Genomic DNA, 143,540 nt, shown 5'->3' with positions numbered 1-143,540 from the left:
TCCTTCTTAATAAAGAAACCCTCTTCACTCACAAATCTCCACCAAAGATGTAAGTGAGAGGTTTGCCTCTATTAAATGAATGGCCATGCTAGGTGTGGTGACTCCTGCCTGAAACTCCATCACTCAGAGGACAAAGACAGGAGAATTGCAGCTATGAGTTCATTCCATGATAATTCCAAGCCAGCCTGAGGATCCCTTAATTTACTCTCTGTTGCTGTGATAAATACTGAGATCAGAGGCAATCCGGGGAGGAAAGGGTTTAACCAACCAATAGCTTGTAATTCAGTAGGAAGGGGGTCAGGGCAGGAACTCAAATCAGGAACCTGGGGCAGGAACTGAAGCAGAGCCATGGAGGCATGCTACTTACTAGCTTTCTCCCCAGGGCTTTGCTTAGCAACCGTTCTTACAGCATCAGGACCACCTTCCCAGCAGGCATTGCCTGTGATGAACTCAGCTCTCCCACATAATCTTTAATTATGAAAATGCCCCCACAGACGTGTCTACAGGCCAGTCTAGTGGAGGCATTTTCTCAATTGAGATCCTCCCTTCCCCAGATTTGGGGCAGGGGGAGGGGGCAGGGAGGATGGCCTAGTGGTCCCAGAAGAGATGGGGTGAAAAGAATCAGCTGCAGAATGCACTTAAATCTGGCTCACTGCCAGCATGTCCCACAGCCCCCAAGGAGGGACTGTGCCCCGGCTTTGACAGTGGGGTGTGATCCACACCTGGATGTGGTCTCCAAATAATGGCACCAAATCTCAGGAGTCCCTGTGTGCCTGCCACTTGAGCCTCCAAGGGCACAGAGGTCAGGCATGAGACTGTAAAAGAACGTGTCTATAGGGCCTCACATTGAGGGCTCAGCTAGCCCCCTTCTGACCTGACGGGACCCTGAAAGAGCCACATCTCTCTGACTTTATTCTCTCTGTATATCTGATGCTCAGCCCATTGCTGCCTGAAACAGCCATGCTGATGGAAGGAGCAAGGGGAATGTCCACAGTGCATCAGACACCGACAACATCACGCTGCGTGAACGTGAGGCTATGTCCTTCTCCATTCCACAGCCAACTCACAGAGGCCAAGCAGACATCTGGAGGTAGCCAGGAATGTGCTTGGGGGGCATTTCCAGCCACCCCGTCTTTCCCTTGCACCATACCCTCCCCGCTCTCACCACCTCTCAGAGCCCCCATCTACACACCTGCTGCCCCCTCCCCGCCTCATCTTTCAAGGAAGTCAGAGCCCCAAAGAAAAGCAAAGCCCTTGGGCAGCCGCTGGAAGCAACAGTAGGACTACTGTCCCTGTTACGAGAATCCCTCTGCAAAGAAAGGCTCACAAAGAGAAGGGCAAAGAGAAAGGGGGGGTTATGACAACAGAAAGGCAGAGGGAAGCATTTCAAGTCCTGACACAGGCAAACTGGTTCTGAAAGTCACCTGCTCCTGAGCAGGAACGCAAAGCTCTGTCCCGTCATGCCGCACAGCTGGGCCACCGTGCATTGCCAACCGACTTATGTAAGCTTGTGAAAAACCCCCATTCGTTTGAGTTCCCTGTTTGTGCAAATAGTGTCAGGGGCACATCCGAGCACCCTGGCCATCCATCATCACTGGTACACTTCCCAGGCTGGTGGTGACTCACCTTGGGCCGAACCCACACTGTGCATTCAACAGGCAGCTTCTGTCACGGGAGGCCTTGCAACCTGTGAATAGCTCTTATCCATTTATCAAGCCCACAATGGCTGCTCGAACAATGATGAAACCCGGAGCAGGCAAGAGGCGATGAAAGGGCCCTAGCGACTAAGATGTGAGTCTATTTTCCTCTCTCAGCTCATGTACAGCACCTCCTCAAGACAGTGCACCTGCCCTGGAGAGGGGAACAGCAGAGTTGGGGTCTTCCCACAGGAAGCCATCACGCCAGCCCAGAGCAAGGACCAAAGAGAGGAGGGAGGCTTGAAGACCTTAATCTCTACCCCTGAAGCTTGCAAATGAGAGGGTACAGAAGGGGCTGGCTCAAAGTCTGTAGAGACTCTAAAGGTCAACCAATCACGAAGACCCAGTCTACTTGGACCAATGTTATGTCATTTATTTAACCTCAAATGGAAATTCCTCTCCAGAAGTCCACTGGCAGTTTCATTCACTAGTAGAGAACTTGGATAGCATACACTATGCCCCAGGTTCAAGTCCACACACTGCCACCTCCTCTCCAGGAAAAGAAAACGCAAACATATCCAGCCACAGTGTCAGTCTCCATGGACCAAGAGGCACACACCACATCCAGCTCCATTCTGTGCCCTGGGTGTGGTTTACACCACTTCACATTCAATGCCTTGACTTAGCACACCAATAGAAACAGACAAGTTCCCTTGGCAACCCCGAAAATGACCTACATGTTCTTAGTTACAGAAATTATCTCAGGGGAGCCAAGTGTATAGCATACCCCACTGCGGGACAGTTAAAATGTATGCTTTCAATGATCAGCACGTACTTCTCTTTGCTATTTATGTCCATAAACAAATATAGACACGTTTAGATATTCTTAACCAAGGAAAGACACTCCAGCCGGCATTAACATGAGCCCACTGATGCTAACATCACCCAAAGACACCCGGAGGTGTTTTCTAACTATCCTCTGCAAGATGGAGACTATCTCAACTGGTCAAAAATGCAGAGAACACGTGACTTCAGGCTGCAAGCCCAGGGATAAGTGTGGAAGAGGACACGTAAAGACACAGAGGACCAGGATGCCTGCTGCTGGATACAACAGCGGTGTGTCTTCTAGACATGACAGGCAAGCTGCACCCATGAAATTGCAACAATACAGTTGCCTAAGCAAGGCCTGCATGACAGCACCAGCTGACATGCCTTCATAAGGGAATTTCCCAATGCCCCACCCCTAGATGGAGACCTATTGGCAGGCACTCAGCGGCTGCTGAGAGAGCTTTCTCCAGGGACAAGTTTCTTGATAGGTTATCCAATTCCAGGTGGTCAGTCCTGAATACATGTACATACCAGCAACACTGAGTGGACTCAGTAAGTTACGTATGCTATTATAGTGATAATCAAATTATTGATGTGAGGTCATGAAAGGGGTTGAGGGCAGGGAGGAGTTAGAGGAGAAGTAGAGGCAGAAGCGTTATAAATAAATTATTCATGTACAAAATTCTACAAAAGAAGTGAAAAATTTAAAATTATCAGCATGAGGGGCTTTAATCCCAGCAGAGTCCAAGGCTTCTATGAGTTTCAAGCCTGCCTGGGTTACATAGTGAGACCCTGTCTCAAAATACATTTTTAATTTTCAACATGGTGTTTGCTGAAGTAGCACCTAAAAAAGCAGCAAGATCGTTTCTTCAGGTCCCCAGGGCACAGTACTGGGCTCTACTTAGTGAGAATGGGTCTTTCCTCTCCTCCCTGAGAGGCAGGATTTACAGGAGTTTCCCGTACTGACAGAGCAGACTTGAACAACTTCCGGGTCTTCCTGAGGAAACCTTGTCCTCTTTGGTGAGCGAGTCTCTGAGCCAGATACTGTTCCAGGGGCTGGAAAGCAGCGAAGAGCAGAAGAAGGAAGAGTGGGCAGAGCTGGCGCAGAGAGCTGGGAGCCTGCCGAGGGAGCTCATGCGCATGGAGAGCATCACCATCCATGCAGCAGAGGTCTCCTGCTACGCCTTGGTTCTGAATTGCGTACTTGAGCCTCGGTCGCTACTATTGGCCACTGAAAGAGCCATGTGATCTGGAGTTTGGGTCCACACTAGGAAAAGAGAACCATGGATTATATATTTTCTTTTGCTAAGCTGATCAGTCTACGATCAACACATCCAAGTGCCTCCTCTTCGGCTTCTGGAACCCCTGAGCATCAGATAGGATCACCTCCCCAGAATCCAGGGCAAACTGGAAACGCCCATTAGGTCATGAGATGTTTCTAAAAATGCCTCAAGAAAGTGGTTCCCAGAGTTAAAACTGCTTTTACCAAAACATCATTACCAGGAGCTATGGAGATGGCTCAGTAATTAAAGAGCCTTCCACACAATCATGAGGACCTGTGCTCAGACTCTGAGATTTATGTAAAAAGTTAAGTATGGCTGCTCATCTTCTGTGCCTGCACAGAACCCAGGGACTTGGGGAGATGGTTCAGTGGGTAAAGTGCTTGTATGCAAGTATGAGAACCAGGGTTTGACTCCTCAGCATCCACATAAAAGCCAGGTGTGAGCATGGCTCAGTCTATAACTCCAACACTGGGTAGGGAACAGAGACAAGAGGATACCTGGGGCTGACTGACCAGCTAGCCTGGCCAAAGCACTCCAGGTTCAGTGAGAGACCCTGTCTCAAAAACTACAGTGGAGAGCAACTGAAGAAGACACCTATACTGACCACTAGCTTCCTATTGTACGCACATATACATACACACACACACACACACACACACCACATACACACATACACACACCACACACACACAAACACATACACACACATACACACACCACACACGCACATACACTTACACACACCACACATACACACACTACACACACATACGCACACATCACACACACATACACCACACACACATACACACCACACCACACACACACACACCACACACGCACACTTACACCACATACACACACACCACACACACATACACACCACACATGCACATACACTTACACACACCACATACACACACACACCACACACCACACACCACACACACACACACACACCACATATCAAGGAAAGAGCCCAGGCAGCTCAGCAGGATGGGAACACTGGGGAACATGACATACCATTCTCCTATTAGATGCAAAGAACAAAAGGTGGGGCTAGGGAGACCCAGTCAGCAGAGCGCTGGCCTTGCAAGCATGGGGACCTGGGTTCAATCTCCAAAAGACACATTTTATAAGACCAAGTGTAGGGCATAAAGTTAAAATGCCACCACTAGAGAAGAGGAGACAGGTGGCCAACCAACCTAGGCTACTTGGAGATCCCCCAGGCTGGTCTTGGTCAATGAAAGATCTTGTCTCAAAAAAAAAAAAAAAAAATGGCTAGTTCTTGAAGAATGATACCTAAGGTTGTCTTCTGTCCCCATATGCATGCATACATATCTATATCCACATGAACATGTCCACACACATATACACGTGCACACCAAAGACACAGGAGGAGGAAGGGAGCAGGGAGAAGAGGATGAGGAAGAAAGGGGAGGAAGAGGAGGAGGAGACCAGCAACTCCTCTTTAGCTGCCTGGCTTTCAGGGCCGGGTGGATGTCCCTGCTCACCAGAGGGCAGGTCAGTCTCTGTGCACTCTCAGCAAATCAGGAGGGGCTGGAGCTTCCCCAATGCCTTTGCTCATTGCCCTTTTCAGCTCTGAACCCTGAGTCAGGAGGTCTCACAGAGCATGCTCAGAGCGAGGCTCTCATCTCTAGTCACCATCTCATTCATCTGTCCGGAGTTTATAATTATAGTATTTATTTCATAATTGCTGACTGTTTGCAAATACAAAATCCCTGAATCTTAAAATAAATTATAGTTCCCTTTCTACTGAGAAGCTCTTGTGCTGCTGGGACACCAGGAAGAGAGGCCCCCAGTTGTGATTTTAATAACAGGGAAGCAAGGTTTGGGTTTTCATGTGATGGGGCCTATTGTCATGGAAGAGAAGTGTAAGAAATCATTTAATGGATAACTTAATTACGGAGTTCTCCATTCTGGGTTTAAGGACTAATGACAACAATCTTTGATCTGCCCTTTCTCTGGCTTGCTGTTGACCTTGACATATGAGCACATGTCAGCCCTGTGTGGTCAGCGTCCCCTGCAGATCTTTTGGGACCACTTGCTGTCCTTGGCTACCTCAATAGTCAACCCCTATCAAGAGCACTCTGGACCTCTCTGGAGATAAGCATGCAACCCCGGGGTAGCATGCTATGTCTGAGAGGGTCTGGACACCTGTGATACCTGGCCTGGGAGGCTGGCACCAGCCAGGGGGAGGGCAGAGACCACGCTAGGCAGGAAGGCAGCAGGCAAATGGTCTCAACCTTACCTTTGATAAGCCTTTTGCCTCTGAATGAGCCCAGCCACTGACAGTCAGAGAATGCTCATAACAGCTCAGAGTTGCTCTGCTGAGAGGAGTGACTGACGAGTCATCCCCAGCCCTGAGATGTCTGAGCCAGGCGTGTCCAGCAAAAGGCCATAGCACCACATTACCACCTACAGAGCCCGTGTCTGCTCAGCACAGGCAGACAGAAGGCTGGAGGCCATGTGAGCACCATGCTCAGTGCTTATGGTGAGCTGCAGGGAAAACCTAGCCTTCCTTTTGGAAACAGTGGCTGCTTGGAAGTCTCTAGCTCCACATCGTTGCGACATCCCAGTTAGCACCACTCTCTGAATCCTGAATCCTGACAGTCTGAATCCTGTCAAAGACCAAGTTACCACCTCACCTGAAAAGGCAGTCAAAAACACTTGTGAATTACTGGGTGCTGATCAAGTGTTTCCAAAGGCCACCATGAGAGGTAGCCTGACTAATGGTTAACTGTGGCATTCTGTCTGTGTTTGGGTCCTCACTCCTTCCCTCACTAGCTCTAATAAATAGCCAGAGAGAAGCCGGGCCTGGGCAGAGCTTGGGGGTGAGTTTAACGGCAAAATGTTCTTGTGGCATGTGTGAGGCTCTGGGGTCCAGACCCAAGTGCCACAGAGAAAAAAGAGTAGCTATTTCACAGGCTGCTGTGCAAAGAGAATAAGCAAGCAGTTCTCGAATGCTGGGAACAGCTTCTGGCACAAGCCGGTGTTGATTAGATGCTTGCCTACAATCATTATTATCCTACGGTCACTCTTTATTATTACCGTATGACAAGACAGTCCTGTGACTTAGAGACAGAGCTGACATTTAATTAATTTGCACAAGATGGCCATTGGTTCCTTGAGAGCCCCAGGAGGAGCCCTTTCTCAGTCTTAGTGAGTTTTAGAATGAGCCACTGGGGAAGAGCGAGTTTGTGGAAAGCTGAAGGCCAGGTGGGTGGCCTATATAGAAAATCCCATGCCCTCCGAAGCTACAGAGTAAGACCCTGTCTCAACCGCCCTAGCCCAGAAAAATCCTCTACAATCTCCAAGGTACCTCAGGCTGGGTACCTCAGAGCAGATGAACAGATAGTTCCTGTCATAGCCCAGAGCCACAGAGCCTGCCCGCTTCAGTCACGGCATTCACGACTCCAGGACCCACAGGTGCCCTCTGGGGTGCTTCTCTGAGATGGGCACAACATCCCATAATGTAGATGGAAGACTCTCAGGGCACCCCACATGCTGGCCTCAGTGTCACCCCGTGTGTCCTTTGTAAGCAGAAACATCTTGCTCCATGTCCAAAGGGGCTGGCTGCGGTGGGCCTAGGGGTGGGTGGGCTATAAAGTAGAGGTGGAGATAGGGGTCTGTTGAGCTTCATCTTGGGGGTCGCCAACACCCATGCTGGTGAACATGGCCCAAATCTGACCCTTAGTCACTCACTGTATGGCTGTGGCAACCAAGATAAATCTAGTGAAGATGCCAGTCAGCCCTTTCCTGCAGAGACGGGAGAAGACCTCCTAGCTGAGGGCAGCTCACTCACTTTCAGTCATGAGCTGTACTCATCGCTTGCCATCTAAGCTATGCCTGCTCCTCCACTGTCTTTACCCACATAAAAGGGTCTTAACAGCCTTTGCCTCAAAAGGTTGTCTGAAGACTAGACTAATGTAAATCAAGACCTCGGGAGAGAGGCTGGCACAGTCTGGCTTACAGTGCTACCAGACCCTGAATTTCCTGTAAACAACTTGCTTGCAGCTGCTCTGAGCAAAACACCTTGTTTTCCTGTGTTTGCAGCTGCTCTGAGCACAAGACAGGGGAGTGGGTTCTGGTGGCTGCAGCTGAAAGAGCCCAAGAGCTGGGGTGTGGCCAGAGCACTACATAAGCTATCCCTGGACACAATCAACTGGGCATTCTTGGCATTCTTGTATCAAGGATGACCCGTATCCCTGTGTCTCTGTCTGTGTGTGTATGTTTTAAATCTCCAGCCTAGTTCCCAGCTCTCATACTGTCCTATAGCACAGGTGCTACAGGTAGAGGCCCCAGCAAGATCAGGAATCAGGGAATGCGGGAATGGTGAGGCTGGATTAAAGATGGGTATGTGTCTATATGTGTTTTTCATCCCCAGGCTCTTGCCCAGTAGTGGTTCTGGGTGGTGCAGGTGCCACAGCAGGAGGCACTGCTGAGATCAGGAATTAGAGGTTCTCGGAGGGATGCCCTCCAGAAGGCTGGCCAGCAGAAAGGTAATAAAGAGGAGGTGGGAGGGTGAATTGAAGGCCTCAAAAAGAATGGAAGAAAAAGAATAAATTTTTAAAGAGACAGTGTATAGACAGTCAGATAAAATATGAGTAAGAAATAATAAGCCCCGTAAAGATGAAATGTGCACAGAAAATTTGGATTATGTATATTAATGTTGCCTTTTGGTTTTTTTGACTGGAGAGAGACATTCGATTCTGGGAACTGCTAAGAAAGGTATCTTGACTTTAAAATATGGGTCTGAGGATGTGTTGCTTTGGAAAAGAGGTTCTGCTTTTGTTTCCACAGAAGATGAGAACCTGTGAATTCATTCCAGATTGATGTGGTTTGATGCATCAAGACCCCCTGAAATGTCACTGTGAAAAAAAAACCCCAAAGATACTTCACCCAATAACCAGCAGGAAGTAGTTAGAGAATGATGTCCAAATTCCCTAAATGATTGTTTGCTGAGGTTGTGGGGCCTAGGGGAATGCTGTAGGCAGCAGCAGGGAGTGAGGCGCGTTGGCAACTAAGGCAACAAGTGTTGGAGCTGAGGCAAGCCAGAGCTGCTCAGACCTCGCTGGGCTGCCCCTCTGTGTGTGGTGGACAGAGAAGCGGTGGCTGAAGCTGAGCTTTGTGAGGGCAGCAGCTGACAACTGCTGTGAGTACTCGCAGAGAGGCCCAGAAGGCAGCCGCAGGAGTGGTTCCCACCTCTGCACACCCAAGAGCCTGTGGAGCAAGTATTTGGCTTTCCTGAAGGACCCAAGGAACCTGCACAGTAGCTGGAGAAGGTCCCCAAGCCTGCCTGCTGCCCCAGCCAGTTGTGGTGATGCACACCAGTAGGATTTGCTGAAGGAGGCAGGGGCAGAAGGATCTGGAGTTCGAGGACAAGTGCTGAGCCGTCCCAGCAGAGACTTTGGGATCACTGCAGATGGCCACTATTGTCACCTCTGCAGTCTCCTTCGTGGCAGCTGGACTTGCCATCAGCCAGACGGTTGCTGTGACTAGCTTGTAGCTAGCACCAGCATTTAATAACATTCATGTTGAACATAAGCTTCCCCTGAACACAATAAAGTGGGCATTTTTGACATTCTTTTTCAAGGATGACCCATGTCTTTGTCTGTCTCTGTCTGTGTGTATATGTGTTTCAATCCTCAGGCCCCTTTCCAGGCTCACAAATGCGAACCACCTCATAGTGCAGGCACTGCACTGCAGGCATAGTACCGTAATACACGTAGTAGCACGGATGCTATACTCAAATTCTTTTCTCGAGAGGAGACAGCCATAGAAAAGGTTCTGTTGGCATCCCCAGATATTCCCCAGCCTCCACTCTAGACAAACAGAAATGATTGTGAGTACTTCCTGTTCACTGGGGACAGCTCTGAGAAAAAATAAGAAAAAAATCATTCACACTTTTGTGGATACTTTTTTAAAGAGACTTGAACCAGGCGATCTAAAGCAGATAAGTGGTGGTAACGTACAGTGCAATGCTTACGACACTTATGACAACTAACTGCCTCTGGGGACCAAATCTGGACCCCAGCAAACACTCATGGCACAGGGGTTCCCCAAGGTAACGAACGTGGACGGCATCCATACCCAGTTATGAATCCAGGTGCCAAGCCACACTGCTATAGCAAGGCTTGGGTCCCTCCACCTATGATACAAGCGCAGTTCGTGTTCTGCCGTCTCTGTCTCCCTCTGCTAGAAGTGACGAAGTGGTCTCCAGGGGAGGGAACCTGGACCCCAAAGTCCCAAACAGAGAGGCTCACTGAGTGTGCCATAGCAGGGTCACAGCAGGACTGACAACCACACGGCAATCCATGGCAAGAGTCCACACCCCATCAAGCACGTGTCTTGCATGCACCAGAGCCAGGCAGGAGTCCGGTTCTCACTCCACCTTTCTTTTTCCAAGGTTGCTGCAGAGGCCAGCCCAACCTGATGGTATCTCTGAGAATTCAAACATTCTTCCAATGATAACCTCACACCCTGCCCTCGCTCCAAAGCAAACTCCAAGGGACCTCTAGTCCGCCCGCCAACAGCAGAGCTACAAGTGAGGCTGTTACACGCAGCAGGCAAAGTTATGTCCCCTCCCAAAATGGCCTGAACAGAACCCAGAAGCAGACACCATTCAGCAGGACTAGCTGGGCCCCCAAACTACCACAAAGCCCTACACCTTATAATTAGTCCACAGCCCAGCAAAGGACAATGGCCTGGAAAAGCCAGCAAATGGGATGCGTGCATGATAACCGGGTCTCTGTGCCAAGTATATAACTTAATTACATATCCCAGGTACTTGCTTCTCTCCTGAACTCTCACCCCAGCCAATGACAACACAATGGAGGGATTAGAGATTGCCTGCCAAGGGCCAGCGAGGCCAAACCTGCATCTTCAAAGAAGAACGTCTATGCCAAGCGACGCCGGGACTGAGAGGAGCAACCCTCCCATGGCCCCACAGAAACAGAGCAGGCGGGCAGGTATTCAGCAGCCGGGACTTTCAGCAAGGTTAGGTATACTTCTGTGACACCCCACAATGACAACAACCCCCCAGGACAGAAAAGAAGCCTTCTCTACATGGTGGCTGTGGCTCCAGAAGGCGGTCACCATCACTCACTACCATCCTCTCTGCAAGCAAGACCATGCCACCTAGAGAGAATTAACTGCCACCGCTTTGATCTGCAGTCTGACCTCTGCAAGGTCATGGCCTTGCCCCAGCATCCTCCAGGAGGAGCGTGAAAACCCTTGTCCTGGAAGTAGGCCATATGGAATTGAATTATTTGAGAAGAAAGTATGGTCACTACCTCTACTGGCGAAGGGAATCCAGCCACATGAATCTCCTCTCTCCAAAAAACTGAGGTCCTTTCTAACCTTCCAAGACCCAGGATCCTCTCTGGCCATTCAGCCCAAGATAAGGCAGAGCCATTGTCTTCTGATGGCTGCCTGTACCCATTACATGCCCCAGTTCACTCATGGGGCTCCTGCATGACATCTGGAAAAGCCAGTGACTCACTCCTAATTGGGCCTTGAGCCTCGGCCCTCTAATAAGCTGTGCTGGCCCCTGCATGGAGGCGATGGGCAAAGGTTATTGCTACTGTGGGCTGAGTCTTCCACTGAGGCGACACCAGCTATTTGTAACAATAGAAGCACAATTTCTCCATCCCAGGCAGCTGACTGATAAAAAGAGATAGCGAAACAGTAAGCGTCTGCCAGCTTCACCTCACCCCATATGAGAAAGAGTGGCCAAAAAAAGATGGGTGGGTCCATTATATACCACCTCACAGACCGCAAACGTGGTGTGATGTGCTCTGTCACCTCGGAAAGGGACAGCAGCCCGGCTGGACTACAAATCTGAGCAAAAGACCTCAACCCGAGGGTCCCTAGAGAAGTGAGGATCACAAATAAGGGAGATTATACCCCATGGACCCTACACCCAGGCCTTCACCAAAGCCACCTTTAGGGTGTCCGTCAACCCCACATCATGAGACCCTCTGCGTTCCCAGACCTGCTGAGTCCCAGCACCACACAGCACTGGCTGTTGTAGCGGCGGGGCCTGATGTGGACTGTAACCAGTTTCCCCAGACTGATTCTAGAATATTATGACCAGATTCCTCTTCAAATTAAATTCCAAGATTGCAGGCTCTTCGACCACTTCTGTAGAGTTAGGGATCTCGGGAAGCTTCTGCTCCCATCTGATGACCGGCTTCCCAGTTTGCTTTTCTTCGGGCCAGGAACAGAGTATACAAAAAAGGAGGAGGCATCCCCACCCCTGAGGAAGATAACATCTTGACCCAGGGCAGCCTCCACCTCACAGAAGCAGGCAGAGCATAGGGGGCCTACCTGGTCCATGCTTAGACAGTCTGCCTACTGATTTCTGTCCCAGGGCATCACAGTGGGGATGTCACTAGGACTCCCTGGTTTCAGGGTAATCGCCTCTAAAACAAGAGTCACAGATGCACCTGCCTCCTGTGGGAAAGGCCACAGCCCAGCATCTAGCCTACGCAGGCAGAAGGATGCCAGGCGTCCAGCATCTCCTCAACACCATCCTGCTCTCACATGGGGGCCTGTGTCCCAGCATCCACGCCTTTCCTAGAGGTGGACTCAGGAAAGTGGCACTCTGCAGGACCCACCGGATGACTCTAGGCCACAGCAGGGAACCAAGATGTCAGCTATGAGTCTGTCCATAGTCCTCACCCAGATCCAGTTGGATCCATTTTGGGTCAGAATGGACAGAATTGGGGAAGTCAGACGAAGCAGGGACGCAAATCCTAGAACTGCCCCACGCCAAGTTGGCAACACATTCAGGAGTCTGGAGAATTCTACCAGAAGGAGCCAAGGCAGGCTGGGCGTGGGCATCCTACGTGAATAGAGCATCCCAGCAGTCCTGTGAGAGGAGGTTTACAGAGAGGAATCTGAGCCCCAAAGTCACCCCATTCAGGGCTAGAAGTATCACTGATGCCCACGCAGTCTGACCCCAGAGCCCGTCCTCCGAATCACCATTTTGTTGCCAATATCTTTTTCTCCTTTCTTCCCTCCACCCCACTACCCCACACCACTACCACGCCTAAAAATTCCCAGCAAGCACAGGAGGTGCCAGGTCAGCTCTTGCCTGTCCTTCCCTCCCTCCCACAGTCCCGAGCCCTCCACACCCAACTGGGGATGCAGGCCCTACCATTCTTACCATAGTGTGGGAGAGCTGGCAGGCCCAGCCTGGGAGGAGCAACCCTACCCACAGACTGCAAAGGTTCTGATGAAACAAACGGTGGCTGTGCCCCCTGCCATGACTGGGGAGCAACTACCTCACTGTCCTGCTGCCAGCCAGCAGGCTCAAAGCAATGCCACACAGAACTCAGCAGCGGGCAGGGCAGGGCAAAATCCCTCTTTATAGAGTTATTTTTGCTGTGGAATTTTCACTGGCCTGTAAAATATTTTTATATTTATTACACGTTTAACGGGAGCTCCTAGAACCAACAGGGTGTAAATAATGAAAGCTAGGGCAGTAAAGGCCCCAATAAACCTCGCACCAGCCCTTTGATGCTCCCCATGAGCCCCAGCTTCTCCTTCCTCCCCAGACCCCATCCTTTGGCCCCAGAGGAAGCCCAGAGGCCAGGGACCCTCAGGAAGCCCAACACTGGTTCTCAAAAATAAGGGTCACCCAACTGCCAACTGTCTGCAGCATCCGCCGACCCCACTGAGCATGCTGACTAAGGAAAGACCTACTGTGTGTTTGGCCAACATGGAAGCTCAAATGAGCTGGGCCACAAGAAGACCTCCACAAGAGCTTCTATGTCCCCCGACACTCCAAGCTCAGCACTATTCCCCAGCTCTACAGACATATTACATAGTCACATTCCTGAGGTCGCAGAGTTCCACTGGGGACCAAGTCTTAGGAGTGTTCCTCCATGAACATGGAACCTCTAATAGAGCCCTGCTCAATGTGCCTACATCCTGTGCCCACAAAATGCTTAGAGCCCCCATCTGTGCGCCACAGCCCAGGGTTCCTTCATACCATCCATAAAAATCCAAGGAAAGCAGGACATTAGTCCTGTCCCAGAAAGAAACCCAGACTCACAAAAAAAAAGAGGGAGAGAGAGGAGACCCACCCACAGGTCCACAGGACATGGCCTGAAGGTCTGTGCCCTGCCAGAGCCCCACGTGACCAGGATACAGCCCCTAACACCTGTTCTCCTCATTCTGGGTCGTACAGTAGGAGCTGAGGACAAACTTTCTAGAGTGGAGTCCAGTCATTGGCTACTTGTTTTTCATACCTGCCTTAGACCCCAGAGCATCCCTGGCCCCCACAGACACCAGCTCCTCATAGCTCCAGGCCCAATCCCAGAACACCCTGGATTCACATATTTAGACTCTAAGCAAATCATGCATGTACCTGGTCTCTGTGAGTGTTTGCTAAGCAACACAGCATCTGGCTAGTGGACCCCAACTTTATAACTAAATCTTTGCTGCTGAGTCTGGCCTGTCACATATATGAGGAAGTTGACTTCCTGAACCTACATGCATGACTTCACACTTGTCCTGAGTAAAGGCCCTCACCAGCTGTGGCCACCACTGCAACACGCACTGGCTCCCCAGCACCCATGCGGTCGGGGCTACACAGCCAACTTGACAAGTCCTCAGGACCACACAAGGTGCCTGAGCTTCCTCTCAGGCCCCCCAAGTAATGGGGGCCACACCTCATACAAGTAACAGCAGAGGGCAGAAACCCACCACCCAGGGGGCTGCAGCCAGGCAAATGCAAGGATGAAGGGCCTGAAGCCCGAGGCTCCTCGGATACTAAGCCAGCCGGAGCAGCTCCTCTCTGGGGATAGATCAGCCGACAGCTCCTGCCTGCAGCTGCTACAGCTCCAGGAGAGTCTCGTCTCTCAACCCTGATAATTATAGTCCCTGGTGCTCTCTTAACACCCGTGTCATTGCAGGGTGTCGGAACAAGCAGAGTCTAAGCGAAGAAAATTAAACAATAGCATTTGACAAGTGGCCCATCCCCTGTGGCACCACACTGAGCCAGGCCATAGGGGACAGCGTCTAGGCTTCCTGGCCCACCCGGGAGATGCGGTCATCTTAAGGAAGCCAGGAAACCCATGGTAAAGTAATGACAAGAGTCCTCTTGGAGAATCCAGGAATGGGGAGAGGGAGAGATACCAGAAACACGTCTCCTCTTCCCAAGAATCATTGACCCTCAGAGCGAGAGCACATTAAGTCGCCCTGTCAAGAGAGCCTGGAATTCTAGCCCTACTTCACCAGCTGAGAAAGGGAACCCAGCCTCTCTGGGAAAAGGGGTTCCCGTTCTCTCAGCCTCCCACACCGGAGCTCAAGCTCCTCCCACCCTTCTGAGAGATGGAGAGCACAGCGAGCGAGGGTCTGTGCTGGGCTCTCCCCCAACCCCCCAGTCTCTCTGCCTCCTCAGGAACTGCAATCCAAACCAAGTGTGAGCCCTCAAGCTCAGGTGCCAAGGGGACAACACCCATGCCACTGAGTCCCCGGTGGGGGGGGGGGGCGCTCAGCACCAAGCAGTAAACCTCCAATCCTCACTCCCTGGGGGTTCCACAGTCCCGTGAGGATCAGCTCACTGCAGTGGATGTCCACAGCACTGCGCGGTCAGCGGCAGCCCCAGGTTCCGTAAACCCTGCTCTAGACCTAGGACACTGTTAGCTTCTTACTGTCTCACTCCTCGTGATCTTTATCCACAAGACCAGTTATGGGCATCCCCCTGTGGGCCGACAGTGACCAGAGCCTGAAGGACCAGGACCACTGGATCCACTCAACATTGGCTGCGTCCTCTCATTTTATAAGTGTGGAAAACTGAAATGTCTTGTGGCCTAGCAACTAGTCTGAAGTCAGGGCAGCCCGGATCCAGGCATGACAACCTCCCAAGTCTCGGGACATCTAAGGACAACCTGGTCTTGTTACAAAGGGCAGGTCAGAGACTCCCGTCAGTTCCCCTGAAACCCTGTTCCCAGCGCAGGCCCTGCACCTTGCTGATTTTCCTACTCAAAGCTGCAGATGTTGAGGGGCCTCTGGCTTCCCCCAAATCCATTTGAAGAGATGCTGAGCAGACATCAGCTTCCCAGTACCCGCTGTGAGATGAAACACATGTTTTCTGTGTTGCTTTTCCCCCTTGGGCTCCCCAAACATGCTGGAGATATTATTATTATTTATTATTTGCCGAGTGCTGACAGCATACCGAGCATCAGGCCCGGGAGTCTAGGCCCTGCCAACATGGCTTGCAGTCAGCCAGCACGACATAGCTCCCTGGTGACTCGGATACACGCCCAGCTGCTGGAGCTGGCTGCTGGGGACCCTGGCTTCTAAGACTTTTCTTCCTACCTCCGACCCCAGCAGCCCATGGTTCTTGGCCTCTTCCTGGCCTGAAAGGTTGTCCTCAGTCCAGGCAGCTTCAGTGGAGGGCCTGTGACCCTGGGAAGAGTGGAAAGACTCTCTCAGGGCCGGGCTGGCAGCTGTAGGAAGAATCCTCTCAAAAAAAAAAAAAAAAAGAATCCTCTCAGCTCAGACTTGCAGGTGGCCGGCCGTGCAGATCCTCGGGAATACCAGCATTCTGTTCCAGGGAAGCCAACTTTCTCGTGCCTTTTTCCCCAAGAGGAAGCTCCCAGACATGGAGAACCTTCTGGTTTTGTCCTGGAAAGTGGAGTGAGGCCTGAAAATGCAGGGCAGCCAGCCAAAGACCCCATCATCACAAAGACTATTTCCACGCAAGACTTTTAAAGTCTGAGTTACAGCAAAAAAAAAAAAAAAATCATGTTTAAAAAACAACGAAATGTTAAAGATGGAATCAGTATTGCTAGCTTGTTATATCTCAGGCTGCAAATGATTCAACATGGCACTTCAGAGAAGACCACTTGAGCCAGGTCTCCCTGCTCCAGTCCTCTGTGCTGGAAGAGTCCCTATGCCCCGTCAATACCACCAGTCCCTGAATGATGACCTCCAGAGGAGGCCCTTGCTACTCTGAAGCTGCTCCCAGGAAATAAGCCCACAGAGGCCAATGGTGCCTGTGGAATACAGAAGAGAAACAAGCATCTCAGCAAACTTAAGCTGCCCTTTCTGCGTGCAGAAATGGGTCTCTAACCTGGTGACGTAGAGCCACCATCCAACGCTGCAGACACTTGTCACCCTATTATCATCAGCTCCCTACCCCCCAACCACATGTTCCCTAGAGCCCTGGGGCCACAGGGGCTTGGGAGATAGCCTGAGAGACACATGCCAGGGGATCTGAAGCACCCCAACTGTCCACTGATACGTACAGGCCAACACAGGGGTCTCCCGCTAAGCAGAAAGCATGACTTCCCTGCCCAGGCCAGGCAGCTGCAAGACTGCATCTCCTCACACCAGCCACACCCAGTAGTGCCAAGTTTGTTGACATGATTGTCGGGGCCACCTCTGTGCCCACAGATGTGTGCTCCATGAAGGCAGGGCAAGGTTAGTTTTCTCCCCACCTTAGAGCCCCAGGGAAAGCATTGAACTTTGGAATGAACTGATAGATGAAAGAATCAAATGGTTGAATGGAATAGCATTGCTTTTATCTACCTGCGTGCATGCGCACACATACATGTATACACACATACACATACACGAATACACACACATATATGTACACACACATGCACACACACGTACACACACGCACACACATACGTACACACACGTATACACACATACACACGTGCACAATGCAGCCCTCAACTTCGTCCCAGGCCCTCAGCAGTTGGCCTATAAGATATTTCCCATTTGAGAGCAGCATCCATTCTCTGGATGGTTTGGATTCGATACTAGAAAGGAAGAGTGGAGCAAAGAGGGCTCCATTCTCCTCCATTCTCCTTCAGATCCCCAACTCAAAGCAGAACCTGTCTGAAAAGGGCTGGCAATGCCCTGAGCTGGCTATAGGGCCCACAGAGTCTAAGCCCTGGCTTTCTCTGCCTACTGTCATATGAAGTTTCTCACAGCCCACAAGTGCAGCCAAAGAGGACTTCTGAAAGTATTTGCAAAAGCCTGGGGATCTGCGAGAAGACTTTGCAGGTAAAGGCATTTGCTGCCAGGCCTGAGGACCAGAGTCCTGGGACTCATGCAGTAGGAGAGATTCTACTCGCATAAGTTGTCCTCAGATCCCCACACATGCACTGAACACACATGTATGTACATCCTCATACACACTAAATAAAAACATATAATTTTTAATCCAGGCAGAGTTGCACACACCTTTAATCCCAGCACTTGGGAGCCAGAAGCAGGTGGATCTCTGTGAGTTTGAGGCCAGCTTGGACTACACAGTGAGTTCCAGGACAGCCAGGGCTACATAGTGAGACCTTGTCTAGGAGGGATAAAAAAGGTGTGGTTTGAAAAAGGGCAAGTCTGCCCTGATAGCTCGTACCCTGGCAAAAGATCCCATGAGCTGGCAGCTGCAGAGTCCCTGGGTCCCCTCTTAACTGTTGAGGGCTGCCTCATAGGAGGCTGAGAACAACGTTGGGGGGAAGGGGCTCACATGGCCTGGTCCAAGTTCCAAGATGTCTGTCTTGAGCGTCTCATGCACCTACACAACTGTATGATCACAACTACTATGTCCTAGGCACCATCTGCCCAGCTGACGGTGTACGCAGTATGGGATTCCTGCCATTTTAGCCACAGTCTGTAGCTGTTGCTCCCACGGAGGATTCCCCTGGATTGGGGTGCTGCAGACAGCTGACAACTGGCTCCCTCAAGCCTTCACACACACACACACACACACGCACACGCACACGCACATGCGCGCGCGCATGCACACACACGCACACCACACATACACACGTGCAGCTCCATCCCTGGTGTGCCAGCCAAAGGCTCCAAGGGCCCAGGCACTGCTGTTTGGGAGACACTGCAGTCTCTGTAGCACACAGTGATTCACAGCCCAAGACATCCTTCCCCAGGCTACTGCAGGCTTTATCGGCTCCACCATCTTCAATTACGAGGCTTGTCACTCATCTCCAGCCATCAGAAGGAAGTGCGTGAAGAGATTAATGTCTTCTTAAAAACTGCTTTCATCCTTTGAAAGGATTCCTCCCCAGATGCCATTTGCATCTCTAAGAGGAAAAGCAGAAAGGAAGAAACCCAGGGACTGGCCTCCTGGAGCCCCGACCCTCTCTCTCTCTTTCTCTCTCTCTCTCTCTCTCTCTCTCTCTCTCTCTCTCTCTCTCTCTCTCTCTCTCTCTCTCTCCCTCTCCCCAGAGAAAGGGCAGTGGTAACACAGCCCAGCGATTCCACAAAGCCCCTCCCAGGCATTGTCAACAACAGCCAGGCTGTCCCATGATAAAGTGTGTCCCTTAAGTGGCATGCCCAAGTCCTAATGCCCGGGGATACAGCTCACTGAAAGGAAGTCATAGCAGAGTAGGACGGGCCCTTCAACCCAGACAGCTGGTGCTCTTACGAGCAAAGGGACATTTGGACACAGACAGACAGATGATTTCAGGTGAAAATGAAGATAAACTGGTATGGTGGGTCTACACGCCGAGGGATGTCATGAATGGAAGCTGGGGACCCTGGCCCTCTGAGCCTAAAGGAAGGAGATGACTGGCCGCTCACACTGGTTTTACACTTAGCTTGCAGATCTCTGAGTGGCCAGATCCCCACTGCCTTAAGAACCCATCTGAAGCGTTTTACTGCAGTGGTCCAGGCCGAGCATCATCCCACCAGGACCATTCCAGCCTTTTATCTAAGGCGGTGCTTCTCAACCTTCCTGATGCTGAGAGCCTCACATTGTGGTGACCCCCGACCATGGAATTATCTCCACTGTCACACTTCATAACTGCAACGTTGCTACTGGTATGAATCTAGGTCGTCTCTTCTCTGACCTGAGCAGCAGGATGCGACAGCAAAGCCCAGAAGATCCCCACTGTGTGTGCTCTTCCTTCATCTCACTCCTCCTGCTGACATGGTAAACATGTATATTACCAAGCCCAGCTGTGAGCTACACTAATACCCAGATCCGTCCTTCCTGGTCTCAAGTCACTAAGTCACAGGACGGGCTTCCTGATCCACCTGTCCAGACATCAGACAGTCAAGCTCTGGCAGAAGGAAGGTGGAGAAAGGCCCAGGAACGACCTCATGCCACCTCAGGGTCCAAAATAAATGTAAGCAGAGGGAGGTACCAAGTGGGACCTGGGACAGGCTTACCCAAACCATATCCCATTTGAGCAGGATCCTCTGTATCTACAGAGCCTAGCAAGGAGCCAGCAAGTGGCATTGCTTCGTACACATGTGTGAATGGTTGAATCACACTGGAGGAGAGGCAAGAAGGGGCTTTTGTTCAGGAAAGTCATCATCCTCTGCCAACAGTCATGGTGCCCAGGGCTTCCTAGGATCAGACCTGAACTCCCTTCCCTGAACAGATGCTACACACAGTAAGAAAGAATCTATAGAGTCTGGCTGCATGGGACTTAACATTCCCATGCCTCTGTTTCCCCATCTGTAAAAGAGGGGAGCTGCAACCTGCTTCTGGAATCGGGGTTGGGGGGGGAGGGGGGGAGTCAGTAAGTTAATACATGGAAGGCACTTGGCACAGTGCCTAGCACAGGAAATGTCCCTGGTCAGTGTAAGTTGGCATTGCTTGTCATCATTTTCCTATGTCCTTACAACATGAGGGGCTGGGTTCTCCCATTTGCTGGGCCGGCATTCACTAATGACCCTCTTCTGCATGTGACACCCAATGTCTATTTACAGAGAATTATGCCTTGAGCCAGGAACAGAGAAAGGTTACAAAGGCCCAGTGGGGAAAGGAGACACAATCCTCGGAAAACATGAGACATAAAGACAGTATCATCGTGGAGAATACTTTGGAGATTGTGCTGCCGAAGGCATGTCGAATAAGACATTCAGGTTTTGTGGGATGAATAGCAGTTTACCGGGAGAATCACGCCCAGTCTGTAGCAGATATTCCACAAATAACAAGAGGGCAGAGGTAGAAGAACAACATTCAAGCCTAAGGGAGCAAAATATATAGTTGAGTAGGGAGTACATGAGCAGAAAGGTAGACTGAAGCCAAACAAAGAGAGGTCCTGAATGCCACACTCAGATGGGTTTGAGGGTCGCAGTGAGAGCATGGTAAATAGGAGCTGGCTGCAGGAGACCTGCCTTTCTTCACCATGAACCCTGCTTGCCAGGTCTTTAATTCTCTTCCCAGTAGAGATGTCCTCGAGTTCACACCCCTGGAAACCCCAGGTGTGTACCTATTCTGGTTATGGCCATGGTGCCCACAGCTGCACGCTATCAGAAGAGGCACTGGACCAAGACGTTTGGGGAAATTTCCATGTCTCCACCAAGTCCCAGTTGATGGGTGGGTCTAGGCTAAGAAACAATCTCAAGCTATAAACTGGAAACCCCTGTTGGCATTCTGGCATTCCAGAGCCTCCAGCCTGCAACTCTTTCTCTCCCCTGCTCTAGTAGCGAGGCCTTCAGCAGAGCCCAGGGACCTAGGCTAGCCAGCTCCTTTCCAAATGGGTGTTGTGATGTTCTGTGTGGCGGACACTTGAGACTCCCCCCTGGGCCTCTGTGATTTAGCCAGCCAGGTCCCAAGCTGTGCTCTGACCTCACCTCCTGGCAGAGATGCTGTCAACATTGCCAGTATCACCCAACTGTCTACCCAGCAGCTGGGGCCACACTTTAGCAGCTGCCCCAAGCCGGCACTAAAATTAGGTGACCCATTAGACCCAGGACATGGAGATACTGGACAGGGTGCCAACATTGCCCCAAGGGTCATTCCTCCCAGCCTAGAACTCAGGACCAAGTGAAGCCTGTAGCCAAGCATCCCCATATCCCCAGGGAAACAAAGAGAAATCTTTGACTTTGAGTTGGTTTCATAAGCTACTCCTGGAGATGAATAGTGCACACTGCAATAGAACTTTCAAACATATTCTGCGAGTTCCCCCCCACTTTGTGGATATTTTGAATGGGAGGACACACACTATGGGAGGCAGGAGAGATGGCTGGGCCTGCACAAACACTGACCACCAGGGCCGACAACCTGAAGGGAAGAACCATCTCCCACAAGTTGTTCCCTGACATCCACAAATATGTTGTGGCACATGTATGTGCACACGCATACACAGAAATAAATACTTCTTCAGAAAGAAGAAAACACACTATACACAGGCGATGTATGATGTGTCCCTTCCCTTCTTTGACATCACTTTGGAAAATCATTAAAGACTCACCAAATACATCAACTGGAAACAATAAATATATAATATTCCATTTTATCACTGTGCCACAATTCATATGATAAAATCCCCCAATGTTGAGCCCGTAAGTTGCACCCTCTTTGGACTATTTAAGCAATCAGTGAACATCTATGGGCAAGAGACTTTGTCCACATCGCTGACGGTTCCCTCTGTGTGGGTTTCAGGCACCGCAGGCATGGGTCCTAGGGAAGCAGGTAGCAAGGCCCACCCTTTCCAAAGAGTCACGCCAGAGGCTAGACCTTGAAGCCACCCTGCCAGCTCTGGCCATGGGTCCTTACAGACAGTTTGCTTGTTCAATCCTGGGACAATCTCTCTCCAAGAGAATTTAGTGTCTATAGAACTTGCCTGCCAAGCACAGCAGGTCCATGTCTCTGCAATTCAAGATGGAGCCACGGTTCCTTCTCTCTAAACCATACACAGCACACAGAAAACACAGCCCTGCTCCAGCCTCAGGACCCAGGGACTCTGAGTGGCGCCCACTCCAGAGTATATGGACCTTAACTAAGTAAGAGTCAAAGTGAAATACATTGGCCAGCATTTACAAACCTCACCCCCTCCTTTCTCTCTGTTTTCTGCTCTTGCCTCCCCTCTCCTCCCCCTCCTCCAGCTCTCTCTATTGCACACACACCCAGGAAGCAATCCCCTTCCAAGGTACTAACCATCCCCAGCAAGGTTAACTGATGACCCAAATTATGACACCAGCCCTAAGCTAGCATCCCATAAAGCAGCTCGCCACGAAGGGAATTGCCTCTGCATTTCCCAGCAGAGAAGCTCAACACGCAGCTCAGTGTAAATAGGCTGTCTCTGGGCCCACTACGTCACCGCACTCGCTGGCAAGTTATGGATGGCACTATGGAATCACTGTCATAAATACAGCCCCTCTGTTAAACAAAGCCGACAGCTTTGTGCCAATAACCTTTGAACCACTCAAGCCCAGTGTCAATTGTATTTGTCTTTGAGCTGAGGTTTACTCTAGACTGTTTGCTAAATCAGGGCTCATCTGTGGAGATAATTCAAATATATTACAGGCACCAGGCAGACACGAGGCCCTCCCCCACATGACTTCAGCATGGGTCTCTGCCACAGCCGCCTGCACATCCCCTAACCGTTCAGCACGTTAGACTGGGAAAGGGCGAGAAAAGCAGGGGCAAGCAAGAAGGGATGCGGAGGCCTGGACAAGAACGGGCTCTGCTGTCACCCCACACAGAATCTGTTTCTCCTGAGGGAATCCAGTACTGTCTTCCCAGAACGTGGGGACCTTCTTTTCAGAGAGTTGTTCGTATAACACAATCAGACTCTAGAATGGAATCAGCTCTGCAAATGGGAACCTGGAGAGTATAGAAATATAGACCCAGTCACTACCCTGTGCTGAGGAACAAGAGCAAAATCCTCCAAGTCCTGGGGCTAGACAGAAGAGTGACCAACACTTTCACACGGGTCTGTGGCAAACAAACATGCCGAACAAAAGCCAGACAGCAAAGAGCACTGTGGTCAAGCCAGCTGTAGTTACCACTGCCCAGGAAGGCTGGCTAGGCTATGCCCTGTGTCTTCTGTGGAGCTGGCCCTGGACTGAGGCCAAGACAACAGAACTCAGGCAAGACTCCTCCCTCGGCCATTCTCTCAGCTTTGCCCACTTGCCTTCCGAAGCTGGGGCCCTCTCCGCTGCAACCTGGACTCCCTAGTTCCTCTCACCATTTGGGGGCTCTGTCCAAGGCAGTCACAAGCCTCCTGGCTGGCAGGAACCCAACCCCTCCCTCCCACCACCGGAAGTGAAACTGAGGCCAGAGAAGTACCTCACTCTGCTTTGTCTCATGATTATGAAGCTGCAGGCTTGACAGGTCAGGGGTGAGGGCGGGGGTCAGGGTGTTGAGGGTTGTGTTTAGATTATGTCCCATGAGCCTCTTTGAAACTCAATAAGGAACACCCTGTGGAGAATGGGAGAGGCCAAGAGTGAATACAGCTGTGTCATGGTCAACAGAGGCGGACCAGCTGTGTACCCTCGGGCAGTCATGGGCACCCATCCCTCATATCTGTAAAATAGGAATCATTTGCTTGGCCTAAAGATCCAGTAAGATCCTGAAGTGTGCTTGCCAGCAGAAAGGACTGCGGCCCTTGAGGTTAGGGGCTGGCTTTTATCCACCAAGGAAGAGAGAGCCCAGAGTGGTCCAGGTACCATGCCTGCTTCACTGCGGGGGACCCATACAAAAGGCAATGCCCCTGTAGTCCACTCCACTCTGATACCCTGGGATTTGAGGCCAGCCTCCGCCTCTACCTCCATCAGTACCGTGGGAGCTGAAGGACGACCAGGGTCAAAGAGATGGCTGCCACTCACCTCGAGGAGCCCCGCCCCTGCTCGGGATGTGGGAGACCCCCGGTGACTTCCACTTCTCATCTCTGCTAGCACCTGGGAGATGGGAGGCAAAGGTCGCGGGGTTTGGCACCTGGAGCATCTCTCTGCCGTTTCTGCACCTCGAGGAAGCAAGGGAGCAAAGCAGCAGCGCCTGGGCTGCTCAGGAGAGACGGCAGACGGCAGACGTTTATAAATGACCCTCTTAGCTGTTCACAAGACACCTTCTGAAAGAAAGCAGAGGAGGAGAAATAAACTTGAAGTAGGGAGCCCTGGCGGGAGCCTGCGATGCGCTTTGATAAGCCAGCTGCGCCAGCATTTCTTCCCGGTTTTTATGGCCGACTTTACAGCCCTGTGTTTGGGACTCTTTATCAGGGGCCGGAAGGGGAGAGTGAGCAAGATCCCAGGCAAGAAGCCTTCCCCCAAGTCCTCCGACAGATACTGCCCCATCTGGAGATCAAGATAACCTGTGTCCCTTCCAGTCCAGGCAGCTGTCCCCCAGACATCCAGATCTGGGGCAGACAAGACATTCCTCAGTGTGGCAGTAAACATGCAGATCCAGGCCCTCCTGGAAACCTTAACGGGACCGAAACCACGTGAAATCAAAAGCAGGGCTGGAGCTGGGACAGGTTCTCCAGAGACAGGACAACAGTCGGTCTCATCAGGGTATAGACACCTTGTCCCAGAGCCCAGTAAAGTCAGGCAGGGTGTCTCAGGGTCCCCTACCCCCACCCCAGTCCAGCTTAGTGCTCACAGCTGGGACCAAGAGAGAGCACAGCCTGGGCCTGAGGCTCTGTCATCATCCCCATTAGCTCACCAGGATTGTATCACAGTTAAAAACACGGGGAAAGAGCCCCCTCACATCAGGCAGCCCAAGTTTCAATTCCAGCTCCCCCTCTTGCTATTGGCCAGCAACCCTCTGGCCTTGTTTTCTCACCTGTCAAATGGCCCAAGCAATAAGTTCCTACCGCGAGGAATGGGACACACAGAGAACTCAGCCAACAGGCGCAGTCTTCATATCGGATGGTGCCAGAATTCACAGCTCATCTTCCCAGACTGGCTGTACCCCTGAAGCCTCAAGCTATGCCAGCCTCACTGAGGATGGTTGCTTTTTGTCCTTAGGGCATGGCTTCTCACATGGATTGCTGTGCTTGGGGACAAAGGGCTAAGAATTGGGAAAAGGTGTAGTCCTGATCCCCAAGAAGTCCAATCTGAGGCCACAACCAAGCTACAGACAAACCTGCTCAGCCAACAGGAAAGTAGACAGCCAGGGTCAGGGAAGGGAGGTTGGAGAAGGGCTCCCAGCACACTGTCTGTGCTGGGTGAGGAGTAAAACTCTTCTCTGCAGTATGGGATCAGGTCCTTGGTGAACAGGGGAGGGAGGCAGAGAGGACTGGACAGAGCAGCGGGGGGAGGGGGGGAGGAGGGGAAGGAAGGGAGCCGAAGATGAGGATTAACCTATTAGGAAAGCCCTGTGGACAGCCTGCCTCGCCAGTGGAGGCCAGGAAGGAAGGGAAGGAGGCAGGGACACCGCTTTAGTTTGCTTTAGGAGAACTCTGGTTGGATGTCAAGGGATAGCCCTAAAGACAAGGGAAGCTCGTGAGGAGCCCCCAGTCAGGGGCGTTTTCTCAGCTCCGGTGGTCAGAAGCTCTCCTTCTGAAGTAAACTGCTCCCAGGCCACCACAAGACTGGATCATTACAAACTATATGCTGCCCATATAAATAGCCCATGGAGATGCTTCAAGGGTAACCAAGAGGTCGGAGCCAAGCAAGCTGGCAATGCCACAGGCTGCCCTGCGTTTACCTCCGAACACTACCGTCATTGCCTCTTCAGGGGAGTGGAGCCTTCTCTGCCCTAGCCGCCCTCTCCTAGGTCAGACAAAGCTGTTGCAGGCAAACCCCCACACCCTCTCTCTCCTTCCTGGGCACAGATCTCCCAGAATTCCTATGCTCACTTGCATAACCTGAGCGTCGCTTGCATAGCCTGTATGTGCGTCCCGCATCAACCTGGTGGTTCTTCCAGAAGCAGGTTTGAATGAATTCAGTGACTCAAGACTGTGCCTCAACCCTCACCCCTGCCCTCCATGCTCTCTCTGGTCCCTGGCCTTCCTGTCTTTCCCAGGGTCCCTCCAGCCACTGTTGTATGCTGTACAGGCATGTCCTTGGCCCCTAAACAGAACTTCAACCTGGTCTTTTCTCATTTCAGTTTAAGGAAAAAAGTTTCAGACATTGCCAAAAGCGACGCACCTGCCATGTCCCTTTCCCTGGTTTCACAGTAGCCACATGCGCCCAGTGCAACACCAAGACCAGGACATACAAGATGTAGATACAAGATATAGAAGACATAAGGATGACAACTGCGTCGTTCTTCCTCTGCTTGTGGCCCAAGCAGGGTAACAAAGACAAATGAAAGAAAAAATTCCACCCAATGCCCGCTTGGCAAACCGGTGAGTTTATTGGAGATCCTTACGAAACCATGGTCTCTGGCAGCTGCATCACAGACAGTCCCGCCCCATAGAAATAGTCTCAAGAAAGCTGCACCCCTGCAGCTCCCTGCCCAACCTGCAGGCAGCTCTACCTGAGAGCCCCTCCTTCCCAGACTTCAGGGCAGGCTTGTCAGTCTCCTGAGCCGCCTCCATTTCCTTAAGCTTCTTGGGTCTTGGGGGGGCTCCACTCCTCCTTTCAGGAATTTAGAGGAAATGGCTACATAACACCTCACAAACAGACATTTATGAAATGCCCCCTGGAAACAACAAGGTGAATTAACCCCTTGATATGGACATCCCATTTTCCACACCCTTCTCTCCACACTCCCTGTCTCCCCCTAAACCGCTCCGTGAATTAGTAGTAACTATTCATCTAGTTCCGCGCTGGGAATTCTGCCATTTTTTTTTTTTTTGAAGACGTAGCTCTTAAGGCCATTGGTTCAATTCCCCAGCACTGAGGGAGAAAAAAAATTCTTTATCATTTTGAGGATGTTACATGAATAGGATCACACAGCTGGTGATCTTTTGAGATTGACTTTTGACGTTCTTCAGAATTTCATTGAGACTGAGGATAAAAGATTCAGTGACCATCCCTTTTGGTTGCAGGTATTCAAGCCTGAGGTATATGCTGCTAGGAATCAAACACAGGGCCTTGTTGCATGCAAGCAAGTATCTTACCCGCTGAGATACATCATCAGGCCCCTGGAAATACTACTTTTTAAAAAAGATGTATTAATTTACTCAGTTACTTATATATGTGTATTGTGAGCCTGCATAAGTTTATGTGCAGCATGTGCATGCAGTGCCTGAAGAGGCCAGAAGAGGGCATCAGATGTCCTGGTACTGGATGTACAGGTGGCCATGAGGGGCCATGTGGACATTATGAACCAAACTCAGGTCCTCTGCAAAATCTTAACTGATGAGCCACCTCTCCAGTCCCCCAAAATACCACTTGTAAAAGTTGTTTGTAAAATAATCAATTGTGTTTATGGTATAATCATGTGTATGTACTCACTTCCTCCCCAAATGTCTTTCTTTTAAGGTATATACAGGTCTGGAGAGATGGCTTGGCCTTTAAGAGCATTGACTGCTCTTCCAGAGGACACAAATTCAATCCCCAGCAACTATATCATGGCTCACGACCATCAGTTCCAGGAGATCTGATCCCCTTGCCTGGCCTCCATGGATACCAGTCATGCACATGGTACACAGACCTATATGCAGGACAAACATCATGTACATTAAATACAATAACAAAAATGAAAGTATAGACAATGGTTCTTTTTTAATCCCTATAGGGATAGACTGAACTCAGGACTGCAGACCTGAGCCATGGTGGCGAGGTGAGGAATACCACCATCCTCTTGCTGTTCTTCAGCCCCCAGACTCAGCACAAGGCCCCACCCCCAGAGAACGGAAGGCAATGAAGAAATGTGAAGGGGGGCATGGTGATGGCAGGGGAGAGAGCCAGTCACTAAGGCTTCCATTAAACAGCACCCACACACCATAACCCAGCTGTCCCACCAAAAGTTCCTTATTCCCTTCCTGTAGGCTAGAGTGTGAACAACACAGCAGACTTCTGCATTGCCACGCCACCGGATCAGATGGACCCCTGAGGCGGGGGGGGGGGGGGGGGAGAACACACATGTTTGCCGAACAGAAGTATATGACCCCGGGTCAGTCTTTGCCTTCATAGGCAATGGGGTTCCCCTCGACACACCTCTAAGTAAGGTGCACATGCAGGGCAGCTTGGACGTCTGGCTACCCGTCTTTCCTGAGGGCTGGCTGAAGAGGTTCCTTAAGCACACTGGACACAGGACTGCCGGGCTTCCTCACAGCCTGGCTAGAGCCCGTGATTGTCAGACCTTAGAGAACGGCTCTGTTGGCTTTAACCCAACTTCCTAGATCTTAGACAAGGTGGAATCTTGGGATGTACAGGTCATAGTTTATCCTATCTCAACCCTCTCTGGTCATGCAGCACCCAGGACCTCCTAAGGATGTGGCTCAGCTTTGGCCAGGAGGGTGGGGAAATTACCACCATATGGGCCAGGCTCTGGCCAGCTGGTCCAAAAACACATGGGAGAGGCAAACCCAGGGACACCCCCTGCCAGAGCCTTCAGGCCCAAGGCACACTCCTCCATCAACATTTACAGCCCCCGGGAGGCTGCCCTCCTACTCTGTTCTGCCAAACCTGCTCCTGACCCCCAATTCAACAGCCACTTGACAGACATGTGTCAAAGCTCCCTACCCTGGATTGTGTAGTCTGCAGGGCTCTCAGCTCTATTCATAGATGAGCTTAGTCCCCAAGTGGGGGTCCTTGACCCTCTGCAGCCCAGATGAGTGCCTCAAATCAATATTTTAGAAGTCCAGCTTTCCCCCCAACTTGCTTGAAATGTCACCACAGCCCCTGAGAATCAAGCATTCCCTCTGGGGCAAGAATCACATCTAGGCTGAGTCTGAGTATGATTTAGGATGGGGAGAACTGGAGCCTATGAGGACTCAAGGTTAGAGTGGGGGTCTGAGTGTAAGATGGACCCCAATGGGAGGCATTGAAAGCGGAGGAGCACTGACTCACCCCAGGTCTGACCTGGGTGAGAGAGATCCTGCCCTGACACTGTGACTGGGCTCCTCCCGCCCAGCCAGTCAGGTCAGTGCCACCTGACAGAGGCTGTTGGATGGGGAGTCGGCCCCCAGAAAGGTGGATCCTCTGGGGAGATGCCAGACTTTGATTTCACAGTCACTACCAGGGAGAAGACAGAGACTGTGAGGATGGAGGCCCCAGAAGACAGAGAAGGTGTGGGGACAAACCCCTGGCCTCAGTTTCCCCATGTAAGTAGTAAGAACACAGAGAGAAGTCCATTCACCATCAGACTGATAAGGGTCCCTGGAGGGGTGGACAGGCAGAGCCTGGAGACCCAGTCTGAACTCCATCACTTCCAATGTCTCAACATCTCAGTCCTGAGAGAGCCGAGCAGGTCCTGAGGTCCTTGTCTAAAGCTAAAGGAACTCCCGCCCAGAACGACACTAGCAGAGGGCTGGCCCACATCTGAGTGCTTAATCCAGGGCTGTGTGATTACTTAGTGGCAATCTCGGGCCAGTAGCTGAGCCTCTCCCAGCTTGGGTTCCTCATCTGAAAACCTGCTGACAATTGGCTATGGTGAGGAAATAGCCCGAGAGAAAAATGCAGCACAGACCCAGCACGGATGATGCTCAAGAACTGTTAGCCCCTCTGCACGTAGGTTCAGCCAGTAGGCCGTCAATAGGTACAGGCTTGCTTGGACCACAAATGGCTAAGAGGAAATTAAAACAAGGCAAGGAACAAGAGGCCCCTGCTGCCCTGAGCAGACTGTCATTTCAGGAGGCCTGGAGGGGTTTCCTGACAGTTCCTTGCCCCTGGCCAGGACCCACTTACATGCTAGGTCCTGGGCTAGGCATGTGAGTTCCTTACCAAATCCACAGGCCCCTCACCCATCAGAGCTGCCTAGGAGGCCAGCATGCACGGTTCCAACATGAGTATTTATTCAGGATTTAGAAAGAAGGGGAAACACAGAATGCTTCAAAGCACTCCACAGAGGAAAAGGGACCATGAGGCTCCAGGGAACTGGTAGGGTCTCCAGAACCGGTCCCTGGGGTGGCCCTGGGACCTATCAAGGCTCTGATCACAAGAAAGCCAGTGGCTCAGCACCAGTTTCTCACATGTGGACATCCCCATACCTCATAGTTCTGCAAGGCATGAACTCGCATCCCATGCTGAACGGCTAAGAAGGAAAGGTTCATGGCAGTAAAAAGGCAGAGCTAAGATTCACACCCAGGCTGCCTTGCTCTGTGCCTTCAGCTCCTGGCTGACTCTGGGCTCTTCATATCTACCCAAATGTCTCAGCCCTCACTGCCCCACTTGGGTCCAGCAGTGCTGGTGTGTGCAGCTTAGAAAGAAGAGACAGCAGGGAACACGTCCCCAAGTAACAGCAATCTCTGAGAAGCCACCAGACCTGCACACCCAGATTCCCACGATGGAGGAGAACAGCCCCCTGTGACACTGAGGAAACATAAATATTTCATGGGCAGCTCCCTCTGGTAGGTCTCCAACCACGCTTTCAATTGTCATGAAACAATTCAGAATTTCCAACTCAGGGAAACGGGGCAGCCCAACCAGCCAGCCCAAGCAGGAGTAATTACGTTAAAAGCTTCCGACAGGACTGTTCACCATGCTGGTGCCCAGACTGCCTGGCTGTGGTTGTGGTTGTACCGCTTCAGGTTGCTAGTACCCTGTCTCCTCACACAGCAAGCAGACACGTGGAAGGCAGCTGAGGCAGCAGACAGGATGACAGTCACAGGGAGGGGAAACAAGGCTCCCCGAAGAGGCAGGTCTAGCAAGGTGGGGGCCATGACTTCTCTGTATATTTGCCATGGCGCACTGTGGACTCTAGTGCTTAGTGGATGAATGGACAGACAAATGGACTGGCAGAGAAACAGGAAGACAGACCAGCATGTAGGTGAGGTTGTAATAGCCTGCTGCCATCTTAGCTCATGAAGTCCACTCACCACCCAAATAGAATGCTCTCTCCTCTCTCTCTCTCTTTTTCCCTCCCTCTCTCTCCCTCCCTCTCTCTCCCTCTCCCCTCCTCTGTTTTTTTTTTTTTTTTTTTTTTTTTTTTGGTTTTTCGAGACAGGGTTTCTCTGTGGCTTTGGAGCCTGTCCTGGAACTAGCTCTTGTAGACCAGGCTGGCCTCGAACTCACAGAGATCTGCCTGCCTCTGCCTCCCGAGTGCTGGGATTAAAGGCGTGCGCCGCCACCACCCCGCTTAGAACAGTCTCTTTCCTTCATTTTCCTTTCCTTGTCTGGGTGCCTGGGGTCAAACGGAGAACCTCACACACACTAAGCACATGCTCTACCACTGAGCTACATACATACTTATTTCTGGCAGAGCAATCGTTCTAGAATAGACATCCAACATGCGTCTTCCCACTCCAAGCCTCCCTCTGCTTCTCTTTGCTTTCTGGATCACACCCCACGTAGATCTGGAAGCTGTGTAGCATCTGGTTCCCATTCTTCGCTGATGTCCCATGCTTTCTTTCCCTTCTCACCTGTCCCCAGGCAACTACTGTAGAGAGCCATCCTCCCTTTTCTTCAGGAACCATGGTTCCTCTTGCTTGGGAACCTTTGCTTCCATGGAGGGAAGGCGCCCAGGGGTGGAAAACTGTCCCCGGTAACTTCTTAGGCTGTCACTCAAGGTCCCTTTCTCTCCAAATGAGCAGAAGCCCTCTGTCTTTATCTGGGAGCCTGAACAGAAAGTGGGTTCCCTCAAGCTTTTGCTTACCTGAACAGGTGGCCCAAAAAGGTTCCAGGTCAGAAATCCTCCCATCCCATGCAAACGCTCGGCAGACTGAGATGAAATGAAATATTTGAGATGGTAAAATAGTTTCTGGGTTTGTTTTTCCAGGCTTCCAAGAATCTCAGGGTACGGTTGACAGATGTTCAAAGTTAGTAATGCCTTACCAGATGCAAGAGAGACAGCACTACCTTTGCCGCCTCCAACCCCCTCCTCCTTGTAGAGGTAGGGGAGGTACTTACAGCTTCTGCTCCTCACAGAGCCCTAGAGCAGCGATCCTGACAGACTCCACTCTCCCTGCAGAGAGAGCCAGTGCCTCCTCCTCATTCACAGTGAGCAGATTAGCACCCCCAAGGACAGCAGTTTCTTTGGAAAGCACTTTTATTTCATTGCCATATCATCACCATCATTAATATTCCTAATTACTATGAATGGGCTTTTTGAGGAGTGTGGTCACTGCTCCTTCCCACGGTAGCCTGCCTTCTGGGGTAGTTCTGGGGTAGACTAACCACAAACCGGAGCCACTCTTCCTCACCAAGTGATTGATTCAGAAGAGGGCATGTAAGCTGTACCCCACCAATCAGCACCCAGATCCCCTTGCTGACCCCAGGGAGGAGCTAGTGGGAGAGACTGGGCTCTGTTGTTGGGGAGCTACCCCAGGTTTTACTCAACCATTATACAAATATTAATTTCAAAAATGTAACAGTGAGAGTTGTGAAGGAAAAATAAGTTCCCCCTATGTTCATCATGCTGCTGCTTGAAGAATCCCTAGGTCATTCTCAGGGTAGCTGTGGCCAAAGACTTTGTCTGTTGTGTTTGCTGTGAAGTCATGTGTCCGATTCTCCTCAGGATCTTGTACTAAAAGAAAAACCGTCTACTAAGAAGCAGGCCAGAGTCATCACTGTGTCAGACTGTCCTGCTGTCCTTTCCCATGATGCACCTGGAGGCCAGGAAATATATGCACCCCATGATGCCAAAACCCAAGGAGAAAGTGTAAAACATTCTTTTTGGGAAGTGAGAAAACAAGACCAGGGAAAAGATATGTTTTGGCCCCTCCAGGTTCACCAAAGACTTCTGGGCTTTCTGTCACCACTCAGCCCACCAGCCTGCCCTGCTGTCCTGGGTAGGAACTTCTTAGTAGCTAAGCAAGGCCTGGAAGCAGGTTTACTAAGCCAGAAAAAGGGGTCCATCCCTGCCTTAATTGAACACCGTGGCCACCTGAGAAAAGAAGGAACTAGAAGGGGCTCAGTGGGTGTCACCATCAGCTGTAGTTGTTTGCTCAAGGGTCTCAAGGACACACCCTTCATCACTATCCTACCTAACAATTTCTTAGGAATTAAGAGCTCTCATTTCCCGTTCCACAGATGGGGAAACTGAGGCTGAACATTCTATGCCTTCCTTAAAGCCATACAGCTAGTAAAGATTCAATGAAGATTCCAACTCTGGCCAACCTTTGCTTCAAGAGGAAGCTTTTGGGGGCAGGGGCACCCCAGGCAATGCCTGGGAACAATGCAGAGAATTTCACTGGCTACCCAGTCGAGTTGGTAACACAACCCAGGAAATCACCAGGGCAGGGAGGAATGCCACCCCAGTCAGGCGTCTATGTGCCCTTCAGTAAGGGTCCCGAGTTTTGTTTTTATGCCCAAAGATGCCAGTATACTGGGCAGCGGCTTTTATTAAGGTGGGAAGGCCATTTTTACCATAAACCAGCGAGGAGGATTCAGGAGACATTGGCGAATGGGGACCAGAGGCTCCGAGCTAGGGACTGGCTTTTCTGCCAGGCGGTCCTAGGTCTGCAAGTACTGGCGACCACGATTCTTAACCCTTTCCACCCAGTGAGCTTGGAGCTCTGCATAACCGCTCTTCGGGTAGAATAGAGATTGTGGAGTTTCTCTTCCTCAGCCTAGCTCAGAGTCTAACTACCCAGACCTCAGCTAGCCTGGACCTGCAGATTGGTGCCTCGGTCTTGGGTCTCCCGGTTCCCAGGCCAGGTGGCCCTAAGGGTACCGACGAGTACCGAGGCAGACTTAGAGTCGGGGCATCCACACAGCAGCTGTCGGCTAGAACTAGGCAGGGAGGCGCCGCCTTTGATGGCACCTCATGAAACATTAATGCTGGTCCGCTGCGCAGCCATCTCCCGGCAGCACCTTACACCAGATCAGCGGCCCTGAATCACAGGCTCCAGGAAGATGGAGACCAGCCTGGATTGCTCTCAATCCAGGAGTTCCGGGCCCAGCCTGGATCGCCTCTAACCTCTCAGCCCGGTCAGCCAAAGGCTCGGTAGGTCGGTCTGGGAGCTGGAGGAAGCAGAGGCAGGTTCAGCCGATTGGGATTTTTCCTCTTCCAGAATAGAAGAGTCTTCTTATTTGGCCCCAGAGCACCCAAGGGGCACCCAGTGGGCTGCAAGTGTGTGAAGGGCTGGCTACCAGTTCCCCTAAATTCTGGCCATCTCCCAAAGGCCGCTAGTTAGGACCAGGCCCACAGATTCACAGGGCTCTATGCCTCTCTGTTCGCCATCCCAGATCAGGATGACCGCTAGAGAGGGTTCAGGTGGAAGAGCAGGACAAAGGGCAACGGGCGGATCTGTTCGCTGTGATCGGTCAACCCTTGCCTCAGAAGCCCAGCGCTTTGAGGAGGAAGGACTCCCCCACGCACGGCAGGTATACAAGGGTGCCCCCCTAACACTTCCCGCCCCTGCACACAGAAATCCCCGAGTCTGTCCTCAGTCCTCTGAGGGTAACAAGGTCTGCAGCAAACACTCCTAACTAACGCGCAGAAACCAGATCCCAATCCGCAAGTCGGGCAGAAAAGTGGGAAATGATAGACCCGGCTTGACCTTCATCTGACAGGACCCAGCAAAACTCTGGCCAGACCTCGACTAAACCAAAATCAGACAAGCCCCTCGAGTGCCGGGTGGAAACTGAGACCCCGGAGAAAGTGTACTGGGCCAGGCTGGGACCCGCGGGCTCCGTCGGCCCAGGGCTGAGCCCCTCCCTGTACACGGAGTCCTGGGCAACCTCTCCGGACCCGGCCGCGGCCATGAGCTGCACCGACGTCGCCTGAGCGGACAGAAAGGCCCCTGCCCCACGCCCGTGGGACTCCGCGCCGCCCCCTCCCCTCGGGTCCGAGAGCCTAGCTTCTCCCCACCCCACCCCCCCATTCCCGCCTCCCCGGCCGGTGTCCCCGCCTTCCCCGCGGGCGTCGGGCGACGGGCGGCGGCGGGAGGAGCGGGTTGAACCGAGGCAGCCCCGACCTTGCGCGCTGGGATGTAACGAACCGGCGGGGACCCACACTGCGGGCAGAGCAGAGCCGGCGGCAACCTGATCCGGAGTCCGCGGAGGGCGAACCCGGAGCCAACCAGCCGCAGACACAGCGCTGCCCCGGTACGGTAAGAGACGTTGGGTTGCGGCGAGGGGTCGCAGAGGTGCAAGGGGAGGAGGCGACCGAGGCCAGCGCTGTTGGCTCCTTCGTGCCTGGGGTCCCGCCGGCAGCGCAGAACCGCGCGCCTTCGAAGCAAGGCGAGGAACTGGTTTCCGCGCACAGATGGATCGTGCCATCACCCAAAGCTAACTCACCTACCCTGTGGGCCCACTCGACCCCACACCCTCAGAGGGCAACCGCGTCCTAGACGCGGACTCCGGTACCGCAAAGGCGCAACCCTGGAAGCTTCTGGCAGTGCAGGACACAAGGGCCTGCTGGAGACAGTGGCAGGATAGCCGGCCCGCAGCCGCCTTGTCCAGGAATGGGGCCCCACCGCGAGTGAAAACGCTGGCCCCTGGGACTAGCTAGGGACTTGGGGCATAACTTCGCGTCAAAAGGGTATTTTCACCTAACGAAACTGCTTCATTCGTTAGTTGGTTCGTTGGGACAGTAATGCTGCCGAAAAGCTGTAGATACCAGCCTGACTTTTTTCATCCCGGACCACGATGTCCAGCCGCCACTCTCAGAGGTGCCCCAACCCATGGTAGCCCTCTCTCACTGGCACAAGTCGGACTTTTCCTTCCCCTAAAAGAAAACCCAAATGCTCTTTGTAAAGTCCGATGAAGTCGTTCTGGACACTATCTCCCGGTTGGCTGTTGACACAGAAGCCCTGGGCAAACACTATTTCTCTAGAACCGGGTCTCTAAATTCTGAAATCTCCTACACTGAGGCAGATTAAGACTGAGGCAAAGCCAGGGCTCCCCGAGGCTCACCTCTGACCGCAATAGAGGGCATCTCGGGTTGAAATCCTGGGCCCCGAGATTTTCCTATTTAGGAATTCACCAAAATCTAAGAAAATATTGAACCCAATTTGATGAGAAACAAAGGCTCAGATATTCTCTTAGAATCTTCCTGATCTCTGAAAATCAGCTAGAGAGCCCCCCCCCAGGTTGTTGTCCACTGATGAATGAGGAGGACTAGGGAAACTGCCCAGTGTAGGGTAAAAGCAAAAACTACCAGCAGCAGGGGCAGGCCGGAAGAAGACTCCTTGCCCGCCGGTTCCCCTGTGGCTTTGGGCCTTGGTGCTTCCACCAGAAAAGGGAGGGAAAGGAGTCTGGGCTTGCAGGTGAAGCTGCTTCCTTCCACGGGGGCAACTGATAACGAGTGAGACAGGCTTCCAGCACCCGTGGGAAAGTGGAAAACAAAGCCGGCCCTCCACTCCACAGCGAGTGACAACCGCCACCACTTTCTTAGCTGCCCTATGTTCCCTTAGTTCAACCATTCCCCAGAACCAGAAAGCATGGTAACAACCGGGAGTGAGCACAGGCCTGGAGAGCCAGGGGCCTTAGCAGCCATGGAGACCGCCAAGCCCTATCCTTCCATTGTACCTGGTGGCGGGTTGTCCTGCCCAGTCAGTGTTCCCACACATTTCTGCCCCTCAAAGAAACTTCAATTGGCAGGAACCTTCTGAGAAACTGACAGAATCCAACAGGTTGCTCCAATTTCCACCTGAGCACTATGGGTCTGTCTGTAATTGCTTGTATACCAAAACACCAAACAACAACAAAACAAAGAGCTTTTATTGGGGAGGGGGTATTAGATGGGGCAAAAAGAGGTAGGTGGTCCCTGATGCACTCCAAAAACTGGGTTTTCTAGTTTGAGCTTCTCCACAGTCTAAGAGGCTTAGGGCTGGAATGTCCCAGAGTCACGGATGGCCCTGGGGGCAAGCCATGGCACATTCCTTCCTTTTCCCTAAAATCTCTTGATTCTAGGAGCACAGAGTTTAGGGCGGTATACTCACACAGGGACATAAGGATGGTCCCCATGAGAATCCCTCACTCGGCCTTCATAAGAATTAAATCACTAAACCATCCTTTGGCCAGATTCTGTTTCAAATACGCCCAGCTTCAGCAAAGGTCCTATGTTGGCTACTTCAACCCTCCACCACCACAACCCTGGCTCCTCCGGATCACAGTCCCCAAGTTTCTAGAAAGGATCGCTGGCTCTGCAGGTAGTGGGGTGGCAAAAGGAATAGAACTCCTGGCCTGCCGGCTTCAGTAAGCCCCCTCCCCTCCACTCCTTCTGTCCCCTCTCTATGTGATCTGGAGGCTGAAACAGCAGTCAGACTGTGGAACGTGAGAACTAAGATTCCGGGACAGGTCAAGCAAGCCAAGTCCCTAAGCTACACATCAAATTGAAGGGGACTGCCGGGAGCCTGGGCTCCGGAAAGATTGTTGGTTCCTACCTATATGCGCGCGCGTGTGCGCGCGCGCGCACACACACACACACACACACACACACACACACACACACACACACACTCGGGAAGCCCCTGCTTAGCCTAGGACAGTGGATGAGGCAGGATCGCCTTCTTCAACACACTCAGGATCAGGGTATAGCCTTTTGCTGGTCCTTCCCCTACCCATGCTCATTCAGTATCACTTAAAAACAGACTGCCCCGCCAGTCCCCATCCTCTCAGTGCTTCTTTGGGGTTCAAGGTCTGTGAGGATAGTGGAAGGATTATCTAAAAGGGTCTGAAGACCTTTCCACCCATTTGGCAAACCTGGAGGTCTCCAAATAAAAAGAATGCTGTGTCTACCCAGAGCAGTGCTAGAGACGTGGGCCCAGAGTGGCACGCAGAGGGAGCGTAATAACTGCATTAATGTGTCCACAGTGGAAGATCAAGGAGTGAAGTCACTGAACAGTCCCTATCCTATAGGTCCTGAGCCATAATACCCATGGGAAGACCATTTCTGTTGTCCCCATGCAGAGGGGCACTGGGCTTTCCCACCTTGGCCTGACTTTGATGGGCTTAGAACATACCCTGTAACCCCTGCTATCCAATTTCACATCAAACAGCACATGCGTGTGTGTCCACGGGTACACAGCATCCATCAGGGGTGCAGGTGTCCATGTGCACACTGCCATCCTTGTGCGCTCAGGGCTGCCCTCTAAGGTAGTGTCGCCTCGTGGAGGGCATCGTGGGACAACTGTAGCACCTGAGTAGCTCCTTAAAAGGAGGCGTTTGCTGCTGTAAAACATTCAGCCAAGAAGTGGGGTAAAAAGTGGAGCCAAGGGACTGCTGGTCAACCATGCTCTGCCCATGGTCAAGTTAATTTCAACCTAGAGGTGATGAGCTCCACTTGCAAGAAGAAGTCAAGAGTCCCTGGGCCTAATTCAGCTCCCTGGGAAGCACATGCCTCCAGCTTTGCCTAGATTGTGCCTCCTGCAGTCAAACAGAGAAAATGGGCCAGGCCCTAAAGAGCTGGGCACCTTGGAGGAAGGCCAAAGGAGTAAGAGGCAATCTTGGTCCACCCTGCATATCTGCCCTTGCCCCCACAATTCTCACCAAGGAACCCAGCCCACCTCCATCTGGTGATGGAGAAGGCAGGAGGAGGGTCAAAGGCAGAGCCTTGCACGAAGTGCCACTACTACACTGACACCTGTAGGACCTGTCCAAGAAATGACTGCAGAGAGAAAGATGCCCTGGGCTCTGGGCGCTGAGCCTAAAGAATGGGGAAGTGCTTCTCCCCCAGGTCCCACCTACCAGGGCTCTCACCCCATCAGTGGCTGGTTCAGGGGGAGATCTGCAGCCTAAGGGTCTCCTTGTGGCCTGAGAAGCAGGTTAGGGCCACCTCAGTTGTGACCTGTTTACTCAAGACGCTGAGGTCCCTGGGCCAGTTAACAATTGTTGGATAAAATCCCTGGACAAACTTCACTGAAGCTTGAGGACTTAAGGAGGGGACCAATCTTGGGAGCCTAGGGGGTAAAGTCTTTGCTTGGCGAGAGGGGAGCTCTGCCGCTATGGTTTCCTAGCACGGTGTAGGAGACTCTAGGCTTCCCGGGCTCTCAGCCCAGGGTCTTGAAACAGCAGTCACCTGGTCTCCCAGGCCTATGCCTGAAGCCCTGGGAAGTCAGAAAGCAGGCCCCACGCTGCCCGCCGGGGGCAAAGTTACCCTAAAGGAGGGCAGAGACTGGCAAGGCCTACCCCATGGCTGCCAAAGAACCCTATCTTCGGAGGTGGAAAACAAAGGGGGAGGTGGAAAAGGTAATGGGCCTGGCTGCGCTCTTGGGGTCTCCAGCCCCGCTCACCACGGCCTAGAGCCAACAGAAACGTTTCGTCTGATTAGAAGCCATCATTTCTATCCCAATCCCGGAAAATTGACTGCGGTGCAGAGGAAGGCCTGAGAGGCAGCCTTAGGGGAGAGTGTCCAAGCTAATTAGAAGACAGCATCCGGGGGCCCATTAGAGCTCGCAGGCTGCTGTCACTCAACCGGCCCGAGTTCCTGGGAGAAGAGACTGGGGAAGGAGGGGCCGGCGGCCCCTCGAGGACACCGCTGGGAGCCGCGGGAACCGGGAACCGGCCCTTGGCTCGGCCCCCGCCCTAGCGCTGGCTCGCAGGCGCCGGCTCAGAGCGATCCTGCTCGGCGAACCTTCACTCATCCTAGGTTGTTCTCGCCAGCGGCTGGGGACTTCGAAGCGGCCCAAACAGGAGTTGACTCTCAGCGAAACAAGACATTTGGGGCCCCAAGGTGGGCACCAGCCCCGCGGGACTTGCAGGCCAGATGCGTTTCTTTTGTGCGGCCGAGGGAGAAGTCGGTGTGTCACCGGGGAAGGAGGGAGAGGCGCGGTGAGGCCGCGGGGGGGGGGGGGTGAGGCGGCGGGAAGGTGGCTGCGGAGGGGGAGGGCGCGGGCGAGGCTGGGAGGGAGGGAGAGAGAGAGAGAGGGAGGGAGGGCGGCGGAGAGGGCGCGGCGCGGGCGGCTCGGGGCTGGATTCCTCCCGCGCTCGCTCGCTCGCTCGCTCGCTCGCGCCCTCCCTCCTTCTCTCCCAGCCCCCTCCCACCGAGGCCCACCCCACCCACCACCCCTGGCGCAGGGACTGCTGGAACCTGGCGGCGCGCGCTGTCGTTTTCAGACAGACTCTGCAGGCTCCGTCCCGAGCCTTAGAAACCGGCCTCGAATACGGAGCGGGGCCCCGGCCGGGCGGGCGGCTGAGGCCGGAGCAGCGGGAGCGCGTGGCGAAGCACGGAGCCCCACGCACGGCCCCGCAGCCCCGGGCAGTCGATGGAGCGCGGGCGGCGTCGCTGTGGGCGCGGGCAGCCCTGGGGGGCAGCCGCTTAGACGCCGCGCTCTTGTCCCCAACAGGTCGCAGCCGGGGCGGCCGGGTGCGCCCAGCCCCGGCCCCAGGAGCGCCCGCTGCGGTCCCCACCTCCATGGACGCCTTCAAGGGAGGCATGAGCCTAGAGAGGCTGCCCGAGGGGCTGCGGCCACCTCCACCGCCGCCGCACGACATGGGGCCCAGCTTCCACCTGGCCCGCGCCGCCGACCCCCGGGAGCCGCTGGAGAACTCCGCCAGCGAGTCGTCCGACACGGATCTGCCAGGTAAGCGCGGCTCCCCGCGGCGTGCACCCAGCCTCGGCGCGCACCCAGCGACTTGGCGCTCAGCCGGGTCCCGTCTGCGCCTCGGCTTTCAGGAGCTTTCCTTTTCACCCCCGATCTCGACCTGACGGTGAACGCGGAAATTTACACACACGCTCGCACGCACACGCGAAGCCACTTCCAAGCAGTCCCCAAACGCCAAGCCCAGAGTGGGACTGACAGCCCGGGTGGAACAGGAGCAAATAGCACGCGCGAGGAAAAATTAAAAAAAAAAAAGTGGAGTTTTCCCTAACTGGTCGCTGAGAAGCCGCAGGGGCGCAGGGCATGCAACAGACGAAGAAGGGAACCGAGGAGAAGGCGAGACAAAGTACCCAGAGAGACGCAGGAGGGCGGACACCTTGACAGACCGGGAGGTGCAGCTGGAGGAGAGGGTCCTAGAGGAGGGTTGGACGCACAGACCAGACCAGAAGAGAGGGGTCAGTACAACGGAGCTCCCGGGGACAGCGAGAGCGAGCCGGCCAGGAGGCGCGGCCTGACTCCCGGCAGGGCCAGAGGAACCCTGCTGGAGGGATCCCGGCCCACGTGGACGCCACAGCTCCGAGACACCAGGGGTCCAGCCAGGGCGGGTTCTAGACTGACTTTACAAACTCCGCGTTGCCTTTTTCTTTTTCTTCATCATTTTTTTTTTTAACCCAAGAGCTTGAGCTGGGCCCTCGGTTGGGCGGCTGAGGCTGTGGCGGTTTCCAGGCCCATCTGGTCTCGGAGCGGCAGCGGTTCTCAGGGTCTCAACCCCGAGTGGCCGCGTAGTTCTCGGCTGCCCGCTGTCCCAGACCCTGGGCGTCTCTTCTACATTGATTTAATCTGTTTGTTTCTGTTTTGCATCTCTAAGTGACTTTCCCCAGCAGGTCTGTTTGCTTGGTTAGAAGACAAAGCTTTGACTGTACTTTTGTTTTCAAAAGTTTTAAATGTGGTGTTTGTTCAGGGGAAGAAAAAAAACTATAGTTATAGATTGGCTTTTAAATCAAATCAGCGAGGGGAAATTAACAATTTTAACCGAATGCGTCTTTGAAACAATTCACTAGCGCATTTCTCTGAAATTTAAAACATCTACATGCTGCACGATTCTTGGAGAAATTTTTAAAAGTCAATCCAAAATGGCGCATTTCTCTGAGATTTTTCTCAAAATCCATTTGTAGCAGTTTTATTTCGTGAATTTAAATTGTCTAGCAACAATGTATTTCTCTAGGGTTCTAAAATCTCTACCTAGGTGTTACTGTGAAGAGTCTAAAATTTATCTTCAATAATACATGGATTTTTTGTTTTAGAGAAATACCTATCTGACTGAAGTTTATACACATTTGGCTGTGTATTTAGTTTAGGGGTGTGTTTGCACGAACGGTTTTGACTCCTTGATTTACATTGCGCTGGTTCTGTCTGCCTAGCTTTGAGGATTTGTGGACCTTTCTGTTTTTAGGTAGAGCGCTCTGAACTTTTTTGGGCTTCTGTTTTGCTTTTAAATTCCTTTTCTTTATATTTGAATGTTATTGACTGTGTGCATCTCCTGTAGCTTTAAAGAGACAGACAGGCCCGGGTCATTTAGACCCAAATCTGTCTATCTAGGCTGCAATTGGTGGGTTTTCTAGACCTTGAGACCCGAGGTCGTTGTGGCTCTGACGTAGCCCTGACAAGAAAACGTTTCAGGCTACCACCGGGTTCTTACCCCACAAATCTGCTAGCTTCAGCTGGAAAGTTCTGGTATTAGTTCAGAAAAAACAGGGGTGCTCCGGTCAGATTTAGACCCGCCTGAGTTTCCATACACAGAGCTCCTTTGCTGGTGACCGGAGCTGCAGGGCCGCAGCGAGTACGGGATACAGGAGAAGGCCCGGCCAAGCCGGGAACCCAGGCCCGGTTAGGGCGTCTGGGCTCTTCTCGGTGGCAACGCCAGCCCTAGAGGTGCCTACTGAGGACCGGCACCCGGCCGGCTCTTTTCCAGTGGGGAACCGTTCCCAAGGCCCTTGACCGGGGAGGTGGGAAGCAGCCACCTCTCCGCAGGCGCTTCGGCGGAGCCGGGACCGGGTGCAGTAGTGTTAGCCCGAGGTGACTCGCGCCCTTCCTACCTGCTGCAGACAAGGAGCGCGGCGGGGAAGCCAAGGGGCCCGAGGACGGCGGCGCGGGCAGCGCAGGCTGCGGCGGAGCAGAGGACCCAGCCAAGAAGAAGAAACAGCGGCGGCAACGCACTCACTTCACAAGCCAGCAGCTGCAAGAGCTGGAGGCCACGTTCCAAAGGAACCGCTACCCCGACATGAGCATGAGAGAGGAGATCGCGGTGTGGACCAACCTCACTGAGCCGAGAGTGCGGGTGAGCGTGGGGCGCGTGCCGGGCTACCCTCCCTCTGGCCACCGCTGGCGCGGCCCTCAGTAGCTCAGATTTAACTCTGACCTCGCAGGCCTCCCTCCCCCTCTCTCATCGGAGACCCCACTTTAGGCCCCTGCCACCCATGTCAACTACTTTCCGAGCCCTTTTACCTGACCCACAGGAGCTACCGCAGCCCCCGTCAGAAGACCCGGTTCCCTACCCCAGGGAACTCTGTCAGGTCCAGGAGTTACTCAAGGTCTGAGATTGGGCAGAGGAGTCTCTGCCGCTGAGAACCTCGGGAGCTTTGAGCCTTCACCCCCAGGAAAACGAAAGGGAAAGGCAGGGCGCGCTTGACTGCCCCAGGAAGGCCTGAAAGATGTACGGGGGGTGCGGTGGGGGGGTCTGGAGCCTCTTGGAGCTGTGGTCTCATTCTGAGTATACCTTCTCCAGACTGTTTTTGGGATATTTTCCGAGCTTTTCTGGCCAATCAGCCAGGCACTAGCTGGACCTTTGCCTAAAGCTCTTCTCCACTGGGGGTCTGGGGTCGTGAGGAGCGGGGACTCCGGTAGCTAGTGGCCCTCCCGCTCCTTTTCGTTTGCAAGGTCCCTGACCCAAGAGCACACTGTATTCTGGCGCCTCTCCCACAGTTCCCAGCAAAAGCTATACTTTCTTAAAAGAGGGGTAAGAATATCGTTTTTTCTCGAGGTGGCAAATACTTAATCAGACCCTGAAAGCCCTTCTCGAGCCAGTCCAAAGTGCCACAGAACCCACAGAACCCCTGCCATAAGTCCTGCTTTCAGCCCGTCCCAGTGAGACTGGTCTGACCCAGTGGGACCCTGGATGCAGACCGGGCACCCTATAATTCGGAGCTCACTAATCCTGCCCAGGTTTATGGCAGTAGAGGTGGGGTGGGGCTGGGTACATGGAATCAGGGCCTGTGAAAAGCTGGGGTACAGGGGTTCTGGGCTGGAGAACAAGCTAGGTCAGGGGGCCAATGGTGGGTAGATAGGTGAGATTGGGAAGGACTTGGTTGGGGAGAATTTCTTAGGAGAAATTTCTTAAGAGAAAATGGAGGCGGAGATTAGAGAGAAACTAGTAAACTTACGGAAATTAAATATTTGCAGAGAAACGTATTTGGAATATATTTAGGCAGCAGGAAAGAAATTAAATGTTTAAGGGAGAGGCAAAGAGGTTGAGCATTTAGAAAAAGAAAGGATCAATTATTTAAGAGAAGCAGCAGAGGCCAGATATCTGGAAAAAGGGGGATAAACTAAATATTTAGAAAAAATAAAAATGAGGACAAAAAATAAAGAAAAACAGACTGAAGTTTAGATAATAAAGAAGTGAACAAAATTTTACATTTCGGGAAGGAAGAGAATTATTAAATATTGTGACTACAAATGAAAACAAACTATTTAAACAATGAAACTCGTCTGAAAAATCGGAGCCCATTATTTTCGGGGAAGGAAAATGTTTTTGTGTGTTTGAGGGAGAAGGAAAAGATTAAATTATCTCGAAGAGAGCCGGTGCCCACTTGGAGGAAATGGTAGAAGGAGGACAAGGAGAGAGAGAGAGAGAGAGAGAGAGAGAGAGAGAGAGAGAGAGAGAGAGAGAGAGAGAGAGAGAGAGAGAGAGAGAGAGAGAGAGAGAGAGAGGGAGGAAAAACGAATATTTGTTCGAACAAAAGAGAATCCGAGTTGGGAAAAGAAAATCAATTTAACTTGGGGGGAATGATTTTTTTAAAGCGGGAAAATGGGAGGAGGGCTCGTATTTTCTGGAGACAGGAAAGAAACCATTACAAAAACCTCAGCAGCGGCGGAAGAAAAGAAGGGATGTTGGGAGAGGGGGCAGCAAAGGCTCAGGTGGGGGTGAGGTCCCTTTCAGGTCACCGCGGCCCTGACGGTTTTTACCCCCCCGCTCGCTTCCCCAGGTCTGGTTCAAGAACCGACGAGCCAAGTGGCGCAAGCGGGAGCGGAACCAGCAGTTGGACCTGTGCAAGGGCGGCTACGTGCCGCAGTTCAGCGGCTTGGTGCAGCCCTACGAGGACGTGTACGCCGCCGGCTACTCCTACAACAACTGGGCCGCCAAGAGCTTGGCACCGGCACCGCTGTCAACCAAGAGCTTCACCTTCTTCAACTCCATGAGCCCGCTGTCCTCTCAGTCCATGTTCTCGGCCCCCAGCTCCATCTCTTCCATGACCATGCCGTCCAGCATGGGCCCGGGCGCTGTGCCCGGCATGCCCAACTCGGGCCTCAACAACATCAACAACCTCACCGGCTCCTCGCTCAACTCGGCCATGTCGCCGGGCGCCTGCCCCTACGGCACCCCCGCCTCGCCCTACAGCGTCTACCGGGACACGTGCAACTCAAGCCTCGCAAGCCTGCGGCTCAAGTCCAAGCAGCACTCGTCGTTTGGCTACGGTGGCCTGCAGGGCCCGGCGTCGGGTCTCAACGCTTGCCAGTACAACAGCTGACCGCCCCGCCGGGTCCCTGGGGCCGCCGGCCGGCAAGGCGCAGGGGAGCGCGCGGAGCACCGCGGGGCGCTCGCAGCACCGCGGACCTCGCCTCGGCGCAGCCCCTTCCTCCCCCACCCCGCCTCCAGGTTGGTTTTGTGTTTGCTTTTCCGGACCCCACTCTGCCCCCAAAGAATAAAAAGGAAAGAAAGAAAGCCAAGGGAGGGGGAAGAAAGCACAAAGACGTCGGAGAAAAATGCTGGGCGGGGGGGTGAGTTGCAATTTCCCTGGAGATGGCGCAGGTGGTGTGTTCGGCCCCACGGGTCCCAGCTGTCCACTCCACCGAGGGAACGAGGCGGGGGAAGCCAGCGTGGAGGCCGCAGGGAGAAGACACCCTGGTCGCCTGCGTCCGGGCGGGAGCGCCTGCGTCAGTGAACTGAATGTAGGGAGCCTGGAGGGTTTGGGATCGTCCACCAGGTCAAGAACCGAGAGGCCCCCTCCAAGTGTGGCCTGCCCGAGCTCACGCCGGGCGGATCGCTGTGGGAGCGTGCCCCTAGCTGGGGATGACCGCGTCTGCAGGGGATCCGGCCTTCCTGCTGGATTAGCCAAGGCCCCTGGATGCCTGGAAGAGCCCAGCAGCCTGCGCGCTCGGGGTGGCGCACATTTCAGGCCACAGAGCCGCAGTTGGCGGTGGCCAATCGGCAGCAGGAGGGAAAGGGCTCAGCTCCGAGTTTCCCAGCCCCAAGCTTAGCCGTCAGCCCGGCCCTCTGCTTCACTCTGGGTCCAGGAGGTGGCCCTCTGTCCCAGCGAACAGCCCCCTCCTCACTGCCCGCCCGCCCGTACAAGAGTCGAGCCAGATGAGCGCGGGGCCGCAGCCCCAGGGCCCCCGCCCACTTTGCACACCCGCTCTCTGGCCCGCGCCCGTTTACAGCGTCCCTGTGTATGTCGGACTGACTGTATAGAATTATAAATCTGTCTATATCGAATTGTCCATGTACGTCTATTAAAACCATAGTCCGAGCGTGCTAAGCACCATTGAGCCCCTGGCTGCTTCATTCACCTGAAGAGGGAGGCCAAGGCACGGGGAACTGCGCCACCAGGACACTGTGGGGACGAGGGAGGAACCGGAGGCTGTCCAGACAGGAGCTTCCCACCCCTATTCCTGTGCTCCCTGGCCTCTCAGCACAGTCAGGCGACCTAGCTGTGATTCCTCTCCTTCCATGGCAAGAATTCTACTAGCCCTCAACCTGTGCCTTATTGATGATCTCAGTTTCCCAGGGTGTTCTAAGACTCTTGCTGACCTAGTTCATAGGGGTGCACTCTCTGAGAACCTCTTTAGGGTTGGAACTGATTTGATCTCCCGCGACCCCATCCCCTCGTCGTCCCCCATGGAGCACAGATCTGGAGGACTAGGGTGGGAAGACCGGATGTTCTGGAGTCTAGCCAGATTCAACCTCTAACTGTCCTAATGCTCCAACTACTTGCTAGCTTCCGCCCAGGCCGTGCGACTCTGCAGAGAAAGTGTCCCTTACCCTGGGCTCACTTCTCACTTGTCTCCTATCTTAACTCATGGAGGCTGCTGGCCGCCTCTGTCCCCCACCCCCCAGCTTTTGAAAACTACTGAACAAGACCAGCCTGTAAACTGCCTGTAAAATTCTGCTTCCCTTAAGTAAGTCACTTCTAATGGCAAAACAAAATGCTTGCAGCTGCTGCGGGGGAGGAAGGAGGGGCTCCTGCCCTGCTTCAGTATCACCTTGTGGTGGAGATTGGCACTGCCCTGGAGCTGGACTCAGGCAAGCCCTGGCTGGGATGGGCACCGCCACAGGATTAGTCACCAAGGAAGAGCAGTCACAAACCAGGTCATCACCAACCTTATGGAACCCAAGCTCTAGGAGTCTGTAACTGGGCCAAGGTCACACTAAGCAAATAGGCCTTGCGAGTCCACAGCCAGGCATCTTTATGGAACCCAAGCTCTAGGAGTCCTTAACTGGGCCAAGGTCACACTAAGCAAATGGACCTTGTGATTCCACAGCCAGGTATCAGATGAACTGTGGGGAGGCCCACTTTGGAGGATAGGTAGGTCAGCTTCAGGCTGGGACTTGCAGTATGGGTTTCTGCTATATAGCCAGGGCCAGACACACAAGCTGGGGAAGAATGAGGGGAGGGGAGTTTGGGGCAGGGGGGCTGCAGCCTGACCACCCCTCCCCCAGCAGCAACCATCCCAGCTCCTTCTCTCACTCTGGAAACATAAACAAAATCCCATCTGGATTCACAGAGTGCCTCCCTCAGCCCCACACGTCTGCCATGCCCAGTGGGTCCTGGTCTAGGCAAGGAGGTAAGGGAGACCTCAGGGGTAGGGCAATAAGAAAGGGGGCAGAGCGAAACCACCCCACCCCCAGGCCTGAGATCCAGGCACAGCACAGGTGAGAGGGAACCACTGGGGAGTGGAGAATCTGTGCTATGGGGACCAAAGCCACCCGGCTGCAGACGATGGAAGGTAGAGGTTGTCCTATGGCGACCCCTTCATCCATCACGAGTGCAAGGCCCTGTATTAGCCCCATGGCTGTTCTAGCTGATACAAAGCATGCAGCCCTTCCCTACTGCAGTAAACTCCAGGGGGCGGGGGTGGGTGGAGAAGACTGGGGGCTCTGAAAGTCATATCCTCTAAGGAAAAAAATGGTTTATTTTGCTGGAGGGACAAGGGAGAGGACATTCAACATTGACTGTGCTCTTGTTGGTGGTGCTAGGGACTGGGCAGTGGAGAAGAGGTGGCCCCTACTCTCCCAGACAAGTAAACACATGTACAGTATAATTACAAAGGTGTTCAAGAAACACCAACGCTGTTAACGGGAAAAAATGGGAGTCCTGCCTTCAGCAGGCTGGTCAGGCAAGGCTGTTCTGGAAGGGGGGGTGACCGGGGGAGGGGATCTGCTGCTATCTTTAATAATAAGGACTATACATTCATTGAACCCGAGTGGGTCCAGTGGCCTACACTGTATACACGTCTCATTGTGGAACCCCTTTGCCTGTGCGGAGGAAGGGAGGAAGGAAAGGTCCTCATCTTCCCTTTTCTCCATGAGCCCCCAAAGCTCAGAAAGATTGCTTCACTTGGTGCCGGGGTCAATTCAAAGTCAGTGCCAACATTTTACCTCTACACTGGGCTGTCCTTTGCCATCCACCAAAAGGCAAAGCAAAGGGCAAAACAGAACTAGCCTCTTCCTCCGAGCAACCATTGAGCACTTTTGCTCTTCCTTAGCCCTCAGAGAGTGAGCACCAAAAGTCACCTACAGCTTTGAAAGATCAGAAAACAGGGAGAGACGAAGAGGCCAATAAAGGAGAGCTAGACCTGATGATCTAATCCTTCTGTATACAACCCTGGAGTGCCTGCTCACTGAGGGGAGGAGCTGATCACTAGGGGAGGAGCCAAGCTACCTCCCTGGCTTTATGCTGCCCCTTGGACTGCAGTGTCTTTTGGGGTCACAGGCTTTTAAGCCTGGGTACCAGAGTTATCTGACCGGATAGAGACACCACAGCTAAACAGATTCGCCAGATGGGGTGTTATGCAGGAGTCCAGGCCCTGAAGGAGGCCCTGTGCTGTCTTTGTGCCAGAACTAGTCCCCATACCCATACCTATTCCCATCCCAGGTGAGATAACCCGGGTCATCAAGTAGACAGGTGTGGAAAACAGGAGAGGGTTGGTGTCCCTAACCCTCTGCATTTAGGGACTGTTTACCGGCCCCAGCATCCACAGGAACTTGCCCATTTGTCTTTGAAAGAGTTTGGGTTCTGGCCCCATAACTGAGGTGTCTTGGGCAACACATTAACATCCCTGAGCCTCTCTTGCCTCTTCCATAAAAGGAAAAGTCATTCTGCCCTGTTGTTTACAGAATTCTGAGACAATTCACACCAGGCTCCAGGGGTGCTGCTAGTATTGCCATCAGTCAATATCAGACACACCAGTGAATATCCAGAAGCGGGGTGTCCTGTTGCACTATCTCCTCTTGGCATGAAGTGGACCTTTTCTGCTGGAGTCCTTCCTGTTGGGGTGTGGGTTTGTTTAGTTGGTCTTTCCTCTCTTTGTTTCTTTTTTAGAAAGGGCCCCACATAGCCCAGGTTGGCCTTAAACATACCATGCTAAGGATGACTTTAAACTTCTGCTCCTTCTGCCTCCCGAGTACTGGGGTTACAGGTGTGTGCCACCACAGCTGGTTTATATAGTTCTAGGGACCAATCCCAGGGCTTCATGCACATTAAGCAAGCTTTCTGCCAACCAAGCCACATCCCCAGCCCGTGTTAAAAGTTTCTTTCCTTTTAAATTTTTATTTATTTTTATGTCATGTGCAGCCACATTTTGCCAGCGTGTCTGTGTGAGGGAGTCGGATTCTCTGGAACTGGAGTTACAGACAGTTGTGAACTGCCATGTGGGTGCTGGGAATTGAACCCCTGGTTCTCTGGAAGAGCAGCCAGTGCTTTGAACCACTCAGCCATCTCTTCAGCCCCTAAAAGTTTCTCAACAGAGTTCCCCAGGGTCACTGGATAGCATGTGAGTCATTATTGATCCTCCTGCTGATCATGCTTTCCTTTCCCCTTCCCTTGCCAGGAGCCCTCCTGGTCTTAGACCCTAGGTAATCCAACGTAGGTCTGGGGGATTCAGTTTCCTCACCGGCCCCGTCCTGGTCCAGAAACACCCAGAGGATTGGACCAGATCCAATCCCTGACACCCACTGGTCTGCTGGGGAAACATGGGCCACAGAAACAGTTTCCTCTGGGGCTCCAGGAAGCCTGGGTTGACCTTACATGGATACTCTGTTTCTGTATCACTTCACTCCCTGGCTAATTTAGGACCTCACTGAACACCAGGCTTGTTACAAACACTTTGCAAGAACCTCAGCACCCGCTACCCTTAGTTTTCACAAGAATCAGAGGGAATCAGTAACTTCCCCAAAATAAGCCAATGAGTAAAGAGTAGAGTTGGACATGAACGCAGGTCCCCTGGTCAGGTGCTGCCCCTGTACGCTATGCCCTGTGCTGCCATGATGTGCCTCCCACTTGACTCAGGTGGGAAAAGAAACCAAAATGTTAACTCACTTCAGGAGGTTCTACACGCCCTGGGATTTGCTCTCTCGAGCACGGGGTAATGCGAGAGTAGCAGATAGTATAAGCACTGGAGACCAGAGAGCAAAGGACCCTGAAATACCAGCCCTAAAGCCAAGTGCTCCCCACACCCTCACCCCCCCCCAGTCAGTATTGCAGCCTTCGCAGACAGAGGCTTGTAGTCTCTGCTCCTGAGAAATCCTTCCGTGCCCCTACTCCCTGCAGACCTGTCCCTAGTCCCCAGCACCCTTTTTACAATCATCACACTTCTGTGCTATCTTGGAAGATGCTAAGTTTTGTCTGACTGGTGATGCAGAATGGCTGCAAAGCACCTGGGAGACCTCCAGGCTTCTGGGGGGGGGCTACAGTTCTGCGGGTGGACAGTTCTGGAGAGGGGCACGACGATCTTCACAGAGGACAGAGGCATGACCTATGCTGTCCCCTCCCCCTTTGTACAGTTAACATAGTTGTGTGTGTGTGTGTGTGTGTGTGTGTGTGTGTGTATGATGGAGACAGGGAGGTTCTGGAAATCCATTTTTCTGGGTGCACACATTACAGTAGGACTCGAATATTCAGCTGACTGACTATAGAAGCTGTGGCCCAAATTGCTCCCACCACTGCCTCCTACGGACTGACACTGGCAGCTGAGCCACTGCAGTCCCAGAGAACAGCAGGGGGACCTGAGTCACCCAGGCACAAACAGCAACATGGAGAAGTGTCCTTCACATAATGAGTGATCTACAAGTATCATTGTATAAAAAAATTGAGAGGCTGAAGTGGAGTGATGGAGGCGCACGCCTTTAATCCTACCACTTGGGAGGCAGAAGCAGGTGGATCTCGGTGAGTTCAAGGCCAACCTGGTCTTCAGAGTGAGTTCCAGGACAGTCAGGACTATACAGAGAACTCGTCTCAAAAAAAAAAAAAAAAAAAAAAAAAAAAAAAAAGGAGGGACTGCCTTCTCTCTCCCCACGCACTCTACGACATATTTCAACATTTTCCTCCTCCTGCTCTGCCCCACATCTCTATTGGCCCCTTCCCTCTCCCTCCATTCATTCATTCACCACACACACACACATACACACATGCTCACACATTCACACTCATACACACATGAGCTCACACACACATACTCATTCACACACAAACGTAACTCATTCACACACACATGAGTTCACATGCATATATACACGTCTACATGCTCACCCACTCACTCACACATGCATACTCACACATACATACATACATGCATGCTCACACACTCGCACACACATACACACATGAGCTCATACTCATTCACACACATACCACATACACACATACTCATGTTCACACACATGCTCATACACTCACACATACATACACATGAGTTCACACACTCATTCACACACACACACACACACACACACACCAGCTCAGGCAGCTTGGAAAGGCATGTCTGAACAATCAAAAAAAGAAATCTATTAAAAATATAGACAGGGGATTTCAACAGATAATTCTCCAAAGAATGTGATACAAACGGCCAATAAAGGACAAGATGCCAGAAGACTAGTCAGAGACATGTGCCTTAAAAACCATCCCAAGATATCACTTCATATCCACAGGGATGGCTAGTACCAAAACCAAAACCAGAACACACATCTTGAGTCTCGAGAATAGGGAGAAGCTGGAATCCGTACGCACGCACTGCTGCTGAGAATATAAAAGCAGGCATTGCTGGGGGGGAAGAGACCTCCTCAAAAAATTAAACCTTGAGGTCTGGGGAGTTGGCTTAGTGGGGGAAATGGGAAGGCCTGAATTCAATTCCCAGAGCCCAAGGGAAAAACAGGGTGTGGTGGTGAAGATGCAGATCCCCGGTGCACCCACCAACCGGACTCAATTCCCTCTGAGCACCAGATCAGTAAGAGATCCTGTTTCCGAAAATCAAAAGGTGGAGGAGATAGGGCCTGCAGAACGCCTGCAGATGACCTCTGACCTCCACACCGGTGCACATACACAGGCACCTGCACACACACAAACACACACAGAAACCTGAACATAGAATCAACATCGAATCCAACAACTCCACTTCTGGTATGGAATTCTGAGATTTGAAAGCAAGAAGTCAAAGAACCATTTGTTCGCCCAAGCTGACAGCAGTAGCTAAAACATGTTAACACCAGCCAAAGCAAGGGGAGGAAACAGCTAGTGGCCACCAAGCAACGAATGGCTAAACAAAGCAGCGCACGATGCGGCGGAATATGACTCAGCCTTTAAAAAAGAAGGAGAGTCTAACACATGGCAAATGCAGAGAGGGTGAATGGGACTCCACGTATCTGAAGGACCTAGAACAGACAGACACCTTCACAGGGCAATGGCTTCTCAAGGCTGAAGAGAGAGGAACCGGGAGTGACAATGTCGTAAGTATGGAGTTTCGGGTGGGAGGTCCAGGAGACGAGTCATGGGGATGCATGGTTGCCCAGCACTTTGTATGTACTCATTGCCTGAACCCACTAAAAAGATCAATCTCATGATATATATATAATATATGATATATGATATATATGATATATATTTCTCAAAATGAACAACTTATCTAGCTGTATTTATACCCCTGCCTTTTCCAGAGAGGCATCTGGAGTACTGGGCTAGGACTCCCAGAGCCAAGTCCACTCTTCCAGAGCTGGACCTCAGTAGGTTAGCCAGCCCTTCTCAGCTGGCAACCCTGCTGAGGCCTTGCAATAGATCGCCCTTCGAGTGGCCCTCATCCCAATTCTACATCTACCTGAGCAGTGTGGTGGTGGGAACATTTCCTGAGATGTCAACTATGAACCAGGAGAAAGAATGGATACTAAGACTGGCACTGAATTAAGTGACAGGTTTGCCATTGTGTTTTAATATGTGCTTCCTTGTCAAGAAAGTAAACAAAATGCAAAAAACTAAGCAATGTTAGCTGCATCCTGACCTACAAGCGTGGAACTGAGGTTAACCGCTCCTGATCTACAGCATGGAACCATTTCTATTGTTACATGTACAGAGACGTCTCAGGAAACTGTTAACACTAGCTACTTTTAGAAAGTGAGAAATGTTTTTCTCATTTGTCCTACGTTTTTCTTTTTCACGCATGTAATACTTTTATAACACTGAAATAAAGCAATAAATATTATTTTAAAAATGGAAAAACCCAACGCAGAAAGACAAATATCATATGTACTCACTCGTAAGTGGCTGTTAGACATAAAAATAAAGAAAAACCATTCTACAATTCTACAATTCTAAGAGAGATAACCATGGATCTAATCTATATTGGAAGTAGAAAAAGACAAGCTCTCCTGAATAAATTGGGAGCATGGGGACCATGGGAGAGGGGTAAAGGGGAGGGGAGCAGAGAAAAATGTAGAGCTCAATAAAAACAATTTTTTTAAAAAAAAAGAAAAATGGAAAAACCTATAATCCATGGGTTAAAGTTAAAGGACTCTGCCTGGTGTCCATGTCCTCAGCCCAAGGCGTCTACCTAGAACACACCAAGTGGCCAGGCATGGTGGCTTACACATTGGATCCCAGCACTCAGGAAGTAGAGGCAGGTGATTTGCGTGAGTTCAAGGCCAGCCTGTTTACATAGGGTTCTAGGCCAATTAAGGCTACACAGTGAGACTTTTGTCTCAAAACATAATAAAATGAAACACACTGAGTGCCTAGGATCCCTCTCGTTCCGGGCAGAGCAGTTGGTGTGGTAGTTGTCAACTAAATCTAATAAATGCTTTTTCAGAAAGCACATCTTTGTTTTCTAATACGACCTTCTTTACACAAAATGAATAGATGCCTGAGTGTGCTGCATGAGTGTGGAGGAAGAGTCATCTATAATGATTTGCTGAGACAGAGTCCATCTCTCCCCTCTTCATTCCTCAGGGTCCCCTCTGCTCCCAAGTCAGCCTCCTAGATAGCCCTACTTGCCTATACACATGCAGGCACACACACATAGCCTGCACACGCACACACATACAGCCTGCGCACACACGCGCGCACACACACACACACACACACACACACGCACACACTCCTGCCTGCTTCCAAGCCCCCGTGATTACGGAATCCTTATGAAAGAGGTCCAAATTACCAAGGTTTTACACCACTACTAAAAATAGCCACGCTTCCTCAACTTAATAAGTCCACCATTCCTAATTTTTCTGCCCAAGTAAACTGAATTGAAATATTCCAGAAATACATTTTTACTGAATCGAGAAAGCTCACTTCCTTCTCCTTCATGGTCATCTCCCTGTGCTGCTCCTCACCTGCTTTTCCTCTCCACCATCCCAGGTCCCCTCCTGCCCCTGTCCCTACCCCCTCCCTTTTACATCTCAAACATGGGGGAAGTAATAGTCATTTGAACTTGGCATCCATGCAAAATGGACCAATTTTTTTAAGTGTTGGTAATTTGTCCTGAAAATGGATACAGGGAGTTGAACTGGAAGAGCTTTGAAGAATGGGGTTTTATGAGTGGAAAATGGGGCCTGGGTAGGGGTGTGTGTGCTGAGCGTCCCTCAGTGCCCGGGACAGTGCAGCACACTCAAGAGTCGCAGCTAACGGCATTATTATTGCCGTTATCACATTATAATATCATTAGCCATCAGAATCAGACAAAGCTTATTAACCCACTTAATTGAACCAAGCGTTTAACATCCCAGTGGCCTCATGGAAAGTGCTTGGCAAACTTGCCACTGCAGCCTCAGAGTGTCTGGCCACCTCTCTGCCTGCCAGGTTCTGACAGGCCCGCCAGGGCTTCCCCAGACTGCCTGCCTGTGGTCTCTCTGGGAACTTTCCAGGACATAATAGAAATGTTCATCCCACTGCAGCCGTTTCATGCACACACACGCTCACAGAGGCACACACAGTGAAGGGTATTTTATAGGAAAGTCCCCAGCCCCCTGAAAGTAGAGCCAAGGGTTCCCCCCACCGCCTGCTGTTGAGCCACTGGGGCTGGTGAGAAGACCAATCCATCAGAAGTGCCAGGCTGCTTCTGAGCTTCTTGGCTCTCCCAGAGTCGGGAGCCCAGGGGGGCTGATGCTGCACCCCCACAGCCCACCAGATTCCCAAGACTTCCCTAGCCCCTCAGTCAGGACTGATGAGGAACCTGGGAATCCTTGGGGGTGGGAACAGAGACCCGGATTCCAGCCACTCAGCAGCTGTCATTTCTTGGAGAGCCTGCCAAGTTCTTTCTGTTAGGTCGCCGGAACTTTACACCCTTGGTTCTCTCGCAGGGCGTGCGCTTCCCACTGTGGAGCAGGAACTGGACCTGCCTGCCGGTTCCTGGAGTGAACCAGCACTTCCTATCCGGAGTGAGGAGCTCTGGGTGTGACCACTACACGTGGCTTTTAAGGGGGGGGGGGCTATTGATCAAATGTACAAAATTCATCATCGTCATCACCTCTGCAGAATTGCTGAATAAGGGATCCTTCCCTGTCTCCCCTCCCAGCCCTCCATGGTGCTGAGATCTACCCCAGGGAACATGCCAGCAATCACTCTCCCGTGGATAGCTTGAGCCCATAGGGTGCTCTTTCATGCTCAGCGTGTCCAACCTCCCTCCCGGCCAGACTCCAGCACACTCTTTCCCTGCACCACCTAAGGATGCTACAGAGATGCTGCCCTGCCCTGCCCAACTCTCCCAAGGCCTGGAGCTGGAATGAGCTGGAATCCCCTTCCTTCTTGGAGATCACCTGAGTACCTAGTAAACAGTGCACAGGAAGGTCCCCCCTTGCTGCTCCCCTCAGCCAGCACCTGGGGGTGAGAGCCCAAGGCAGGCCGAGAGCACACTTTCGAGTGATGCCAAGCCCGGGTATAACTCCTAGCATTGTGGCGCTGTTACTGCCATGTAACCTGTGGAGTCTCCATGTCCATACCTGTAACCATGTCTATGACATAGTAAGGCTCAAAATAAGCATGGGATCTGTTTGCCACCCTGCCCATGCTCTCCCTCCCTCTGTCAGGGTTCTAAAGCCGGCATGTTTCAGGGCCCAGCCTCTTGGAAATACTAGGAGAAATGTCCACATGGAGAAGGACTAAGAGAAAACGGGAAAGATCGAGGGTAAACATAAAGCACGGTTAATATTACTTATTAAAATACAGATGAAATGTCACTACATAAACGGGCAAGAAGGAAGAAGTCCGAGGGTGACAGGAGTAATCTGGGAAGACTTCGCGTAAGAGGGGGCATGGTTCAAAGCTTTAAGGACAGGCAGCTGTGGGAATAATGTGCTGTTGAAGTAAGTCTGAGTCGGGCAAGGGCAATTCCTGGAAGATAGAGAGGACAGAACTGGAGAGCCTAAAATGCCAGGTGCCAACCTTGAATACAGCTGCCTCCAGGTCACTGCTTTGCCCTCAGCGCCCCGAGGCAGTCTGCTTCCCCCACATTCGCCTACCGGGTCCCTCATCCTGTAATCAGCGAGGCCTCACCAATGCCTCAGCTCTCTCCCAGCCCTCTGCATACCCCTGCCTTCTTTCCCTTCCATCTGAAATGCTCTTCTCCTACCATAGGTGTGCGCACACAGATGCACCTGCAGCTTCAAGTGCACACACACAAGCACACACGTGTGTCATTTAACATATTTTTTCAGAATAAAAACTGTGTGCTTTTTCCTGATCATAAAATACTATTAATTCTTAGCACTCAAAAAGTTTTATATCAGGATGAGGACAAAAGTAACAATTATCCCCAAACTATGATTCTCACAATTCTGCTTCCAGCGGTTCTGAGCTGCCGAAGGTAGTTCCAGAAGCCACTTTTTCCCATTCCATTAAACACAAAGATGATCTTTGGCCAACCTGTATGGATATACAGTAACTCGGTCCACTTTCTTGCCGTGAGTGGGAGGTGGTTCCTCAGTCCCTCTGGTTTGCAGTCACAGCAAGCATCCCCATTCAGGCATCTCCTTCCCTGGTCATTGAGCCACTGGAAAATGCATGTGCAAAAGCCAACCCACATCACCTTATGATGAGGTTGCACCTATCTGCTTTGCCAGATATAGACAAAGGGAACCCATTCTTTAAACCCAGGCCAGCATTAGAAATGTCTATCATTTCTGTTACCTAAAAGGAGGTGGAAAATTCGTCAACAGTGTGTGTGTGCGCGCACATGCATGAGTACATGTGTGCGTGTATGCATGTGGGCACGTGAGTGCATACGTGCATGTGTGTGTGTGTATGTGTTAACAGTAGTGTTCATGCATGGTGTATGCGCAGTTCCACACCTAATGGCTAATGGCTTTTCACACCTAATATTTATTTCCCTCCTTTTCTGGCAATAGTCGGGGAAGGAGGGGAGGGGGAGACACTCCAACCAAACTTCGGCAGCTTGTGCCACATTCCTCCAGGTGCCACAGCTCCCATCCACCAAAGAGCTATCACCGGTTACCCCTCCAAAGAGGCTGGCCTGGCTCTGCTCCCCGAGCCGCTTGTGCCTGCTCAACACACCCACTTGGACACAGCCGAGCCTCCATGTGGTTCTGCTGTGCTGAAGTCTAGAGAAAGGCACGGTCTAGGCCAAACCCTCTTTCTGCCTGGGCTGTAATTTCCTGATTAGTCTCCACAGTCACCACCTCTCCACACACACTGATTGCTTCCTGCAGCCTCTCACTCTCTAGGGTCCTGGGCCTCTAGGACCAACCAGACTTCAGAGGGCCCCACTGGGCACTGGGAAGGGGCCAAGGAACTAGCCAGACCGGACCTATGTGAGCCCCTCCCTCCCAACAAGGCCAACTCCAGAAGGGACCATGGCTTGGCTTTTAGAGTTCAAGAAACAGTTTCAGCGAGAAAGAAAAAGGCCACTGTGTTCTTGCTCCAGCAGAACAAAGGGGCACACGTGTGGCCTGCGTTCAGATACTAACCAAATGCTGATCTTGGCTACATGGGTCTCACCTGGTGCCAGCTTGCCCACCTATAAAACAGGACAAAGGATTCCTGTGGAGGCTGTTGCGTGCGGGGTGGCTGAAGAGCCAGGCATGCTGGGTTGAAATCCTGCTCCTCCTCCCAACTTGTGCAACCCCAGACCCATTACATCGCCTCTTTGAACCTCAGTTTTGCCCCCTGCTCAATGGAAACCATGAAGACACCCATGTCGGGGTTCTGTGCTTACATCTGTACGTGTTTAGGAGGCCAGTGAACGGAAGTGCCAGCAAGCAGAAAGCAGGATTTCCTAGGCCAACAAAGACAGAAAGCTGCACCTTTGGGCCTGGCCTGACCTCTGCTTGGCTCCTCCTCCTCTGGCTCAGCGTCATGTTTTGTGTGTGTGTGTGTGTGTGTGTGTGTGTGTGTGTGTGTGTGTGTGTGTGTGTGTGTGTGTGTTTCACCTCAGGCCTCAGTCCCAAGGCAGGGCACCCTGGGAAGGGTCAGAGGGCAGTAGGGGCTCTGCCCTGAGCCCCTCCCTCTCTCATGGTTGGTATGCACAGGCTTCAATCAACCCTGTTTCTCAGAGTTAGAAAACAAACTCCCCATTCCCTTGTGGCCTCTTCCACACTCCCTTTTTGAGACATTTCATTTTGCAAAAGACAGTCATACTCGGTACTACCACCTCTGAGATACTAGAGGAAGCTTCCAGTTGGAGGCTTAGTCCAAATTTTATAAAAGGTTGTTGTTGTTGTAGTTATTGTTGTTTGTTGGTTGGTTAGCTTGGTTTAGTTTTGGTTTTTCAAGACAGGGTTTCTTTGTGTAGCCCTGGCTGTCTAGCTCTGTAGACCAGGCTAACCTCAAACTCAGAGACCTGCTTGCCTCTGCCTCCAGAGTACTGGGATTAAAGGAGTGCACTACACTTGAATTCTTAACAGTTCCCAATTTAAAGAAAATCTTGTCTTATCTATCTCTATCTCTGTTTCTCTATCCATCTCTGTCTTGGAAACCAGGACCTCACTCACACTAGGCAACTCTCCACCACTGAGCTAGACACCTACGCCCCAGAGGATCTTTAATGTAACCTAAATAAATATAGGTCTAATCTATTAGAGTACTGGGCCCCACTTAAAAGGTCCAGTATAGCAACTAAAGGCTGGGCAGTGGTGGCGCACACTTTTAATCCCAGCCCTCCGAAGGCAGTGGCAGGTGAATCTCTATGAGTTCAAGGCCAGCCTGGTCTACAGAGTGAGTTCCACAACAGCCAGGGCTACACAGAGAAACCCTGTCTCAAAAAAAAAAAAAAAAATCCCAAAGATTGCTTGCCTTTCCCAGGGAATGGCAGGGATCCAACTCTCAGCCCAGAAGGATATCAGACTGTCAGAGACCGTCTACCCTTCCCCCAGCTGCTCTCAAGCAGATGCACCAAGCCTACATCTGTGCATTGAGTACCCTCTGCTACCCTGGTCTTCCTCCACCCTGGAGGGGAACCAAGAGCTAAGAATGTTCTCCTCCCAGCCCTGGCCCTGCACAGCACAGTCTTTCCAGGGCTCCACACACAAAGCCTCTAATGCAGTGGTTCTCATATCAGATATTTGCATTACAATTCATAACAGCAAATTACAGTTAGGAAGTAGCAACAAAATAACTTTATGGTTGGGGTCACCACGGCATGAGAAACTGTATTAAAGGGTTGTTGCATTAGGAAGCACTGAGAAGCACTGCTCTGGAGAAATGTAAGACAGCACTCAGCAGAGGGTAGCCTGGCTGACCAGGCACAACGATGTTCTCTCCAGGGAGGAGTGGTCTAAAGAAGACTTGTCAGTCACACTGGATTCCCTCCTTTCTGCCCAAGTCTCCTTTCTGTGGGGACTGCAGAGGAATTCAGTCACCTTTTCAAATGCTTGCAGAACAATGGAGCAAGCCCACGTGGGGCCCAGGACAGAGTGAGAAACAGGCGATGATCTGATGCCACTGAGAGAGAGAACCCTGCCTGTCGAAGACTAGTTTAGTTGAGAGACATCCTGTGTTGTTCATTCAAATACACCAAGGTGTACTGCTTGCTCCCAGTGTCTAGCTACCAAGTTTCAAAAGGCTGATGGAATAGAGATGGTCTCCACATCACTAGATTGCTGGAGGACTCAGCAGTGGTAGAGGAGAGCAACAAAAACAAAACAAAACAAACAAACAAAAACAGAAACAGAGAAACCACCTCCCATTCAGATTCCACATCTCTCCTGCAAAAGCCAGGGGGAGAACCTAGCACAAACAGAAATCTCAGGACAGCCCTGCTATGAGTTATACAGGGAAGAAAGTCCTGTTTTCCACAGCCAGGCCTGGGCAAGCAGAACTTCTGCTGTCCCAAGCAAATCAATCCAAGTCTTGGCCAAGCCTGTTTGAGTTGGTGAGAACCCAAGTGGGACTTGCAAGCTGCCAGTGTTTGCTCTGTAGACTATGAGAGCCAAACAGAAACGCTGCTCCGGGCCTCTACGCCAAATAGCCATCGGTTTATTCCGCCAGCGGGGCTGGGCCAGCCCTGACCACGTCACCTCTCCCAGTTCTCTGCTCTCCAAAGCCTTCTTGTACCTAAAGGTGACTTGTGAGTGCACCCCACATCTGGTGGCCTGTGCACCTGGGCGTCCTTTGGAACCTGGGACCTGGGACCTGGGACCTGGCTCTCCAGATCTGACCTCCTGTTTTCACATTCAGAACTAGTTCTTTCTGGAGAAGCATTCACACAGGGCTCTGCATAGACTCCGGCCCCGGAGCACTGCTCAGCTTCCACCATCCACCAAGCCCAGGGCAGAGGGGCCTGAGCACTAGGAAGCACCAAATCCTGGCTTGGCAACATTCCTTACTCTCTTACGTGTGTTCAGTTTGCTCCTTTTTTCTTTTTTCCTGTCCCCCCCCCCCCGAGACAGGGTTTCTCTGTAGCTTTGGTACCTATCCTGAAACTAAATCTTATAGACCAGGCTGGCCTCGAACTCACAGAGATCCGCCTGCCTCTGCTTCCCAAGTGCTGGGATTAAAGGCGTGCGCCACCACTGCCTGGTTCAGTTTGGTCCTTCTAACCAGTCAGTTTCGTCCCACATTGAGAAGACAGACCTGTGGCATCAAAGGGGCAGATTCCAGCCACAGTCTCCTAACTCCAAACCAGAGGCCTTCCTGGGCAGTCTTTCCCATCTCTTTCTTCACTTCAAAATGCCTGGGAAATCCCCAAGGTTCCTAATGGAAGCAGGTGGGTGAGTTACATGTTCCTCGTGCTAAGGGGACGTATAGGGCCAGCAAATAACAGTTGCCTGCTTTGCCCTAGACCAGAACTGGAACCACTACCTCGGACCTGCTTACCCTGCTTAGTGGGCTGCTCTTGGCATGGTCATTAAATCTCCTCACTGGCACTAAAACCCCAAGCTTCTCTGGCTACCGCAGGAACATAGACACTCAACTGACCTCAGGCCCATGCCTAAGCATCAGCACAAAGTCCTTCCACCCAGAAGACAGGTTGATGGCACCCCCTACCCCCACGGGCCCTCCACAGCAAGGCAAGCTGTCACACCCTCACTAGCAATTTCTCCTTCCCGTGGCTCTCATCATCCCTACCATGTCCTTGGAAGATGAGTGTTGGCGTGGGCAAATAACCTGAGCCTCTTAAAAAAGGCCGGGTGGTAGTGGTGCAGGCCTTTAATCCCAACACTTGGGAGGCAGAGGCAGGTGGATCTCTGTGAGTTCAAGGCCAGCCTGTTCTACAGAGCAAGTTCCAGGATAAATTGGAACAGAGAAACCCTGTCTTGAAAAGAAAAAGAAAATGAGGAGGAGGTGGAGGAGGAGAAGGTCTTCTGTACATTTGAACACGTAACTGGCTAGATTTGACTGCCAGGAGTGTACTCAGCTTCCGTCACCAAGGACCCCGTACACGGCACAGCTCACTGAGCACTGCTCTGTGTACAAATGAAGCCATGAGGAAAAGTTCCCTCTCCTGCCCTTGTCCCCTGGCCTCAGGCCACCACAACTCAAGCCAGAGCCCCTTGGCCGACCGTGGAACCTCTGGTCTACAGCCTTTCTAATGCTGCGACCCTTTAATAGAGTCCTTCAGGCTGTGATGACCCCCACCATAAAATCATCTCTGCTGCCACTTCATGCCTGTAATTTCGCTACTGTTATGAATCATAGTACAAATATCTGCTACGTAGGGTGATCTTAGGCAACCGCTGGGAAAGGGTCCCTCGCAGGCTGAGAACCATGTCTAGGTCTACCACCTCTGCGTCTTGCTGTCCTGCTCACAGCTGGGGCCAGCGGTACCCAGCGGTGGGTACCAGTCTCCCTCCACAACTTTTCTCAGGACCTACGTCCCTCTCTACTTAAGATGACACAGTGCAGGTGACAGGTGTCAGGCACAGAGCATATCACTGAGGAGAAAGTGGCACTACCAGGATTGAGCTGGCCTGTCTAGAGAAAGAGGTCCTGCTGCCCTGGCCTGCCCTGGCCTGCCCCTGGGGATCTTCGGATGGCTCTCTCTTGTGACCCTGCACAGTGGTGCTACCGCTTTCGCACTTCCAAGAGACATTTGGCCTGTAGTGATACAGACAATACCACCATCTAAACAGTCTTTAACCAATGACAGGAGAGAAGTCTGAAGGGCCAGCTGCGGCTCCAGACTCCAGGAGATGTCCTAACATGGCCAGTAGGCGGCTCCCCTGGGCAGAACTCCAGGATGTTAACCTTTCTGGTCACACCACAGGCCCTGGCATGAACCTTGAGGAAATCAACACGGACTTCCAAAGCAGAGTCTGTGCAGTAGCAGGTCTATCGGATGGGGGGCAGCTGCACAGGTCAGCCTGCAGGGGTCATGAGCAGTCACAGAGCCACGGAGGCTCTTGTAGGCCTGTGGTCTTCGGGCAGCTTCCCTGGGAGCTCAGCGGACCCTTGCTGTTGGGTCTAGAGAGGCCGCAGGGTGTAGTTATTAGCCAGGGTGGATCTTGAACCCACCTGTTCCTGCAACCGAGGCCCTGGGAGATCGACTTCCATGAGCGCTCACCCAGGCCTATCCCCCCAAAGGCAGGTCTCACCAACACCAAAACTTTAACAAGTGTGGAAGCCGCCTCTCAAGGCTGCTGTTTAATGTGTGGCCTCACTACCTCTAAATCAGTAATTCCGAGCTGTGGGACAACTTCGCCTGGGGCAAGTCTTCTTCAAGCATCAGACACAGCACGTTCACGATCTCATAGTACAGCTCCTGAAGCCTGGAGAACAGAGGGGGGGGGGGGATGGGGACCTGAGGACAAAGTAGGCTCCATGCCATGCCGTCTCCACATACCACATACTGGCACCCGTGAAGTCACCGAACCCACGGGGTCTGTGCAGGATCAGGAGAGAAAGAAGACTCCAGATATGTTGGAACCCTGCTTCTGCCCCTCTGCCGGGGGTCCCCGACATAAGCTAACTCATCTGTCTCAGGTAGCAGGTCCACAACAAAGCTCTGCACTCTGCAAGCAGGGATGGTGTGCTGGTGCCTAAACTGTGCCTGGCCTGTGCTTGGACCAAAAAAGGGCATTCCCTGCTTCTCTCCTTTCCAGTCAGTTTCCCTAGTCTCTGAAGTTTCCAGAGGGATTTCATAGAGAGGTCAGGCTTCTGATGCCTGCTCTTGCTCAGAAGGCCACAGTAGCTCCCTAGTGTCCACAGCTCCTCAGCTGCCAGCCAAAACCCCAGTTAGCTTGCACTGAGGATAAGACCTGAGTCGGGTCTCATGTAGCTGGCCCAGTGGTCCCTTGTGTGGCACTTGTTCAAAGCTACAAGGGAAGATGGCAGCAGAGCCAAGCTAGGACCCTCTGCACTTGACTTAGCACCCCCCCACACACACGCACATTAACTGCTCCCTGGAAAGTGTTAGTGAGCAGGGGCCTGAAGGGATGAGGGAAGCAAACATGCGGTTACAAACGAGAGAGAGAGAGAGAGAGAGAGAGAGAGGAAAAAGGAGGAGGAGGGAGAGGAGGGAAGGAGGGAGGGAGGGAGGGAGGGGGAGGAAGAGAGAAGGAGGAGGAAGAGGAGGGAGGGAGGGAGGGAGGGATGGGGAGAGGGAGAGAGAGAGTTGGGAAGGCCAGCAGAGCAGAGCCCCTTCCAACATAGACCCATGCACACAGCAGCCCAAGCACCCAGGCATACTTGGGATCCTGCACTCTCAGGGAGGGCCTCTGTGTACTCACCCACCACACACCTTGGTTACCAACCCTTCCATCTCCTGGTGTCTACAATATGCCCTGGCACTGAAGAAGCCATGAGGACCAGTCACTCACTTGTTGAGAGTATTGTCCTGGTTGTCCAGAGTGGACAAGTAGACATTGACGAAGGGGAGGCTAGTGCCAAAATCATCCAGGACCATGGGATCCGTGTGCCTTAGGGTCTTCTTGAATTCCTCCACCAGCTCCGTGAAGTTCTTGCCACCGGTTTTCTAGAGAGGAAAGCAATGAGAGACCAAGGACAAGAGCAGCCAAGCTACAGAGACCTGATGACCCTTGTGGACCCCAAGAGTCCCAAGTTCGTCCTGACCACTGAGCCCAGAGCTTGTAAGAATGAAGCAGTCTCATGAACCACCTTCCCTGGTGTGAGGCCAAAGGTCTAAAGAAAAAGAGAATGTCTAAGGGTGATTCTGTGTGGCCTCCTCCAACCCTGAACAAACCTTGGGCACTGATAGACTGGCAGGTCTACCTCAGAAAAGAGACACTCTGACAGTCGAAGGACCCAGTAGGGCCCCCAAGTTAGACCAAGAGCATCAGACAGAAGAGAAGAGTGCAGCCTACAAGGTGGTGCCATGCTTGGCTGACTTTCAGCCCGTTGTGCTTTCTCTTGTTCTGATTCAAGGAACATGGGAGGAGGGAGAGATATGAGATTGAGTGACACCTGGCCAAGCGTCCCATGCTCACCCACCCAGTGGCCTGATACCAGAGGAACCCTGGTGAGAAGCTCCAGCACGAAGGACCCCACAGTGGAGAGTCATCCACCGAGGATCCACATTGTTCCGGGAAATACACACACAGAGAAAGAAAGGCAGGGCTCTCGGGGCTGCAGGGGAAGAGGCCTGCCTTACCTAAAACTACACGTGCCTGAGACCACCTGACCTCTCCTTGAGTGCAAAGCTCTTCCTCCTAGCCATTCCTCTGTCTGACTGTCATCTCTCCGATGTAGCCACCTACCTGGGTGGTCATCAGCCTGTTGACCTCCTCCTGCTGGCGCCTCAGGATCACTTGCTTTTCCTCCATAAGTGTCACGTGCCTCTCCACCATCAGCTCCCGCTGGAACTTTTTAATGGAGTCCTAGCAAGGCAGAACAGTCTTTACAAGTCAAGACCACGGTGTGTCTTCTGCAGCTTTCCGTTCCCAGCCTTTCTCTGCCTAGCTTGCCCCGAAGCTCAGGCCTCAGCAGAAAGGCCTACCCCACTCCACCTGGCCCCATCGTGAGGTGGTGAACTCAGGGAGAAGAGGCACACATGAGAGGGGTCACCTGGCTACCCCCACATCACTTCTTAAGAAAGACACAAGTTCAGCGTATCCAAGACACCTGGCCCATACCATACCTCTACTTGCTATATCTAACCTGAGCAATGCACATGCATGCACACTCACGCACACACTACACACACAGACTCACCTCCGTGTGCATGATCATCACACCTACAAACATGTTGAGGAAGATGAAGGAAGCAAGCAAGATAAAGAGGATGGTGAATGCCCGGCTCACAGTAAACTTCCTCTTGTCCAGCTGCTCCTGCAGGTTTGTCCAGCCATCAACCTGGTCAGGCAAGGCAGGGTATACTGAGCATCGAGTCCCAGCTGGAGGGGCACCAGACCCACTGAGGCGGCTGCCAACTCCATCTCCACATCAGTCCTTGGCCCCTTCCCATCCACTGGCTGTCAGCTATACAAAGAAATGCAGGGTACCAGCCGGGCGGTGGTGGCGCAAGCCTTTAATCCCAGCACTTGGGAAGCAGAGGCAGGTGGATCTCTCTAAGTTCAAGGCCAGCCTGGTCTACAAGAGCTAGTTCCAGGACAGGCTCCAAAGCTACAGAGAAACCTTGTCTCAAAAAAAGAACAAAAAGGAAAAGAAAAGAAAAGAAAAGAAAAGAAAAGAAAAGAAAAGAAAAAAAGAAAAGAAAAGAAAGAAAAAGAAGAAAAAAGAAAAGCAGGGTGCCACTAGTTGGAAGCCAATGTGCTTAAGAGAGTCTCTTGTCTCAAGATCTCCCATTTTCTCCTATATAGCCTGTGTCCAGGCCCATCTTTGGAAAAAATAAAAGTAAAACAATTTTTTAAAAAAAATGCCACTCTTTATATAATTCAAAAGTCTAGACTTTGAGACTTGGGCTTTGCTTATTCTGGGTGAATTTGTGACAGCTTGTTTTTTTAAAAAAATAATTGTATGTTGTGGGCTTCATTTATTACAAGGTTAATCCAAATTAAGTATCATTTGAGAATTCTAGCAAGTTTTATTACCCTGTGCAACACACAGAGTGATTTATAAAATCACAGATTTAGAGACAGAAATGGAACCCACTGGCCTATGACTAGCCCCAGCAGGGAACCCCAGCTTCCTGTGCCCACTAATAAGCACCTGAAAGTGGGGGAGGCCCCACAAGAGGCCCAAATGTCTACACACTCACACTTCCTAGACAGTCCCTCTCCAGGCTCCGCCCTTGCCACAGTCCCCAAACACAGTACCGTAGCCAGACTGAAGAGCGTGAAGAAAGCTGAAGCCAGGTTCCCCCAGTTATTCAGGTCGCCCCTCTCCACAACGCCAAACAGGCAGAATCCCAGGATAGCGAAGATGTACATGAGGACGAAGAGGAGAGTCAGCACAGAGGCCACCGTGTAGACCGTCTGCCCCACAGCAGTGATGAGTGTCTACAAGGCAGGGATATTGCAACTAGACAGCAGCTCCTGGCGAAGCCAGAACACAGAGGTCCAGCCTCCCCAGTCCACAGCGGTCCTCAGGGCCTGGAGCCACGCATGGCACGTGGTAGATGTTCAGTATCAGTTGAATGAATGATCAGAATTGTGCCCAGACAGAGGGTTGCACCAGTCTCAGAGCATGGCATCTACCCCATGTCACATGTCACATGTACACAGTCTCAGGACTGGGTCACCTCTCTATCAGCCCCAGTGACCTCTCTACTTGAATCCAGCCTGAATCTGTGGTCATCTCTGGAACTGTATTTGTGCTTCTCTTCTGAGGCCAGCCCCAAATGTCCTTTCCCCCTAGCCCAGGAGGAATAGGGACACTGTCATATACCTGAGGATAGAGAGGGGTAAGAGAAAAATGTCTCCCCGTTCTTTCTGGACCTCACCTTACAGGCATCTTATGACCTTCATCTTCATCCTGTAAAATGGGTAACTTCCTGTCCTCCCTTCCTTTGTCTGTCCCTGAAGTGCTCCATACATTTATTGTGCGCTTACCATGCCCTGAGACTTGCACTGAGTGGGTGCTTTATAACTGTTGACCTACTAAGAATGCTTGTTTTCACAAACTATAGTGGTTTGGATAAGGACGGCCCCATAGCCTCATATATTTGAATGTTCAGTCACCAGGGAGTGGCACTATTTGAAAGGATTAGAAGGATTAGGAGGTGTGGTCTTGTTGGTGGATGTGTGTTACTGGGGGTGGGCTTTGAGGTTTCAAAAGCCCATGCCAGGCCCAGTCTCTCTTTCTGCCTGAAGGTCAGGATGTAGCAGCCTGCCACCATGCTCCTCCCATAATGATGACAGACTAATCCTCTGACATTGTAAGTGAGCCCCCAAGTAAATGCTTTCTTTTATAAGAGTTGCCTTGGTCATGGTGTCTCTTCCCAGCAACAGAACATAATTTCAAATAGGTGGCTGGTATCAAAATGACGGGTCAGAGACTTAGAGGACCAGTTTGTCCTGGTCAAATACAACGGCAGAGTGAGGAGTGAGCCCTAAACCCTTCCCCCATGCCACACCTCCAACCACCAGTGGCCCTGAGCACAGTGACTCTTAAAACTGGTTTAACACTAGGAAGGCAACAAGGAGCTGAACACAGAAGAGAAAGGACAATGGGAATTCTGGGAGGTGGAAAGGTCATCTCAGAGAAACACGCTGCCCTAAATTCCCCTGGGGAATAAGAGCAGTGTTTGCAGATTCATCTGGAAATAACTGAGTCTTGACAATGGCCTGTCTCCCTGCTAGGCGGAGACGGAACTTTCTCAAGCTATTATAATTTGCCTCCCACAGGCTCATGTACCTGGGCTCGATAATCAGCTGATTGGCTTTTTGGAAGCGGCAGCTGGATCCTGAGGTCACTGGCATCATCAATGGATTATGACCTGATAGAGTCACAGCATGATAGTATGGGGGGGAAATGGAAATGGGAGCATAGTTGAGGGCAGTAACTCAACCCTTGAGGATGCTGCCCTGGCCCCTTCCTGTACTCTGCTCTCTGCTTCCCGTCTGTCATGAGGTCAGTGCCTCTGCCACACACTGGACAACTGAGGTCAGTACCTCTGCCACATTCTCGCCAACAGAGCAAAGGCACAATAAAATCATGAATTAAACTATAGAGGGCAGAGGAAACCCTGAGTGAAGAGGTGGGGAAATAGGTGCTGTTGACTGGGCACAGCCAAGTCAAGAATCACAGAGCCTCAGACTAGAGCAAGAATGGCAAAGCCTCCCCCTCGGCATGAAGCTCAGAGGCAAGGCAAAGCCTCCCTTTGATCCAAGTGTGGCTCTTGACAGTGCATGCAGAAAATGTCTGCTGTAGCGTTCTGCCCATTCCTGGGATGTTTATAGACTCAAAACTGCTTGCCTATGGAGACTGCTCCTATGGGGTTAGCGAGGCCTGTGCCCCTGATCAGCTGTGTGACCTGCTTCCTTGTTTATCTGTGTGCAATCACCCTGCTGCCCTGCTGTCTCTATACCATCGACACGCTGAGCTTCAGGTGGGCAGCTGAGTTTTCTCCATCCAGGCTCACAGTACACTGACTCCTGCTTACCCGTCTGTGTGCCTGTGTCGTCTGTGCTTCCTTCACTCCCTCACTGCCCGAGTCAGCTCCGTCCTGCAGCCTTGCACGAATGTGGAACATAATAAACAATTCCTACCTTTAAGCTGTTCTCTTGAGTCATTCTGGTGACAGTTACAGAAAGCTAGCTAACACACAAGGCCGAGGAAAGTAGGAAACCCTGGGCACTGTGGCCACGGCACCCGCATAAGATACAGAGGCAGGAAGCCAGTGTGCTCTGTGGTAGAACCTGCATAGGGCTCAGGAACTGGATGTTCCAGGTTCCCACCTCTGGGCCAGACCATGGACGGGTGGCACCTGAGATCACAACAGAGGAACCTTGAAAGTGACAGTCAGAGGGAAGGAAGCCATGCTCTCTGCAGGGACCCCACCATCTGCTTAAGGCCACATTCTTCAAGCACAAGCCCACCGGGCTCCAGCAGTGCGCGCTTCAGATTGATACAGAAACTCATCTGGAGGGTGGAGACTCTGTCTCCAGAAACCCTGGTCTCCAGGTTCTGTGCTCTAGCCTGGAAGCAGCATCTGCTTTTGAATTCCCGGTTGCTAGGAGAATCAGTTCTTAGTACTGGTTTAGCTCCTGAGGCTCTGAACCAACCATTGCTGTTCTCTTAGCCCCAGGACACTCTGGGTGCCTCTAAGCACAAGAGGTGGCTGGGCCCAGGGCACTGAGGAAGCATCCTCCACAGCCTCTTGGATATGGGGGAATGATGAGGCTCCAGAAAGCAGGAACAGGAAGGTGTCAGCTCCAGGCTGAAATGCAGTAAGCAGAGGCAGTGGGGGCCCTGGATAGCTGGGCGCTCATCTGGCAGAACTCCGTGTGAAAAGCAAAAGGGAGGCTTTGTGAAACAGGCAGACAGCCATCAGGTGGGAGGCACTGACATTTTAATGAGTGGGGTCAGGAACCAAGTACTAGCTTCAAGTGCTGAGATATCTCATTTATTAGGGGCTCCTTTAAACTTCAGTTGACAATCTAGGTGGCTCATGCCTTGAGTCCCAGCACTCAGGAGGCAGAGGCAGGCAGATCTCTTGAGTTCCCAGGCCAGCTGGTCTACAGAGTGAGTTCCAGGATAGCCAAGGCTCCACAGAGAAACCCTGTTTCAAAACAAAACAAAAAATAACAAAAGAAATAATTCCTTAAGCGTTACATCCTGCTAATCTGTCTGACCGTACCCGTATGGTGGGCGAATCTTTACTAATGTCATCGTGCTCCTCCTGAAAGCAGTAGAAAGCTTGATTAGCTTCGCCACAGATGAGTAAGTTGAAGCACAAGGTTCCTCGAGTTAAGCGCCAAGGCTCAGGTCTAGAGAAATGGTGCAGTGGTTGAGCACAGGATGCTCCTACAGGAGACCCAGGTCCAGGTCCCAGCACCCACATGGTGTCTCACAACCTTCTGTAACTCCAGTTCTGGGGGATCTAAGGCCCTCTTCTGATCTCCCCAGGCACCAGACACAAACAGCACACATACTAACGCACAGGCAAAGAAAATAAACTTTTTAATAAAATGTCAGAGCTGAGCTCCGAAAGCTGTGTCTGGCTATACAGGTCAATCTGAGCCACTCTTCCTAGCCATCCATACTGGCTGTCTTTCATATGGCGCACACAGCTATGAGCTGTGTGCCAGAACCCACCAGTGTTTGGGCCGCTTTGACCACGGGCTGCCGGGTTTTGTTGGTTTTGTTTGTTTTTCTTTTTTTGATGGGGAAGGCCTCCTTTTTTTGACAGGGGCACTCTGGAAGTTCCATTCCCACCATCTTCCTGAGTTGCTAAAGTCTTGGAACATTCTTCAGAACAGGCCTCGAGGCTCATCTCTCAGCCCCAACCCATCTTACAGGCATGCATCCTGAGCCCACGTTTGCCCAGGGACCTGTTCTCCAGGAAGAGGCTTGCCTGGGTCTGTAGTCTTTGTCCAGTAAGGTGTGTCTGGGCCCTAAATGTGAGCTCTCTCCATGACACACACCCACAGCTACTCATTCCTTACACCCATGTAATCACGTGCCTGTGTGTGCCCAGGCCTCACTCCTCCCCAGTTGCAGGCCAGTGTCTATACTTCCTGTTCATACTTCCTTGTCTCTCACCATGGACTGTTTTCTTCCCCTGATGTGGGATTCCTCTCTGTATGCTATGAATATGTTTTATTACCATTGGTTAATAAAGAAGCTGCTTTGGTCTATGGCAGGGCAGAATATAGCTAGGCGGGAAAACTAAACTGAATGCAGGGAGAAAGATGGTGGAGTCAGGAAGACGCCACATAGCTGCCCAAGAAGCAAGATGTGAAGCAACAAACCACGAGCCTCATGGTAAAATACAAAATAATAGGAATGGATTAATTTAAGATGTAAGACCTAGCTAGGAATACATCTGAGCCGTTGGCTGAACAGTGTTGTAATTAATATAGTTTCTGTGTGATTATTCAGGTCTGGGCAGCCAGGAAACAAAAGTCAATCTCCATTACATTCTTCTTGAGTGACTAGCCTCTCTGAGGATGCTAACAACCTCTTGTTGCCCATCTGAAGGGCATTTGCCTCACTTTCCTTGCTACTACTTGATTTCTCCAGGCTGCCTCCTCAGTGTGGATTTTCCTGGCCTGGCCATTGCTCAGTTCAGTATTTGCTGTTCTCTCTCTCTTTCTCTCTGCCTCTTCTCTGAGCGATCTTTTGTTTTCTTGATTTTTTGAAACAGGGTTTCTCTGTGTAGCCCTGGCTGTCTTGGAACTCATTTTGTAGACCAGGCTGACCTCGAATTCACAGAGATCGGACTGCCTCTGCCTCCTGAGTGCTGGGATTAAAGGCGTGTGCTACCACGCCCATCTAGGCATTACCTCACACCAACACCCCCTCCCCCCACACCCACACAGGCATGCACGCGTGCACGCACGAGAAGCACGTACCCTGATGCCTCTGCTGTAGGAGATAAGCTTCAGGATTCGCAGAGACTGTATCCCGTCAGCAATGTTGAGGTTTTTGTAAAGTGGTCCCTTGATCTTTCGGAGGGTATAGGGTATCAAGATGATAAAGATAATGACCACATCCAGTAGGTTATAGCCATCGCTCCAGTATTTAATGGGGTCCACATAGACCTTCATGAGGAACTCACAGGTGTAGATGGAGACAAAGAGAATCTCTGAGATCTGTAGGGGTCACAGGGGTCAGAGATCAAAACAATGCAGAGCCCCATAATCCTGGCCCTCTCCCTGCTGAGATCACCCCACCAGGTGTGGAAAACCCCAGACAGAGCCCCCAGCTCTCTTACTGAGCCTGAATCCCTTCCCCATTTGCTCTTCCTTGCCTATGGCGCTAAGCCTAGGATGGCTAGGGCTCCCCTAGATGCAAGGTACCTCGTAGCTGAGCAGCTGGCCGCAAATGACTATATATAGAGTTCCTGGTCAATATTCAACTTAGCAGACCTCCTGACATGACTCTTCCCCCAAGAGAAAGTCACAAGGGTTTTCTGGCCATCCTGAATATATACACTTTTAAGTATACAAATATATAGTTATATTTAATCCATTACCTTAATCATACATACTCAAAAATCAGTCAACTAAAATCCCATTTTTAAAGGACATTCCTTCTGCTTTTTCCCACATTTGTACTGTGAACCAATCTCCTCCGAATGTCTCTCCCTTGCCTGCAACTCCAATGGCTCTATGATTGCCTGGGGGTCCTTTTAGAAACATCTAGGCTCTTTCTCTCCATCAAAAATCCATTCGTCATCTTGACAATCATCTAATATTCATTCACTTACAACTGAAAAGACTGAGCAACCATGTGCCAAGTAAGCCCCATTTTAAGTAGTGGAAAATGAATGCTTAAGACAGATTCCCAGTGTTGGGGAACTTGGGGCTCGGGGAGATAGGATGGCAGCCCTGACAGTGGAAGAAACTTCAGGGGAGCTAGCAAGAGCAACTTTGGGGGGCAGGGAGGTGACAGTCACCCAGGCAAGAAGTGTGAGAAGAATTCTGCATAGAGAGTGGGCTTGCCATTAACACAGGGATGGACGAGGAGACACATCCAAGAAACCCAAGTCTCAGGCACAGTGACTGGGCAATGCAGGTCTCCGAATGAGCTTGGTAAGGAGAGCATTTTTGGAAAAATACAGCTTAGAGATGGTTGTTCTCTTTTTCAGGTGTTTGTGTTGTTTCCTGGCACTCTGAGGGTTTATAATGGAGTTAATGACCCTGCGTGCAATGTCCCTCCTTCACACTGCCCTTGTCTACCATTGGGCTTGAAAGCTGAACTAGATCTGTGAGGTGAGGGTTCTGTGGGTGGGCCTGGGATGCCCACGTATGTAGGAAGCGGAGGGATTTTTAAATGTCTAGAATTGGACAACCCTCCCGAGTGTGTGCAAAATCTTCAGTCCAGATTAGCCTGGTTTTCAGGGGTGGGGCATAGAATTTCAGTGTAACACTTTCTAGTTGGTAAGGTTTATGTGATGGAGGTTCAAAGTTTGAAGGTTTTTACTTTCTTACAGAGAGTCAGTTTTGCAAATTCTTTTCTAGAACATCGTTCCAGCAGGGCTTTCAACTGCACTAGCATTAAATTATCAGATTTTCTTTTTAAAGCTTTACAATTTCTTTTCTTCCATTTTATCTGTTTAGTCTGTGCAGATGTGCGCACAACGACACTGACAGGTGCCACGGTGTTATGTGTGGCGGTCAGAGGGCAACTTGCAAAAGTCAGTGCTCTCTTCTCACCATGTGGGTTCTGGGGATCAAACTCAGGTGTCAGGCTTGGCGGCGGGCGCCTGTACCCACCGAGCCATCCTGCTGTCATCAGATTTTTTAAAGTATCTACCACGTCTGTGCATTCCCTTCTTTTTTTTACGGTCGCATGGAGTCACTTTAACTACTTCAAGAGTCCCGCTCTGGGCTTTGCGGCCGCTTTCCTGGTGCCTACGTTTGAATCTGTTTTCTATTTCATCAATTTCTGCTTTTAGTTTTACTGTTTCCTTCTCCTGCTTGGTTTCGTTTTATCCTGTTGCTCTTCCTCCAACGCTGCGGCTCATTACTTTCTTCTCTGTCTCCTGCCCCCTCCTCTCTCCCTCCTCTCCTTCCTTTCCTTTCTAGATGTTGGGGATCGAACCCAGGGCTTGTGCACTCTAGGGGTGACCTCTGCTCCTGAGGTACAGTGCCAGCCCCTCATTAGCTTATTGTTATTAGGGAGTGTCTGTATGGTGTATTCCGGACTCTGTGTGTGTGTGTGTGTGTGTAGGTGTTTGTGCTAGCACATGCTTGCCATGGCCTACTCGTGGAGGTCAGAAGACAACTCTCAGGAATCTGGTTCTTTCATTCTACCTTGTTGAAGCAAAGTCCCCCGTTTCAGCAGCACTGGGAACCCCAGGCTAGCCCGGGAGCTCCAGCCAAAGTCTCCCGTCTCCACCTCCCATCTTGGAGTAGGAATATTGGAATTACATATGTACACACCTGTATCTGATTTGGGGGGGGCACAGTGAGCATGTGGTTGTCCAAAGACATGTTCTCTCTTCTGCCATGGAAAACTGCACTTGGGTCATTGGGCAGAAGACTTCATCCACCATCCTACACTGTTTGGGTGGTAGTGGCACAGCTTGGTTTGGTTTTGATGTAACTGTGAATGGGGTTGTTCCCCTGATTTCTTCCTCAGCGTCTTTGTTCTTGGTTGACAGGAAAGCTTCTGATTTTCATACATTAGTTTTTTAGGCTGCCATTTTGCTGAGAGTGTTTCAGATGCTCTCCGGGTTTCTGGTGGTTTGGGGATCTCTCATGTGCGGTATCATCATTTGCAATCAGAGACCCCGACTCTTCCTTCCCTGCTGGATCTGCTTCTCTCATCTTACCGCTCCAGCTAAGATGGCCAACAACACAGTTTTGATGGGCAGACACTTACAGCTATGACCTCCCTCTTAGGACTTCTTCACGTATTCCCTAGGTCTGCGGTGCTGTGTTTTCCTTTTCATTTGCTCTAGGAATGTTCTTATCTCCTGATTTCTTCAAGGGCCCATTCGTTGTTCAATAGTGGACTCATTGACTCCATGGGTTTCTCTTGCTCTGGCTTTGTAGTTTTATTTTCCATTGTGATCAGATAAAATACAGGCAATTATTTCAACTTTCCTGGGTTTTGTTGTTGTTTGTTTGTTTGTTTGTTTGTTTGTTTTGAGACAGGGTTTCCCTGTTTAGTTCTTGCTGTCCTGTAACTCACTTTGTAGACCAGGCTACAAACTCACAGAGGTCCACCTGCCTTTGCTCCCCAGTGCTGGGGTTAAAGGCAGGTGTCACCATGGCCTGGCATCCTATTATTTATTAAAATTTGGCTCTTAATAATAGAAACCTATATCTATATTCCCAGAATAATTTAGTATTTACCGTAAAATTCCTTAACCCCCATTTTTTTAATTCCTTGCATATTATCTGGTAAGGACTCCAAGTGCTGTGAGATGGATCAGTGATTAGAACACTTGCAGAGGACCCAAGTTAATTCCCCAGCATCCACACCAGGTGGCTCAAGACTGCCTATCACTCCAGAGGCAGAGGATCTAACACCATCCTTTGGACTCTATAGGTATCAGCACACACACACACACACACACACACACACACACACACACACACACCCACACACACACACACAGAGAGAGAGAGAGAGAGAGAGAGAGAGAGAGAGAGAGAGAGAGAGAGAGAGAGAGAGAGAGAGGAGAGAGAAACAATTTATTAATTCACATAGCATGACTGAAGAACATTCCAGTCTGCATTTTGTAGCATGCCCTTCCTCTCCTCCCTGTTTTCTTGGCAGTGGACAGCTGGTTCCTTGAATACATTCAGGTTTGCCCTAAGCAAGGCTGCAGGTGCTCCCTTTCGTAGCAGGCACATGGTTCTGCTGGTTTCTTGTTGATACTCAATGGCCAGACCCATTGTTTCTCCAGAGCTGAAGCGGGTGACATGCTATCATTTCTAATTTATTGGCTGGAACACTTTATAGAAATAGCATGTGTGGTGGCACACCTGAAATCCCAAACTTGGGAGGCTGCGGCAGAAGGGTCATGAGTTTGGAGCCAACCTGGGCTGCAGAGCATAGTCTTGTCTCCAAACGAACAATCAGGAACTGCAGTAGGAGTGGCCTCACAGTAGATGACCTCTTAAGGTTAGGGTTCATGTCAGAAATACCAGTAAAGCTTGACTCTTCATAATTTCCTTTTCAGGAGGATGACTTAGTCCCTTGCCTCCTTGGCCTCACTTCAATTTTTGAGGATTTTCTAACCGTAGTACTTATTATCCTTATGCCTCACATCGTCTCATCTGCGGCCAGCAGAAGTATCCCCAAATTATCTTCTGCATCCTTTTGCAAATAAACTCTGACAGCTTTCTTACAAGGAAGATGACAAGATCCAGGATAAGCTGTTTCTCTAAGCTCTGGTTCCAACATCTCATCATAGATACCAAGAATGTGTAACCATTGAGTCGGTCTGTGTTCTAGCCATTGGTGGAGAAGATAAAACGCCCTGCTGTTAATGCTGACATTCCCAAAGCAAGCACAGAACCACGGACTTTGAATTGAACAGTGTCTACACATCTCTATCTCCCTTCTCCACGAGCATCCTCATTTTCGGTAGCATGGGGTGGCCCCAGCATTCAGGATGCTGAAGCAAAAGGAACCCAAGTTCGGGTCTGCCTGGGCTACACACAAAAGCTTGCTATAAATAGACAGATAAATACCACAAATGGACAACGTGGAAGATGGAAGAAAACAAAATGTAAGCTTTCCTGGGTGGAAGATGTAAGCTGGTAGTGGAGTGCTTGTCTACTATGTGTGAGCACACCCTTCACCCTGAAAAAAAAACCAGAAGGAAAAAGTCCACAATAGCCCATGTGCTGTATCACGATTCCACAGTGTCTCAGAATAACACTGCCGTGTGCATCACGACTAAAGTGATGGTTAAACACGGGTCCGCGTGGTAAAACCCTGTTGCTAAAGACAGCACACACTTTCAGAAGAGAGGGGACCACAGATAAGGAACAGGTCATAAAGAAGTCGTCTCAAACCAACCAGAAAATGCTCTCCCTGCTGGCCAGCTCTCTGAGGGCTGGCCCGTGCTGCAGGCACTTATTGGGTAATTACACACTAACTGGACCTAGTGGATCATCAAAAAAATTGAAAGATATGAAATTTTGGTAGAGGCATCATGGGAAGGATAGGGAGAAAATTGGAGAGGGAAAGGAAGATAGATATGATCACATTTTATTGTATGTATGTATGAAATTATCAAAAAATAAAATAAAGACATTTTTAAAATAAAAAACACAATTTTTATTTTAATACAACACAACACAGGGGTGGCACAAGCCTTTAATCCCAGCACTCAGAAGGCAGAGGCAGGAGAATCTCTGTGAGTTAGAGGCCAGCCTGGTCTACAGAGTGAGTTCCAGGACAGCCACAGCTACACAGAGAAACCCTGTCTAAAAAAAAAAACCAAAAAAAAAGTTTTGAAACTTTTTGTAGTGGCTCTCATCTTTCAGTCCTGCTATCACCTTAGAATCAAAGAACATATTCGTTACAGGCTATGTTTCTCCTGTGACATAACAGTCAGCATTACCTCTACAAACAACTATACCTGCCATGTTCATCACCAAAGCAACGAAGTGATCCTTCTTCAGCCATTCCAGCTGGCTGTGACTTTTTCTTAAGGACGAGCAGGGAAGCACACACCATGTTTCTGAACATCAGTGAGTCTGGTGCCTTTTTATAAAGCCTGAGACCTGACATTCCTGGTTCGCATTTTCTTTCCTGAGGAAGTTGCGTGTGTCACCCCACTCTCCGTGGGCAGAGAGCACAGCCATGGAGAAATGTGATGGCGATTGGCCTTTTCATTCGCTGGACTCCCCACACTTTGAAGATCAATCGTTTCTCTCCAGCACCCTAGCATTTGCTGGGTTGAGTTCATATTCCTGAGTGTGCAATGTGCACCCTTTCAACATGCAGAATTTGAGGTGATTTTTCTTGGGTTTAGATTTTAGCATTCGGATCCTTGGACATTTGAAACCCAAGAGTTCCCACCGTCCTTACGCAGGCACTGCCTCTCAACACCAGTGTTCAGCACTTTCCGTATTCCTTATCAATTCCATTCATAATGAGAGTTTTAATTCCTCAACTCGGGCTACCATCTGTATTTAGCTGTTTGCTCTACTTTGTTTTCTAAATGGTTTTGTTTGATTTCTAGTTGTCTCCTAAGTTTTTTGTTTGTTTGTTTGTTTTTGTTTCTGTTTTTCGAGACAGGGTTTCTCTGCAGCTTTAGAGCCTGTCCTGGAGCTAGCTCTTGTAGACCAGGCTGGTCTCGAACTCACAGAGATCCGCCTGCCTCTGCCTCCTGAGTGCTGGGATTAAAGGCGTGCGCCACCACCGCCCGGCGTCTCCTAAGTTTTGAAATTTGTTTCTGTTCCTTCCTATACCTGCAGAGTCTTCCTGAACATTCCTTTGCTCTGGGGCTGGATGCCTTCCTGTTTATCTGATTTTGTAGACTTATCTTTACAGTGGGGTTTCACGCCTCTATGATCTGATTCCTTGTTCTGTTTTCTTATGATAAGCTGTGATATTTTACCTTCGTCCTTTCCTATTGTGCTTTTCCTCCTGAATTTATTTCCTAACCTTAAAGAACTATGCTTCTAACTCCATTCAGTTTTTGTCCTCAAGTACACCACTTCATTTTAGGGTCTGTTTGAATTCTATTTCCTTCTGTTTTATCTAACCCTATTTTTTTTTAAATCTGTCTCCAGCCTGCTAGATCTGACACCCATTCTCCTAAGTGCACAGTCCTTTGGAGGGAGCCCTTCCTGGTCAGTTCTGCAAACTCCTCGGTTCTGGGTTGTTCTAGCCCCTTCAGAGATGACTGAGAACTTTCTGTGCTCACTACTGGTGTGGGCAGTGCAATTCTTGCTTTGGATGGCTACCCTCACCTCAGCCCAGCACTGTTGCCCCCTAGTGCCCCTCTGCTTCCTCCTCATAGGGACTGGCACTAATGTGGTTGAGAAAGATGTTTATGAGTCCTGGAGATGAAATCTAGTTCCTCTGTTTATAAATAAGGGAGAATTCAGGGAGGTTGTCCAGTCACATCGCCACTGCTGTGTCTGCCACTGTCTGATGCTACTGCAGAGGTCAAAGGTCTTTTAAACTGTTTCTATAGAAAAGTTCTAGCAGCAAAATGCCCACGAAATATTTTAACATTTTCAGAAATAAAACAGACAATGTAGACTCAAAGCATTGACGTGCTCACCTCGAAGATTTGGAACATCCTGTAATGTATGTTGTAATTGGTTCCCAAGACCATGAAGGCGGCATTGGTGGTGATAGCGCTGATCATGAGCACCTGGAAGAAAGAGCTCTTCAGGACCTTCCGGAAGAACTTCTGACATTCCACATCCTTCCTCCTGTCAGAGGGGCGAGCGAGAGGTGTGGTTACCCCAGACAGCTTGATTCCCCGCTCAACTGCACCCCTCTTAGGGGTTGTTTTCCCCACACCGTGAAAAGAAACGTACAGAGGCCTGTGAACAGCTAAATGAGTAACCCCTGCAACACGGGCAGTGGTCAGAACAGCCTGTCCCCACCCTCCACCCGAGTGGTCATCACTTCTCAGACCCAGGAAACACTATCTCCACTTACTAACAAACCGTCCCCAGGTGACCACTGTCAGGGAAGCAGGAGCATATCTCACAGGAAAAACTGATAATGGGTAAGCACACACACCCACGCGCACACCCGTGCACACACAATCTATGAGGAAAAGTCAAACATTCTAACAGAAAGGAGACACATATCCAATCAGGACAGTACAAATGGAATCGGGGACACAAAGTAGCGCCTTCATGCTTTTTCCCAGAAACTCAGTCCAAATTTCCATGTGACAGCGAACGCCGGCGAGGGTGGAGTGTGATGGGACACGCTTAAGGGACAGGGACACCTACACTGATCAGCTTAATTAGATGAAAAAACTAACAAAACCCAGAACTGTTCCTGCCCTCTCCCCCAAACTCTAGCCCAAAAGGACACAACCTGAAATGTACGTGATGACTTAGTTCAACGCGTTTCTCCCAGGGTATTTATAGTGATGAGTACATGGAAATGATTTTAAAACCTAACAGAAAGGACCGGTTACAGGCTGGCGAGATGGTTCAGGGGATAAATGCACTTGCTGCCATGACCAACAACTCCCGGGGCCCACATGGTAGATCCCAAAAGTTGTCCTCTAACGTGTCAGGGCACAGGCATGCCTATATATATATATATATATATATATATATATATATATATATATATATATATATATATAGTTTTTAAAGTTTAAAAGACTGGATAAGTAAACTATGGGATATCATACCTAAAGTATATCTACACATTTTCTCATGGCTTAGAAAAATGACTGATGATCTGGTGGAGAACAGAGCACAAAAACAAGATGAAAACATACTCATCCCAAAAAGATTTCATCCATGTACAAGTAAGGGGGAGGCACCAAGAGCGATGGCAGCCACATCCCAGCAGTACCTATGGAAACAGCGGAGAGGCCACAGGCATTCTTTTTCCTGTTCAGTCACATTTATCTGTGCTTTAAAGGTTTTCTTAAAGAGTAGTGTGTTTTACTATCTGTAGCAAATGATTACATTCTTATACATACACACACACGAGAGAGAGAGAGAGAGAGAGAGAGAGAAAGAGAGAGAGAGAGGCAGGAAGATAGCTTGGGCCTACAACATGGTGAGGCCTTCACCTTAAGACACAGAACACCAAGGAGCTGAAGCCCCCCTGGCCTCTGTGGGCACCACACATGCAGGTGATGGAGGTGGTACACAGACACACACACTGGCACTCACGTAAAACACATAGAAAAAAACAACAAAAAGAACACAGACAATTACTGCAGAATATTACTTTAATGATGTAAAGATGTGTTGCATTTGTTCATGCTGTACTTGTTTAATTATGTAAAAATGTGTTGCTGTTTCACCCTTGCATGCCTAAGGCACCTGATTGGTCTCATAAAAAGCTGAACGGCCAATAGCTAGGCAGTAGAGGGAGGGACAGGGCTGTTGGGCAGAAAGAACAAGTAGGAGAAAGAGAGAGGGGAGAGGAGGGAGAAAAAGAGGGAGATGCCCCGGGCTAGCCAGGCAGGCAGCCCCCAGCTAGCCAGACACAAGTAAGACATACATAGGGAAAGAAAGGTAAACAGCCCTGAGGTGAAAAGGTAGATGAAGAGAAACAAGTTAATTAAAGGTATAAGAGTTACTGGGACAAGCATAAGCTAAGGCCAAGCATTTGTAACTAATAACAAGTCTCCATGCCATGATTTGGGAGCTGGTTGGTGGCCTAAAAGACTGCTACATTTGGCATTCCATTGTGGGGCCCAATTTTCCACACAGGGCCTGAGAAAGCTGGAAAAACAAAACAAAAATGGATATGGCTCCTTTAAGAGGCTCTGCAGTCAGATGTCTTTGCCATTTCTACAGTTTTAGAAGTGGCCTGCACTGTACTTCCTGTTTACTCAGGTAATATTATCTCCTTCTGGGGTCTTTGATGGAGTTGAAGACTCGATCATTACAGTACTCCTTAGTTATGATGAAAGGTAAATTAGGTACAAAACTTTGGACTCATCAAGATAGGATAAATAATGGAGTATTTTCTCTGAATTTGCCAAATACAAATGGACTAGATATTGTAAATGTAATTCTCATTTGATAATTGTTCTCATTGTATACAGTTTTATATTTAAAACCTCCTTTTTATTTAGACAAAAGGGGGAAATGTTGTGGAATATTACTTCAACAATGTAAAGGTGTGTTGCATTTGTTTATGCTGTATTTGTTTAACGATGTAAAGATGTGTTGCTTTGCCTGCCTAAGGCATCTGATTGGTCTAATATAAAGCTGAACAGCCAACGGGTAGGCAGTAGAGAGATAGGCAGGGCAGGCAGGCAGAAAGAACAAGGAGGAGGAATCTAGGCTCCAGAGGAGAAGGAAGGAGAGAACAAGGGAGAAAGAGAGACCTGGGACATACAGAATGAAAGAAAGGTAAAAAGCCACAACGCAAAATGTAGATGAAGAGAAATGGGTTAAATTAAATTATAACAGCGGGTGGGACAAGACTAAGTTATGGCTGAGCATTCATAACTAATAATAATTCATAACCAAGAAAGCCTGCTACAGACTATATACCTTATAATCTATAACAAAATATGTAATTTGATTTGAAATAGATCTTGTAGAAAAAGAAAGGGGAGAAAGCCTTCAAATTATCTAATACTTTAATAAACAGCAGAGTCTGATTCAGATTCCAGGTGAATAGCAAATGTACCAGCCTCACCCTCCAGAGAACACAGCATGTCTGAGACAAGCTTTTCTCCACTTGGGATGCAGACAAGTTCCTATAGAAGAGGCTAGGAGAGTTCATGTGCCTGTCCCACACTGCCCTTCCCACATCTTCTAACCATGGAGGTAAAGGATACTTACTTAAACTTCTTGAATCTTGCATACAATGCCTCTGATGCAGTGCCAAACAGTGAGCTAGACACAATTCTTATCGGGTTCTGGTGAAAGTACTGGGACATTCCCCAAATTTTCTATTTTTATCCCTTGCTTTTATCATATAACCAAAAATCCTCTGCCTAAGGATTTCCTCGGCACCTGGATTCTAAGAAGCAGCAAGAGGGACCCTGGAAAGGGTTCTCTGCTCTATGAGGTCATTCTTCGGCATTCCGGCAGTTACTAGCCTGAGAAGGAGGCCTGTGGGCTCAGCCACTTGCAAGGACCTCTTCTTGAGGTGGGGATGCCCCAAAAAGGATGAGCGCCTAGCAACAGAAGGTAAAACAGGACAACATTGGAGACATGAAGACGTCCCCTCATGGCATGCCCACTCTGCAGACAAAGGTCTTTTATAAGATGGTAAGACAAGTTGAGGCTCATGAAGGAGGAAAATTTAAGTTTTCTGAGTTTCTAAGGGACAGAACACACCCAGAGTCAACACCAGGGACACCTAGAAGGAAAGGAAGATTGTAATGGGTGATGCAGTAGACATAAAATCCCAGGAAAAGCAGAGAAAGCATCTCCAGGTCTTGTTATTTGGAGGTTTTGGATGTGGTTACATGTTGACAGAGGTTTCTGTCCTGCCAGGTTCTGTAGCTGTTTAGTCCCAAAAGAAACACATAGAGGTCTACATTAATCATAAACTGGTTGGCCTATTAGCTCAGGCTTCTTATTAACTCTTACATCCTACATTAATCCATAATTCTTGTCTGTGTTAGTCACGTACCTTTTATTGGCAAGGCATTCTCATCTTGCTTCCTCTGTGTCTAGGTAACAACTGCAGACTGAAACTTTCCTCTTCCCAGAATTCTTCTATCCTGGTCACCCCACCTATACTTCCTGCCTGGCTACTGGCCAATCAGCATTTTATTAAACCAGTCAACTGACAAACCTTTACAGGTTACAAAACCACTGTCCCACAGTAGCTACCAAGACTCCTTTCCTGAGGAAAATGTAAACAATGTCTAAAGTCCCAAGGACAAATTCAGAGAAGACTGCATCAAAGTTCACACCCAGGGAATCAGTGAGTTTATTGGGCTTACTTACAGAGCACAGATAAGGGGTTACATACAGGAGGTAGGAGTTCCCTCCCAAAGGCCACACAGGAATCATTGCTTTCCCATAGATGCATAAATGGAGGTACCCCCCTAACCCTCACCAGCCTATAGACTCTAGCCTTGCCCTCAGGCCACAAGCAATCAGCGCAGAATTGCATGCAACCCTAGAATGGCTGGATACTCAGGGTCCTGCAAGCCTTCCCATCCTTCCTTCCATGGGGGATGTCAATAGTCAGAAAGCACAGCTGGGATGATCCTACAAGCCAGCATGGCTGAACTCCCAACAATACTGGTTGCTTGCCTCAGAGGATAGTCATGAACAACGTGGAAACTTCTGAGTGTGAGGAATGAGCTCAAGACCTAGAGATGTTTTTAAGTACAAGAGCTATAGAGATTTAGTTCTGTTTAACCTTCAAAATTACTATCCACCCCCCCCCCCATTTTGGCCTGATTCTCACAAGGCAAGACATGGAGATCTGGATTGCTGGGTAATGTTATATGTTTAATCACTGAATTAGTCAACTTCCTGAAAACACAAGTTCTTGAGCTTTAAGGAAATGGAGTAGCCACCCCACTATCTCTCCTGTCCCTAATATTCTTTCTTCTCTGTTATTTGAGTGTTAGAGGTGGAACCCATATCCTTGTGTGTTGGGCCTCTACCCCCGCTAGTCCTTAGTATTCTAAAACATATGTCCAGGTCCATTGCTGGTAGGAAAATAAATAAGCAACTAAAACACTGAATTGAAAAATAATAGCATCTATACCTGCCCAAGAGAAGAAGCAAGTCCTGGTGATTATACTCAACAATATTATGTCACATAATAAAATTAGGAGAGGATTTCAAATCTGATCCCAAATGGTAAGTGTTGGAGACAGAGGGAAGTACCCCGAGCTGGTCAATGCAGAATATACACATGCACTAGTACATCACACCGTGTTTCATAAAGATACACAATTTTTTAAAACTGATTTTCTGACACAGTCTGACAGAGCCCGGGCTGGTCCCAAATGTCATAGGTAGCAGAGAATGACCTAGGACTACAGCCCCTCCTCCTAAGTGTGGTGTGCTGGGATTACAGGTGTGTGCCGTCACACCTCGTTCCATCCAGTTATCTGCATACACACACACACACACACACACACAGACACACACACATACAGAGACACACACACAGACACACACACAAGCAAAGCTTTAAAAAGTACTTGGTAGCTGCAAGTGAAGTAATGTCCTACCGTACACCAGACAGGCCAAGCCGGAGGGCGGGGTCCAAGGGAAGTACCAGCAGAGGACTTACCACCTCCCTGCACCACACACCACAAACCCAGAAACACAAGCTCTGGTCAGACCATGGCTTCACTCTCCCCTCACCCACACGGCACCATGTGGAAACAGCTAGAGCAGTGGTTCTCAACCTGTGGGTCGCAACCACTTAGGGTCAGATGACACTGGCACAGGGATCACCTAAGACCGTCCTGCAAGTCAGACAGCGTAACAGTAGCAAAATACAGCTATGAAGTAGCAACAAAAAACGTTATGGTTGGGTCACCTCAGTATGGGGAACTGCCTTAAAGGGTCACAGCGTTAGGAAGGCTGAGAACCACCAAGTTAGAACCAAGAGGATCGGAGAACTTCACCTTCCAGCTCAGCATAGCTGGGCCAGCAATTCACCCGTCAGCATATGTGTCCCACGATGGTCTTCGTGTGCTTCTCGGTTAGGTTTTAGGACTGTGCTTATGTTCCCCCTCCCACTCCTTACACCGTCTTACCCCACCATTATAACCTCCCCTCCCCGCAGTGTGCTATAAGGCCGCCTTTACTATACCCTCCAGCTGGGAGTCTCTCAGGCTTCTTCTCCTCTTCATTCTCCATCTTCTTCCTCTTGACCTTTTCTCTTCTTTTTACTTCTTAACTATAACCTTTGTCAATGCAAAAACAAACATGGATCTCACCTTCCAAAGGAAATAAGAGGTAGTTTATCGTGGAGCCATTTTGCATGACTACCACCCAGGAACACAGGCTCAGCAGTCAAGAACTTAACAGTGCACTTCCAGAGGCCCTGAGTTCAGCTCCAGCACCCATGTCAGACAGCTCACAACTGCCTGACTCCAGCTCCAGGGGATCCTGCACCTGCGGCCTCCACAAGCAACTGGACAACGCGTACTCACACAAAGACACACACATTTCACATTTTTAAATAACTCGGGTTGGTTTATTATATGTCTGACTAGACGTAATAAAAAACAACTCAAGCTTCAGGTTCAAATCATTCTGTATTTAAGCATCAACTATACAAAAATGTATATATGTAAAAACAAACAAATTTATGATTTAACTTATTCACATGAATGGCCTTAAAAACGCTGCAGACGACCAGGTTCCGATCTTTACACACATGGAAGGCGATCACAGAGAAGTGGCAGCACGGTCGATGAACTGGGCCAGCTTCACATCACGCTTGCTCAAGCCTCCACAGTCGTGCGAGGTGAGAGTTATCTGGACCTACAGATGGGAAAACAGCTTTTCAGATCTGAGCAGACCTGCGGGAGAGACCCTGGGTGCTTCAGAAGTCAATCTATTTCTCAACATTCCTATCTGAGAATTGGAGGGTAGATGATTTAGAAAATACTACTGTATGAATAAACACTGCATTTCCCAAACCCAGTGAGCTTGGGGTACAGGCTGCACCAAGCTGGGTGTAATAACCACCCAGGCGGGAAGGCTCCCAGAAGACGAGGGAAGTCAGCAGCCAGGATGGAAAATCTTGCTTCCTGGGAAGCACGAACAGAGACAGAAGCGCCATTTTAACTCCCAGAACTTTAATTATACCAACCCTGCTCAGGCCACCAAGAACAGGCAAGCCCACCCATCAGGCAGTACCTGAGTGAGGTAGAGAAGCAGGCGACCAGATGAGGGAACATGGATGGGCTCATCATCCAACAGCGATATTAAAGAGCAAGAGTGTCCAGAAAGTAGACGCTCATCCTGGAACTGGACAATTAGAAACTGCTTCTTTTTTAAATTATAATATAGTGAAATTCTCTTTTCCTCAGAGGACGTAGGAAAAGTGGCTTTTAGGCATAGAGCAAAGAAAACCCAGCCTATGATTCGCAATCCCAGAGAACCTAGACAACAAAGAGGACCCTAAGAGAGACATACATGGATCCAATCTACATGGGAAGTGGAAAAAGACAAGATCTCTTGAGTAAATTGGGAGCATGGGGGTCATGGTAGAGGGCAGAAGGGAAGGGGGAGAAACGGAGGGGAGGAAAATATATAGCTCAGTAAAAACAAATTCTAAAAGAGCTACTAATAGGGAGTGGAAACAGCCCAAGAAAAAGAAGTGCATTGCAGTCAACAAAGCTGAACGGAATTGGAGTCTGAAGAGCACACTTCAACATCAGACATGGAGATGCAGAGGTTAGAGTCTCCAGATAGTTTTTGCTCTTGTTTTGGCCCAGTATCTCTTCGCTGTGCTCATTCTCCTCCATTTTGGAATGGTGATAATAATGGAATGTGCCATTATATGTTGGAACTATGTGATCTGCTTTTTGATTTTATGGGGTATTACAGTTAAGAGATTGTATGAATCTCAGTAGAGACTTTGGACCTTTACAGGATTGATGCTGTGACAGACTATGGGGCCTTTCAGAGTTGGGCTAAAAGCACTTTGCATTATAATATGGCTACAAACCTATGGGGGCGGGGAGCGGAATGTGGTGGTTTGAATAAAACTGGCCCCATAGGCCCATAGGGAGTGGCACTACTAGGAGATGTGGCTGTGTTGGAATAAGTTTATTACAAGGGTGGCCTTTGAGGTCTCAGATACCCAAGTCAGGTTCAGTGTGGCACTCTCTCTTCCTGCTGCCCACTGATCTGGATATAGAACTCTCAGCTACCTCTCCAGCACCATGTCTGCCTGCGTCCTGCTAAGCTTCCCACCATGATAACAATGATCTAAACTTCTGAACTGTAAACCAACCCCTATTAAATGCTTTCCTTTAAAAAAAAAAAAAAAAAAAAAAAAAAAAAGGAAAAAAGGAAAAAGAAAAAAAAACCTCAAAGAAATCTAGATAGCTATGCAGAGTGGGAAGACACTCTTCGGGGTGCGGATAGTCTTGCTGCACCCCTTAAGAGATTTTAGTCTGCCCTCCGGAGATCAAATCTTTAATAAACATTTACTACAAAGAGACAGTTGCTGAGATTTATTTCAGTGAGACACATAAGGCCATGCTATCTGATTTGCTACCATTCCTTTTAATAAATTATTTTCAAATTAAAACTCTGAGGTCTCAGGTAACTGAGTTGGCCATGGCAGCACATGCCTGTAATCCCACAAAACAGGAGGACCTCCCCCACCAGCCTGGTGCTCTCAGTGAGTTCCAGGGTACACAGGGAGACTCTGACTTAAATAATATGCCCCTCCACAAAAATTACATAAAATTCTATCTTCATGGCTGATATCCATGATTAACTCAGGATAGTCCAAACCTTCAAAACAAATGTTGGAAGCCAAGTCAGAGAGCAAAGGACTACAGTTCTGCTCCCAGGAAAGCCCTGAACTCTGCCAACAATGACACAGGGTTTCTGAGCGAGAATAAGAGAACATCCTCAACACCACATTCACAATAAGTTTCTTCAACTCTCAAATTAGTGATCACAAGATAGAGGTCCAGTTACCTTGTTGTACACGTTGAACCATTCTGGGTGATGATTCATCTTTTCTGCCTGCAGGGCAACCCTGGACATGAAGCCAAAAGCCTGCAAAACACCAAGTCCGGAATTACGGGCCCTGCCCCGCACTCTGTAGCTGGGAGACCCCAGAGCCACCCAACCAGATGAAGGCTCGTCGGGATGCTGGGGAAGCCTCAGAAATCACACGGGAAGGGCTGCTCTCTGCAGGCCAGGGCACCAGGGTAGCAGACTGCTAGGTGGGGAAACAATCTGGCTCAAATAAACAAACCAGGAAATGAGTGTCACCTAGTGACCTGTCTGGACTGCTTAATTGTCCTAGGCCTCCCGACTGCACAGGAATAATTCTCTTCAACCCGGTGCCCTGGGTCTACCTGCCCCAAATCAAGAGAACCAATTTACTCCTTAGCCATTCCTTCTGTTTTTAGTGAATGGGCTGCCTCGGCCATCAGCTGCAAGGCTGTGGAGAAAGGCCCACAGCTGTCCCAGCCCACACCTCAGGGGCAGCCAGTGAAGGCCTACCTGCAGCGCCAAGCAGCCTGAAAGAAAAGCCCTGCGTGCCTGCCAGGGAGCCTCTGGCTACAGCCCCAAGCTGAGGTGACAGTGTGCCTCCACAGAAGCCAAGTCTAGAAACAACATGGACAGCTGGGGCTCACACCGCAGGGAAAAGAGAAACACCAAGCAGGAGGCCATTGTTCTGAGGAAACCACTTTGTGCTTCCTTTCACATGTTTACGAAGGCGATGGCGAATAATAACCCTACTTTACACAACCACTGTAAGGCTCAGGAAACACTGTGGAAGGGGAGCACGAAGTGTGCAGGAGGCTGAAGGCAGGATGAAGGAAGGTGGGACACTTGTCAACCCACACAATCATGAGTGCATGACCTGCCCTGAGCACACAGCAGACTAGTCCTGTGAGCTGTCAATCACAGAAAGGGGAGGGAAGAATCTACTATATACAAAATGATCCAGAGCAAAGTAAATGTACTCTCCTGCCCCGTTCCATTCCAAATCCGATTCCCTAGATGTTATCGAGGGTACCAGTCGCCTAGGGAAGTCTGGTTTAATTAGCCAAACACGGAGTCAGCAATGCTGTGTGGGAATTTCTACTGTCGAAGTGACGGATTTTTATTCAGCATTAGCTGAAGCAGAAGACTGACTGCCCTTAGTGACAGATGGTGACAAGGCTCAGGGCCTCCTGGCCTTTTGAACCTGGGAATTCTGGATTCAAATTCTGACGCTACCACTTAACTGTCATGTGATCCTAAACTCCGTTTTCTTTTTCTTTTCCTTTCTCTCTGCAACCCACCCCTGGGTTTTGAGAGAGGCTCTCATGAGGCCAGGCTGACCTCAGAATTATTGTTAAATACTAGAAGAATAGGTATGTGCTTCCATAAATGGTTTCCAGGCTCAGCTCGCTCTCCTGAGCACACGTGCTCTCTCTTTCCCGTCTCTGTTATTTTTTGAGATTTGATTTTTGAAGGATGTGTATGTGTGCCTTGGAGTGCGTATGTCCATCCTGAGCTGGAGTCCCGGGAGGCTGTCCACTGCCCACATGGGGAACTGAACTCCGGTTCTCTGGAAAGTCAGCACACACTCTGAACCACTGTCCACCATGCAGCTGTCTATCCAGATGTTCCAGATGTCCATCTAGCCCTTAGTGTTCTTTTTTAATTAATTTAATTTGTTCTTAGACATTCTCACATATGCATAATGCATACCGAACCCTCTCACCCCACCTGCCTCCCGCCTCCGTCTAATCTCCCCTCACCCCTCACAAATCTCACACACACACACACACACACACACACACACACGTGTCTACTCCCTTTGTTTTGGGACCCACCGAGACTAGCCAGAGCCTTGTGTGTGGCCAGGAGTTTGGAGATAACACTAGAGCCTGGTGCACTCAGTAGTGAGTGTGTAACTGCAGACAGTGATCCCCCCCCAGAATCTAGCAAGGGTCAGTAGCCAGAGGTAATGGGGTAGGGCCTTATGAGCCCCTCCCCTCTCCCTGATGGGCTGCTAACAGGGCCAGTGTCACAGGGGCCTGGTGGCGGTAACTACTGTCTTGAGATCAGGACTGCAGTGGCTGTGTGGAGTGTACAAAGAGCCATCTGCTGCCCTTCGGTCTGACGTTTGGTCCTAACAACCTTCCCGACCCTTATGCAATGCTCCCGCTTGGGCGCAGCTTTCTTGTCAATAAAACAGAGAGAAATAAAAAGCTCTTATGGTCTAATGCAATCTAGTATGAATTGAGGTGAGGTGTGTATGGCACTTAGCAAGCAGCCACTAGCACAGAAGACCTCAGCTGTAGCACAGCTGCCGCCACCACTGCTCAGGATGAGCGCAGAGGCCGAGCAGTTTTAGGGTTTAAGACTCAGTTGCTGTCCCTAAGGAAAATGTCTCTTTCCTCCTCCCATGTGTCAGACAGACAGGATACACCATGCATGACACTGAATGGGGAGACAGTGTAATGACAATAGGTCAGGTCAAGTCAGTCACTGCCCTGAAGCCACAGTCTTTGCAGACTGTCATCCCACAAGGCCCCAAGTGCTGTCTAGCATCCCTTGCCATTTCAGGAGAACAAACAGACCAAGCGGATGCCTCACATCCTTAACCTCCAGCATGCTTCCAGCACACCAGTGAAACCTTCGGAAGATGCGGGTCTTCCAGGGAACGTTCACAGCTTGAGGGGTACACTGATCAAATAAATGGGCTCGGCCAAACCTAAATCAATGTTTTAAAGTGCACAGCCAGAAACTACCAGTTTGTATTTGCCTCGACTTTGTCCATTTCTTTCAGCTGTCACATCATAGTCACATTGGTTTTGTTTTTTAATATTTTCTCACACTTATGTAGTGTGTATGCACAGATGTGCATGCTAAGGCTGACTGTAGATGTCAGACAGGCCATCGAGCTTGATGGGATACACCTTTACCCACTGAGCCATCTTGCCAATCCTTAATATTCAGATTTAAGAAAATATAGCAGAAGGCAGAGGCAAGTGGAGTTCTGTAAGTTTGAGGCCAGACAGGGCTATAGAGTGAGACCCTGTCTCAAAAAAAAAAAAAAAAAAAGAGGAAGAAGGAAGAAGGTAGGAAGAGGAAAAAATATAGAAGGGCCAATGAGCTGGCTCAGCCGGTGAAAGCACTTGCTACTCAAGCCTGACACCTGAGCTTCACCCTCAGAACCCACAGTAGAAGGGAAGAACCAACTCCCAAAAGTTGTCCTTTGACCTCCACAGGGTTCATGGTACACAAACCTGTAACACACACAATAAGAATAAACAATAATATAAATTTAACTTAGAAAAGAAAGCATCACAAAATCTGATAAGCCACGCCAGATTTATTTATGATTTCTCCATAGGAGAAGTATGCAATTGACTCAGAGGGCAAAGCCCATTTGCCTTCTTCCCTTAGCAGACCCAAATCTATTACCTGCCTAGTTCAGAGCTTACACGTTTAAAAACATGCATGACAATATATATCCAAGTCATCAGACCTACTGCTTCAGGAGTTACACGAGTGAATAACAGGAAAGAGGAGAAATTGAAAGGGGCTTTGTGGCTACTGCTGTGGACTACGGTGAAGGAACTCACCCGGGGGCATAGCTGCAGGCGGCATGCCGGCTATTGCTTACCAAGGCTCCCGCTGGGACCTAATGACCCCGAGCTATTAAGAGGGTAGGGTCTTCTAAAACAGTCCCATCCAGCAATGCTGGAAAAGCTTGGGGCAGAACAGACTCATTAACAACCCAGCATGACAAAGGAAATGGGCAGTGACGTAAAATCAACAAGCTGGACAGGTGGCTCAGTGGTTAAGAGCACTGCCGCTCTTGCAGAGGACCCAGGTTCAAGTCCCAGCACCCACACGGCAGCTCCAGTTCCAGAGAATCCAACGTCCTCCTCTAACCTCTCTGGACACATACACATGGTACATAGACATACATGCAGGCAAAAACACCATAAACATAAAATTAAAAAGAAACTAACATGAGCTTAAAGGAATTAGAAAACCAATATATGAGACAAAAAGGACTAACATGAACTCAATTACTACAGTCCAAAAAAAAAAAAAAAGATGTATATAGGGCCAAGGGGCCAGACCGCTCAGGACAGAAGACCTGCCATTGCTGAAGGCCTGAGTTTCACCTCCAGAATGTAAAAGAAACATTGTAAAGAGAGACAACATTGTAAAGAGAGACTGGTGAGACGGCTCCTGCCTCCCAAGCCTGGCAGTTCCATCCCCAGAATCCAGGGAGAGGAGGAAAGGGAAAATCCATCCTATAACATTAGCCTCTATCCTCCACACACACACTCACACGCTCACACGCTCACACACGCGTGCGCACACATACACACACACACTAATATAAGAATGCAACGATTGTCAGCTGGTAGGCAGTGGTGGCGCACACCTTTAATTCCAGCACTCAGAGGCAGGCGAATCTCTAGAGCATGGTCTAACAGAGTGAGTTCCAGGACAGTCAGTGCTACACAGGGAAACCTTTGTCTCTAAAAACAAAAACAAAACAAAAACCAAGAAAAAAAAAAAAGAATGCGACCATGTCTCCACATTTTAGTAAAGTTAATAAACTTAGATTTTTAAAAAAGTCCTTTTACTCATTTAGTAAGAAATTCCATGTATAAAGATAAAAGAAACTTGTTGACTTCAAATGTCCCACATATTGGCATCAGAGGGAAAAATACCTGCAAGACTGTAGGAAATAGAAGTAAAAAAAAGACTGAAATAACTAAATTTTTGTTGTTTTTGTTGTTTTTTCCAGACAGGGCTGCTCTGTACAGCCCTGGCTGTCCTGGAATTTGCGCTGTAGACCAGACTGACCTCAAACTCAGAGATCCACCTGCCTCTGCCTCCTGAGTGTTGTGATTAAAGATTGTACCCCGACTCCCAGCAAGGGATTTTACAACAGCCGGCTAAACTAGTTTTCACAAAAAATAAAAGCAATAGCTTTGATGTGGTGGCGCACGCCTTTAATCCCAATCTCAGGAGGACAGAGGCAGACAGATCTCTGTGAGTTCCAGAATAGCTCGGGATAACAGTGAAATACAGTCTCAAAATACACAACAAACAAACAAATAAATAGAAGCAAGTGAACTGGCATTTCAGAAATACAATAATGCAGGTCAGCAAGATGGTTCCGTGGGTAAAGTCCTTCTCTTACAAGTCTAAGCAACCAGAGTGCAGTCCCCAGAAGCCACATAGAAACAGAAGGAGGGGACTACGGGCTCCATAACGCTGTCCTGTGAACCTTACATTCATGTCGTGCCGTGCACACACACACACATGCACACTCACACACCCATGCTCACACACATTTAAATTTATTTAGTTTAAAAAAGAAATGCAGCAGCTCAGAACAACTGCATTCATCCTTCTAAGGAAACGACTGAAGAAGGAGGAGTTAGAGCTGAGAGCCAAGCGGAAAACCACGCCCAAGGTGCTGGCGACCAGAGTAAGTTCATTAAGTGCTAGGACTTCCGTTTAGCACAACTATAGCAATTAAGGAACCAAAAGCAAATGTTATCAGCTATTAAATGTCATCAGGTAGAAAAAGGGAAGAGTAACAGGCAGGTTCAAAGCTGAAAGAGACAAGTGTCAGAGGTCTTTAGAGGTGGAAACACGGGAGACTGGAGCCAGGAAAACAGCGTCAGGTGGGACTGAACAGGGGAAGGGGGAGACTGGAGCCAGGAAACAAGCGTCAGGTGGGACTGAACAGGGGAAGGGGGAGACTGGAGCCAGGAAACAGCGGTCAGGTGGGACTGAACAGGGGAAGGGGGAGAGAAAGCAGCCAAGGAGCTCTGGTAGCTCCAGCGGGAACGTGCTAAGGGGACAGTAACACTATATGAGGAACAGCACCTTCAAAATTGAAAACAAACATTCCCAACTAAGGAAAACACAACTAAAAACTTGAAACACACCAAAATACTGCATTTAAAACAGCATTACTCAAATATAGTCTAAGGTAAGTAACACTGCTTTTGTCATGGTTCACAAAACCAAACAATCAATAAATGTGCTCAGCCTAAATCCAAGCAATTAAAGTCAAAATAAACTCATCAGCAATGAAGACTATGAGTTATTGGTACTACACAAACATAGCCTCAAAATTAACCAGGCAGAAAGTACAGAAAATATAAGGCAAATAAAACATTTATGTTTGAGTTGGTGCATTATCATACTACAAATAAGCCCTCTTTTTCTGTTTTGTTTTGGGTTGTTTTGGTTTTGAGACAGGGTCTCTCTGCATAGTCCTGACTGGTCCTGGAACTCACTTTTAGAGGCAGGGCTGACCTTGAACTCAGGCATACAGCACCTTGCTAGGCTCCAATAAGCCCCTATTAAAATGTTGAGGAGAGGCTATGAAGAGCAATGCTGAGGACCTGGGTGGGGTTCCCAGCACCCACATGGAGGTTTCCAGCCACCCATAACTCCAATTCCAAGGGCTCCAACACCCACTTTTGACCTCCATTAGACCCTGCATGTTAATGATACACATACAAGCATGCCAACAAACACATACATAACATAAAAATGAATAAATCATTTTTTAATTTTGACTTTTCAAGACAGGGATTTCTCTGTGTAACCACACTGGCTGTCCTGGAAACTCTTTCTGTAGACCAGGCTGGCCTCGAACTCACAGAGATCTGCTCTGCCTCTGCCTGCCGAAGTGCTAAGATTAACAGGCGTGTGCCACCACCACACCCAGCATGGATAAATCTTTAAAATGTTGTGGCAGTTAGGGGGAATTGAGGGTTGGTTCTAATGTTGTTTACAATAAATAATCCTCCTTTAAAAAAAAAGTTTATTTTTAGATGGAGCTGGGAATACCTGCAGAAAAAAGCACCCATACACATTAGATGGATGGATGGATAGATAGATGATAGATAGATAGATAGATAGATAGATAGATAGATAGATAGATAGATAGATAGATAGATAGATATAGATAGATGATAGATAGACAGACAGACAGATGACAGATAGAGAGAGAGAGAGAGAGAGAGAGAGAGAGAGGAGAGAGAGAGACTTGTTTTTTTAAACATATTAAAGAGCGAGGGAAGGGGGTGGGATGCAAAGATGGAAATGCTCACACATGAGACTCTCAGAAACCTCCAGTACACATAATGTAAAGGGCTCTGCTATGGCGTGGCAGCAGACACCTATAATCAAACACTGAGGAGGCTGGATACAGAGGCTCCCAAGCTTAAAGGCAGCCTGTGCCATATGGTAACTTATCTCAAAAAACAAAACATGGGGGCTGGGGAGAGGGCTCAGCAATTACAAGGTCTTCTGCTGTTTTTCCAGTAGAATTCAATTCCTGGAACCCATGTCCAGGCAGCTCACAATCATAACTGTCATCACTCCAGATTCAGGAGGATACTTACACAGAGACACGCAGATATACACAAAATTAAAAGTAAAATGATTAGCCCGTTGGTGGTGGCTCACACCTTTAATCCCAGCACTTGGGAGGCAGGAGACCAGCCTGGTCAACAGAGCTAGTTCCAGGACAGCTTTCCAGGCTGCACAGAGAAACCCTGTCTCAAACACTTAAATAAATAAATAGTAAAATAAATAATTTTTTAAAAAAAAACCCACAAGCCAGGCTTGGTAGTGCACACCTTTAATCCCAACGCATGGAAACAGAAGCAGGTGGATCTTTGTAAGTTTGAGTTCCAAGTCAGCCAGAGCTACGTAGTGAGGCCCATCTTTAAAGGATGGGGGGACCAGGTAATAACAGAATAAATTATACAAAAAAGTTGCTTGCCACACAAACTGGACTGCCCAAGTCCAAGGCCTGGAACCCACAGTGAAAACCAGAACCGACTCCTTAAAGTCACCCACTGGCCTCCACACATGATCATAGCACACATGTGCCCACGCTCTCACACAGACATGCACGTATACATGCACGAATGTACATATGTGCACACACATGCATGCACCACAAGTCCATGAATTTAGAATGAACAGGTCCTCTTCTCAAGCACTCACACACAGTTACAATAATGGTCACTCTCCTTCCTACCCTTGCCTTAGACACAGGAATTGGATGCAATCGTCAAGTAGGAAGAGAAACCACCCTCTGACATGGAAGTACTGCCAAGACCCTATTACAAACATGAGGAACACAGGGTCTATGAGCTGCATGAGAAGACGGGCAAGGCCCAAAGCTCATCTGAACCACTCATACCCTAGAGCAATCTGCAAGAAATACAGGAGCAATGTGAGGGGAGGGAGGCACTGGCTGGGAGTCAGGTAACCGGGCCAGAAACAGGAAGGACCTCACTGCATCCTTAGTACCTTTTGAATTTCCACAATGAATATATCTCATCTAGTTTTAAAAATTAGTTTGGGGAGAGTAGAGAAAAAAATGAAGGAATCATGCAAATGAAGTATACCGAAAAAGGGAGCCAAGACCCTGCAATGGTATTAATATGGTTCATATTAAAATACTTTGGCTCATGTTAACTTCTTAACATCTGCCTACCTGTTGAGGTGGGTTTTTAGTGCCAATTACAGCATAGTTTGTCTATGAGCCGTGTTCTGTTGAGCCACGGCCATTTTCAAACAAACATCTGGTCAAACAAATAACATATAATGGCTGATAATGGTTTCAGTCTTTTCCCTGCACTGCGAATCACAGACATCTCGCGAACAAGCCATGAGCGCATGATGAAGTCTGACTCCGAAGTCACTCTGCCATTTCGAGGAACGCGAGCACTACAATCACCGGCAAATTGGGCCGATGAAGTTTGTCATTTGGAAATCTCCAAATCATTGGCAAGTAAAAGTTTTTTTTTCTCCGTGAACCCCAAAATCAAGTCCTCTTTGGAAACTTGAATTTTTCTCAAAGTGACTTTTTGTTTCAGTTCCACTCGTGAACCATGAACACTATCAGATGCGCAAAACCGAAACAGGAATCCCGTGTCGATCTGTGAAACACATAACAGCACCCCAAACTTAGAGTGGAGCCTCGGTCCTAAGAACATGTATGACTTACCAAAGCGCACAGGCTTAAACTCCGGCGCGGTTACAATAGGAACCTTTCAGTCCTCGGCACAGTTCCCTTTGATATACGTCCTTCAAATCAGCTGCCTTCATATTTTGATTATAGACTATTTTTAATTACATAACTAAAAAAGAACATATCTCCCCACTAAGAAAATGAGCACCAGGTACTCTCAAGTAATTTCGCCAGTACAATCTCCATTAAGCGTTAATTTTTTAATACTCCCTCACTAATGCAATGAATTAGAACTCTCTATTGTTTACGAATCACCTTCATGTTTGTAGGCCTATTAACCCCTTCTTTTAAAAAACACAATTGCTGTGGAAGGAAAATGATATTTATGTCTGATTAGAAATGAAAACACTATTACATAAATCAGTTGGGCATTTTCTTCACGTCTTGAAACTTGATCGCAATTTCCTCTAATTGGTGATCAAGGGAAACTATCATTGTGATCAATTAAAGTAAGTACCAGATTCCGGCAACACAGCCTACCTTAATTTCAGCTCGAGTCTGCACTTCTTCAACTTTAATTAAAAATGAATGAAATTATAAGCAAAATACAAGGCAAGATCATTGCCAAGCGATGCACATGCCACGGGGACAGGACCTTCCCTCGGCCGTTGGTGACATCAATCCCGTAAACACTGCTTGGTGCCCAGAGGGAAGACATTCTCTGCCCTGAGCATGGACTACACGTCTCCCCGTGACTTCCCCACTGAAACACTGGTCCCTGTTCCAGCCACTGCAAAGGGAACATCAGATCTAATTTGTGGGTCAACACAATATTCGTGGACCAGAATTGTGAGGGAACAGGGCCCAGGCAAGGATGCGATTCACTCCGGCTTTTCCCCTCTGCACCATGAGCCCAGGGTCGACTAACAGAGCTGGGAGAATCAGAGACCTGGGTTCAAGCTGCAGACTGCAGTAGTCTCTGTGCCATCCTCCCCGGCCTGGCTCTCTGTTAGCATTCATTGCTTCTGGTTCCAAAGCACTGTTCGGTGCTTCAAACATTGCAGCACCTGTGGCTGAAAAGGAAACATTCTTTTCCAACCAACACCAATCTGAGACCAAACGAATTTACACTTCACAATGCTGAGAAAACCTGCAGCATCTTGAGAACGGTTTCTTTAAGTTGGTGTTGCCATGGAAGACTTCCTCGGGGTCTGTGAGGCAGCTAAGTCGAGAGACTAGTCCTCTGACAAGCACAGGTTGTGTGTATGTGTGGTGAGGTGTGTGTACTGTGTATGGTGTCTATAAGGTACTGTGTATATGGTGGATGTGGTGTGTGTATAATGTGTGGATTGGGGTGTATTACGGGGGTGGTTGTGTGTGTGTGTGTGTGTGTGTGTGTGTGTGTGTGTGTAAGACTTGAGGACCATTCTTCAGGCTTCCATCTGTCTGGGGGCAAACACAGCCTCCCAGTCCTGGGGTTGCAGCCTGCATGCCCTCCACCTAATTTGCAGAGCTCACCATTCCGGTTACTCGGGACAAGAAAACCCAATTCTAACACTGAAACTGGCTTTCCCTCGTGCCAGCTTTCCTCATGCTCTCAGGTAAAGCCAGCCCTCTGCCCTGCCCAGGCTGAATTATCATCTCTCGCGCACACACACACACACATGCACGCCCACACACACACAGAGATAATGATGACAGTAATGATAATAAAGAGAATTTTTTCATTCCGACATCACTATTTCTGGTAAGCTCCACAGTACCCTAGACAACCAATTGGAAAAAGAAAGCAACACTTTAGCTAAGGCACGGCACCACCGTCAAAACACATCATTAACAGAAAAACGCAAGGCTGCAGAATCAGGACCTGTCATGTTGAGGGGCATGCGTCCTGGGTTCCTACACCAGTGAAGCCTCCCCCCTCCACCCTGCCCCAGCAGGAATCATCTACACACACAAGCCTTTGGTTCTCAAGGCAGCAGTCTGATCAACACAGGCCCTCCACATGTGATCTACCTATGGGCCCTTCACTTCTGTTCAGAGAGGTCTTTAAATAGATCATAGAAGCTGATTCGTACCCCCCCCCCAAAAGGCATTCTTAGCTCTTTTCCCAAAAGATACACCGCCCTTCCTGACTCCTCCACCACTACTCGCCCTAACTCATCCCCACATCCTCGGCGGCTTGCTCAAGCAGACCACTGCCCTGGGCTGACCACCCACTTCCTCGATTTCTCACATCCCTCAGTTCTGCACGCTCCAAATCAGCACGTGCCACTAGCTCTCCTCCACTAATGCAGACAAAACACTGGTCAAAACCAGCCCCCGAGAAAGCTGTCAGAGAAAGCAGTTCCTGGAGATGCCTAATGTCACAAACATCACCTGCTACCCTACCGCTGACTATCACCACGCAGCCACCTCGGGACTGTCCTCCAGAGGCTTCCTTAGCTGACTCCTAAGCTCTCTGGATCTCGTAAGGTGAGAAGTATTACAAAATTACCAAAGATCTTTGTTTCCTTTCAGGCAATCTCTGTAAGAACTGAACTTTAAGCTCCTTGATGCTTTCATCATTATAAAATTCATAAAAATTCAACTTTATATAGAAAAAGTGTCTGTTTTCAATGTCATGCATCCAAAACCATGGGGTTTCAGAATATCAGGCCAGACACATTAAAAACAAAAGCACCCAAATAAGTACACAAAATAGAGGTCTGTTCCTTCAGAGAGCCCTTCCTGCCGCTCAGCCTCCAAAATGCTATGGCGTTACATGCCTGGATACTTTTTTTTGGGGGGGGGTCTCATGTGGCCTTGGGCTCTGTACTGAGGATGACCTGGATCTTCTAAGGTCCCTACTCCCCTCATCCCCCTAGTGTTGGGATTACAAGTGTGCACTATCATGCCAAGTTTATTCAATACCGGGAACCAAACGGAGGGCGTGGGGGCATCGGGCGTCAGTCAAGCAAGGCCAAGCACCCCCACCAACTGAGCTACATCTCCAGACCTGCTTTCTTTCTCTTCACAATCAACCAGCTGCTCTCGAGACTCCGCTACCACTGATTCTACGCAGTTCATGTTTACGTGGGAGATGAAGCCACAGGGGTCTCTACACCCTTCCAGGGATAGAGACTAGCGCATTAAACTGAAAGTCAGGATCCTACAGCTGAGGGTGGGAGGGTTGGAGAACAAGGTTTCAGGCAGACAAAACGCTCGCCCCATTATCATCTATAGGATCATGCTGCGGGTTTGCACACATCACACGTTACATCTGGTTGTACCCTCCCGTCTCACATCCCCCAACCATCTGATGGCACAAACCAGACAACCACAAGCCCACGGTGATGCTTTCGTTACTTTGTTTTAAGCCAGGAGTCCATTTCCCTTTTGGATTTTTAAAGTACTTTCTACCACATTTGCCGATTATCTTCTGTAAGGAAATACGTCACCCAAACATTGGAACATCCTGGTTAACCCCACAGAGGACCTCCCGTGACAACACATTACCCGAAGAAAGCAGCTACCAGAACCAAGTTTCAGGAAATCTGTGCCAAGCAGGCAGCAACCAGGAAAGAGGCTGTCGGGGGGGAGGGGAGGTGTGGAAGAGCACACCACAGTCCCTGAGCACAGGGCGCTGGTACTCCTGTCTTGGGTGTGTATGTGTTTGTATGGAAGAGCTCACCACAGGGCTGAGCACAGGGCATGGATATTGCCTGTCTCAGAGGTGTGTTGTGTGTGTGTGTGTGTGTGTGGTGGAAGAGGCACACCGCAGTGCTGAGCACAGGGGGCTGGTACACCTGTCTTGGGTGTGTGTGTGTGTGTGTGTGTGTGTGTTTGTATGGAAGAGCTCACCACAGTCCTGAGCACGGGGCGCTTGCTGGTACACCTGTCTCGGGTGTGCATGTGTGTGTGCATGTGTGTGTGTGTGTGTGTGTGTGTGGAAGAGCACACCGCAGTGCTGAGCACGGGGCGCTGGCACAACTGTCTCGGGTGTGTGTGTGTGTGTGTGTGTGTGTGTGTGTGTGTGTGTGTAAGAGCACACCGCGATGTTGAGCATGGGTGTCTGTACACCTGTCTTCAGACGCCGAGCTGAGGAAACCACAGTATACTCAGGACTTGTCACCACTGTTAGGATGAAGCTTAAGGAGCGCTAAAGTCTCACTCTTGCAGACTGAAAGAAGGGACTAGGTCTTGTGTTTTAAACAGCATTACTAAACAATTAAAGAAAAACCTCAGGGTTCATGGCCACAGAGAGAGTAAGCAAGCTTGGCACTCACTCACAGCCACAGAGAGAGTAGGCAAGCTTAGCAATCACTTTATTTTCGGTATCAAAGACTCAGTGCTTGGGGGGGTAGTGCCATCGTAACCTGGAAACTTCGAATCTGGGGATGTCTCCTTCTGGGTACTGAGTAAACTCCGAACCTCTGCTCATCCCTGTAAACCTGAGAAGCTGCCCCGACTCTCAATTTCACTGTGGGACATGAGAGGTCTCGTAAAGGCAGGACTGCCGTGCACAGACGACAAACCACCACGGGGCTTCATCATGCACAAACAATGTTTTAAAACTAAAACATTCGTTCTTGTGACCACATAACTTAATAAAGCACAAACCTGAAAAGCAATCACATCAAGATTCCTATCTGCACCGGAACTCAGAAGAGAGCAAAGGATTGAAGGAGGTCCGCGGCGAGGAGAGAATACATTTTCGTTGGTTTTCTTCAATATTCATACATAAATTACTTTAACTTCAGCTGCTGAGTTAGTAGGGCTTTCTCTAGCTTGGGTTTTATTTTCTATTCACAATATATTTAGGGAAAGTGTTTTCCTGACTTACGAACAAGAATGTTTGGTCTCCTTCGGGTCTGTCATCTCTCTGACCAGGTGAGGCCACAGCAGACACAGCAGAGCCCACAGGGGAGGAGCAGGCACAATCGGGGGAGAGGGGCGGGGGCGGCAGGGGGGTGACCAATTGAGGCAAGTGCTGCAGGGGGAACATTCTTCCCTTTTGTTTTGAAAAGTTTATTATTTCATATCTTATGCAAATCATACTTCATATATTAGGCAATAATATTTGAGAAATACCGGAGTCAAATTAAAGGCTTCAATAGTCCTGGCTGAAAGCTCTGTGATTTTCCTATAAAAAAATTATTCCAATTTGTTGATCTTACATAGGATGAAACATACTGTAACAATCTTCATAATTTATGTCCTGTTGGGACACAAGGATTTAAAGTAACATAATACAGAGCCGCACCACAGTTAATCTAAACCACCTGACCAGATAAACACCAGCCTTCCTTCTCTCTTCAGCAAAGGCATTTCTGTTTATTGTCATATCCTGTCCTCCTTCTAGGACACGCAGAGTAAATGCAGCCAGCGCGCCTTTCACTGGGAGGCTGAGCTGGCCTTTCCCATGTCCGGGGTTTGGGAGCACACAGGTACCATACAATGTCAAGGGCTTACAAGACAGAAAGCAATCCAAGAATTCCACCCTCAGAATCATTTACAGTGAGGCAAACATGGATTCATCCAGCACAATCTGGACCAGGTGTGGTGTTATGAACCACAGCCTTTCGATTGGCTTTTGGTTTTTAATGTCAGTGAAAAAGTAATTCCTTAAAAAAAAATTATGAGGCTTACTATGAGCCAAATTTTTACAAATGCTTCAATCATGCCTCTTGTCATGCTTACAGGGGACACATGATTTGATTAACCAGATGCCCAAGGTAACCGTGTCTTCTGCAGTGAAGAACCCTGGTAGGAGAAAAAGACAAACAATCGGGTACGGCCCGGCCATGCTCGCTTCTGGTCCACAAACGCAATTGCGCACTTCAAATTTCAAGGTCTCCCGAAGGCCTGCATCCCTTCACCCCTCGGCACACACGAGGCACAGGGGGGCTTCTGGGAGAACTTGAGGAAAGGGTTTAGAGTTTCAAGAATGAAAGAAAAAAGCACCGTGGTGCGTATGCCCTGGGCAGATAACAAGTCACCGAGAGGAGTTTAAATCAAAACGAAATGCCCTGTCTGACCAAATTTTTATAAACGTGGTTTGGAGAGGAGGAAAAACAAACAATTGTTTAAGGGTGTGTTTCAAATATTGCTTTCTGCTGTTCCCAAGACTTTCAAAGCTCTTCATGCTCCATTGGAAACAGCTCTGCTTCACGGGCCGCTCTGCTCGGCCCTGCCAAGGGAATGGTCTGATGCACTTTATTACAGTTGATCAATGTGCTTACCCAGGCAAATATACATAATAATCCCCGCCCAAAGAGACCAGTGTGAAACAGGACTCCCCCACTCCCCGAGCACGGGGAGAGGAGAGTACTGAGACAGGACGGTGGAGCCCTGCCTGTCTCCCAGTCCCAGCTCCACTGTGGCCCATGCTACCACGCCCAGCCCGGTTTTCAGCAGTCAAATGCACAGAGCTCGTCTGCTTCCCCATGCCATGGTTGGACTCTCACAGGTATGTGTACAGGAATGAAGGATACAAGTGGTGACATTTTTTTTTCACAACCTGGAACTTTCCACTGTAGAAAGTTAGAGGGAGAACACCATTCTGGAGTGCCTTCTCACCAAGGAAACAAGTGCCCGGGTGGTTTGGGCCTGGACTTGATATCATGAACGCTTGTAAAAAGGTAATGTTTTCAAATCTGCAGTACCGGTGGCAATTCAAGTTAATGCGCCCAGCACGTGCGCATGGTGGGTGTACACTTATAATTCTCACGCTCAGGAAGCTGAGACACAGCCGGGGCAGTGGTGGTGCACGCCTTTCATCCCATCACTGGGGAGGCAGAGGCAGGAAGATCTCTGAGTTTAAGGCCAGTCTGGTCTACAGAGTGAGTTCCAGAACAGTCAGGGCTACACAGAGAAACCCTGTCTCAGAAAAACCGACCGGGAGGAGGAGAGCGGCGGGGAAGAAAGGGGAGGGGTGAGAAAAGAAAAGCAGGGGAGAGGAGAGGAGAGAAAAGGAGGGGAGAGAAAAGGAGGGGAGGGGGAGAAAGGGGGGGGAGGGGAGGGGAGGCTCGGTGGTTAAAAGTGGCTGTTGCTCTTCAGTTCCTAGCACCCACATGCCAGCTCACAACCTTTAACAAACCAAAAAGGAGAAGAGCTGAGTCGGAGAAGGGCAGAGTGTGTCAGTCTTGAGCTCAAAATCAACCTGGGCTACAAAGTTGCAAGCCACTTCTGCTACATAGCAAATGCTGTCTCCCAACAACAAAAACTTATGGCTTTCTGGGCTGAGGGGAGGGCTCAGTCCTTGCCCAGCCTTGATGCAGGAGGAGGAGCTTGATCCTGCCTCAATGTGACAGGCTTTGCTGACTCCCATAGGAGGCCTGCCCCTTTCTGAATGGAAGAGGAGTGGATTGGGGGGGGTGGTAGATGGGAGGTTGGGGTAGGGAACAGGAAGAGTAGAGGGAGGCGAAATTGTGGTTGGTATGTAAAATAAATGAAAAAATTAATAAAAAAGAAAGTACTTGCCACTTAAGTGTGAGGACCCAAGTTCAATCCCCAGTATGGCATAGCATGCCTGTGATTCTGGCACTGGAGAAGGAGGATCAGGAGGGTCCCTGGTTACCCACCCAGTCTGCCCAAGTAGGCAAGCTCTGGGACAGTGAGAGACCTGTCTAAAAACAACGTGGAGAGGAGTTGATGGACGTTGACCTCTGGTTTCCACACGCACTTGCACACGCACTCACGCACACATGCATGCCGTGCATGCGCGTGCGCACATGGGGTGGAATGCTCTCCCCCTAACGTGCTCACAATCTTGACTAAGATCTGCTTGTTGTTGCTCTCACGATGTTTTCACTGCATGTTTTCCTGCTCATATGCTCAGTGCCAGTTCTGAACCAGACAATGCTGTTCTGACCTGACAAGGGCTCAGGTCACTGTGGGTTGCTGTGGCCTCACATACAGGTAAAGCCTCTGGTGATGAACAGCCTATTCCTGGGCTGCAGTGTGACCAAGATCAAACTCTGACTGCCCCACAATCCTAAACTTCCATTTTTATTAGTCTGTGTACCAAAGGCGTCTAGGGTTCCCTATAGAAACCTACGCCTGTGCACAGAAGACACAGGGCTCCTGACACAGGACCTACGGCAATGCTAAGACCTGAAAGAAATGAAGTGCTCCTCAACAGAATGCACATTACTTGCTAAATGTCTAATTTGTGGAGATAAGAACACGTTTTAAGCACAGTTAATATACAGAAGCAGAGTGATTTGGATGGAAAGGGCATCAAACGTGTAACCCAAACCTGGTCCCAAAATCCAGACAGCAAGCTGCACAGCTCTGCCAGCTGTTTCCATGTGAATAAGGAGAGACTATGTCTGCCAATCACATGGCATAGTGGCCACCCATTGCTACACTGATGCTCAGTAGAAATGCTAAAGGAAAGAATCAGCCAGTGCCTGTGCTCTGAGCACTCAGTATTAGCCACAAACTACTTTATTTTCATCATATACATCCAGCACCCACGTAGACCATTTTCTGATCACGAAACCCCTTCCTCTTCTAAACAGGCCTGCTTCTGCAAGGCTGTGGATTCTAACTGGTGCACCCTAGGACCATCCCTCTGACCGCTGACTCTACCGTTCAGTTCTTAGAAGGAAGAAAAATGAGAAACACCGCTCTAGGGCTGGGATATGACTCGACAATAAAGAACCTGTCTAGCAAGCACAATACCCCGAGTTTGACTGGTGTGAGCCGTGTGTGTGTGCCTTGTGTGTGTGTGTATGTGAATACACCCCTAGATACAAGTCCCTAACAATGTCAGAGCACACTTTTTCCATTTTTTCTCATACCGCAAAGTAAATTTTTAGCATCACACACCTTTAATCCCAGGTCTTGGGAGGCAGAGGCATAAGGATTTCTGTGAGTTCTTGAGTTCAAAGCCAGCTTGGTCTACATAGTGAGTTCCAGGACAGTCAGAGCTACACAGCAAAAACCTGACTCAAAATGATGATGATGATGATGATGATGATGATGATGATGATGATGATGATAACCACCACCACCAGCAGCATTCTAGAAGGTTTTGAAACGGGAAGATGCCATCGCGGAGCTCTGCCTGTGTCTTTCCCAGAGTTCCAGAGCTCCCATTTACCTGTGTTGACTGAGCAAACCACTCCATAAGGCCGGGCGGTGGTGGCGCACGCCTTTAATCCCAGCACTCGGGAGGCAGAGGTAGGCGGATCTCTGAGTTCGAGGCCAGCCTGGTCTACAAGAGCTAGTTCCAGGACAGGCTCTAGAAACTACTGGGAAACCCTGTCTCGAAAAAAAAAAAAAAAAAAAAAAAAAAACAAACCACTCCGTAAGGAAATGCCTTCCTCGTGGCCCATGAAGCAACCTGGTTTTTTCCTTACATTAGCAGCTGGTGGAAACTGTTTTAGAAACTGCTCCATGCATACAACTCAACTGAGGCAGAGGAAAGCATGTAAAATAAATACAGATTTTTTTGTTTTTCCTTTTTAAATTTTTTTATGTACGTGGATGTTTTGCCTGCATGTGTGTCTGTACACCATGTACAGGCAGTGCCTGCAGAGGGCATCAAATCAAGCTGCAAGCAGTGTGGTGCAAGCAGCACCATGTGGGTGCTGGGAATTGAACCCGGGTCCTCTGCAGGACCACAGAGTCATCTCTCCAGTCAGCCTTAAGGCCAGGCTTTCTGAACATAAAGACTGAACTCTCTGCCAAGTCATGCTGCACTGTTTCAGAGACAAACACCAGGATTTTATGAAATAGATAAGAAGTTATTGCAAGTCTATTTTTTCCAACTCCCAGTGAAAACAGATGAGAATGATGTCTTTACAGGAGCACCAAGAGCAACTAATCATTTCAGATATTAACAGTCACCTGTGCTAAGATGACAGTTATTTCTCAGCTTCTGATACTGTCTGAGCAAACAGCTCAGCAATGTGAGCTAGAGAAAGCACTTCTGCCACACCCTCAGGGAGCATGCCACACAACTGTGGACAGAACACCCCTCCTTCTTGGAGCAGACTTCTCAGGGGGCCGTTCTTGTGCTCACAGTACTTCCAAATACATGTACGACTGTGGGCATGCCACAAACCCACCACATTCTGCTCCTGCGCTGGCCTACAGGAAAGCGGCTCCTCTTTAGTCCTAGCACTTGACAGGTGGAGGCAGGTGGAGCTTTGAATTTGAGGTCAGCCTGATCTGTAGCATGAGTTCTAGCACAGCTGGGGCTACACAGAGAAACCGTCTTTAAAAAAAGAAAGAAAGAAGTCGGGCGGTGGTGGCGCACGCCTTTAATCCCAGCACTCGGGAGGCAGAGGCAGGCGGATCTCTGAGTTCGAGGCCAGCCTGGTCTACAAGAGCTAGTTCCAGGACAGGCTCTAGAACCTACAGGGAAACCCTGTCTCGAAAAACCAAAAAAAAAAAAAAAAAAAAAAAAAAAAAAAAAAAAAGAAAGAAAGACAGACAGACAAAACATCTCACCGAGGATGCTGTAAATGTAAAAGTTGAGGAGTGAGGACGCAAAGTCTTTTTGTCTTCTGTCCTTGTGTTCAAACAACACAGTACTACTCTGACATGGCCCGCATCTTAAGTCTTCAGAATGAGACCAAAGTCTTCTCTGCCCTGTAGTTGGCCTGACCTCACCACAAACACCTGTGCTTGGGGTTGAGCTGTTCCTTCCTGGAAACCTCAGGGGCCAAAATCAGTTGCAAACCTAAGATTAGAATACAAGTAGGATGCACTCTGCTAGAGTTTGGGGAGTGGTTCTGACGGACACGCTGGGGATGTCGTTCAGTTAGTAGAGTATTGTCCAGCACACACCGGCCCTGAGTTCAGTCTCCAGAACAATATAATGCTGGGCACAGCAGCTCACACCAGTAATTCCAGCACTGAGGAAGTGGAGGAGGTAGAAGGATCGTAAGTTCAAGGTCATCCTTAGCCACTAGGACACGGGGAAACCCTGTCAAAGGGGAGGAGAGAGGAGAAAGAAAGAAAGAATGGACCAATGACAGGTGGCATGTGACCAACAGAGAAAATGTGTGTTGTGTTTCCAGGTGCGTTCTCATAGCACACGGAGGGCGGGGGGCTCCGTGATTCAGCACACACTATTCAGGAAGTAAGGGTTTGCTTCCAGAGTAGCTGGGAGAGAATCTCAAGTCCTCTGTCTGGCACACAGGACTTATTGGGACCTCAGAAGTGTTTTTACAAGCACTAGTAAAACTTTAAGGTAGTCAAGTGTCCAACTTTTCTCAGGCCTGTGAGGCGGATCCCAGCCACAGCCGTCTGTTCGGTCTCTCCAGAATGAGGTATTTCTGAAGTTCTTCGCATTTCTTGTGGGGCTGAGGGCTAAGCCTTCTGTGGCTTCTCTTCGTAGGCAGGCGTTGCAGGCCTGGAGACTGTTTACACGTGACGGTCACAGCATTTTTCTCCAGTGGGGGTTTTTCCTTTGTTTTGCAGATGGGGTTGTTACCGCATGATTCTTTCCCCTTACTGCCTCAGATTTCCCTTTAAAAAGCCTCCCAATTGCCTTCCTACCACCCAGCAGATGCCTACTAACAGGGGCACAACCAGCGATAAATCTAAACCAAAATCTCACGATCTCAGAATAAGTTTAAAAATCAACAAAAACATGAAATTAAGAAACAGGCTATGTTGCTGTACGATTTTAATAAAGTTACCTATCCAGTCTGATCGCGCTCAGTGAGGACAAGTTAAAAGAGCTGGGAGGGATGGAGGGATGCTTCACCACCAAGACGGACAGCCTGAGCCTGGTCCCCAGGACCCAGGTGGAAAGGGAGAACTGGCTCCCACAAACTGTCCTCTGGCCCCCACACGTACACCATGGCATGTGTGCAGGAGTGCAAGCATGTAATTGCACGCACCTTTTTACACGCAAAAAATGAATAAAAAAATAAAAAGTTAGGTATGCTTGTTGATAGCTAAGGTCTCAAGTTAGAGTTTTCTCTCAAAATTTAATACTGTTCAGCATTTCTTTAAACAAAAAATAAAATGTGGTTTTTCTTCTTCATTATACTAATGGATTTAAGAAAAATCTGCTCAGAAACCTGTCGACAAGGAAAATGAAGGCTGGAGTAATGCAGCCGGTGGTTGCACTATTCGGTTCAAGTAAAGCTTTTGCATTTTAGACGTGCAACTAGGCCCTACTTTATTAAAAGCTTAAAAAATCAAAGTGAAATAGTTTTGGGGGGGCAATACCTTTCTTGTGCCACTTGTGACTTTATGAGTTAGTAATAAATGAGTCCAGCTATGTCAAAACAAATGGGAAGTGGTTGAGGTTTTAATGCAGTATTTTAAAACCTGGCAATAAATTCCTTTAATGATATTCTGGATAGATGTACACATATATATTTAAGGTAATTAAAATTTCTCAAGCTCTCAGACAACATTCAAGCATTTCAGACTTCACCACTTTCCAATTCTATTCCGACCCTTCTCCTGCCACCTCCTCGGCACCAGCTTCCCAGGCTCCTTTCTCACAGAAGTCAAAAGCTGAGTCACTCTGAGCCAAATTCAGCTCCCAAAGGACCCCATGCAGGACACAAAACTGCCAAGAGACTAAAACCAGGACGGTGATGAGCAATCAGCTGGGACATGAACAGGTCCACTGTGCCCATCGCCAGGCAGACAGGAGACAGTGAGTTGGCAGAAAGAGCTCCTTTTGGGTCTCTGTTGCCATTTTGCAGTAAGAAATCAAAGAGCCAGTAGAGATGCCTGAGCAAACTGATTCTTCCCTCAATTTTGGTGCCAAACTTCACGGTCACAGTGAGAGACCTGGAAACACACAGTCCACAGCCATGGAGAGACCTTGAACCACAGTCCACAGCCACAGAGAGACCTGGAAACACACAGTCCACAGCCACAGAGAGACCTGGAACCACAGTCCACAGCCACAGAGAGACCTGGAACCACAGTCCACAGCCACAGAGAGACCTGGAACCACAGTCCACAGCCACAGAAAGACCTGGAAACACACAGTCCACAGCCACAGAGAGACCTGGAACCACAGTCCACAGCCATAGAGAGACCTGGAACCACAGTCCACAGCCACAGAGAGACCTGGAACCACAGTCCACAGCCACAGAGAGACCTGGAACCACAGTCCACAGCCACAGAGAGACCTGGAACCACAGTCCACGGCCACAGAAAGACCTGGAAACACACAGCCCACAGCCACAGAGAGACCTGGAAACACACTCCCATAAAGGCACAGAGAGGACAGGACTGCAAGCCAAGAACCAAACCTCAACCCCCACATCCATAGAGCTAAAACATTTCCTCACGTAGAAACAGAATCAGCACTGATAATTTTTGGAAGCAAAAATTGAGTCCTGGGTCCCAGCTGTATAATTTTGTTCTACACCAAGAATAAGTCCATTCATATTCCCTAAATCTTCAAACTGCTTCGTACCACTGTCAGCACACGGCTTCCTTCCAGACCCAACGAAATGAAAGGCAGAAAACAGCAGAAGAAAAAAGATTAAATAACATACATAAGACGTCTTGCCGTTTTATGAAAAACAAATGAATTACACTCACATCCCACTGGTAAATAGGGAGGCTGCCAGTGGCTCTCAGGGCAGATGTAACATTTTAACAAATGTGATTGTTTGTGAGCGAAATAATTCTGATCAAAAACTTAATTGCAGTCAAAACGAGCTCTGGGCTGTGTCACAGTAATCCATCCTGACAGGAAGCCATGAGTGGACATTCCTACTGTGAGCAGGGCACACGTGAAAGGTCAGCGTTGGCCTGGAACTTCAAAACCGTTAGTGTGTAAAACAGTGTGCATTAGAGCCCGGAACGGCTACCCACTGGATTAGCGGATGTCCGCTGCATGGGTCTCATGTGCTTTCGGCAGGTAATAGTTAATTGGTGAGTAGGCGGGGTAGTGTAACTTCCTTCTCTTCCTCTTCCCCACGTTTACCATAGAAATCCCTGATGAGTTCTAGAATACTACAGTATTCTATTTGTAATACGGTCTCAACAGAACAAAGTAATGTCTCTCAAGTAAAACTCCTCCATAGCTGTTTACCAAACACTGTTTGTATTTAACAAAAAATGTCCGTGAAGAGAATCAAAGAAAAAATTTTTCGGTTTTTCAATACAGGGTTTCTCTGGAAAAAAATTCTTACATAATATGGACACATACACATATATATCTATCAGTGTGTGTGTGTGTGTGTGTGTGTGTGTGTGTGTGTGTGGCGCATATATTTGTTCAGCCAACTACAACAGCCAAGTTTTCTAAGTAAGGGCTTTTCATTAGAGAAAATATATACTTTGCTCATATATAATAATCTGAAAAGCCAATTAGATGTCAAAATTTTGCATGACTTAAAACAAAATTTTCAATAAAAATACAGTTAATACCACAGTTTTCATTTCCAACGTGAAATGTTATTTATGAGAGAACCAAGCTAACTATTACCTGATAAGTCAATGCATGCACAAGCGTCTTGTGCCTATCTAGCGCTGCAAGCTGGTCTACTTGGCTTTAAATTATAGTCATTTTCCAACATCTAAACTACTTAAGGAATTACAGCAGTAATTTGTGGTAAAGGCAAGCATTGGGCATTGCAATAATTATTTTAAAATTTATCTCATTTCTGGGTTGTGTAGAAATAAAGTCACTTTAAAAAAATAATCAATTTTTATAGTATTATTTCTATTCTCAAAACCAGCCTTCTAAACGTGTATCTTAGGCTCCTGGACAGACACAGTTCCTGGATGCTTTGTAGACTAAGCCATGAGCTACATGGCTGGGGAGCTAGGTCTTCAGTAACTCTGTAGTTTCTGCCTCGTGCAGATCATCAGAGGAAATCTTAGAGACAGAATCCCATATTTGCTTCCAATTGCAATAGACAAACAACTAAGGAGAAAATGGGAGCTGGCCAGCAAGCCGAGCCACGGTTTCTTATGCTTCTGCTTTCAGTGTGAACGCTGAGAACTTTCATTTGAAAATGCCAGACTCTACCCCACACCCATCTGCTCCTGCACGCACGCCTGAGATGCCCACGGATACCACCCACTGCTCTGGCATCTCTCAGGCATCTCCAGCTCCTAGTCCTGGGGCCCAGAGGCTGACCCTCAAGAATCTCACAGGGCAGTGAGAGTGGCAGTCAGGCCAGCATGAAGAACACGTGAAGAAAAAGGAGGCTGGAGGGGAAACAGGCCAAAAGGAAAAAGGAGCCTGTCTCACATTTACCCAATTTTCCCATCAATGCCCACATGGAAACAACAGCCTACACTATCCAAGGAAATCACCTTATCCTAGGGACAGAGATGCCACAACTCCCTAAAACGTCTTCCAAGGTTCCAGTGGCCACTGATGATGTAAGTGACTACGTCTATCTGCTAACACACTCAATTATCATCCTACCTGACTGATCGTTTCTTCTGGGATGATTCGGCATAGGAATTTAACTGCTATTACATTTATTTAGTGAGTATGAATTTGTGTGTATGTGCGTGTATGTATGCACGTGTGTGTGCATGCAATCATGTGTGTGCGTGTGTACACCTAGGACATGACTCACGTGAAGGTCACAGGACAAGTGTTTAAGAGCTGCTTCTCTTCTTCTACCTTATGGGTACCAGAGATTCAACTCAGGTTCTCAGGTTTGGCAGCAAGCACCTTTACCCATTAGGCCATCTTGCCAACCCTCAGCATAGTAAGTTTTGAATGCTGTTTCACTTCTTTGGTGAAACTAAGGCTCAAAAATTCTAAGAGAATTTTCTTCTAGGGATTAGGGATGTAGCTCAATGGGAAAGCACCTGCGTTTCATATGCAAGGCCCCAAGTCCAAAGACCAGCACAAAAAACAACCCCCCCCCAAAAAAAAACCCTAAAATCTGGGGTGCACGAGGACCTGAATTCAATTCCAGGATCCAGATATAGTGCCTCACCCATCCATAACTCCAGCTCCAGGGGATTCCTCTATGCCCTCTTCTGGCCTCCAAGGGGCATACATTCACATAGACACATACACATAAATATTTTTAAATAATAAAATAAATGTTAGAAAAGAAACCCTTCCCCTACAAAGTTTATTTGCTGAGCTGGGTGTGGCTGCACATGTCTGTAACTCCAGCATTTAGAAGGCTGAGGCAGGATGATCGTGAGTTCTAGGCCAACCTCTGATACATAGTGAGTTTGAGGCCAGCTAGCATCTATAATGAGACACTGTCTCCTGGAGAGAAGGAGAAAGGGAAGAAAGGTGGAATTTAGAATGGATCAACAGACAGGCAGCGGTGGTGGTGCACACCTGTAATCTCAGCACTTGGGAGACAAACAGAAGGTTCCAAGCCAGCCAGGAATGCAGGGCCACTCCACTGCATCTGCCTACACCAGTGGTATGGTTTCAAAGACATCTCAGAAAACTGGGATGTCCAATCTCACCCCATTCCTTCATAAACTGCTAATACATAGAAAAATCCTGTCTCAAAAATAAATAAAATGATGGGCTGGAGAGATGGTTCAGTGATTAAGAGCAGTGGTTAATTGTACAGAAGATCCCGGTTTGATTCCCAGCACCCATAAGGCAGCTATAATTCCAGTCCCAGGGAATCCACTATCCTGGCCTCCTCGGACAGACACTAAACACACACACTGTGCACAGACATACATGCAGTCAAACACCCACACACATAAATAAATTTTAAAAATAAATATAATTTAATAAACAGTAAATATTTTTTTAAAAGATCAACCAGGCAGGAAGTCCCTCCGTGCTCGTTGCACCCAAAGCAAGCGTGTGCACCCAGGGTCATGGCTGTACTAACGGGCAACATGCTGCCCTAAGATCAGTGCCAACGCTAACATGAATGCTGTCTCGTTCAAAAAGCAAGATTATTGCCAAGGCAATTGTAACCCCTAATCAAGAAACAGACTTCTGCTTATTTCTTAATTGGTTTATGCTTTTCTCACATATTTTAAACTATAAGACGTTCAAAGTGTTTAACTCAGCTGGTACCATGAACTAATCTTTGCAGACACAAACATGTTACTGATTTCATGTTTGAGAATAACTGGAAATGGGAAGAAAATAAAGAAATTCATCATTCAATTATAATTTGAAAGAACAGATTTTTCTGTAACTTGTAAATTATTTTGATTTACTGTGAGTCGTTATTGTATTCATAAATGCTGGAAAGAGGAACAGCCTGATACAATAGCACCCCAAATAATTTTAGAACTGCAGATGTATAAACCAGGACATGTGGGAGATGATTCAAAGGAGAATGGGAAATAGAGCAGTTTAGGAAGGAACAGGGTGAGGGTAGACACCCTAGTTTTCTGAGATGTCTTTGAAACCGTACCACTGGTGTAGGCAGATGCAGTGGAGTGATCCGGTTACATTTAAATAAGCCAATGCAGAACGCTTCATAATTTACAACAACCCAATCACACTGCCCATGCTTTTGAGGTTAAACGCTACTGACATAAGCTACACCTGAATCCAATCAGTGCAGAGACATGGAGAAGATTCACACGAAAGGGCTAAATTTGTCACGAATGGGTTGGTTTCCGATCTTAATGTAGCCAGGTTGCTTTACCCTAACCTCCACTGAGCAAATCAACTTAATGGGCACTGGGGGTGCCATAAAACTTAACAATGAACTGATTTTTAACTTTTAAAATATAGTTATGAAGCAAAACGTTGCATAGCTTCTACGATACTGGAAATCAAATTAAATCTAGATGCTTTTTACCAGTCCTGACAGATATAATCCTAGTTACCATGTAAATTTATGGTAAGCCGCTCTGATATTAGCCACAGGTGCTACTTTTAATATATGAGCCGCATCTGGCTGGGAATAGAATTTCTCAGAGGACTGAAAATGACCTCACTATCAGACAATGGAAGGGGAACGGGACCACTGCGGCACATAAAGAGCTGAGGATGTGGTCCTCGGCTAAATAGCTCACAGAAAACCCACTCTACCTCTGTAGTTTGTAGGCTTTCAATACTTAGGAGGTACAGATATATTTCAACAAAATGGCCAAAAGATTCAGAATGTAAGACAGCTCTGAGGACTACATATAATTCTAGTTTTTCAACCTTTGATCAGTGTCGGAAAAAAATGATGTACTGAGACTTGAAAAGAAAATTCTTTCATGATTCCCAAGCACGCAACGTGAATAGACATCACTGAGCAGAACAAAGCAAGATGTCCCAATTACCATGTCTACGGGCCTTTCTCCGCAGCCGGTTGCCAGTGCCCAGGCAGTGGTTCTGATGCCCTTTGCAAAGGTCACTGACGTCATCATCACACCCAGAGAAACCATCTTAGCTAGTGAAACTATTTCTTAGAAATTTCTACAAGGAATCACCATTCCAAGTTTAAGAACACATGACATCACACAGACTAACACAATGGGAAAGACCCAGGCTACTCCACTTACTCAACTCCAAACTAAAAACACAGCTAAGTAGAAAATACAGGGCTGTCTGCTTTTAAGAACTCCTTCCCAAGCACTCCAAAGTCATCTTTTGCCAGCAAACTGACAAGTGTGGAAATGTGACAGAGAATTTACAAATATTTAATTTCCCACGAAATAACTCTTCCCGGATTAAACAAGCACTTTTTATCTGGGGAAATAAAATCTCAGAAAGAGAATGCTTTCTGTGAAAATATTCCATGAACCCTTGAGCTAAACTGAGGGACCGGTAGCTACAGAGCCCTTCAGCATAGCAGGTCCCTTATGGGCTTCTCAAGTAACTTGAAGGATGTGATTGTTTTAGCTTCAACAGATCAATCCTATCTAGGTGATGATTTCTATTTACTTTTTTAAAAGGCAGGGTCTTGCTGTGTAGGCCACACTGGCCTTGAACTCACAATCCTGCCTCAACCTCTTGAGTGCTGGGATTATAGGCACGTGCCACCAACTGACTTGACCTCATCTCAGTGCAATGGGCACCATGATCCTAAGCACCATTAGCAAGGAGGACGCAGTCTGACTTCCCCATGTCTCTGTGCTGAACTGACAGCATATTACCGTGGGTCACAAAGTCTCCACTGTGAGGATGGTTATGACGTAAAAGTCCTGGCTAAGCTGACTGTGACCCTTCAGTGTCGTGAGATGCTATATATCCCACCACTGAAAATCCCCAGGTGGATCCTGGAGAGATGGCTCAGTGTGTAGTAGCCCTTGCTGCCCTTTCAGAAGACCTGGGTTCAGTTCCCAGCACTCACATGGCAACTTACCATCTATAACTCTAGTTTCGGAGGAGACAACGCCCTCCAATGGCTTCTTTGGGCACTAGGCAGACACATGATGCACATACATACATGCATCCAAAACATTTATACGTATAAAAAGTTAAAAATTGATGCAGTAATGCTGGGGTGGTGACTCGGTCCTGTAACCCCATCACTTGAGAGGCTGAAGAATGAACTCCAGGCTAGTTCTGTGGGGCCATATAGTGACCCTGCCTCAAACAAAACACGACAGAAAGCCTGGGAAAATACAGAAAACGCTCACTACACACAAGGTGAGTGAAACAACTAAAACATTTCTACACGTGGCCCAGAAGCACATGCACACGCGTGGCCCCAGAAGCACATGCACACGCGTGGCCCAGAAGCACATGCACACGCGTGGCCCAGAAGCACATGCACACGCGTGGCTCCAGAAGCACATGCACACGCTTGGCCCAGAAGCACATGCACACGCGTGGCCCCAGAAGCACATGCACACGCGTGGCCCAGAAGCACATGCACACGCGTGGCCCAGAAGCACATGCACACGCGTGGCTCCAGAAGCACATGCACATGCGTGGCCCCAGAAGCACATGCACACATGGCCCCAGAAGCACATGCACACGCATGGTTTTAAAGTGGGCAGAAGGGATATTTTTATTTGACTCTTTTTGTTTTCCAAATTATAAGAAGCATTATGCAATCGACAAAAAAACATACTATGGACCAGCTAAACATAGCATCGCAATGTGCCAACGATGGCTTTGCTCCTGTAAGTCCTCCCTGCTCTCTGTGGGGCATGAACAACCCACAAAGGTTAAACATTTCTGTGTGAAGCTCACAGTTCTAAACAAACAGAAAGGTAGAAGGAACACAAAGTTGCAAACTTACACCACAGAGCACAGTTGAAGACAGTCAAAACACTGAATAACATAATATCCCGCATAAATGCTTCCTCGTCAGGTCTTCCCACTCGTTCTCATTGAGCCTATCACATTATTACCAATTTAAAACCTTTACATGTTTCCTATAAGCATTGACTTATTTTATTTGTTTGTTTTCATTCCATCATGACAGGAAAAAAAAAGAAGACATTCAAAACACAATGATGGTCTCTCTTCTGTACCTCTGTACCCACAGCCACGTGGTCAGTGGCTTAGGCAGCCAGAGTGGTGGCCAGCTGGTAGTGCAGGAGCTCAAGGTCATCCTGATGAAGAAGTTCAAGGTCGTCCTCGGTGGACTACACTATGAGAACCCAGAAGAGCAGATAATACAAGACCCTGTTGTCCCTCTCCCCTCCCCACTAAAAAAGCCAATTCAAGTTTCTCGATACACAGTGCACGTTTTCTCCACGGGCTTCCACTTCAGAAGAAGCGGCGTCTTCACTGCTCTTGCCCTCCAGACAGAGCTGAGCGCAAACGTGTCTAAGACTTAGAACGGGTAACGGATACCATGCTTTCTGGATATGGCACAGGGAACCGGGTACCAAACCTCAGGTCACATTCCTACCAGAAGCCGACTCATAGAAAAACTGGCTACCTTTTCCTTCAAAATATGCAGCCAACATCAGAAATCCTCAATTTTTATTGACAAAGTTGTCCACTCTAAGATAAGACATTCCTAAACAAAACTGTCACCTACTTCTGAGTTATACTATAGCTCCTCAAAATTCAGAATGAAAGCTGTCTCTTTGGCTGCAGTATCTGCACTTGGAGCTAGAAGCCTTATTCCGCTTCCTCATAGCCAATCCTTAAGCCTTCTAACTTAGTACAACTAGCAAGGAGGGTATCCTAACAACCAGCCTTCGTGACCATTGGGCTGCTCCAAGTCACCTCCCAATGAGCTACTAACTAATCCTAAGCGGGCCTTAAACACTTACTAGGACACGAAACACCATGGGACTCTCAGACTAGGGCCGTCTCCATAGATTAAGTGCTGCCTTGAAAGCATGAGAACCAAGCTTGGTACCCAAAACCCACATTTTACTTTTTTTTTTTTTTTTTTTTTGGTTTTTCGAGACAGGGTTTCTCTGCAGCTTTTTTAGAGCCTGTCCTGGAACTAGCTCTTGTAGACCAGGCTGGCCTCGAACTCACAGAGATCCGCCTGCCTCTGCCTCCCGAGTGCTGGGATTAAAGGCGTGCGCCACCACCGCCCGGCTAAAACCCACATTTTAAAAGCCTAGGTGTGGTGATGTGAGCATGTGATCTCAGGACTGGGGAGGCGGATACAGGCAGATACTTGGAACATGCTAGCCAGCCCAGCCCAACTGGGAAATGGCAGGCCAGTGAGAGACCCTGTCTCAAAAGACAAGTGAACGATTTCCTAAGAAATAACACCTGAGGCTGACCTAACTCCACAAGCACATGTACATACACACACACACACACACTCATATCTGTGACTCTTTAAACTATCCTCATAAATAACAGATCTGCTTATTTGGGTTAAATAATGCAACAGGAAGGGTCACTGGCACCAAGGCCCAATAGTATACATCTGGAGTCCCAAGCACTAGGGAAGCTGAGATGGGAAGACAGTTTGAGCCCAGGAGTTTATAACCAGTCAGAGCAATATAATGAGATCCCTGCCTCAAAAATCAAATAAAAACCTAAAAATAATTTCTAAATAGAAACACATATTTCTTTTATGGAATAAACCCAGAGCCACAAATGACATCCATAGCACTTTTAAATCCTTGCTCTGAGATAGGAGTTTGCTAAGTTGCTCAGGCTGGCCTCGAACTTGTGACCCTCCTGCTGCAGCCTCCTATGTAGCTGGGATTATAGGAACGTATCACCAATTCCAGATATTCCATGTATTATCTTTTCTACAGAACACCAACCGAGTTACTAATTTATTTTATGTATACATGTGTGTGTGTGCCGTGTGTGTGCAGAAGCCTAAGGAGGCCAGAAGAGGACATCCAATACCCTGGCCATGGAGTTACAGACAGTTGTGAGCCCCCCTGTGGGAGCTAGAACCAAACCCAGTTCTTCTGTAAAAGCCGTAAATGCTCTTAACTGATGAGCCATCTGTCTAGTACCACACCAGTCAAGTTATGAAGGATGGACAGATGGACAGAGGACGGACAGATGGATGGATGGAATATATATACCTTGAGTGCTGAACAAGTGGTCACAGAAAAAGGAAAGGACAAGTCTTAAGAGTCAGAGAGCCGTGTGGCAACAGCATGAACGCCTAGTGGAGACCAGAGAAGCAGGCCTATGGCAGCACGGGTCTCTACCATGAGCCCACGGGGCGCTAACATTCACAATAAACTGAGGCTGTAGTTATGGGTGGCTGAGGTTGTGAAGCCAACATACTGAGTGACTGAAAAGCTGTCTCTCATTGCTGAAGGCAACTGAGAAGAGATGCAGCAAGAGACTGCCTCCAAACTGCACCTGCAGCAAAGGCATCCATGCTGTTCAGGGTGTTCCTCGCGACACCATCGACCACTCTCACCCCATCCCATAGAGCCAGGCAGCCATGCTGTTCAGGGTGTTCCTCATGGCACCATTGACCACTCTCACCCCAACACACAGAGCCACTTAGAAGCCAGAGAAGCCCACTGCTCTCAGAAACCATGTCACTAGGAGCAGGTGCACAAGGGGAAGAGAAAGTCCCTAGTAAGAAAGAGTTTCAAGAGGACAAGAAGAAGAAAAAGGTTAGGCTCACCAGGGACTAAAGGCACTGACTTTAATGAAACAAACCAAGGGGCCTCGTGTGTTCAAACACACCCAGATCACATTGGGGTGGGTCAGTGGGAGATACACACAAGCCAGGTCTCTGAACTTGGGGTAGCCAGAGCCCACCCAGAGACTCAGGGGTGTAGCTGAAGTGACCTCCTGCATGGCCTAAACTGTCCTCTCTCTCACTCTCCTGGCCCTGAGCCACTGTCTCCCTAGCAGAGCGCTGGCCTAGGTCCTGGTCATCTCCACCTTTTCAGCTCTGACATCATAGTCAATACCAAAGCACTAAGATGCATACGTCTAATATCAAAGTGAACCTAAAGAAGGCCACAAACAAGTAATTCAGTTCAAGGACTGAATCCCGAAGGGAGAGAGAGACAGCAGAGAAAGAGCATCTGGGATAGTAGGGGCTATACAAGCGTATGTGCTCCACGTTGGCTCACAGCTGCCTCCACCCCTGCCCAACCTCACTGTGCTCATCAGTGACCTCCAGCTGCTCAATCCAACGGCATCCGTTGTCTCAAGAGAACCGACCCCCTCCCTTCTTTTTCATTGTGTATTTTGCTTAATTATTATTTTGTGAGGGTTGGTGGGTGGGTGTCATGGTGCAGGAGCAGAGGTCAGAGGACAACTCTGGGGCGACGGCTCTTTATTGTCACGTTCATATGTCGTGGTGGTGTGAATGAGAAATGTCCCCCAAGAATATGGAACCCTTGGCTCTCGGTGGTGCTGCTTGGGAAGGTGTGGGCGGGACAGACTTGCAGAAGAAAGTATGCCCACTTGTGGTTCAAGATGTGAACGCTCCGCTTCCTGCCCCTGCCATAATGGACTTCTCCCTCTGGAGCCAAAGCCAAAGAGAGTCTTTCTTCCATAAATGGCTTTGGTCACGGCGGTTCATCACAGCCACAGACACACACGGGTTCCAGGGATCACACTCAGATCTCGGCTTTGTCAAAGGCTTTGCCTTGAACTCACAGTAGAACCCGAGCTGGCCTCAAATCTGCAGCCACTCGGCTGAACCTGAACTCAGTCACCACAGAGTGGAAGGACAGAGCCAGCTCCAGCAGGCTACCCTCTGCCTCTACACATGTGCTGTGGCATATCCAAGCCCACACAGACACAAACCAATAAATGAGGAAAAAAACATTTTAATTCTCAGCAATCCTTTTGCCTCGATTCCCTCAACTGCTAGGATTATAGCTATGCACCACCACATCTGGTCACCTCCTCCCCTCTTTTGGATCACTGCCTTCTTCTGGAGCCTGTGATTAAAAGTCTGCTGGGATCTCCTGCAAGCTCCTCTTCCACCCAGCCAGTGAGTGGGCGGAGTCCCAAGCTCCCGAGGGCTCCTTCTCACACTGCAGCTTCCCCCTGGGTAGCTTCACCCGTTTTCCTTGGTTTTTCCCACACACCTGTGACCTTTCTGTTATCTATGGCTTGGATCTCATCTGAGTTCTGATCTCAGACATAAAGCCATGTTTAGAGTACTGACCTGGACATCTTACAACAATTCATACCTAACAGTGTCTAACCAGAGAGCGTATTCATTGTGCCCAGCTGTATCCGGTATTTTCCCCAACTCGAAAAATACATCTGCAAGTACCCAGTTCCTCCGGTGCAAACTCTAGCACCCCAGCACCCCCTTTCCTCTTCCTCTCCTCCCTCGCCAGAGAAACTTGGGTGTACTCTTTATTTTGCTTTTTTTTTTCCACGTATTTATTTGCTTGGCTTTAGGGCAAAGCTCTTGTGTGACTCGGGCTGGCCTCAAACTCTCAGTGGAGCTAAGGATGACCTTGAACTCCAGTCCTCCCGCCTCCCCCTCCCCAAACGCTGGGATTACAGTCTTCCACCACAGTGTCTTTCCTCTTTGCTTTCCTCTTTGCGAGTGCACAGAGGTTGAGCCACACCCCGGACCCGTGTTTGCCTTTCCTGTTCAAGGGTGCACACTAGTTTCTGTGCAGGTCATTTACAAATATGCCCAAGCTCTGCACTTCCCTATTTTCCCACCACTGCCCCAGTCCAGTCCTGTGCTGTGTCCAGGACTCTCCTCTGGATGAGTCCAGCAGCTTCCTTGCTATTCTCCCCCACTGACTCTGCCTCCACTCTTGACAGTCCCTGAGAGTCCTCTCCAAACAATCTCCCGCCTTCACTTCCTCACTCCCCACTCCACCGTTCCCCACACACACTTCCCTGGCTGTCAGTCCCTCTCAGCCCTTGGCAGGTGGAGGACCTTCACCAAGTCACTCAGCCTAAACCTTGGCTTCCCCATCCAAGACATTAAGAGAAAGAACATTTACTTCGCAGTTTTGTGGAGACTACAGGAAGGAACACAAGTGGAGTCCTTGAGTCCATTTCGTATTAGCCATCGGGATTTTCCTTCCTTCAAGGCCTTCACCTCAATTTAGGATTTTATATTTACTCATCCTTCTCTGGTTCTGTCCCATTCCCTCTACACTGTAAGCTCTGTAATGAGAGGAAAGATCTGCCTTGTTCATCACTGCACTGCAGCATCCGTTACAACCAACATAAATGGCTTGGCGATTGTTTTCGGAGTATGTAAGAAAACTCTAGAAGTGGGAGGATGTGGACAGGTGGGTGGGTCAGGGATTGGAGGAAGAACAGCTTGAGGACAAGCAACAAGGATGGGGCTGGGATGACAAAACTGGGGCCAGCTCCAGCATGTCATTAGCTGCCGGGGACCTCTAAGGGTCACATGACCTTGGCCAGAGAAGACAACCGAAGGACCTCACAGATTGCGATTCTCATCTCTAGGTAAAGAAGCATCTCTTAGAGGTCGTGAGAGGTGAGAGGTAGGATCAGAGCAAGACCACGGCAGCTTTGGAAACCTCTGAGAAGATGAAATATACCTGTGAAGAAACAACAAGAAGGCGCTGGAGTTTTCTGAGGAGAGACCAGCATGTTTACAACATCATGGCATTCAGTGGCGAGCCTACGGGGACAGGCAATCAGGAAGCTCCTGCTGTAACGGGGATGGCAGGGGCACCTACACCAGCAGCACAGTCCTAAGGGAGACTGGGCAGTTGCTCCAGTCTGTGGTTTGAGAAGAGAGTACTGCTGAGGAGAATACAAGCTGAATGAGTGACAAGAGTCTATTCTCAGATACCCTAAGCTCAAGGCAACGGGAAACAGTGTCCCATGAGGCCCCACTGCCATCCGCAGCCCAGCTCACTGAGCTGCTCTCAGGGTCTCACATCCCCGCTGCCCTTGCCCTGTCACCTGCCAACTCATCTTTTCGGTCCCCTCCCTCACACACAGTCCAGACCCTGTGGACCGACTCCACGCCCCCTTCTGCAGGCACACCTGAAGCATTTCTCCTTCGCTTACCAGAGCCCCACGTGTTAGACCTCATTCACCAGAACAACTTTTAAAAATCCACTGGCTGCTCTTGCACGAGGACCTAGGTTCAGTTCCCAGCACTTACACGGTGGTTCACAGCTCACAACCATCTGTAACTACAGTTCCAGGAGATCCGAGGCCCTCTCCTGAGATCTGCAAGCACCAGGCATACACACATACCATACATACATGCGTAGGCAAAACACTCACATGCATACAAATTTTAAAGTAAACAAACCTGAAAGGGCATAGCAAAAGGAACAGAACCCAGAATGGTCAGAGCCAGAGAAGAACCTCCCCTACCTGTCCACACTAGCGGACCCAGACGGCCATCAGTCACAACCCAGCTGTCCAGAATGTGGGCACAGCTCCGTGCTGGGGCTGCAAAGGGCACAGCTGCTTCGCCAGCACCCTACCTCCATGTTCTGAAACACACGAATCCACGTTTCTGTCCCAGTTCTAATGGACCAGAGTCCCAGGGTCTAAGCCCACTGTCAAGTTCCAACACTACTGCAGAGGAAACACACAGGCAGCACGAAGGAAGACAAGACCCAAATACTGCCGGGCAGCACGGAAGGTCGCCTTCCATTACCGTCGGCAGTTACTGAACCGCTCATTGGCCCTAACTCATTTCCAACGTACTTAGGTAGTTTCAGCAATGTCAGCTAAAAACAAATACTCTAAAATTCCCTAATTTTTATTTATTTATTTTTGGTTTCTCAAGGCAGGGTTTCTCTGTAGTTTTAGAGCCTGTCCTGGAACTTGCTGGCCTCGATCTCACAGAGATCCACCTGTCTCTGCCTCCCGAGTACTGGGATTAAGGGCCTGTAGCACCACAGCCTGGCCAGAATTCCCTAATTCTTAAGTATTATTTTCTTGTCAGTTAAATGTAAAGCCATCCACTCGTGCCCATTTTATCCCACTAACCTCATCAAGTACTTCAGAAACCCTAAAAGCTACACCTAGGTACACTAATTTCACTTACGCTAATGAAAGCAATGTGCAGAAATGAAACTTATGTCCATGAGTCTCATGACGATTTTTTATTTGATAGTAATTATGGCATTTATCAGAGAACATCTGCTGATATTAACGGTCTAAACTTGCCGCGTTTTCCGGGCAGCGCTGACATTATTGGAGAAAAGCAATAAAAAAGCAGCGAGGACATTCAGCACAGCGGTATCTGTGAAGCGTAAATCTGAAAGCCCTTCTCGTCAGCTCGGATTGTTCCCACGCACCTGACTCCACGCCACCTGTACGAGGGCGAGACAAACGCTGTTGAGGAAATTATAGTTCTTGGCTACCTGACTTTTATAAAATGCTCAGACTAATTTCTGTAAACATAAGATTTACTGCATGACTCGGAAAAACTGATACAGTTAGAAGTCCCTTTTTATTAAAGGGAGGCATGGCGACCAGTGTTTTCCTACTGCGTGGATCACAGTTACCTTACTGACACCTGTTTCCCATTTACCTTCATCTAGCCTGCCTGCTTTTAGGGACACACGAGCTCCGCACCTGCTTGTGACACAAAGAGCAGAAGCGAGAGCCCAGCGACAACCCTGGAGGCTCTGAGTTCCCTTTCTTGGTGGACAGCCACTACGTGACAGCATCAGACAGATGCCCTGAAACTGCAGGGGCAATGCCACCATGAATGCCACCACGAATGCTAACAGGCAGCGCCGACACTTCTATCAGCCTCTGGGGTCTTAGGTAACATTGGCTAAAGTACACTTTCTCCAAGGAAAACTAACGATGCCTTTATTGCTTACTTTAGATAAAGTGGAGGGTGGGTGTCTGTGTGTGGCTATGTACACACGAGTGCTGGTGCTTGTGGAAGCCAGAAGAGGGCGTCAGATCCCTTGTGGTGAGCTGCCCTGTGTGGAAACTAAACTCAAGTCCTCTACAACATCAGTTTGTGCTCTTAACCACTGAGCCAGTCCCAAAGGACACTTTCTGGTTTCTAGTCTACTATGGTCACAAAAGCCATCGCTGAGTGCATTAAACAAAAGTGCTGTCTGACAACCATGAACGCTCAGCTTATCCTGTGACAGAAACACAAACACCAGCAAATACTTTCAAACAAAATGACATCTACATGGGCACATCATCTCAGCGGCTGGGGGCCAGAGACGGTGTACAGAGTAGCTGCTATCAACATCAGAATCCTCTCTCAAGGGTAATAAACAGCCGAGGCCACCACTAAAATCCTGCAGAGGACTGTTAAGACTCCCACTGACACCAGGCATGGTGGCTCATGCCTTTAATCCCAGCACTTGGAAGGCAAAGGCAGGCAAATCTGAGTTCCAGGCCAGCCTTGTCTACAAAGCAAGTTCCAGGTTAGCCAGGACTACACAGAGAAACCCTGTTTAGAAAAGACTCCCATTGATGGTTGCCTTTCTTCTGGTGTCCTCAAGTCTCTGAGGTCACCAAGCATTTCAAAATGCTAACCCTAATGCTTCAATGCACATATTTAAGTTAGCATTTTATTTTCTTATGTGTATGAGTATTTTGCCTACAGCACTCAGGAGGCAGTGACAGGCAGATCTCTGTGAATTCAAGACCAGCCTGGTCTACAAACAGAGTTCCAGGGCAGCCAGGACTATACAGAGAAACCCTGTCTCTAAATAAATAAATAAATAAATAAATAAGTGAGCCATAGTAACTTTCAGCTGCACATGTGGCCATCTCTTTGGCCCAGCAAGAGACACGTTCTACAAACCTCCAAACCACTGCTGGGGACCCAAACACTACCACCACAGAGAACACGCCAACCGCAAACTAGACAATCACAGGACACCCTCACTCACTCTCCAGCTCCAGTAATCTTTCTAAGGCCACAGCTACAAAGGAAAATGAGAAGAATCAGCTAGAGAACAGATGAAGCTCGCCCTTGCCTTGCAAACACTGTTGTCCTGGCTGCTGGATTAGACCTCGTGAAAGCATCCGCTTTGGAAGGGAAAATGAGGACAAGCCAGCTCATGTGATTCCATCTCAGAAAACCAACATGCTGGCTGGCTGGCAGGCCACTAAGGAAGACATAGGACCTCCTCCAGGAACTCAGGAATACAGCTGCTCATGAGCTTAGGCCCCACCTTTACCAGCAGGAAACCCCACATGGCTTCCACCTAGAAGGTGGCATGCCCAAAGGCACCAAAGACAGGTGCAGTGCATAGCCATCACTGTTTACCCAGCCTGGACCCTGAGTGTGTTCCAACCTATAAGGGTGGCCCTAGACCTGCTGGCACGGGAGAAGCTGCTTCCTAGGTTCTAAAACCGCACAGGCTGCACTTCTAAAACTTAAAATGTCTTCATTTTGAAAGACATTTCTGTTCACCCCACTCATTCACAACACAGTTTCTCATTTCGGAACACACACCTATATTTCTAAGTGACATTTCTGTTCTTTCGAGACCCTGCAGGTGAGAAATACCCAGCAGTAAGTTTGTGTCAGTTACAGCCTCTCCCTCCTCGCGTCTACATGAGCAGCAAAGTAAAACTCCTTGGCAAATGCCAGCCCTGCCCTGTCCGAGTCCAAGCGTTCTAAGCACGCAACTCCCCATCTTGAGAACACAGTGCCTCAAAGTGTCACTTGACTGCCCACCCACAATGTCCTACAGAGCTGACATATACCACTAAGGGCAGAGGCCACAGTAATGGACACCTACGGCTGCCTCACCAACCTGTACCAGAGAGTCCAAGAATTTTCACATTTATAATCAGCAAGTAATTATTCCCATTTAAAATATCAAAAGAGCTCTCATTATATGGAACTAACCACATTTTAGAATAAAATCTCTTTGAGAAAATAAGATCAAATGTATTCTGCTGGCTACTGATTACTATAACAAAACCTAAAAGAGCCCTAAGATTAGCAAACAGGTTTTTATCCAAGGTTAACTCACTGAAAACAGTCTGAAAAAATAAAGCTCATTCTCCACAGCAGCAAATGAAACAAAGAATAAAGCTTGGGATACCACGTGCCACACTAATAAGCAAGCCACTTAAAAGCCGTAACATTTACTGTTTTGAGACAGAGTAACATGTGGCCCAGGCTGGTCTGCTTCCAGCTCTCAACTACTGGAACAACAGGCTGCACCACTGTGCCTGCTAAAAGACTGCATGGGGCACGGGAGAGATGGTGCACAGCCAAGAGCACAGGCTGTTCCTGCAGAGGGGCCGGGTTTGATTCTTAGCACCTACATGGCAGCTCACAACCATCTGTAACTCCAGCTCCAGGGGATCCATCACCCTCTACTGGCCTCTTCAGACCAGAAAGTACATACATGTGGTGCACAGACATACATGCAGCCAAAAGCACTCATATATATAAAATAAAATAAATCTTTTTTAAGAAAAGATTTTACATAATAAAAATGAAAAGACTATTTAAAGAACCAAATAAATGGCTGGGCTTAAGTGTTGCACACCTGTAAAATCCTAGTTCTTGGGCATCAGGCACCTAAGGCAGAAGGATTCAAAGTCTGAGGCTAGCCTAAGCTACCTGGTAAGCTCCTGCCTAAAAAAAAATAAATAGATAAAAAAAGTTTGTTAAAAATTTAAACCTTGAAAAATGGAGGCTAGGGAGATGTCTCAGTGGGTAAGAGTACTTGCTTGGCAAACATTGCTGAAGGGGATGTGCATGTCTACGTACATGCATGGTGTATGTGTGTGTAGTACACAGTGTGGTATGTCTATGAGCACACATGAAAAGTTAAAGCAAAAGTTCCAATGTCTCTCTCTCTCCACCTGAGACAGAGTATCTCACCAAACCTCAGAAGCAGGGCATGGCTGCTTATGCCTGTAACTTCAGTACTGTGAAACAGACAGAAAGACAGGTGGATCCAAAGAACCCTCTGGCCCCAGCCAGCCTAGCCCAAATGCCAGGCTTCCAGTTCAGTGAAACATCCTGTCACACACACACACACACACACACACACACACACACACACACACACACACACACACCGGCCTTAGAAGAGCAAAAACAGTACAGACCCACAGAGCTTTGAAGGACAGTTCTGCATAGCCAAATTGCACACGAGGAAGACTGTATGTACTAAACTTCTAGGTTAGGACCACGAGAACTTAGATTTCAGTTCACAGACCTTGCTGTCTGGGTGTAAAGGACAATAGGGTAGCATGTAGAAGCCCCCTGATTTTGATTTCAGCCTAAAAAGAGAGAAGAAGCCACAACTGGAGGCACACACCTTTAATCCCAGCAACCAGGAGGCAGAGGTAGGCAGATCTCTGTGAGTTCAAAGCTGCCTAGCTTACAAAGTGAGTTCAAGGCAAACCAGGGCTACCTAGTGAGACTCTGTCTTGAAACTAATAAACAAATAAAAAAGGAGGTTGTCTTAGTTAGGATTTTAATAGCTGTGAAGGAACACCATGACCACGGCAACTCTTATAAAGGAAAACATTTAATTGGAGTGGCTCAGTTCATTATCATGGAGGCGCAGGCACACACAGTGCTGGAACTGAGAGAGCGACATCTCACAAGCAACAGGAAGTTGAATGATACTGAACAAAGCTTAAGCAAACACCTCAAAGTGATGCACTTCCTCCAGTATGGCCAAATACCTGACCAGAGGCAAGGGCCTGTTTCAGTATTTCCAGGGGATACAGCCCATCTTGGGACGGAAGGCCTGGCAGCAGGAAGGTTTGCATCAGCATCAGGAAGCAGGGAGATGAAGGCTGGTGCCCAGCTTACTTTTCCTTTTTTTAGTTCAGAACCACAGACCTTGGGGTGGTGCTGCCCACATTCAGGTCAGGTCTACCCTCCTCAGTTCAAACTTTCCTGTTTTCAGCACTCATCAAAACCCACAAAGGAGCCTTTCAGGGTGATTCTAACTTTGTTCAATGGGGGAAAGAGATGGCTGAGCTGGTAAGGCACCTGCCGCCAAGCCTGATGGCCTGAGTTCAGTCTCCAGGTCCCACAATGAACAAAAGAACTTACCCCATGAGTCATCCTCTGACCTTCACACATGTTCCATTGCATATGCATCACCACCCCCCATACACACATATGCCCCATAGCATATGCATGCCCACCCTCCATACACACATATGCCCCATAGCATATGCATGCCCACCCCACACATATGTCCCATAGCATATGCATGACCATCCTCCATATATATGTCCCATAGCATACGCATGACCACCCTCCATACACACATATGTCCCATAGCATACGCATGACCACCCTCCATACACACATATGTCCCATAGCATACGCATGACCACCCCCCATACACACATATGTCCCTTAGCATATGCATGACCACCCCCCATACACACATATGTCCCTTAGCATATGCATGACCACCCCCCATACACACATATGTCCCTTAGCATATGCATGCCCACCCCATACACACATATGTCCCATAGCATATGCATGACCACCCCCATACACACATATGTCCCTTAGCATATGCATGACCACCCTCCCATATACACATATGTCCCATAGCATATGCATGCCCACTCTCCATACACACATATGTCCTATAGCATATGCATGCCCACCCCCACTCCAAGGGCCAACAGTTTAATCCTTCCCTTGTACCCACTTTCATTTCTCTTGCCCTTCTATTACTCCACAGCATGTGTTTGCTCAAAATTCAGCTGTCTTTTTTTTTTCAGCCCAACCCAGTATCTATCTACTCCAAGCTGGATAACACAAAATCTTCACTTTGAAAGCTGCACCATAATCTTTAATGGCACTCCAAATATCCCAGCATCAGCCACCTCTCCCTCGTTAGTTCATTACCTTAGACATTAAATGACTCTTCCTTCTGTTATCTCTATACCTCACATGCCCTTGCCGGCAACCACAGGACTCAACAAAGGAACAGACACAATCAGAAGAGAGTTGTGTCTTCTTAGGATGAATGTCCTTTCCTAACGCAACGACAAACTGGCCTTGTGCCTGCATGGCCACTCCAGTACCATCCCTCTTGCTAGCCTGGACCTGCTTTCACTACTGCCCCCCCCTCCACCGGTAATTCTCATCTCGGTCTGCATTCTGACCTCATAACTGTTACCTGATTTCTCCAACTGAACGACTAAGTGTCTCATTCCTGATGTGCACACAGTAGCCTTAGTTAGTCCCCTCCTCTCTCCCATACCCTCCCTTTTGCAACTCTGCATGAGGTACCAATGACATCCTCCGCCATCTTACAGTTTACCAAAACCTTGGGTCATCATTAATACCCCCTCACCCCACATCAAATTCATCTGCAAGTCTCTCTGTGTGTGTCTCTGTGTCTCTGTCTCTCTGTGTGTCTGTGTGTCTCTGTCTCTGTGTTTCTGTCTCTCTCTCTCTCTCTCTCTTTCTCTCTCTCTCTCCCACTTCCCCCCTCTCTGGAATTGGGATAGACCCCAGGACCTTGGGCATGCCAGGCAAGCAGCTGTACTACTGAGCTACAGCCCAGTTCTTCACAGAGGCCTAATTCCATCCTCACACTGATGGGAATCGCCCCGCCCATTCCTCTCCATTTCCACTGCCACCTCCACTCTCTAGGCTCTGGCTTGGACTAATCTGAGAGTCCAAACAGCTTCCCTGCTATCTAATGCCCTCTTTCTATCAATCCTCAACAGAGGAATTGGAGCAAATTTTCTTGGTGGTGTTGTTTGTTGTTTTAAAACAAAAGCCAAGTCTGTTTACTTGGAATTCTCTACCATCTGTCCTTTGCAGAATAAAGTTCAAATGCCTCACTATGTCCACAAGGCCCTAGAGCCCTTTCTTCCTCTCTGTCCACTCTAGAACACTACCCTTCCGGTTCCTATCCCATCATTCGAGATTATTTTGTATGAGGAAATCCATCCTCTTCTGGAATGTTCTTTCCATACATCCTCACATGTCCACCAGTCTCCACACGTTCTCTCCCCAGAGAGACTGTGATCTGAAAGACTGCCTTCCCCTCCTGGGCTGGGACATAGCTCAGTGGCAGAGCACATGCCCATCATGTTCAGGCTCCTAGGTTCAAACCCCAGCAGAAAAAAGAAGAAAGAAAGGCAATGCCTTCTTTGCCCTTCACTCAATACTGGCCTGGTTTCTCAGGGAGCCCTCCCTCCATGAGCTCAGACCACGTCACCTACTCCTCTGTTCATCGTCTTGTTCTCCACAGTACTGGGTGGCCTGGAGCCTAGAGCCACGCCAGCCACAGAGACGGTGCTTAAAGTACACAGAGAATTAACCAGAGTTACTTGTATGGCAAAAATCAAAGCCTGAAGGGTGGCTCGGTGCTTAGGAGCACTCGCTGCTCTTCCAGAGGACCTGAGTTCAGTTCCCAGCACCCACACCATCGTGTGACTCACAACCGCCAGGGAACCTAATGGCTGTCTCAGGCCTCCTCTGGCAGCCCCACTCACCCGCACGTACTCTACACAGATATACAAATATGTATATGAGCATGTACGTGTGTACGTGCATGCGTGTGTGTGCGTGTGTGTGCGTGTGTGTGCATGTGTGTGTGCGTGTGCGTGCGTGCATGCATGTGTGTGTGTGTGCGTGTGCGCTATGGTGCAAGTATACAGGCCAGGGACCAACTTCAGGGAGTCAGTTTTCTTCTTCCACCATGCTGAGTCCTGGGGACTGAACTCAGATCATCAGGGTTAGCAACAAGCACCTTTACCTGCTGAGCCATCTCAACAGCCCACATTTTGGTTGATTCTTGAAGTCAGAGACCCTCTTCATGGTCCAAGCTGACCTCACACTGTGGTCCTCCTGCCTCGGTATCCACACCAGCTGTACTCCCCTCTTAAGCACAATAGCAACAAAGCCACTCTGCAGTGGTCACGAATCAGGAAACGCAGCAGGCTCTATGATGCTATCCGCACAGACAGGCCTGAGGGCTCCGTGCCACACACTGAACGCCGCTGCTTACTAGCTAATGTTTCTTTCTCCTTTAGCCCTGCCTCTTCATTTGTCTAATCTCCCTAAAGGCGAGATCCGTAAGTGCTGAATCACAGACCTGTCCTTATTCTGACAATACCCAATCGCAGGCAGAGCTGCCTCCCCAGAACACTCCATGTCTGCCACTGCAAGCTGCATTCCACCACCAGGTCTTCAATGCTGTCTTCCGGATACCTGCACACAGTGTGTCCCCTCCCTCTCTGTGATGAGAAATGGGGGCCCAGCGTGTCGATTACAGGTGTGTTCTGATTGTGTGTGTGCTGTGATAGCTGATCGTGGCACCAATACCAGCCCAGGCCACTGCCCAGGCAGAAGTCACGGGGCCTGCTGGGGAGTTGATGCTGGCTCCCCTACCTAAAAACTGGAGGGAAAGGCCCAGGCAGTGAAACCTTATGAAGTGTAATGGCACGGTTAATCCCACATGCCCTGCACAGCTTCCCTCCCGCCCAGCTCGGGGCGGAGCCTGAGGCAGCACCATGCTAGCACCTTAAGTCACAGGTTCAAGCCCGATAAATTAGCCCAGGCTTAAAGAAGTCAAGCTGTACACATGTAAGGATTTTAATAAGCTTGGGAAAGGCTACCTGAAGCTATGTACAGCTTACCGTACCAGTGAGGCGCCCTGCCACCAGCCACAGAACACAGAGACCCTAACAAGCGCTGTGGAGCACGCGAAGCGGCAGGAGCAAGCAGTCAGCTTGGTCCAGGTTTTCTCAGGAACTGAGGACTTACGGCAAATGGCTGGCAGCCAGATGACAGGCAAACAGAACAGGGCAGGCAACTCAGCAGAGCCAATGGCATTTACCAGGAAGACGTGCCAAGGGCTCCTTCGGTGGGAATCTGGGGCTTGCACACCCTTGCAGAAACCGGCAAACACTGTAATCAATGTCTGCCCTGCAGTCGATGCCTGTTTGTACTCAGAAGCATGGAGAGCAAAGCAAACATGGGCTCTGACTGCTAGATGCCAACACCTAACATAAATAAAAACAAGAAATCTGTCCAAAGGATTACTGAAGTAACTGAGCAAACATGAGCTAGTCAGAAGCATTGACCGTACACGAAGGCAGTGGAGGAGTCATGAAAGCCAAGTCATGGGAGATGACTCTCTGAACAGGGTGCGGCCCAAATGGAACAGTTACCTGGGAAGGCTGAGTCTCCCCGGGGAGGTCAGATTTTGAGAAAATGTTCAAGGGCTGGATAGCAGGCTAGGAGCTGGCTGGGAAGGGGAAGAGGTGCAGCATAGGAGATGGTTTAGAGACAAAACACAAGTATGAGTTGTTGATTTTTTTAAGTGCCCTGAAAAAGTAGAGAAAGAAAGCAGATTGTGCCTCTCACCTGGCCTCCTGTATACACCCTTCTAGTACACAGAAAAACACTCGTGTTCTCATTTAGAGTTACTCAGAAAAAGACGATCTTACCCAACCCCAAATCAAAGCTACAGTGGCTTCAGAATCTGATATTCAATCATTCTCATTCTCTTGGGGGCCGGGGGGAGGCAAGGTCATGAACTAGAGTCAGGATGGAACTCACCATGTAGTGCAGGCTAACCCTGAACTCACGATCCTGTCTCAGTTTCTCCAATGCTAGGATTCCAGGTCTACACCACCACACAGAGCTGATTTCTAAGCAACATAAAACCAACCCCTCCCCCAGAGCTCAGACTGCCCGAGTCAGCAGGACAATCTCTGTCAATGAATTCATAGGGAAGAGAGGGTGTGGGTCCAAACGCACATGGCACCGACAAGCAGTAGTCACATAACAGGACAAGCCGGGCACATCAGGAATTACCTGATTAAAATTTTTGAAGGTGAACTCTTTGTAAATGGCGTCTCTGTCGCTTAATTCCGACCATCCTGCTGCCTTCAGGCCGGGAATCAGTTCCTTCCTCTCCTCTGCAGTCAGCCACTGCGCATTTGAAGACTAGGAAGAAAACACAATTCCTGTCTGAAAGGGTCGGCATTTATTTAAACTCTTTCCAAAAACTTATACCTCTTATGAAGCAATATAGAAAAAAAAAACAGTCTCAAAGGTAGCAAATTCTAGCCATCTCTCACTCGTTTACTCTCCAAGACAGGCAAACTCTGTGTGGGCTGTCCAGAAGGAAGATGGCTGGTGTCTGTGCCTGCTCCTGAGTGCTTGCCTCAGACCCCACAGTTCAGCAGCTCTGGTGTGTACGGCCATGACTAAGACTGCTACTGCCACCCGCCTTCTTAGACGCATCAGAAGTCCAGGACGTGCAACCGAGGCAGAGCCAACTCTCCAGAGAGGCTGCTGAAAGGATCAGGCCGGGAACTCAGGGCTCTAACCCTGTCCTGCCGCTCCGCCTCCGCAGCTCACTCACGTGGGTTAAACTACTTAGGGTATCGATGCCCTTTTTTTTTTTTTTTTTTTTTTTTTTTTTGGTTTTTCAAGACAGGGTTTCTCTGTAGCTTTGGAACCTGTCCTGGAACTAGCTCTTGTAGAGAGCTCAAACTGGTCTCAAACTCACAGAGATCTGCCTGCCTATGCCTCCCGAGTGCTAGGATTGAAGGTGTGCACCACCACCACCTGGCTGTCTATTCCCTTTTGGTTTTTTTGGTTTTTTTTTAAGATTTATTTATTTATTGAGCATATAATGTACTGCAGGCAAGGAAGGCACCAGGTCTCATTACAGATGGTTGTGAGTCACCGTGTGGTTGCTGGGAATTGAACTCGGGACCTCTGGAAGAGCAGCCAGTGCTCTCACCCTCTGAGCCATCTCTCCAGCCCCTCTATTCCCTTTTGTATAGAATGAAAACCCCACTACAGAGCGGAGACCAAGTGTGCATTTCCATGGAATTTCATACAAGCCCCTCTGGGGATTCACAGCCCCTACCACAGCCTTGAAAACAAGAGCGCCAGGGAAGCACACGCCATGTGTCACGGGACCACTGGGAACATCTGGAGCTCCTGCCGGCACTGTCCACCTCATGCCTGCTCCCCAGGGACAGTCACAACCCAGCCCTTGTGCCATTCATCCTATGCCTTCCTTTGCTAGCTAAAACGTTACACACTATGAACACATTGCTATAAACTATGAACACAGCTTCTCATTCCAGCTTAAGCACCTAATAGCCACCTCATGCCTCACCTCCTAGCGGGGTGACTGAAGGCTCTGGTGAGACCTTCTCAGCAAGACTCTCCCCCAAAACACTGAGCTAATGTTGAAGGCGCTGGGGGAGGGGTGGAGCTGCAAGCTCCAGACTCTGTCAGTACATGAAGCTGCACCTCATTCCTACTCCCAGAATCCTCAAACTTTTTATCACAGACATCCATACAGTTAGGAAAGCGTAAGCGCTGGGCAGAGGTGGCGCACACCTTTAATCCCAGCACTCGGGAGGCAGAGGCAGCTGGATCTCTGTGAGTTCGAGGCCAGCCGGGTCTAGAGAGTGAGTTCCAGGACAGCCAGGGATACATAGAGTAAACCTTGTCTCAGGGGAAGAGAGAGAGACAGAGACAGGAGTTTGTTAATAAGACCATTTTCTAGCTTTTTCTCCCTGATATATCAGCTACTTTCTCTCTCTACAAAAGGGGAGAATAACAATGTATCTTAAGTAGAAACATTTAAAACCTTGTAATTCAAAATAAGCAATCTTAGCACTCAGGAGGCAGAGGTAGGCAGATCTTCAAGTTCAAGACCAGCCTGGTCTACGGAGTGAGTTCCAGGACAGCCAGGATTACTCAGAGAAACTCTGTCTCAAAAAGAAAGGGGGGGGGGAACTAAGTAATTCAAAATAAGTATATAATTCTAAGAATTAATAGCTGAGGAGGGGGTGCTGGAGAGATGGCTCAGTGGTTAACAGCACTGACTGCTCTTCCAGAGGACCCAGGTTCAACTCCCAGCAACCACAGCAGCTCACAACTATAACTCCAGTTTTATTTTTGAGGACCCAAAACTTCCCATGGCAAAACAATGAGGCACACAAAATAAAAATAAAGAATATCCAGGGATGCCTTTATTCCAAGCACTTGTGAGAAAGGCAGGTGGGATCTCTAAGTTTGAGGCCAGCCTGGTCTACAGAGCGAGTTCCAGGACTGGGAAAAAAACAGCTCTGAAATGTTTCTGTCGGGTGTTGTTTTACTCTTTTGGCTTTTCAGGGGGTCTGCCACCCAGCTCCCAAATAAATCACACATGGAGGTTTAATCTTAGTTATGAATGTCCAGCCTTAGCTTGGCTTCTTTCTAGACAGCTTTTCTTTACTTATGTTATTCCGATTACTTTTTTTGCCTCTGGGCTTTTATCTTTCTCTATTTCTGTTTATCTTTCTTTACTTCTTTCTTCATGACCTGACTGTGTAGCTGGGTGGCTTAGCCCCCAGTGTCCTCCTCTCCTTGTCTCTCATTGCTCCTTGTTCTCCTTTTATTTATTCTCTCTGCCTGCCAGCCCTGCCTATCCTTGTTCCTGCCTTGCTATTGGCTGTTCATCTCTTTATTGGGACCATCAGGTGTTTTAGACAGGCACAGTAACACAGCCTCACAGAGTTAAACAAATGCAGCACAAACAAAAGTCACACACCTGAAAACAATGTTGCCCAACATATCTCTCTCGCGTGCTCTCTCTCTCTCTCTCTCTCTCTCTCTCTCTCTCTCTCTCTCTCTCTCTCTCTCTGAGTGACATCAGTTCTCACTAGCCCAGACTGTGAACTCATGGCAATTGTCCTGCCTCAGCCCCTCAGTGCTGGAATTACAGATATATACTACCAAATCCACTGAGTTCTGAAATTTTTCACACAAAGGTCTGCTGTGGGATAATCTTCCTGTACGCTGTGAATATGATGCTCTCATTGGTTGATAATAAAAGTTAAATTGGCCCATTGCTAGGCAGAATACAGTTAGTTAAGAAAGCCAAACAGAGAGACAGAGAGAAGGGTGGAGTCAGGGGAGAGACGCAAGCCAGTGGCCAAAGAAACAAGAAGCCAGCAAACTGGTAAAAGCCATGGCCATGTGGTAATGCATAGATGAATAGAAATGGGTTAACTTAAATGTAAGAGCTAGTTAGTAATAAGCCTGAGCTATAGGCCAAACAGTTTGTAATTAGTATTACACCTCTGAGTGGTTATTTAAAAGCAGCTGCAGGGCAGAGAAACCTCCATTCACAAAGGAACTATAGGAAACAAGCCAAACTGTCAAACACCTCTGTTTGCTTTTCACAGGGACTTGTTGGCAAGGAAGACTATGAAATACACTATGGACAAGGCCATTGTCATCCAGCAGCTGTAGAAGGTGCTATTTTTCTCTGGTGCTGGGCTCTCCACAACCCTATGGAGACCAAAAGCAGGCAGGCTGGCTCATAAAAGATGCCCACCCAGCAGCAGTGATTGTAGTAAGTGTTGTTGTTTCGGGTTTTGTTTTTTGGTTTTTTTTACTCTTTGCTCTTTGAATGACTTTACTCTTTGGGAAACGCCACCCAGCTCCCAAATAATCACAGAGACATTTTCCTACTTATGAATGGCCAGCCTTAACTTGGCTTATTTCTAGCTACTTTTTCTTAACTTAAATTATCCCATCTACCTTTTGCCTCTGGGCTTTTACATTTTTTTTTTATTTCTGTGTATCTTTTCTTTCCTTCTTATTCTGTGTCTGGCTGTGTGGATGGCCTCTGGCATCTTCCTCTCCTCCTTTTTTTAATCCACCCCTTTTCTTCTTTTTCTCCTTGTATTTATTTTCTCTGCCTAGCAGCCCCACCTATCCCTCTCCTACCAAGCTATTGGCCATTCAGTTCTTTATTAGACCAATCAGATATATTTTGGCAGGCAAAGTAACACAGCCTCATAAACAAATGTAACATAAAAGAATGTAACACATCTTTGCACCATTAAGCAAATACTATAAATGAATACATAAACACATCTTGAATTAATACTCCACAAGTCAGGACTGTGAAATGGAGCTAATTCAACTCCATAACACTAATGGACCCCAAAAGACATACCCTCAGCAGAACCCTTGCGGGGGGCTAATATGGTTTATTTTTTTAAAGATTTATTTACTTTTATTTTTCTTGAGACAGGGTTGACAAGGTTTCTCTGTGTAATAGCCCTAGCTGTCCTGGAACTCACTTTGTAGAACAGGCTGGCCTCAAACTCCCAGAGATCTACCTGCCTCTGCCTCCCCAGTTCTGGGATTAAAGGTGTGATTTATTTACTTTTATTTTATGTGTTTTCCCTGTGTATGGGTGTATACATACGTGTGTATGTGTGTGTGTGTGCATGCACTGTGTGCATATATGTTACTAACTGACACCAGAAGAGGACATCAGATCTCTGGTACTGAAGTTACAGATGGTTGTGAGTCTGCTATGAGGCACTGGAGCAGAACCCAGGTCCTCTGCAAGAGCAGCAAGTGATCTAAACTGCTAGGCATCTTTCCAGCCCCCAGCACAGTCCCACAGTAACCAGAGAATGTTTTTCATAAGTGTGAAGGGAGACATGAAGCAGCACAGGACCTGGGGAGGGTAAACGGCGACCTTCGTAACCTTGTACTGCTGTCTGCTACACTTGGCCAGTCTGGGTTCTAGGGATCTTGGGTCTATCTATAGCAGGGATATTACAGTATCAAAATGCCAAGAGCTTGCTTATTTTGGTTTTGAAAGACTTAAAGAGATCTTTTCTTGTACACCTTAATCCCAGCACTGAGGAGGCAGAAACAGGTGAATCTGTGTTTAAGACCAGCCTGATCTATGTCCCCATTGCAAGATTCAAAGAAAGTAGAATGGTAAGGGGGGGAGGAAGGTTTGAAAGGAGGGGGGAAAACAGAGACCTTGAATGTGATGGTGCCCAACAGAAACTCTGGCTCATTCTGTCCCAGACACCATGATTTCATAAGATGAGCTGCACTTTGGGTAGGAGTATGACTTGAGACACACCTAGGTGTCAACAGTCAAAATGTGTAGAATTCTGTGTTAAAGAAATTTCACAGCCAGGGTGGTGGCACATGCCTATGTTCTCAGCACTGGAGAGGTAGAAGAGGAAATGTGTAACAGCCTTTCTTTTGGGCCACCAATCAGCTCCCAAAACATGACACAGACTTATTATTAGCTGTGAATGCTCAGTTTTATCTTGTGCTTGTCCCACCAGCTCTTATAACTTATTTTAACCCGTTTCTCTTCATCTACATTTTGCCTCGGGGCTTTTTACCTTTCTTTCTCATTCTGTATGTTCTACTTTCCTGCCTCCTCCATGTCTGGCTGGAGGCTCGCTGGCTCCCAGCATCCTCCTCTTTTTCTCCCTTGTTCTCCTCTCTTTCTTCTCTTCTATTTATTCTCTCTGCCCGCCAGCCCCGCATACCCCTCTCCTGCCTAGCTATTGACCATCCAATTTGTTAGACCAATCAGGTGCCTTAGGCAGATAAGGAGAAACAGCCACACATCTTTACATAACTAAGCAAATGCAGCATAAACAAATTCAACACATCTTTACATAGTTAAAGTAATATTCCACAACATATGTGTATCCAGAGTTCAAGGTCAGCCTTAGCTACATAAGACCTAGCTCATCAAAAACAAACAAAATGATCTAATCTACATGAGCAGTAGAAAAAGACAAGGTCTCCTGAGTAAATAGGGAGCATGGGGATCATGGGAGAGGGCAAAAGGGGAGGGGGAAGGAAGGGAGCAGAGAAAAACATATAGCTCAATAAAAACAAAATAAAACAAAACAAAAAAATGAAATTTCCTTCCTTCTTTTATTGGAAGAAAGGGAACAAGTGGGGAAGGGCACATAGGAGAATATGTTTAGTGTACCTGAACACACACATACACACCTGTATGAAAAATTATTTTAAAAAAATTACTAACTTAAAAAATCATGTTAACTAAACAAATGCAATAACTAGTCCTGTATTACAGCAGGAAAAAAACTCTAAGTCATTAGTCAAAAACAATGGACGTTATCAGCAGTAATTTTCTGACTTCAACAATTCTACTGTGCAATATAAGAAAAATAATTTGTTTTAGGAAATTCATTATAGAAATTTTACAGGAATATAAATCGTGTCTATGACATATTCATAAAAAAATTTCAACCGGGCTCTCATAAACTCCTGAAAACGAAATGGTGAGCTTCATACTACATTCTCCACTAGATGGCGCTGGTGTTAAATCTTCCCTTCAATCCACTCTCCCTCCTGCTCACCCCTCCAACCCCTCTCAGAGGGTCTCACTGCGCTCTCTCCGGCGAGCTCCCAGCACGCCCCGCTGGCTTCGCAGTAATCCTCCTGCCTCAGTCTCCCTAGGCGCAGGAATGGCAGGCCACAACGCACGGCCAAAATACCAATGTTTGAAATAAGAAAACTAAAATGCCCTTCTTAGAAGTAGTGAGAAAAATCGATGTGCCCTTCAAGAATGTGGGGGGAAAGGTAATTTACTAATCTTCCTAAAGCTCACGACCAAGGCTGCCCAGCTCAGTGGCCACTTAGAGGAGCCTGCTGCCCACCGCCCACCGCGCACGGACCGACCACGGCCCATCGGCTTCGCCCCTATTCTTCACAGTTAGAATGGTTTTTTTCTACACGAGATTGTTTCCGGTGAGCAAGCTCATAAACTACGACGGAAGTTGCTCGGGGTGTTTTGTTTTGCGGCAGGTGCCACCCCGCAGCCGTGGCTGACCTCGAACTCACGCGCGTCCTCCAGCCTCTGCCTGCCCAGGGCCGGGGCGCGGGCGAGCGTGCGCACGGCGCTCCGCCGAGGTGACGCGCGGGAGCCGCGGGGGTGCGCGCGCAGCCGCCCCCTCCCCGCCGCAGGCCCGTTCTCCCGCACCGGCCGCACTCACCATGGCCGCCCGGCTCGCACCCCGGCCGCGCAGCGCCGCCAACCCCCTCAGGGCGCCGCACGCTCGCACCGCCACCGCCATGGCCCGGGGCTGCCCGGCGCGCTGCCTGACGCGGCCCAGGCCCCGAAGGCCCCCGGAGCGGGGTGGCCGCCGCGCCCGCGGTTGCTGGCTGCAGCCTGAGCTCCCTCCGCGCTCGGCGGCCTTGGCTTCTGCAGCGACTGTGCCGCGTGCTCAGGTGCAGCACCCCGGAGCGACCCGAGACCGGGGAACCAGCCGAGACAACTTGCCTCCCATGCTTTGAGACGTATTCTTTTATATGCCATATGTGTGTGTATTAATCTTTATTATTCTTTTGCCATTTTTTTCCCTTGGGATGTAATTGACAATAAAATTCACTCTTTAAAATGGTGTGTGGGGCCAGGGTTTTAACACTGTGGTAAGTTTTGATTAAAATGCTGCGGATTTTAGTTCAGAGTGTATCCTTTTGGTTTGGTTTGGTTTGGTTTGGGTTTTCTGAGACAGGGTTTCTCTGTGTAGACCTGGCTGTCCTAGAACTCATTCTGTAGACCAGGCTGGCCTCGAACTCAGATCCACCTTCTGCCTCCCCAGTGCTGGGATTAAAGGAGTGTGTCACCACCATCTGGTCACTTTTTTTTTTTAACTAAATGATTTTATTGTATTTCTTTCTTGAGACAGTTTCACGTAGCCCAGGTACAACGTTGCCGAGGCTGGCTTTGAACACCTGCCTCCACCTTCCAGGAGCTGAGGATTACGAACAAGCCCAGGTCCGTTATTTTTTCTAAATGAACACATTAATATTATCAGTTTGCCAGGCATGGTGTCAGAACTCTAGAGGCGGAGATAGACAAATCGCTGGGAATTAGAAGCCAGCCTGGGCTACATAGTAAGACGCTGTCTCAAAAATGCTTATTTTACTTTCATCAGTTTTAAGGAGAATTTGGCAAAAGGATATACATACTAAAGAGTTCATTTAAGACTTATTTCACAGGGCTGGAGAGATGGCTCAGCAGTTAAGAGCACTGGCTACTCTTCCGCAGGTCCTGAGTTCAATTCCCAGCAACAAGATCTGGTGGTCTCTTCTGGCGTGCACACACATGTACAGGCAGAGCCATATACAAAACAAATCTTTAAAAAAAAAAAGACTGATTTCACAATTGTTAGCAGTCTTATATCCCAAATGGACTCAGAAAATATAAAGCCTCAAAATAGCCTAAAAGTTAGTCTTGACCCGCTTTTTGCCTGAATGACAAGATGTAACAATTTGGAAAAGAAAAATTGGGGGTAGTCTGAGGGTGGCACTAACTTACAGCACTCGGGGTAGTCTGAGGGCGGCACTGACTTACAGCACTCGGGGTAGTCTGAGGGCGCTGTGCTGGTCCGGCAGAACTGACTTGAAGTAACTTGGGTGACAGCGTGCGTTTCTTTAGGCTTATGCCTAAGGATGAGGTGCCGGGGTAGAACTAAAATTCTTATTTCTGGCCAGGCAGTGCTGGCACACACCTTTAATCTCAGCACTTAAGAGGCAGAGGCAGAGGCAGGCAGATCTTGGTGAG

At 49.1% G+C, this 143,540-nt stretch overlaps 3 protein-coding genes across 6 annotated transcripts; 1 reads left to right on the top strand and 2 right to left on the bottom strand.

Moving 5' to 3' along the window:
- Nucleotides 1-40,793: 40,793 nt before the first annotated feature.
- Pitx1 (paired like homeodomain 1) lies at nt 40,794-45,788 on the top strand. The gene is made up of 3 exons (XM_038335024.1): nt 40,794-40,962; nt 43,086-43,318; nt 45,246-45,788. Exons 1-3 carry the CDS (start codon nt 40,794-40,796, stop codon nt 45,786-45,788), a joined length of 945 nt encoding a protein of 314 aa, XP_038190952.1.
- An 18,037-nt stretch (nt 45,789-63,825) lies between these two features.
- On the bottom strand, nt 63,826-83,298 carry Catsper3 (cation channel sperm associated 3). Of its 3 annotated transcripts, none has more exons than XM_038335187.1 (8): nt 83,201-83,298; nt 79,975-80,128; nt 72,623-72,862; nt 67,421-67,603; nt 66,357-66,497; nt 65,903-66,022; nt 65,006-65,160; nt 63,826-63,955 (listed from the first exon to the last, which is right to left on the bottom strand). In XM_038335187.1, the coding sequence occupies exons 1-8, from the start codon at nt 83,296-83,298 to the stop codon at nt 63,853-63,855; spliced, it is 1,194 nt and encodes a 397-aa protein (XP_038191115.1). In that variant the 3' UTR covers nt 63,826-63,852. The 3 variants fall into 3 exon arrangements, with proteins under 3 accessions (XP_038191115.1, XP_038191116.1, XP_038191117.1); XM_038335188.1 differs by having other exon boundaries at nt 72,623-72,823; XM_038335189.1 differs by having other exon boundaries at nt 72,623-72,709.
- Nucleotides 83,299-86,585: 3,287 nt separating this feature from the next.
- On the bottom strand, nt 86,586-142,083 carry Pcbd2 (pterin-4 alpha-carbinolamine dehydratase 2). Of its 2 annotated transcripts, XM_038334941.2 has the most exons (4): nt 141,967-142,083; nt 134,969-135,100; nt 89,012-89,092; nt 86,586-86,833 (listed from the first exon to the last, which is right to left on the bottom strand). In XM_038334941.2, exons 1-4 carry the CDS (start codon nt 142,045-142,047, stop codon nt 86,738-86,740), a joined length of 390 nt encoding a protein of 129 aa, XP_038190869.1. In that variant the 5' UTR covers nt 142,048-142,083; the 3' UTR covers nt 86,586-86,737. The 2 variants fall into 2 exon arrangements, with proteins under 2 accessions (XP_038190869.1, XP_038190870.1); XM_038334942.2 differs by lacking the exon at nt 134,969-135,100 and having other exon boundaries at nt 141,967-142,053.
- Nucleotides 142,084-143,540: the final 1,457 nt, after the last annotated feature.

This window comes from Arvicola amphibius, chromosome 6 (assembly GCF_903992535.2).
Source record: "Arvicola amphibius chromosome 6, mArvAmp1.2, whole genome shotgun sequence".
Lineage (NCBI taxonomy): Eukaryota > Metazoa > Chordata > Mammalia > Rodentia > Cricetidae > Arvicola > Arvicola amphibius.
This window is presented reverse-complemented; position numbering and strand designations above follow the sequence as displayed.

Bases quoted from the DNA above. Each gene is read 5' to 3' on its own strand.
- Pcbd2 (XM_038334941.2), bottom strand. From the start codon at position 142,047: ATGGCGGTGGCGGTGCGAGCGTGCGGCGCCCTGAGGGGGTTGGCGGCG. The intron at 135,101-141,966 runs GTGAGTGCGGCC...TTTTCTTCCTAG, and splicing joins GTGCGAGCCGGGCGGCCATG to TCTTCAAATGCGCAGTGGCT. The intron at 86,834-89,011 runs GTAACTGGACCT...TCCCATCTGTAG, and splicing joins GGTTCAACGTGTACAACAAG to GTCCAGATAACTCTCACCTC.
- Pitx1 (XM_038335024.1), top strand. From the start codon at position 40,794: ATGGACGCCTTCAAGGGAGGCATGAGCCTAGAGAGGCTGCCCGAGGGG. The intron at 40,963-43,085 runs GTAAGCGCGGCT...TACCTGCTGCAG, and splicing joins GTCCGACACGGATCTGCCAG to ACAAGGAGCGCGGCGGGGAA. The intron at 43,319-45,245 runs GTGAGCGTGGGG...TCGCTTCCCCAG, and splicing joins TCACTGAGCCGAGAGTGCGG to GTCTGGTTCAAGAACCGACG.
- Catsper3 (XM_038335187.1), bottom strand. From the start codon at position 83,298: ATGTCCCAGTACTTTCACCAGAACCCGATAAGAATTGTGTCTAGCTCA. The intron at 80,129-83,200 runs GTAAGTATCCTT...CCCCTCTGACAG, and splicing joins GCAAGATTCAAGAAGTTTAA to GAGGAAGGATGTGGAATGTC. The intron at 72,863-79,974 runs GTGAGCACGTCA...TGACCCCTACAG, and splicing joins GGATGTTCCAAATCTTCGAG to ATCTCAGAGATTCTCTTTGT.